The 144,179-nt window shown below is 35.0% G+C and overlaps 6 protein-coding genes and 1 pseudogene across 10 annotated transcripts; 3 read left to right on the top strand and 4 right to left on the bottom strand.

Moving 5' to 3' along the window:
- The first annotated feature begins 48,953 nt into the window (after nt 1-48,953).
- Nucleotides 48,954-56,350, top strand: LOC148597491 (uncharacterized). Its single transcript, XM_088563036.1, has 2 exons — nt 48,954-49,067; nt 50,631-56,350. The coding sequence occupies exons 1-2, from the start codon at nt 48,972-48,974 to the stop codon at nt 54,642-54,644; spliced, it is 4,110 nt and encodes a 1,369-aa protein (XP_088419162.1). The 5' UTR covers nt 48,954-48,971; the 3' UTR covers nt 54,645-56,350.
- LOC148597490 (carbohydrate sulfotransferase 10-like) lies at nt 56,341-74,151 on the bottom strand. 2 transcript variants are annotated; one of them, XM_088563562.1, is made up of 4 exons: nt 73,984-74,151; nt 72,320-72,387; nt 68,314-69,354; nt 56,341-56,641 (listed from the first exon to the last, which is right to left on the bottom strand). In XM_088563562.1, the coding sequence occupies exons 1-4, from the start codon at nt 74,078-74,080 to the stop codon at nt 56,636-56,638; spliced, it is 1,212 nt and encodes a 403-aa protein (XP_088419688.1). In that variant the 5' UTR covers nt 74,081-74,151; the 3' UTR covers nt 56,341-56,635. The 2 variants fall into 2 exon arrangements, with proteins under 2 accessions (XP_088419688.1, XP_088419687.1); XM_088563561.1 differs by lacking the exon at nt 56,341-56,641 and having other exon boundaries at nt 66,491-69,354.
- Nucleotides 74,152-82,558: 8,407 nt separating this feature from the next.
- Nucleotides 82,559-83,563, top strand: LOC148597489 (neuronal acetylcholine receptor subunit alpha-5-like). The gene has a single exon (XM_088563035.1). It carries the CDS (start codon nt 82,559-82,561, stop codon nt 83,561-83,563), a length of 1,005 nt encoding a protein of 334 aa, XP_088419161.1.
- A 15,821-nt stretch (nt 83,564-99,384) lies between these two features.
- LOC148597487 (potassium voltage-gated channel protein Shaw-like) lies at nt 99,385-112,411 on the top strand. 3 transcript variants are annotated; one of them, XM_088563649.1, is made up of 4 exons: nt 99,385-99,450; nt 100,917-101,197; nt 101,562-101,861; nt 111,272-112,411. In XM_088563649.1, exons 2-4 carry the CDS (start codon nt 100,925-100,927, stop codon nt 112,181-112,183), a joined length of 1,485 nt encoding a protein of 494 aa, XP_088419775.1. In that variant the 5' UTR covers nt 99,385-99,450; nt 100,917-100,924; the 3' UTR covers nt 112,184-112,411. The 3 variants fall into 3 exon arrangements, with proteins under 3 accessions (XP_088419775.1, XP_088419774.1, XP_088419776.1); XM_088563648.1 differs by lacking the exon at nt 99,385-99,450 and adding an exon at nt 100,090-100,214; XM_088563650.1 differs by lacking the exons at nt 99,385-99,450; nt 111,272-112,411 and adding exons at nt 100,090-100,214; nt 107,231-108,172.
- On the bottom strand, nt 102,616-107,170 carry LOC148597488 (uncharacterized; annotated as a pseudogene). Its single transcript, XR_015919106.1, has one exon. The product of XR_015919106.1 is annotated as an uncharacterized LOC148597488 (transcript).
- Nucleotides 112,412-115,068: 2,657 nt separating the features above from the next.
- LOC148597486 (Rieske domain-containing protein-like) lies at nt 115,069-118,825 on the bottom strand. Its single transcript, XM_088563803.1, has 3 exons — nt 117,381-118,825; nt 116,583-116,698; nt 115,069-115,225 (listed from the first exon to the last, which is right to left on the bottom strand). Exons 1-3 carry the CDS (start codon nt 117,565-117,567, stop codon nt 115,097-115,099), a joined length of 432 nt encoding a protein of 143 aa, XP_088419929.1. The 5' UTR covers nt 117,568-118,825; the 3' UTR covers nt 115,069-115,096.
- Nucleotides 118,826-118,906: 81 nt separating this feature from the next.
- On the bottom strand, nt 118,907-133,155 carry LOC148597485 (uncharacterized). Its single transcript, XM_088563802.1, has 11 exons — nt 133,043-133,155; nt 129,410-129,556; nt 127,603-127,824; nt 126,416-126,457; nt 125,271-125,534; nt 124,295-124,417; nt 123,764-123,901; nt 121,909-121,956; nt 121,107-121,220; nt 119,530-120,019; nt 118,907-119,108 (listed from the first exon to the last, which is right to left on the bottom strand). The coding sequence occupies exons 1-11, from the start codon at nt 133,101-133,103 to the stop codon at nt 118,925-118,927; spliced, it is 1,833 nt and encodes a 610-aa protein (XP_088419928.1). The 5' UTR covers nt 133,104-133,155; the 3' UTR covers nt 118,907-118,924.
- Nucleotides 133,156-144,179: the final 11,024 nt, after the last annotated feature.

Here is a 144,179-nt window from a genome sequence, read left to right as displayed (position 1 = left end):
TATTCAAAGAGTTATATAGTTGTGATAATGCATTGTTTGTTACTGTCGATTGATTTGTGGTTCCAGAAATAGCAGAGGCAATTTCATTACCGATTTCATGAACCCTTGTTGTAGATTTTGAATTAATGTAGCACCCACACTGACAAACAGACTCTACACATTGATGATGTACACATTTACCGACACACCAGGCATTTATCGAACGTACGGTCTTAAACATTCCTATTCCTTCACACCCAAAATTTGGTAAATGCGGGTTACATTGATGTTTCTGACTTTCGCCTAAATTCGATGGAGAATTAGATTGAGCATGGCCTAAATGATTTTGACTATGAATTGTATGCATATTGTTTGTGTTACTATGGAAACTATTTCTTGGAAGTGTCGAATGATGATTGTTGTGATGGAAATATTTTTTAGGGCTATGACGCTGGTTACTATCGTGCGGAATTTGTGTTGATGGCGGACTTAATGGCATCTCCTCGGCTTCCAACTCGTCTGGTTCTATCGTAGAAATTGGCGTCGTGATAGGCGGCCTCACCGTTGTTGTTGTCAACATGAGTTTATTCATGAGCCATTCGATTCTTTGAAGTCTATTTTGTATCATTTGCGCATTTTGATCCTGTCCTTTATTGATAGGAACTTTCGATATGATGTATTGAGATGTTTGTGCAGTACTATCAGTTAATTTGCTATCACTTCTTGTAATCTTTTGTTGTCCATTTCCATGTGTTACCGTACCAAACTGCGAGTTAACATTTGGATTAAAACCACTTAGTAATGTCAAAGCAGAAATTGATGATCTTTGCCCAAAAATTTTATTGCCATTTGAGTCAATTTTCCAATCCTGCTGAGGAATATGTTTCTTTATAACGCCAGCCATGGTATTGACTTTTACTGCTTCTTGAACAACTGGGGTTGTAATTGACGGTAATACAACCTTTCCACTTACGTCACTAGCATCAACAATAAGTGGCTGTGTGACGTTCTGATTTTGGATAGTTTGCTGTAATACTTTTATATCAGTTTCAAGAACACCATTTTTATCAGTATAATGATTTGTAACGCTGTTGATGATCTGAGGCAGTTCGATTGGTATGGTCTTGTTTGAGCCTGGCAGTTGAATAATAATCTTATAACCTGTAGTCTGGTTTTGTATATTTGATAAGAAACCCTTAAGCCCACCAGTAGTGTTTATCTTGAGATGTTGTTCGACAATGGCGGGATTTTTTGTCACGTTATTTTCTTGGATAATCGGAAGTGCATTTGTCAAATGAAGCTGCTCAACGATTGAAACTTTCTGCTGATCTTTGTTCATGGCTAAAGTTGTTGATTGAGTAAATGTAGGAAGAGTTGTCGTTGGAGCGGTTGTAGGTGGCGCTGTTGGATCCGGAGGATCTGTTGTATCCCCGAACATCATTTCTTGTAAAAATTCAGACGGTAACCTGTGACCCAACAATGGATGACCACGAGCTGAAAATAAATTCTTAGTGTTGCCCATAAAACCACTCGCTAATAGCGGATTGCTTGAAAATAAAGACAGAAGTTTCGAATCTTGATTATTTAGATTTGAGATTATATGACTCGGTTGTCCGTTAAAATAATTAAGATTGTCGTGTGAATTTGAAGCACTTACATGGTCATTGTGTACATGTTGTAAATTGCCCGTAGGCTGTGTAATTTCAGTGCTTACTACGTGGTGTAAGTTAGTAGAGGGTTCTGTTTTAAAGTCAGAGATCAGGGACTGAAGGAACACTATATCTGCCATAAGCTTTGCATTTCCGGTTAAAGAATGTTTTGTTTTGTCATTGATGCTTGAGTTCAGAAGACCCTCTTGACGTTTCAATTCTGCAAGTTTTGATTTTTCTTTCTCTATTGCTAGCTGAAGAAGTGATACATCGCTATTTGTGTTGTGGGCAAGATTATTTTTTGTATTTGATTTGAGAAGCTGCTCTTTCTGTTTAAGGTCCGCTAGCAAAGCCATTTCTTGTTCAAGTGTTCTTTGTAAGGAATCGACACTTCTTGATATATTATGCTTATCAGTTCTATCCATACTGTTCCTAATAGGAGTACGTCGAATAACAATATTTCGAGGCGGATTAGTACCCGGTACATTTTGTCGACGTCTGGTAATGATACCTGTTCTTATGTTACTTGTTTCACTCTGTGTTCTTTTTTCAGTTGCTGGTAGCTTCCGTATAACAGGAGTATGTCTTCCATTAGTTCGCATAGTCTGCCCATTGCGCAAATTCGTTTCTGGTCTAATTCTTTCTACGCCCTGTTGTAAAGTTAATTCTTGTTGTCTGGTAGGTATTCCGCCTGATGTTGTTCTACGATGAGAAAGCCTTGTTCCTGGTATTCTGTTTGAAATACTCGTTTCTCTATCTCCTGGCCTAAACTGTCGATTCGAAATGCTATTGTCTGTTACTTGTGTTTCTAGTACGCGATTTGGTACACCTGCTTCAATGACATCTCTTCTGAACGAACGGCTTGAGTCCTGATTTGCTTCTATTGTTGACGTAAAACTATTATTGTTCAATAGCATGTCTATATTTCGTAGAATATTTCGAACTTGTGTTCTTGAAAATGAATGTCTAGCTTGTATATTTCTGTCAATACGGAAGAGTTCAGGTCGACCGTTACGCATACGAATCATAATTCCTCTTGGCAACTGTCCATTTTGAAATAAATATCGAAACGCACTTCTTAATTGTAAAAGTTCATTTCTATCCGTATTAGTATTAGCGGTGGAATCCGGAGAGTTTCTGTTCTCGGTGTCAGTAAATACTTGAGTACTTTGTACTGAATTTCTGATTCGTTCAGTTTGTTGGTTATCTCCCCTGAACGTTTGTCTGATAATTTGATTCGAAAATTCATTTTGATCATTCATAAACTGAGGATTTTGGAAAGAATTTCTTTGTCCTATTTGTAATGACTGTTGTTGTTGTTGTAACTGTAGTCTATTCCCGGAAATACGCAGATCATTTGGACTGATTATATTTCGCCTTGAATTGGTCGAAGGAATTCGTATACCTCTTTGTCTGATATTGATCTATAAAAAGTAAATGAAGTCGAAGCTGTAACGGCAATATATCATAAATGCATGTTCTAATAGATGAAAACAGTGAACATAATTATAAGATCAAAATGGAAAACAAAATAAATGTATCTCTGCACATGATTATTGGTGAAGTGAAAATTGCAAAAAAACGTACCGTTAAAACAATTATTTATTTAGTAATTACGGATAACAAAGTGCATGATTGTAATTTTAAAATGTTTGATATGCCATTTTATTGGTCTCACAGTTCAAATGTAAAAGGAAATTAAATAGAAATCGCTTGAAATGCACCAGTCTACAAGCATGAAAGAAACACCGACTTTGTTTAAGTTAAACTTTAGTTTTGTCACAAAAGAAAAAGAACAGATATGACGAAACACCTCAAATATAACCAACATTTAACCTTAATACCTGTAAAAATTGTAAAAACTTTCAGAGATCACATCAAATCGTTTTTCGCCATTTTCTCTAAAGCTTATCCCGACATAATAATACGACATTTTGAGTTCGTTTTATTTTGTAAACAGTCATACAATTCAACTAGGTAAAAATTGTATATTTCTTGGTATAATATATTTTGTTTTGTTGTAATTTAAAATAATGTTTTTTTTTCTACGTTATTTTAAACTTACTGAACGGTTAAAGACCATGTAAAGATCCAGGATAATAAAACAAGTCCCAAGAGACAAAAAATTGATATTTATATAAACGTTCAAAAAGTGCCTCCGGTATAATAAGTGTACGTTTTTGTAAGAATCAGGCAAAATATGAAAAAAATAGAAACATGCACGTTAAAACCCAATCTGACGATACAATTTCACTCAAGAATGCTTTCTCTAATTGAAAAGACAATTATTTGTTATCTGCATCACTGGATTTCTCAGATTTTTTCAATAGAATGTTAGAAAAATAGGTTTTTGACAGAGTTATCTGCCCTTGAAATGTTAAAATTCAGTGCATTCCAATGAAATTATATCTCAATTTACCATAATGATTTGAAAAAAATTTTGCTTTTTTTCCCTTAATATTGATTGTGCGAATAGTTGAATTAAACTTTCAAAATGGTGTTTTTTTTTCATACCATGTTTCACCCACTGGTTAAATCTTACAGGGACTGACACTTAAAGACAAAAAAAAAATGATAGAAGTGCTCAATGTTACATGTTAAATTCAAAGCAAGAGTAAGTACTATTATTCGTTATTCGTATTTGAGATTTTTTGCTACATTCATTCATAAGTACCGCTAATAGGGTCTGTAAGTCTCGTTCTAGTTTTATTTTTCTTATCGGAATTTCTGATGTAGAACGTATTGAAATCCGAAGACCGGTCTGTATTTAATTGATTACACCCGGAATATCGGAACGTTGTATTACAATGCAAAATCTTCTATTTAACGCTTTTCGTAACACGTTTATCATGTGGGAATAGATATTTGTCATTTTTATTGGTATTTTTACACGAAAATATGTTTTGCTTTTACATACTGAATCCAGCGCTCTGAAAATGATAAATCCCTATGCATATGAATGGTAGACTAGAACCCATTCTCGTGAAACCAAGGAGTCACATGACGAGACATACAAACCCTATAGGATCTTTAGATGACTTATTTGGTATTTTCTCTCTTTTTAGAACTATTGCTAATTTTCTGAAGTTTGCTTCTTGATTACTAAATGTAAAGATATATGTAAAATGTTATCCCCAGGAGTTTACCAGGTGAGTTAAAAAGAAATTAATGTACAGTTTAGCTTGCTTGTGAAAATAAATACGAGTTATCCTTACACAAAAACAGGAAATTGACTAATATCTTCCGGGGCGGGCACAGGTGGGGTGTAATGAACCTACGCCCTCTTTTTTTCAAGGAAAAAAAAAACTATCGTACTCTGCTAAATATTGTATTGAAAATGGCAATTTATTATATTCATTCTTATGTCCTTTAATACTGAAATACTGATTCTCGAAATTACGCCTCCTTTTCATAAAATCCCAGATCCGCCCTGTATTTCATAAGTAATGTGAAATGTATATGTATGGGAAATTACAGATAAAGAAACACACAGACTATTAATTATATTTTACAAAAATGCACTAAAAATTCAACGAAAAAAAAAGAAATAATCATATTTAAATAATAATGTTAAAAATTACGTGTATCATTCTTTTTATTATATTGTACTTCTGGAGAACACATTTTATACATGAACGATGTTTAAGAACGCTTTGTGTAAAAAAATACGATAATGTATAAATTGCTTACCGAATTATCTCTCTGACAATTTCCGAAATATAGGTAAGAAAACATTAATAATATTAATTGCAGGCCATTTCGCTCCATTTCAGTCCACGTGTTCAATTCAACAACATGATCAAGTTATCCTTACATGCAGTGTATGCACGCTGACGTGAATAAATGATGTCAAAGGTGTAAGCGTCAAATGGACATAAACAATTGTATGTAAACTATTGATTAACAGGTGTTATTTTTTTTACAAGTTGTTTGTCAGAAAACAAACCAATATTATTCGAAACAAACACATTTGACAACTACACGTTTATTTATTACAGCAATTGTTATTTTTATAAACAAGTATCACTTTCTTAGGAGTTATTGCCCTTAGGCATTATTATGTAGTCAGTTGTAGTTATTTGTTCTACAAGGTAATGACTCAAAAATGTGTGAAAATAGCTGCTGGTGCATTTTGTTTATTATATCATCCATTTAGATAAAAAAATACCTTTTTGTATATGCATTGTAAGTGTTTGTTTAAACCCTATATCGTTTACTCTATATCGCATACCCTATATCATATCCCTAATAAGATATATTTCACAAACCCTATATCATATCCCTAGTAAGATCTATTTCACATACCCTATATCATATCCCTAGTAAGATCTATTTCACATACCCTATATTATATCCCTAGATCTATTTCACATACCCTATATCGCAGCCCTTCAAGGACCAAACATGTTGTATAGTTAAACATATGATATAATGAACATGACATGTCAAAATCTGTATCAAAACTTCGACCCTCCCGGTGACCTTTGGGGTGATATAGAAGTCTCGGGTTGATACCGCACGTGATTCAGCGTCAATTACAGAGATCAAATATATACTTCAAAATATCAGAATAATACATACTATATACTTTTCTATCAATTATTTTTAATTCATGCACGCATGATCATAAAAAGTGCATATCCTAACAGTTGCTAAATACGTATGTACATGTAGAACTCATACATTCATCCTGACGAAAACAGCGTTACAGATAATTCCAAATTTTTGTTTTTTTAAAGGAGATGAAAACTTGCTGGTGTAATCTTTGACATACGAAATCATTATGTTGTGGTGCTTTTACAACGGTGCATACTTAGTAAAGATCATTTGATTATAACAAGTTTTATGGGTGAATAAAGTTTACTATTTTCAACTAATTAATTTTTTTTTTTCAATCGAATCGATCTTCAAAACACCATTCATCGTCGCAGATGATCAGAGCGTTAATTACATGGTAGGAAAGTATATGGGCCAATACGGATATAATTGCTTGTAAGGTATGTGCATTTGTATTAATATTTATTTATTTGTATATGGTTTATCCATACGGGTTGAAATAAAAAGTGAAAAACAAAGGGTCGGAGGTGCACTATTTTGTATTCATAGATACAATATAATTAAAAAACACACATATGAATTTATTACACCTTTCCTCTCCTGCCAGTTTCACTGCTCCTGCAGATAATCATGGTTGAAGACGTTATTAAGAGTTACTTGACGACGTCGCGTTATAATTAAAGCGAAAGTGAAAGTGACGTTCACTATAAATAGTACAGTTATAAATAACGTCTTGGGAAAAATATTCATCTTTCTAGTATTTACTTGACGACGTCGCTTTATAATTAAAGCGAAAGAAAAAGTGACGTTCACTATAAAGAGTACAGCTATAAATAACGTCTTGGTAAAAAAAAATCTATCATTATTCATCTTTCTAGTATTTATTATACTTCTATATATTTTTACTAATTTGTTTTCAAGTTTTAAAATGCCTGTTTAAATTCGGTTTATACTTTTGAATAAAAAATATTTCTTTATTAATAAGCTTTTGTTCCGTTATTTCATCCGAAATTTATAAAACGGAAATATTGTATAGTTCTTATTTCCACAGTTCTCTAAATATCCACTTAATTGTATTTCTTGAATTTTGATTTGTTGTCGATAGACTGTAAATCTTTTTTGGAGTGATGTTCCCGTTTGTCCAATATAGTTTTCCCCGCAACCATTGCAAGCTACAATCTATTTTCAAAAATATTTTCTGAGGTACACGTAAAACTGTTCTTTATATCAAATATATCTCCTGATTTAAATGTAAAAGATTCACCTTCTAAAATGTAGGCACAAATACCACACCTTGAATGTTTGCATATTTGAACTTTAATTTCCGATATGCTGGTATCAAATCTTGCCGAAGTTAGTAGTTTCTTTAACGATTTTGGTTGTCTCTTACTTTTAATTATCTTAAAATTTGTTTACAATGTTGCTCATCCGTTGATCTTGCATTAATATTGGTAAATTTGCATAAATTATATTAAAACAATCAGCATTTCGCGGGTTGTACGTTGAGACAAACGGGATGCTATCTGTGCCTTTACATATATTTTGTCGTCCTCCGCAATCCTTCAACTTTAATTTCCAATGTTTTTTTTTAATTCCCAAATCAATTATTGCTTCTGGATATTTCCTTTTGATTAATGTTATTTTTATTTCCAACAACCGCCTGTCTTTGGTATTTTTATCGGATATTATTGTGCACAATCGTCTCGCTAAATTGTATGGAATGCTCAATTTTGTATGTTTTGGATGACATGACTGGAACATCAGATACTGTTTCTAATCTGTAGGTTTGAAATAGACTTCGGTTTTTATTATATTTTTGTTCTTTAAAATAAGGATGTCAAAAAATGGAAGCATGTCGGAGCTATATTCCAGGGTAAATTGTAAGTAGCTATTTAATCCATTCAACAAGACTTTTTTTTAATTGTATATTTCCAAAGTGTGAAACAATCATCCACATATTTTTTCCAATTGTTTTGCAGGAAGATACTAAATAGGTCCCCAAATGTGGTTTGAGATTATTCATATATTTTGATTTCCAGATAACCCATTACTAGGTTAGCGTACGTCGGGGCAACTTTAGTTCCCATAGCTATCCCTGTATTTTTTGTCTAAAACATTTGTTATTATATTTTCATCAGTTCTGCTCGGAACAATATCGGGGTATGCTTCTAACCAGTAAGATACTGCTTCTAGTCCGAAATCGTGTGGAATATTTGTGTAAAGATCAATTAAATCGAATGATACTAATATTGTTTCTTCACTCGCTGTTTTCGGGAGGTGGTTGAGCATATCAAGGTAATCTCTGACATAACTCTTTATATAATGAAGAAAAGGTTTCAGTAAAATATCTAGAAAATTGCTCAAAAAGAAACAATATTATTATTCAAATATTATACAAACGTCTCAGAATGTGACGACTCTATTCACTACACTGCTTAATCGGATCAAATTGATACAGGGAAGAACGCATCATTAATTTGATGCTCTATCCTACATAATAACACCCTAGATGAACTGTCTTGTACTACCATAAATAGATGTCACAGCAGTACGAGTTTGAGTCCCGCGGAGGGAACGACCAAAATTTTTTGGGTCGGAAATTTGACAGTTCTAACATAGTTGGGAATTTTTCACACCCTTCAGATTGCTTTTGATCCAATGGAGCAATGTAGCAAATAGTGTCAAATAGGCATAACATTAGAACAGAGAAAAAAACGCCGTATTCTGTTGTTGCAGCTGTTATGAAGTAGGGGGCGAACTTTTGTCCAGAAGTGCATTTGTTAGTTTCTCCGTAATGTATTTTGAATTTTGTACTTTTGCACAACGTCAATTAAAAAAGTATCAGTAAAATACTAAAAATAGTATCAGTAAACACACATTCAACATTGAACATATATGAAATTGACGTCTTACAGATACATCTCAAGATGCATAATGATTTAATGTTTCAATTGAAATCGAAAACCATTGAAATATAGAAACAGCATATTGATAATTCACTATTGGTATTTAAACCCTATGAAATCATGTTATCGCCTTATCAGCTATTGTACCTGTCAGACGTATCATTCTACAGATCATCTCTATGCAAAAATTGAGATTAAGACCATATTATCTACCAGGTCTCTTACCAAAGTTCAAATATCATCAAAGCTTTTACAAAAACGATTACATCTCTTACAAGAAATTAGCAAAACGACATTTGAATTATGACAGCAACCTTCTTAAAAAACATTTTCTCCATTGGAGTTACTATTCCTTTAATTGTTAGTCTCGATATTCGTTACACTTATTTTAAATGGGCTGATCCACCTTGCCAAACAAAAATATCTGTCTATAGAACGATCCTGGCTGTTTCCCGTCTGCAATGCAGTCTGCAATGTGTGAACGATATGGAGAGTATTTGCAATAAAGCTGTCTGGGATACAGTTAATAGCATTTGTATGTTGCATTCAAAAACTGTGGATTTTGGAACATCCAAGATGGTTGAAGTTGCGCCTCACTTACAAGTAGTCAGGAGAGTTTTACGAGGTAAGTTGCAATATCTATATAATTTGATTTGGTCGTACCAAAATTGTTACATGCCATTTCCCCATATCCAACTGCCATCGCCTACATGTATCGATATTTCCTTAGCTTTTATTTCAATAAAAAAGTATATAAAATATATTCCGTACTTAACTCCATGTATTCAAATGAGAATTTTTCATAATATTTAGACGACCGTCAAGTTGGTTTGAGTGCTTGTGAGGTTAAACCATCCATTGGGACGGGTATTAACCTGGACCTCATGCTGACCAGTTTCATGTTTCCTTTGAGCTAATCTTTGTAGTCTACAGGCTGCTTTATTTCTTCACAATGTAAAACAATGATTGACTGATTATTGGGGTTTAATATCCGAGCAGCAATATTTCAGCTATATTCAGGCGATGAACATGGAATGAATGATACAATGAACATAAAATGATGATGATGAAATGTAAAAAGGAATGGAACACAAGAATAATAAGGTCGACAAATTTTGCTTGGCACTAGAAAAAGAGGGATGGTAGGGACGGGTAATTTAGCCTCATGTGGCGGAGCGCAAAGGTTCCTACTCCTATCGAATATCACAACAGGGTTCTTTCACGTGTGAGGAACGTGATATCTTTCCCAACACGGTGCACCACTATGGTTTGCGGTTGGGTTTTCAGTATTATAGCCTGACAACTCCAGTATGTAACAAGCCAGGGATACCCCATTCCACCACCTGGGGCACACCACCCAGTTGCGTTGTGGGCAGAGCGCCCAAGCCCTCGGCTAGGGTTCTGAGCACTATTTAGGCGCCTTTTACGACAAGCTTAGCGCTGCTGCAGGCCTATTTTTTTGACACAGGACCTGCGCAGGGCTTGGAAAAAAAAGGACATTTTGAAAAGCAACAGATGCACCAGAGTATAACCTAAATCCAAAATGGTAAATATTTTCAGACACCACAAAAGGTTTCAATAAGTGTAAAACTACATTTAAGTGAGCTTTAAAAGGTTCAAAAAATATACGTATTAAACGTCATGTTGACAGAACGATGACAATTATTCAAAATCAAACTAAAAAGTTATATCACAAAGACATGTTCATAACAAACATCATCTGATTATGGACAGGAGCATGACATCTGCGTTGGGATCAAACTAGTTTTATGAGGCCTTAATTACCCCCTTTAATTTAATATTAAACATGAACTAAAACAATGTTTACCCAAAAATACATTCATTTCTTCCCACGAAATCATCCAACATACAACACATAAACATAATCAAATACCAACTTACAGGACGAGTACTAGGCTTAGTTGATCGCTTGCTGGGTTTCTGTTACAAACACGTGTTTTTTTTGTAGGTTGCAATGCTACTGGATATGAGTATGACCAGTCTGCTAAGTTATGTTTGAAGAATTATAAAATTGGATTTACATGGCAGGAAGCAAAATTGTTTTGTGCTTACGATAGTGGAAACCTTGTTAGCGTCAACAACGAGGAAACGCGAGATTTTGTCTATGAAGTTGCTGAATGTTAGTAGAATACATAATGTGTTCATTAACAATACAGATATAGAATGTCTAAAACGAACCTTGCATCAATCGAAAAACTTTTCAGTTCCATTATACAAGTTTAAAATCTATTTTGAACATTTAATTCGAAAAAAAATTAAATAACAAGAACACACTGCACATTCTAAAAAATCGATATACAGTATGAGAGATTCGGTTAAGGCAGGATTCAAGGTACAAATAAAATATACTTCAGGTTTTCTTATGAAATATACATTTTATCAGTTATATATGATAACATAGCTTCATCAATCAGTATCGTTAAAACGCTTTTCCTCAGACCAATTGAATGATTGAATAATAAAAGTATATATATTCTTTTATCAAATTGTCTAATTAGTATTTTATTTATTAAAATTCAAAACATTGTTACGCGTCGTCGCGATTTTGAAAAAAACACCGACGGCAAGTAAATTTCAATAATATTTGATACGCACACATATATATACACGACGAAATTTATTTCTTTTTTATTTTTACAGGTAACTGGAGAACTTGGATTGGTTTGCAAGACGAGACGTGGTTAAATGGCGATCCATTTGTTAACATATTTGGGCCTTCTACCAGTATCCAATACCGCGATAGCAAATTCCCCGAGGACACGGAAAAAGGCTGTGGGTCTCTGGTTATGAAACCAGAGGAGAAATACGTTATTCATAACAGCTGCAACATCAGAATACGGCATTATTTCCTCTGTTCTAAAGTTTTGCCTTAGAACTGATATGACACAATTATCTGAGGGGCATACATGTACTTGTAATTATTTGTATTTTTTTTTTAATCCGAAAAAAAAAAGAATTAATAATGCAACATATGAGAATGGGACATTTAGAATATAGTGCAACATTTGTGTTACATTTGAATCTAGTGTAATATAATAGTTTACATATAGAGTTTAAGCTGCCGTAGCGACCACCTGTATTCTACATTAAGAAGACTTACATATTCACATCGAATAATCTTTTTGGTTATTTATGAAATGAATAACAAGTATATGAACAATCTGCGTGGATCATAGTTATTTCGAAATTCCAAAACACGTTTTATTGAAACCCCTTGCTTTAAAAACTAAGCGCTTTTGTCTATATAGCAAGACAATATTTATATTTAAAACAGTGTTTGGAAAATGAGATCATTAAGTCCAAACTCGTTCCAAAGATCACCTATACGTAAAAACTTCGTTCCCCAAATATTTTTACTAGATTGATAAATTACATTATACATGCAAAATAAGTACTTTGTGCATGGTAAGCAGTAATTGGAAAGTCAATATAACGAAAGAAATGGTTCACCTTTTAATTTATGTATTAAAATATATAAGTAAAAGGTTATGGTCGATATTGGAGTGAAGAAAAGCAGGTTAGGATGTTCATTGGCCATGTTAAGCAGATTTTTTTACACTTCTGGTTTGGTTTTAACCATTTCGTAGCATTAATATGTGTGTTGCCTAGTGACCCCCATCCCACAATTTTTTCTTTTCATAATTTCATTAAACATACCTTAAAATGTCTTTATATGGGAAGTTTTATGAAATCCTATATATACAGACTTTTTGTATCGCGCTAGAACTCTAACAAATAGGCTTCTGGAACAGGGTTATGTTGCTACAAGATTGATGTCATCACTACAGAAGTTTTATGGTCGTCATCATGAACTCGTGGATCGTTATGGTGTATCCATCAGCACCATGAAAACTGATTTATTCAACGGGTCATAGTTTTCCTTTCCTCGTTTGTCTACCCCGGACTTGACTTTTTTTGAGCAACTGGGCGGGTGTTTCTAGAAAGGCAGAGAAGGGTTACCCTACCGGTGCACCTGGTCCATGCTCCCAGTTTTAGTGGTCCGAGTTGCTCATTTATTTTGTTACTTTGTATGTATGATTTTAGTTACTTTATGTTCGTTGTTGTGTATGTCTGTTTTCCATGTCTGGTCTTTGTCCCTGGATTACATTGGTTTGATTACTGCTATAACCTTGGTTCCCTTTGTTACTCTTTTTAACATTAACATCAGGAACTTCTGGCCTCTGTATGTCTTATTTTGTTTTCACTTTCAGTTAACTTTTATGTTCCTGAAGTATATAGGGGGAACCCATTTCGCTGTACAAGTGAATAACGTTGTTGGACGATCAACTGCAGACTGCCTTCTGGCGTGAGGGTTCCCTCGTCGTTCATTTAAGACAGGTATGGCCTTGAATTTACGTTTTAAACTGTAGACTGCGGTCAGTCCACATAACGGACGATCGAAGATTAATTGTCCACAAAACAAAAAAAAATTTTCGGTCACTTTTTCATTTGAATTGTTTTAGGAAGTTATTGGCTTCTGATTTAGAAATAGAATATCGAATCAGAAGCACATATGTATAAAGTATTACACCACAACCGATGAAACGCTTCTTTAAAAATAATCTTAATATTGACATAACTTTCGTGATAGCCAAAAAAATAAATGTCAGTTGACTTATTTGTGCACGTTTTGTGTATGTTAGATAGCCTGTACAGTGTTTCCCAGATGAATTTTTAGACAGACAAGGTGAAAAACTATTGCCTATTATGTATTATCATTGAATCTGTCATAGTATACCACGGCTTAATTCTTCTTTTTTTTGGAGATGTTGAGTTTTTGCCTTTACTAATTTTTCAGTGATCTGGGTGCTGTGTGGCAAATATGGAACAGGAGCTAACTTTTAAATGGACGAAAGAGAAAGAGATGAAATTCTGCGGTCACACATTTATGTATTAGAAAAAAATCCTCCGTTCCAACTAGGCATATCCTTCTTTCTTCTACTCAGGTATACACCAACTTTAATTGTTAATAAACCCGATGCATCACTTAAAATTGTAAATCAAGTAAACAAGATTAGTAACAACAATGGTATATACACATTCTTAAACGTGTAACATTCCCATTTCACGGTGTTTCGTGTGTATGTATCGTGTGCTTCGTGTGCTTATTCCGTGGGATCGTGTAGCGTGGGATTCGTGTGCGCGTGTCTTTCGTGTGCACACTTCAATATCCGTTCTTCGTGCATCGTGCAGCGTGTTTCGTGCAACGGTTCTGTCATCTGCTTGGATGATAAAAATAGTTCCTATTGTTTAATCAATTTTACGGAATACCTTGTGATTTCGTTTTCAAATAAAAAAAATCAGCGTTCTTTTAACATTGAAATTAAAGTCAGGAATGAACTTACATTTTTAAAATCATTGTTTCAGACATTTGTACATTGCAAACGTAATGGAATTCTGCAAACAATTTATATAGCCCGCCGAAGTGGTCGGAGACGTTAGTTTCACGAACTGAACGCTGTTTGTTAGTCTTATGAAAATTGATAGTTCAATATCTATTCGAAATTGTTTTTGTCAGATTAAATGTATTATTTCCAAACAAATAAGACAGATTTAAATATGTAACTGTCAGTTCAAAAATGTTTTTTTAACATTCATAAACGTAAAGTGTACGTATACATACCAATGAAAATGTTTTAGCAATCTTCATACCATGTAGCTGTTAAATAAATGATCTCATTTTTTATATTAACAACCCAATATATATTTTTTTAAATTAAATGATACCATTAGTTACAATAGCTAAACAATTTCAATGTTGAGCATATTTACAAATGGTGTATGAAATTCCTGTACTTTTTATTGTCATATTCAATGGAATAAGATGGTATTGCATCCATCTTAAATACTTTATTACCTAACAATTAAGTATATTATACCCAAAATTGATTGAATTCTAGTATTTTTATATTCCAAGACTAATGAATATTTTTTTGCAATGTACCATGCATTATAAAAATGAAAACTTTTCATATAAAAAATATAATTTTCATTTGTAGACAAATATGATGGTACGGCCTTAGTTTAAATAGATAAATGACTTCAAAATTAAGCATATTTTACAAATGTTTTATAAAATCCTCATATTTTTATTTTCTTTGGATATGGAAAATGTTTTCCAATTGATCCATTTTCAACTTAAAAGGACATTTTTCACATAAAAATTACTAATGGCATTATTTTTATCAAACATATATTAATAGCATTAAATCATATATCATCTTTGTTTTATTCAATTATAATACACGTTAATGTAAAACTACATGCACGATCTCTGCAATCCATTCAAAACAGGCATACATTGTACACCATAATCAATTATAATAGTTTCGTTTCCCAAGAAAAATTCCGAAATATACCAATAACAGAGATGAGTAATTCCGGCAAGCACGATTATTCGTTTATCGTGTTTCATATATCGTTTGCTTCGTGTGCGAGTTTTGCGGGAATCGTTTACTTCTTTCGTGTACTTCATGTGTGAGTTTTGCGGAAATCGTTTACGTCTTTCGTGTACTTCATGAGTGTAATATCGTATTGGTGTTATTTTATGGCATGGGAACTAAACGCATTGTTTTGCTATCAAATCTGTAATTAAAGATATATAATACAGACTTAGACATAAATGCGTGTGTAGCATACAAGACAAGCTCCGCCCATCTCTCACACTATTGGCTTATATTAATACATTACATCTCTCCCTTGTTTTTTTTAATTTAAACTTCACTGTAGAAAAATAATTAATTTTACTGTCAATATCAGTAGACAGATATTCATCAACCATGAAACTGTAAACATATCATTCCAGTTAAAGAAATTTTGATTATCCAAATGAGTCTATAAATCTGTCGCTTTTCCCCTTACACACAACAAAACTAACACTAAACATTTGTCCCAGTGCACTGTCTATTAAGTGGACGCGAAGTCATTAAATCGTCGAAGTTTCTTCTTGTCTTTTAGTGGTCGATCATTAACGGAATGGTCGTCGCGATTTTGTCTGTTTGTAAATTGTCCGTAATACGGTCTCACATGCGAGACGTTTCTATAGAAAGTTTGACCTATATCTGACCTCACATGGACACTTGTTCTGCTTTACAACTTTGTACATTTTTTTTCAAACTTTGCCGAAAGTTTATCTCCTCCTCTCTTTGTAAGAATTACATTTGGTCCTTCACGAAATTTTTGGTAGTTCTTTGCTTTTGTCTTCTCGGCAGCTTTTTCTTTAACATCTCGTTCTTTCAGTCTTTTGGGTACATTTTGATCAAGCAAGGCAATTTGATCTTTACAGTTCTGTTAAATAGTATAGATGCCGGAGCATATCCAGTCGTTGAATGAGGTGTTGCACGGTACAATAATAGGGAATTTTCCTTCAACACATGCCGCGCGTATAGTTTTTTTAATGTCTTTTTGAAATTCTCTACAACTACAAGATCATTAGCACGTGGCCAATACGGTGTGACATAGGTGTGTTCTATACCATTATCATTAAGAAACGCTTTAAATTCGTCCGACACAAATTGACTGCCATTATCAGGGGGAATGCACGCCCGCCACGCCCCAGCTTAAATCCGCCCCTGATTTAAAATTCCACAATAGTTCAAGGTAAGTCGATATATCCTTGCCTTTTTTTATCTTATCTTTTTCGGTTCTAATTATACAATATGATTGTAATTAGCTGTTATGATAAGCTACACTGCATTATACTCTATACTATAAACATGTTAATTTGGGTCTACATTGTGTGGTGCGAGAATTCAACAACAACGGTATGCCTTGGACTTGCCCCAAAAAGACAACTACAAGTATACAGCAAACTGGGTATTATGCTATACCCTTCTCATGCATGCATATAAAATGAATCTCAGTGTTAACAATACATGTAGCTAGCAGTTAACCAAAAGAAAATCCCTTGAATTATTTATAATCTGTCAATAAATTAAGAAGACATTTAAATAAGAATTGGCCTCCTTATTTAAGACATCCTACAATGTAGTAGAAGTTGTATTTTACTGAATGTTCACTTAATGTACAAATAGGCGTATTTATGGTAAAAATGTATATCAATGTGATGCAGTTAAGTGTACAAAACACAGAACAAAGAGCCCTTATTGTACTGAAAACCCATAGCCATTTGTGTCCAAGACAGCTTTTCAATACCAGATGTATTAAAAGAGTATTTTCTATATTATAAACTAAATAGCAGTATTCATTAAAAAAATATGTTGTGTTTTCTAAGTATGGTTGCTTGCAAGTGAAATAATTTGCATAGATTATTATTAAATAATAGTTTAGTTGCTCAGAACCTAGCTGTGAAAAGTCATTTAGAAAGTAGTTTCCTCTTGAAAAACACAGTGATGGCCGAAAACTTTTTTTCACCATGGAGAAACTAGCACTACAAATATTGCAATATACATATGTAGTTGTTGGCAAGTACCATGTGCAGATTCAATAACCTATAACTAGTCCAATGTATTAAACAGTCAGTCTAATGAGAATAATTACAAAATTCCCAGAAAACAAAAACATAACTGGATGGGCCCGTATCAGACAAAGATGTTAAACAATATGTGATATACATGAACATGTATTTGAGGAAAGAGAAACCTCTGATAGTAAGCAAATTCTGTGAAATTATTTATTACAAATTATCAATGGCTCTGATTAGTGTGGGAGACATACATTTTGCCCAAATGATTGGATTTTTGTGCAGAAAGTGAAGAGTGTTTAGCTTATTGCCCTTTAAAGATGATGGAGACTTCCAGTAAAGTCCAAAACAAACAGAGTGGAATTGTCTATGAAAACCAAGAAAAATGAAGAACTGAGTGAGATTTGTAAACTAGCACACTACAATGTATATCATGTAACTAAAATATGTTTACTGTGAATTTGAATTAGTGACTTTTAGTGACTAGTGAAATTTAAAATCAAAATGTAAACAGTTTTAAAAATTGATATTTGTGTATTTATCCAAACTTACAAAGCCAGCTTGAAAAATGGAAATTTAGAATGTAAATAATACATCCACAACAAGCAGTTTTACAGACAGTGTAGATCTGTTTTATTATCCCCCCTTTCGAAAAGCATGAGTATACATGATCATTCTGTGTGTCGGTCCATTCGCAACTTTTCAGAAAACTAATAAATGGAATTAATGAGGTTTCCACAAATTCTTTGATATATTTGAATGTTTCATTTCGCATTATCACCAATAAGTGAGCTTTTAGCAAAGTATTACTAGTCTGTAGTATGGTCTGTAATACATGTAATAAGAGTTTGATTTAACATCAACTCATAAAACTAAATAATTTTCATAATGAGGGTTTCTCTACTATAAATGGGGAAAACAACTTTATTTCAATCCTGAGAACTTTTTTTTATCGATGCAGACCATATATAATGCATGTACAACATGCGCATGTATGAGATTATTGAAGAAAAAAACTAAGCGTACATACAAAAATAAAAATTCAGACACATTCATGTAAGTTATTATATTTTGCTGTTTGTTGTATTTTAGGCAGAAAGATTTGCTTATTTCTTGAAAAATAGTTACATATACAAAATGCATGTGAAAACTTATGTATTAAAACAAGGTATTGTTTGAATTTGGAATTATTTTGGAATTAAGAAAATAACCAAAATTAAAATTTGTAAAACTACATGTAACCCTAACTGAGGGGGTTAGTCATGCCTGCATGTCTAAGGGGTAACAAAAGTCAAGAAATCTTACTAACTCCACTTAATCATGACTGGATGTTTTACCAATATTTTTTTTCACTTATTTCAAAATAATTCCGAATTCAAATTATACCTTTTTTTATTCAAATTGTCTCCCCTTTGAAAGAGAGAAGATTTAATTTCACTGAAATTTAGAGGACTTATGAATAAGACAGAAATAAAATTTTGTGGTGTTATTTTCCCAAGATGCTATTTTCAATCCAAATGTTCTTGTTATGTATTTAGTAGAAATTGAAATTCATCCATGTATATGGAAGTACATGTAACAACCCCTCCCTTTTTTCATTTAATTTAAACATTTTAAGTAAGCTAACTTATTTGAATTGCGGTATTCAATATTTGGTATAGTATGAACTATTTGGTAGTTTTTCAATTTGGAAAATTCATCCTACGCCAAGAGTTATTTCCCTTAAAATGTAAGTTAAAATTTGTTATACTTTTGTTCAGACATAAAGATATTTGACACATTTATATAGTTATAACCTTGATTGCCTTGTTTTTCATCAGGAGCATTTCAGTAGGGTGTTGTATTTATGCGATTTTTAGGAATTTTGATGAATTTCAGGGGCCAAAAAGAGGGACCTAGAGATGGTCCTCATTTTAGCATCTTATTATTGAGAAAAAAATGAAACGTTACCCAAGCTTTGCTTCATATAGGTACTATTTGGTACATATTTGGTCAAATTATGTATACATATACATTAATAAGTGCACGTTTTGTGCTCTTTGTAATTAAGGTAGCTCCCCTATTTAGTGGGATTTCTTTTTTTTTCATTTTAGGGATTCAGGGAATCTGAAAATCATTTAGTGTGAAATCCTGAAGATAATGTGGCGCATTGTGAACAACTTTTTTACAATATAAGTTTTCTAAAGTACAAACAAAAACATCTAAAAGGGAAGATGACTCCGTTTCAAAAAATTGTGAAATATCACATTTTTTCCAAACTATTTTATTGAGGGCTACTTAGTACTAAAACGCAAATAAAATAACCTTGTTTGAATTTTAATTCCAGTCTATTAATTGTTTATTACCAAATATTCAACTTTAGAGGGTGGTCTGAAAATTTTCCATATATCTCCGTAATTAGCGCGGGGTGACTGTATATATTTGTTTAAATTTTGCATCTGTAGAACATTCGTTCATCAGAAGAAAAAGATTTCAGTAATTTTTATTAACAATGATTTATATGTAATTTGTTAGCATTTTTATGCAAAAATAATGGCGTCAATAGCGGGAAAAAATCAATTGTTAATAAATGCAAGTAGTAAGATAAATGTTTTTATCTACCTTTAATAAGTAGTGTATGCGAAACAAGTAACAACAATAAAAGTGTTTCAGAATGATTTTAATTTGGATTAATTCTGCATATATATTACACAATTTAAAGGAAGTGTGATTTTTCTCAAGGCAAAATTCCCCCAATTTTTGAGAAAATGAGTCCGGTGACCCCTATTGTCTTCCTTTTTGGAATAAGAAAAAAAAATGAACAACGAAGGAGCCACGTTAAGAAGGTAGACCTAAGGTAAGGGGCATAACTCTTACAAACACATCACTGATTTCAAGACTTATGTCTCTTTCCTAAAAGTGCTTTTTCTAATCTTACCCTTACTGCGTGTTACATCGGTTTCTTGTCTCTATTTTGAAAATTGACATAATGCTTGTCTCTACTCTAAAATTACCCAGTGAAATTAACCATAGAGTTTATACCAAGTAAAACTAACCAAAGAGGTTATAACCAGTGAAATTACCCATAGATGTTATACCCAGTGATATAAACCATGGGGTTATTCCCAGTGATATTAACCATATAGGTTATATCCATTGAACAAAAATAACCATAGAGGTTATACCCAGTGAACAAAAATAACCATAGAGGTTATACCCAGTGAAATTAACTATAGAGGTCATACCCAGTGAAATTAACGATAGAGGTTATACCCAGTAAAATTAACCATAGAGGTTACACCCAGTAAAATTAACCACGTAAGTTATACTCAGTGAAATTAACCATAGGGGTTTTACCCAGTGATATTAACCATATAGGTTATACCCAGTGATATTAATCATATAGGTTATACCCAGTGAATGAAAATAACAATAGAGGATATACCCAGTGAATTAAAATAACAATAGAGGATATACCCAGTGAAATTAACTACAGATGTTGTACCCAGTGAATTAAAATAACCACAGATGTTATACCCAGTAAACTTAACCGTAGAGGTTAGACTCGGTAAAATTAACCATGTAGGTTATACTTAGTGAAATTAACCATAGGGGTTATACCCATTGATATTAACCATGGGATTATACCTGATGAATTAAAATAACAAAACAAAAACAAAAAAGACAAGGAAAACGCAATGTGCACCAATTGGAATGTGAAATTTACATGGCCACTATATGTCGCCTTTGAAATATTTTGTGAATTCTGTAAAAAATACTTAGGTTAATAAAACAAAACCTGTCAGACGGAGAAAAAGATATTTCCATGCGATGTCAAGACAACAGAACATGTGTAAAGTAAGAACGAAACTCAATCATACTACTTTGAGAAAAAATATCAAAATCTTAACATCATAAGGAAATGAATATATCAGTAGTGAGATACCGTCTTCTTCAAAAGTTGTTATAAGTATCGCAGAAACTTTGATAAAGTGAAATGGATACTAACGATATTCTTTATCAAGAAAATAATATTGTCAATGTTGTAAGAAAATGAATTATTCAATACATGTAATGGCTTATGTAAAAAGCAATATCACGATAAATTTACTGGCAAGAGGACAGTAATATTGCCTTTTCAAGGACTTTCAATTTAGCAATAATGTCATCTACATTAACAAATATCGTGTTTATATTATTGGAGGATCTAATGCAAACTTATATTGTACGATAGTGCCCTCGTTATAATTTAACGAAAATAAATACCACATGACACTCTTTTTACCAAACAATATCATATTCTTCTCTTTTGTGGACAAATTAATCTTAATGCTCTACTTAGATGGACATTTTATGGATTACTCCTCTATGTCAATGCCCTTAGTTTTTAGTGTGTAGTCCGAGTTGCTCATTTTCTTCTGTTACTTTGTGTGTATTATTTTTGTTATTTTATGTTCTTTGTTGTATGTGCCTGTTTTCCATGCCTGGTCTTTGTCCCTGGATTACATTCTTTTGACTTCCGCTAGAATATTGGTTCCCTTGATTACTCTTAACCCAAGAATTTTTTTCTTGTAAAAAGATAGTTCATTCGAATGCCCATTACATCATATTTTGGGGATATTATAAGAAAAAAATCCGTCAGTCTGTATATTTGTCTATTCCTTTTTCAATCCCCAGTGTCTTAGTGAACTTCCTAAAAAATGGGGTTTTATCAAATGCTTTAGGAAAGTTTAGTACCATACGAAGATGTACATTTAAAATAAACAAAAAATAATTCTTGTCTAATACAAAATATGCAAAGGGAGTTGATCCAACTGAAGAGTCCAACATGTTAACCTAGTAAACACAACTCCTGCTCCGTTACTCTCTACAATTACATGTATGTTGACGAATAATTGTCGAAAGGTTAGGCTTAAAATAAAAATAGGGAAGATGATAAATGTCAGGTCATTGCGGGAGAGAGTTATAGGGTTAAACAAAGTGTAATTTAATTCGTTGTTATGGTATCATCTGTGAGCTTGCTCAAATTAGTTTTAGATTATTTATTCAAGAAAGATAATTATTTTTTTATGGGACGTTAAGCACTTAAAATGCAAGTCCCTGTCGTTCAAATTTTAGACTTCTTACAATTAGGCTTCTGGAACCGGGTTGTGTTGCTTTAATATTGAAGTCTTTACTACAAAAGTTTTATAGTCGTCTCCATGAACTCCTGGATCGTTACGGTGTATCCATCTGCACCATTAAAACTGATTTGTTGAACGTGTCGTCGCCTTTCCTATTACGTGAACCCTGAACCTGCCTTCTTGTGAGCAACTAGGGGGTGTTTCTAAAAAAAACAGAGAATGCTTACCCTACCGGTGCACCTGGTCCATACTCCAAGCTTTTAGTGGAGTCCAAGTTGCTCATTTACGTTTGTTACTATGTATGTAATATTTTGGTTATTTTATGTTCGTTGTCTGTATGTCTGTTTTCCATGTCTGGTCTTTGTCCATGGATTACATTCTTTTGTTTTTCGCTAGAATCTTGGTTCACTTGATTGCCCTTAAAACACGGACAAACATTCATTAAGAAATGATGAATATGAAAGGACGACTTAATCATAACAACCTTTGTTTAAGTAAGTATGAAAATCTGTCTAGTCATCAATACATTTGTATTTCGTTTTTGTAATTAAAAGACTGTCTACAATTACAAATATTTAACGATAATATTATATTTACCATATTCAGTGAAATGCATTTTGAATATTATACTTTTACTGCTACTCCTCTCTGTAAATGTAAGAAAATCTAGCCGGTTCATATAATCCCAATGATCTACGGACTGGCTGAAATTCGCACATCTGTTTCGTTCCGTCAGTTTTTTATAAGTACATGTAAGTACGTAATGAATTTTTATTTATGGTTGTGTTTTATATTAATAGTAACATTTTCTCTCGTGAACTTTAATTACGATATATACATGAGATGAACTAGACATACAAATTTAAAAACATATCAGCATGCAGAAATACATACATTAAATAAGATCAGTTCAACGCGCTTAAAAAATCTTTAGTTAAAGCTAAGAAGATTGATGACAGATAGTTCACCCATTTCAGGACAAGGACCATTAATTAAACAAAAATACCCCGAATCGTAACATCGGAGCCGGATCTTTATTGTGCCAGTTCACAAATATGCAGCAGCTGCAGGTAGGCATGCTATCCCATTCGGACTCAGAACCAACCAGTCGTGTTGATTGCCACTGGAAATAGGGAGAGGTGGGTAGGGTCGGGCAATTTAGCGTCCTGTGGCGGAGCCCTATGGTTCCTACTCCTAGAGAATACCACAGTAGGGTTCTTAAACGTGCGAGGAAGGTGGCATTTTTCCCAAATACGGTGCACCACTATGGTTTGCGGTCAGGTTTTCCGTGTTATAGCCTGACAACCCCAGCATGTAACACACCAGGGGTACCCCATTCCACCACCTGAGGCACACAACCCAGAGCGCCCTACTCCCCTAGCTAAGGTTCTGAGCACTATTTAGTCGCCTTTTACGACAAGCTTAGCGCTGCTGCAGGCCTATTCTTTAGACACCCGGACATGCACGGGGCTTTAGATTGGCAGAGCCAATGTATCAAACAAATATGTCTATCTACAGCACGATCCACGGGGTATCCCGCCTGCAGTGTTTAGCCCATTGTGTTGTGGATATGGAAAAAAATTGCAATAAAGCTATATGGGATTCAGTAAATGGCGTTTGTATGTTGCACTCAAATAGTAATGTAACAAGCAAAATAGCTGATATTTTTCCTGACTGGGACGTTATTAAGAAAACTCCTACAGGTGAGTCGCAACAAATAGATGAACAATAGAATAATCAAAAGAAAAGAGTGAAGAACAGAAAATGTTCACGAGTGAAGAGGAACGCCAAGGTTTAACAATGTGCGGAACTTGTTCAACACTCAAGTTAAATATTCAAGTTCTCTTTGCACGAATAATTCTATTTTGGGTATTCACGAAAGCCAGTTGATTACTAGTATCCCATTTATAATATAAACTGTCTTCATAATTTATAGCTATGTGCGACATCATATACCACTTTTGAGCGTTGCGGAATTATACCAGTGGTGTGTTGTTTGGCTAAGAGTAAAATCACCAAAAATATGTCACATACGATTTATCGAAATTTTTAACACAAGGAATATATGATAAATCTCTGCTTTCTATATAATGATAAGAAAGACCAATTGTCCTAATAATCTGACTGTAGGAGATAAACGAGGCAATGAACAATGACCTTCATTACTTAAAATAGATTTGGCTGTTTATTGAATGCATAAAAAGTTAAATTAAAACCGAGAGATTTATTGCAAAATTTAGTTTCAATCCAATACCGATCCCTTCTTTCTAATCCAATGTGATGGGAAGTACTATAAACAAGATAAACAAAGCTTGGTTTCCAATGGCAACACTTTTTTTTATTATTTATATGTTTCATTGCAGGTTGTTATAAAAATGGATATGAGTTTAACAGAACTGTTAACATATGTTTGAAGATCATCTGTCTGGATCATATTTGGAAAGAGGCACAAGTTGTTTGTGTAGAAGATGGAGGGAATCTTGTAAGCATCAGCAAGGAGAAGAAAAGAGATTTTGTTTATGAAATGACTGAAGGTGCGTTTAAAAATTGGTGACCATTATATTGTAAACTGTTACAAATTTCAGGTTTTTATGGAGAATACACTTCTCGGTATACTCGAATCTACTGTTTTCCAATGCCACGATAAAAACCCCGGCTGGACAGGTCCTTTTTAAAACTCCCACTTTACCTCTGTGAAAAATGGAACACATTGAATAATACTATGAAAAAGTAAAATAGAAATCAAATCGTTTTTAATTTTGGGCTAACCGAGAAAGTGATGCGTTATACGTATGGTTTTTTCATAATATTTATAACATCGATATCGCATCATTTCCAATGCGACACCATAAGCAACTTCATGGCGCAAGAAAGAGCACTCTCATATTGTTCTGATAACATAATTCCCACTCTCTCATCCTTCTGTGAAAATATCATTTGATATCTAAAATCAGTTTTGCAACTAATTTCAAATCTGATATACTATTAAAGAAGTATCGATCATTTTTTAAGCACAGGGCCAGTTTGACCGATTTCTAACTGTTTCAGGGATATTATGCATTATATATTAAAAACTCGAAATAAATTGTATTTAAGGTGTAAAGAGAAGTTGGATCGGGCTACGGAACGACCACTGGTTAAATGGGGATGCTTTTGTCAATATGTTTGGACCATCCACTAGTCTTAATTACGACGATACTGTCTACCCCGATGATACAGAGAAGGGATGCGGAAGTCTTGTAAAATAAGACAATGACACACGTGTTATTCATAATAGCTGCAATATGAGAAAACGACATTTTTTCATTTGTTCAAAAGAAATGCTTTGAAACCTCATTCCATTAATTTGTAGCATCTATGACTATTCTGTAACTTTGCCTCCTAAGTGTATGTAAGGACCAGGCAAAATGGGAAAACATCTGAAACATGCATACCAAAACCCCACTGATCTGACAATAAAAATGCACTCAAGGATGATTTCTCTATTTGAGAAGATAATTGTGAAAACTGATTTATTCAACGGTCATAGTCTTCCTTTCCTCGTTTGTCTACACTGGGGGGGGGGTTTCTAGAAAAGCAGAGGACGATTACCCTACCGGTGCACCTGGTCCTTGTTCCCAGTTTTTGTGGAGTCCGAGTCACTCATTTGCTTCTGTTACTTTGTATGTTTGATTTTAGTTACTTTATGTTCTTTATTGTGTATGTCTGGTCTTTGTCCCTGGATTGCACCGCTATAACCTTGGTTCCCTTAATTATTCTTTGATCTTATCATCAATGGATTTGTTCAGAAATTTCATCTACCCTTAATATATTCATTTCTAGTGCATTTCAATGAAATTATATCTCAATTTACCAAAAGTGATATTGAAAATCGTTTTATTCTGGGGGTGAAAATATCCAAATTATACAATCAATATAGTGGGTATTTTCATACCATGTTTCTACCACTGCCTGATTCTTACATATATTTAATGTGGTTGATGATTTGTATCTGTCAGATTTATTAAAGATTTTAAAAAATAAGTAATAATTGTATGCAATTTTATAAATTGCAATGCAAGAAATGTATAAATATATAGATGGGATAAATTTAAGACGGACTTGAATAAATGATTGTACAGATGCAATCCTCTGAAATCCTGCGCAATGGAAAATACAGCAAATATAAGTTCACTTAAATAAGTCACAATTAAATATTTAATCTCGAAAATACTACTTAACTTACGCGCAGGCAGAAAAACAGAGGTTGAACCCAAAAAATTCTATCATATCATAGGCGTATGACTGAACAATTATCTATGTTGTTAATCCACACCAATATAAAAAATTTTCAATATCAAAGATGTCACGAAAATAAATCAGGACCTAGCAGAAATTCTAATTATGATTATTGCTTTTAGCAAAAAGACCCATAGTAAACAAAGGTTGTTAATTTCAAAGGATGTGTATATATGGACAACAGTAGCATAACATTACAGCTTAAAGTGTAAAGGCCTTGGTTAAATGTGATAAATAATAATAGAAAAAAAAATTGGAAAGAGTGAATAACCAAATTACAATCACGAGTGTCAAAGAAAGCCTAGATGTAAAGAGTGCACGAAACAACAAAGCGGACAGGAAAAATCCTTTTGTAAAAAAGATTGGAGACACATGCAAAGGGATGTAACTCAATCCACTGACATTATCAATTTAAATGCAAAATAAGAAAACAACAACCAGGGCTAAATAATCTGCTTATTTCCGAATATTAAATGCCTTTTGTATTCTCAAAGAAAAAGATAAGGTCAGCATATAACAAAATAAAATCATAGATTGAACAAAAACATATTTATTATCACCGAACAAAAACATAATATATGATATATTTGTAGCTTCGATAAATGAAAATAAAATCATTTATAGTAGAAGAATCGTATTCATGTTTTTTGTTTTACAGAATGATTTAAAGAGACAAAACATACCATATTACACCGTGTGCTTCAAATGGAGTAAGCATCAATGGTATGCGTTGCAAACACTTATTTTGACACCACATTTTTGAAAACTTTTCTCTCAAATAATTTGCCTAGAAGGCTCCAAATAAAATTAAAAGTATTTTCAGCAAATCAATAAAATATCCACTGCTAGCGTGTTATTTAAATTAAAAGATATTTTTTTCCAAACATGTCATTGAATTCTAGTTCAACGCGGTATTACGAAACTGCAGGATTAAAGCAAGAGCATAAAAATTGAAATAACAAAATAACCGAAATGATAGGCAAAAAAAGTTAAAATGATAAGAGCAATAAAATGATACTGTATCAATGCAAAATCTAAAATCTAAAAGTAAAATAAACCGCAAAGGTCCTGCGTTCATATAGGCATTTGCGATGGTAAAGAGCTACACAAGATTTTATGTATCACTAGACTTCCCACTTTACAAATGATAAAATAACGACATGTCTCTAAAAACCAACAAACGTTTTGCGTTATATCACATCACACCCCGTTTTCCTCTAATAATCATCCCCCCCCCAAAAAAAAAAAAACTAACACGTATGAACATATTTCATTTTATATTGATCTCAAATGTTTATAACACATTTTATGTTAAATAATCTACTAAAGTAAAATCGATTGACTTAAAGTTATGTAATTCATATGCAAACTCAAGGTAATGCAATTGTCAGCATTTTTAGCAGTAATGTAACAGAAATTAGAAGTGTACACATATCCAAAACATGCATAAATCTTTCAACTTTATTTTAATTAACGATTTTATCCATAAAATGTATGTCGGGGGAAATACCGTTGATTTTCCTGGTTTAACTGACCTCAGAATTTTCATTTGTATGCATACGGAGATGTTAATAAACTAAAGACAATTATTGGTTTACAACACAAAATCCGTGTCATTATAGATTTTGTGTACGAAAGAACAAGGTTATGGTTGATTATTTGACTTCTCTTTCGAAGAAATTGTACTTTAACTAATTGTTCTATACATGTATAAAATGTTCAGAAATTTCAGATTTATTGTATGTATGACATCATTCGGAATAGGTGGAGGGCTACAATAAAGAATAATTTCGAAATTAATTAGCATTTATTTTATTATTATTATTATTTATTTTTTTTGTTTTTTTGTTTTACCGCAGGTTTTCGTCATAATAATGTTGGTAGACAACATTGATTTTCATTTGGTGACATGAATTATCTCTAATTAAACGGCTGGAGAGTGAAGCATAAAATAATAATAATAAAATAATGAAGAAAAACTTTAAAATAATGTATGGTTAATAAATTCTATTTTTTCTCTGCCTTGTATCATGTATTTTGTCTATTGACAAAACAAAATTAACAATTTTGTTCATTTCAACCATGACTTACATATGTGTGTGAAAATACATTATACATGAGTTATATTTGCGTACGGATAAAGTCATACTATTCTTTAGTTCTTTTTCCGGAGAATATGAACATAAAATAATCAAATACAACATAAAACACCTCGATTTATTTTAACACCGATATGAACACTTTTGTCAATAGATTAATAAGGTTGTTTGTTACCAAAAAAATAGTGTGTCTCTTTCTTGATGAACTTAAAACAATTTTCTGATCCATCCATCGTCGATAAAAAATGTTATTTAAAATATATACCTTATGTATGATATAAAAATTACATTAGAAGAAAAATATCAGTGTAAAAAATGTTTTGTGCCACACATATAATATAATTTTCTTGTTTTTTTACTACGAAAGCCTCTTAGTTGTTTATTAAAGAAAAACGGCTTTATATGCTACTGAGACAATTGACCTGGATAAAACAAATCTATCAACTTAATTTGAAAGACGGTACACCTAGATACAAAAAGTCTATGTCTGTTCTTTGTCTTTGGATTCTTTTGATATCCGCTGGAATATTGGTTCCCTTGATAAATCTGTTTTATTGGCCGGAAAAAGTCAATTAATTTATCTTTATCACGTTTTGTGTTCATTGTCATCCATAATATCGAATATAAAATAAAATATTTTAAATCATTTCGTGTCGATTACTTGATTTTTATTTAGCAAGTAAAATGACAGATTACTTTTTAATGAATGGAATTTAATTGAATAGATTAAACCATCAGAAAAAAACTTTTACGGAAAACAAAAATATATTGAAACAATGAAAGTAAACATAAGAAGGAACATCATAAGGAAAAACGTGAACGGAGAATTTGTCACACACACACACACACACACACACACACACACACACACACCCTCTCTCAGACACAAAAAATACACACACTCTCACACACTTTATGCAAACATAACGCACCTTACTAAATTGATACTGGAGAGACCAAATGTGGTATTGGGTTATAATCAAATTAGCAATTTTGTCTGCCTGCATAAATACATGTACGCCTTTTTTCTTATTTAAAACCATTGTTTGTAAATGAAGAATTCGAACATAATGAAAAGTAAAGATAGAAAGTATATGATGTTTGATATTCTTTTGTAAAATAAGAAGGACGACTTCCTAAAAAAAAAACACAGGACATTATTATCCAGGTCAGGAAGTTCAATCTAAAAACGATTGCACTATGACATTTTAGGTCATTCAGGTTTTACATTAAAATTTTTAAATAAGCGTGCCTTTGGCTGTCTAAAGTGTTTTCGTATATTCTGGAAATTATGTTAAACTATTTTTGATATCAGGAGTATGACTTTGTTGGTATTATATGAAACATTCAGTATTATAAATATCTTATATTAAAATTGCCGCTATAGGCAATGCAAATTTCAATTCCCTAAATATGCATTCCATATTAATCCTTTAATCACTAAAACCAAAAATGTAAGTCACTAAAATAACGTGTTTTCATGTTGCCGTAGTGTTGGATGCAGACAGTCAACTGCTTATTTAATGTTCCACTGCAGTTTTGTAACACAAATTCGTGTGATAGTTTGAAATAATCACAAATGTCAAATAATGACACCCTGAAGTTGTTACTGTACATAGACCCACACAAAATCTTCTAAAATATAATTATTAATAAAGCAAGTATAGAACTGATTGGTGAAAACTCCAGGTTATAGTCAGTAGGAATAGTCAAGAGAAGAAAAAGAAATATAACAAATGGCATTATTGAGGCAAAAGCTGGAATGTAGGAAACAACTGCAATGGTCCTGACTTGTTACATGCATTTTCGATGGGATTTACCAGGTCAAGTTTAATTGTTCACCGCATAGCATTTGCTGGACGACTATCTCATTGGCAATCATACCACATCTCCTATCTTTATATCCGTAGCCCGTCAAGCCTCCTACTTACAATATCTTTTATATATCCTATAATTTCCAATATAATACTTTTGCTATATATATATAAATTCCTAATACGAAAAACAACTTTAGAATGCCTAAAATTATATGTATCACACAACAACCCCAAAAATTATACGCAAGCAAGAACAAGTACATTTAAACTACAAAATTCGTTCAAAGCACGAAGCTTTGTTTTATATGACTGACAACACAAATATCATTGGGTGTTAAACATGAATCGATCTTAGAATGGCCTCAAGTAGATACTCCATTGAAAAATAAACAGCAGCAATACATTTGATAATAAGAACACCTCAATATTGTATAAATTCTATTTTTTTCTCTCGGCTAACTTGACATCAAACTAGATCTCGTCATTGTTAACTGCTGCTGTGATTTATGACGAGTGTTGATGTGTTGTTTTATGTGACAAGATGATCTGAATCACCCTAATTATAATTTTCTATGCAGACCTTATATGTCATACTTGTGACCGAATGTGTGCTTCATGACGTCAAGACAAATAGGTATGTAGGTCGTGGCACTGAATTCTGATATACGTTGGTATCGCTCAATGCATATATCAGGATATATTAAAGTATCTTATATAACGAGAATGGACCTATTCGTTTGACCTATTTAACACTGTAAAACCTTTAAACTTTATCAGTTTGCATTTCACGCAAACCATGTAGACCGATGTTTTGCAGACAAACAAACACAAAATCAAAGTGTTTACAGTTAAACGAAATTAATGTATCATTACTGTGAAGTCATTTCATGTTTATTTCTAAATGTAATTGAAGTCAATCATTTGAATTTGGAAGTCCAAGCATAAAAATAATTCAGATATTCTATTTTTTTTATAAGAGTAAGAATGATTTTTATATCATTTTGTGAAATAAATTTGGTAATATTACTCTTGGCCTTTCTCCCTCCCACGAATGCATACAACACGAATTCCAATACGTTTTTTAATAAATTTTACAACTCATGCTAAAACTATCAATAAATATACGTAATAAATAAGATAATCAATTGGTGATCTTTTCTTTGTTATTTTAAAACTACGTATTATATTTGACGATTGACCTGGCAATTAATTGATACGGGTCAAGTTCAACGTCCCATAATTGTCTAATGAAAGTTTAATAAGTTGAAAAGCATTCAAACAATCATCATGTTTTAATTTAAACAGAACCTGATTAAAAACAACTTGTGCACTTCTGCAACGTTTTTATACATAACGAGAATAGGTATGGTGAATATGTCAAAGAGACAACAACACCACCGAGATAAAATGTCAGCCCAAGGTCATTCTGAAGACTCGAAACTCTGCATTCTGACTTTCAATAGTTTTAAACCAATATAACTTTCTCAGTGAACAACAAAACCATTGCACGCGAATTAAAAGAAAATACGTATTATTTAGTATCAAAACAAATCGGGTCTTAAACAAATCATTCTGTTATATTTGCTGATTACTATGGCAACTATAACACTATGTAACAATCAGGCAGTGAATGAAACCAGAAATCTTTCAATAAAATCTGATTAAAATTGGTATCTGAGATGCATTCATTTGTTTTATGTGTAAGTGTAAGTTAATCGAGGTAGAAATTATATAAATAAATTGCCACTTCATCATAAAGGGGAAAAAAATCACATTTTCTCCTATTATTCTATAGTAACTTTAAACTAGCCTTTCTGCACTCTCTGACACTTCTAGGATGAACTATTAATTTGTCTTAGAATATTTCTTATGTGCCCAAATTGTCGAATTCGGGAGTGTGTTTTTTTTTGTCTATTCATGATTCATTATTTTTCAATAATGCCTGGTTCGTACAGACTCAAGCACTAAATCATCATTTTTGTAAACTTTGTAATATAATTGTAAATGTATCATCGTGACATCCCATTAACTCAATATATCGAAGATGGGCGTAAATGAAAGAGGACAACCATCAGTTTATTATTTAATTCACGATAAATCTTAAGACGACAGAAGAGCTTGCTCTAAAACGTACAAATCACTCCAATCTGAGTACAATATCATACTGTAACTTGCGAACGTTGTTTAAAGCATCACAATTTGCACCAGGATTCATACACACGTCATGTTCATCACGAATATTGTCAAAAATGACGAGGTGCTGTGGAATGTACATTCCTTTGTAATGTAATGATATATGTGTCTGATGCTTGGTCTGAATCATTGGTTGTATGTTTTTTTAACGCCATTAGTTGTTTAAGTGTAAGCACTGGACTTGTATACAATCGAAACAAATGATATGAATGAGTAATCAAGGGAATCAAGGTTATAGTGGTAATAAAAAGAATGTAATCCAGGGACAAAGACCAGACATGGAAAACAGACATACACAACAAAGAACATAAAGTAACTAAAATCATACATACAAAGTAACAAAAGTTAATGAGCAACTCAAACTCCACTAAAACTGGGAGCATGGACCAGGTGCACCGGTAGGGTAAGCGTCCTCTGCTTTTCTGAAGACACCCGCCGAGTTGCTCATAAAAAGTCAAGTCCGGGGTGAACAAACGAGGAAAGGAAAACTATGACCCGTTGAATAAATCAGTTTTCATGGTGCTGATGGATACACCATAACGATCCACGAGTTCATGATGACGACCATAAAACTTCTGTAGTGACGACTTCAATCTTGTAGCAACATAACCCTGTTCCAGAAGCCTATTTGTTAGAGTTCTAGCGCGATACAAAGAGTCTGCGTAGTTTCAGCACGCTCTGGCATAACGTATCAGTTGTGATATGAACACTCCATACGTAGGAGCCGAAGGGATGTTGCCACAGATGAAAGGAAAGTTGACAATTCTGAATGAAAAGTCATCACGTTTGTCGTAAAGTTTGGTCAATAGTTTTCCTTTACCATCGATTTCTAAGTGTAGGTCAAGATATGAGGCTGACTTCACAGTGTCTGTAGTATCCTTTATCTCAAGTTCTTTTGGGTAGATGCGATGTACCCAATCCCCGAAATTAGTATTGTTTAAAGATAATACGTCATCTATATAGCGGAAACTGAGATTGAAGGATCTAGCCAAACGATATTCTTTCTTTCGGATCAGATCAGCTATAAAGTTAGCCTCATAAGAGTGAAGAAATAGGTCAGCAAGTAAAGGTGCACAATTTGTTCCCATTGGAATGCCGACTGTTTGTTGAAAAACACGTCCACCACACTGGACAAATATGTTGTCGATTAAAAATTCCGGCATTTTGTAAACATCTTCCTCTGTATATTTGGAAGATGATTTGGAATTATTTCTTACAAAGGATGAGGAATCTCTACCAAGAACTATATATTTGTATCTAGGTGTACCATCTTTTTTGGAAAAACAACGATGTATAATGTTTTTAAGTCAGGATTTTAACTGAGTATTGGGAATAGAAGTATACAGTGTTGAAAAATCATAGATTTTAATGCTATTATATTCAGATAATAGTCTTGAACTGATTGTCTCCAAAAGATCTTTCGAATTTTTCAGGATCCACATTGACTTAATACCACTACGGGAGTAACAAGTGTTGTGGTAGGACTGCAGACCCTCTTTTACAGTTGTGAGAAGTTAAAAATTTTGAAGAAAGTTTGGTGGTATATTTTGCAGATCCAGGTATGAAACGTTGTATGGATTCTTGTGAAGTGTAGGAATCCAGTACATAGACGGTGAATCACAATCATCGTTCCTGGTAGAGAGACTAAAAGAGGATAGCACAGATCTATGGTTTTCCATAATCTCTTTTTTGGAGAGAGTGGTAGCAGTATAGGTCTTGTCACTGCTATTATTTTCTACGTCTACCTCTGATAATAAACATTGGATATAAAACGTTTTGCAGACAAAAACAATGTTGTTTTGGGCTTTGGCTGCTGGTACGACAACATATTTGTCATGTATAGTAGACAATGTTTTTGCTTCATCGGGGTCTTTGAAAACTGATGTAGCCTTGGCACTCATTGACCCACTTGAAACTTTCATTCGTTTCAAAATTAAAGACCTCATGGCCTTTAACTACTCTGACAGAGAATCAATGTCTTCTTGTTCTCGTTTTATCCATTTTCTTGCATAGTCCTCAGCGGCATCCATAAGAACTTTAAAGTTATATTTCCAATTTATGGAGCGTGGTTCACGGTATTTGGGACCTTTAGAAAGGATATTACGCAGAGATTCGTTTTTGATAAATGGTTAAATCTCCCGTAACGACGAGACCAGAAGGACCATATTTGAATGGAGAGGTTTTGCAAGAACAGTCAGGTGGTTTAGCCTTGCAGTCCTCAATCTCGAGGTTCTGCAATAGCCTTTTATAATTGAAAATTATGGATGCAATGGGTGAAGTATAGGAATATGAAATAGTTGGTATGGATGTGTCTTTGAAATATGGGGGAATTTAGTTTGTAACGTTTTTGTGATGGAAGATGTTAGCCAAATTAATTGCATCTATACCTTTGTTGACAAACGGTAGTGGAAGAAATGATCGTTTGTCTTCATCTTGACTTTTGACACAAACTGGTTTAAAGAGTCTGTGGAAACCAATATCCAAAATGACGGCAACAAGTCTGTATAATGATGAGGTGGGATCAGAAACAGGAGTGTCAAGACTTGTTTTGTAAAGGAAGTGTAGTAGAGTGAGAGGTATAGAATAAAGTTTGGTTCTAATGTGATGAAGTCCAAGAGGTATTTGTATGAAAGGAAGGCGACCATCTATGGAGACATCATGTAACTTAGGTGACGTATAGTGGCGATGGCCATGACTTCTTTCCCGTCTTGGATTTTTGTCAAATAAATTCAGCACATTTGTGCTATTGTTATATTGGCTTGAAAGGTTTCCTATACTTTTGATGTTGTCATTGCATCCGTAAGGTATTGCAGTAGTACCTAGTCTGCGTATCCAGTACTCCTCTCTTTTCCTACGATAGTTTTTACTTACAACGGGACTGTTCGTAGGATGGTAATTTTTTTTCTAAAATACAAACTTTCATGGAGAGGATTGAATGATCTTGTTGATTAAAGTGTTAATAATTTGTCGGGAATTTGGTGGTATTAATTCTCGAATGATGACCGCACATTCCTTTATTTGATAATTTACTATTTACTTCTTATGCTAACCATTGAATAAAGTGAATAGTAATTTAAAACAGTTAATAAAAGGAATATGGATTATTAACTGAATTACTCCTACTCCTACATTTGATTAAAAATCGTTAATGAGGGATTGACTTTTAATACTACCAACTGACTGCAGTGAACAACCAAATACAATAGATAAGAATCGTGGACTGAATTTTGTAACAATCACGTGACCAATGTTTTAACACTCAATATAATAAAAATGAAAATGCTAAAACCACATTTTGATGAAAGCATTCAGAAGTAGCTCATTTCTATTCCAAGCAAAGTTCACTTTGGAAGTCGAAAGGAACCATGCATTTTGGTTTCTGTTGGGCACACATTACATGTAAACAGGTGTTACTGTAATAGTTTATACGCAATTCTATAATCCTGGAATTAATTGTGATAGGAAACACCATCCTAAAGCTCAAAGGGTAAAACTCACCTTAATAGTAGAAATGTAGCTTTAAAGCCTAAACTGTAATTGTATATGTCTAAAATATTCCAAACGATTGTAGAACTGTCAAGTTTGCGAAGCAAATTGTTGGTCGTTCCCTCCGCGGGACTCGAACTCGTACCGCTGTGACATCTATGGCAACATTGCACAAAGTCCAGCGCTCTAGACCACTCGGCCAGCTAGGTCAAATACAAATATAGCATTCACTTCCCAGGATTAATCTAATGCTGTATTTTACGACACGATGTATGGTAGTACGGGACATCTCATCTAGATGTTGTTGTGCAGGATAGAGGATCAAATTAAGGATACAAGTCACAACAAAGTATGTATAGGGTTAAGTTTATCACATTAGCACGATAAAAAGTGATATTTGCATGTGTGATTACTCAAAAGAAATATAAACTCGTATTGTTAATTGAGTCCGTACTACTTATGCCATGACAAAACATTTCTGAATCACTATGATCACCCTGGCCTCATATTTAAAAGACCGCTGTGAAAACGTATCAGATCAGGTCTTTTGTTGTTTTTCTGTTGTTGTCCATATATTTCTTTTAAAACAAACGTCTAAAAAGCGATATAATAAACGATGGTTTAATATCTTTCCGCTAGTTTAAGGGATATATCTGAATGGATGATCTATTTTCTTATCATATCGTATTGTGTAAAAATAATACAAGTGCACTAGCACGGGTAACAATTTGTTAAAGAAACATATTCGATAAAAAAAATCGATGTTACGAAAACATTTCTCTTAACATGTATAAATTATTAAACGAAGGCAATATAAATTAAAAAAAAAACAAAAGCAAAAACAAAAATAAAAACATAAAAACAACTTTCAAAGTTCATGATATAAATGACGAAAACACCAAGCGAAATAATTCCAGTTGAAATTATATCCCTAACCCATATCGCAAACTGTTTTACATAAAATAGACTTTTATGGAATAAAAATCCAAAATAATCAATATGGTATTACTTCACGCATATACAAGCCTGATGCATACAATGACATAATTAATGTATAATTAATGTAAGCACCCAGTTAATTGATTGAAGTGGTTCGTAAATGTTTGTATAATACTGATTTCTCCACACATTTCCTCCGCTATACCGGAAAATACAGGTTATCCTACCGGTGCACCTGGTCCATGCTCCCAGTTTTTAGTGGAGTCCGAGTTGCTCATTTGCTTTTGTTACTTTGTATGTATGATTTCAGTTACTTTATGTTCTTTGTTGTGTATGTCTGTTTTCCATGTCTGGTCTTTGTCCCTGGATTACATTCTTTTGATTACCGCTATAATCTTAGTTCCCTTGATTACTCTTTTAACAAAAACTTTGCACAACCAATCGAAAGTGTGAAATGCGTATTTTGATTTGAAATGAATTTTTTGCCTAAACTACGCAGATTTTGTTTTTTTCGCACTAGAACTTTTACAAATAGGCTTCTGGAACAGGGTTATGTTGCTACAAGATTGAGGTCATCACTACAGAAGTTTTATGGTCGTCATCATGACTTGACTTTTTATGAGCAACTCGGCGGGTGTTTCTAGAAAAGCAAAGGACGCTTACCCTACTGGTGCACCCGGTCCATACTCACAGTTTTTAGTGGGGTCCGAGTTGCTCATTTGCTTTTGTTACTTTGTATGTATGATTTTAATCATTCTATGATCTTTGATGTGTATGTCTGTTTTCCATGTCTGGTCTTTGTCCCTGGAATACATTCTTTTGATAACCACTATAACCTTGGTTCTCCTGATTACGTCTTGCAAAAGGAACCGAGATCAGTAAAACTAAATTAGAAACACCGACTTCACATCTGTGGGGGGGGGGGCAGTATTGTTATATTTCAAAACACATCAGTGTGGCACAAACAAATTGCCATACAAAACCGCAAGCCTTCATAAGCTGAAAATGCCTTTATTAGGTATCATTGTTGCCATGCTAACTTGTGATTATGTTTGTCACGTGATAGATTATAATTTGTGTTATGATATACGTTTAATAAGAAAGTGTAGTATGTAAGTAGTAAGTGAATTACCAAATAAATCTACAGATACGTTTTATTTGGATGTTTAGTATGTAAGTAGTAAGTGAATTACGCAGGAAATCTAAAGGTGCGTTTTATTAGAATATGTAGTAAGTAAGTAGTAAGTGGTTTACGTAGGAAATCTAAAGATATTTAACTGTTCGTTTTATTCCTGAATTATGTAAGATTTGGTCATCTTGCTAAATGATAAACAAAATAACCGAAAAAAAAGGTTAAAAGTGCAAGTAAACAAAAATCACTGAATGAAAAATACAACGATACCGGCATATACAATGAAGTTTTCGAAAAAAGATCAATTTCTTTTTCAAAGTCGTTTACACTGGTTAGTTTCAATTTGTGTCAAAATCAATCCTGACAATTACTTCGTCAGATCAACAAAAAACATGCAAAATTGTTAATTTCCTATTTGACCTTCTTTCAGTATATCTATGAATAATTCATGACCTATTCCTAAAAAAGGATGGCTACAATTTCGATATTCGAACTAGAGAGGCATATTGTATAAAGGTATAATCAAAGGAACCAAGATTCCGACGGAATCAAAAGAGAATAATCCAGGAACAAATACCAGACTTGGAAGACAGACAAACATAACAAAGCACATAAAGTGACTAAAGTAATTCATACAAAGTAACAAAACGCAGACTCCACTAAAAATTGGGAGCATGGACCAGGTGCCACAATAGGGTAAGCGTCTTCTAATAAAGAAATATATTGGCATGAAAGAGGATGAAAATAAAATAACCAAACTGACAGCTGAAACTGAAGGCGATAGTCAAAAGAAAGCGATTCTATATTACAAATGACCATATCAAGGCATAAATCCGGAATGTTTGAATTATTCACTATGGCCCTGAAACTCTACGTAGTACTAGGCAAAAATTGTTCAAACTTGAAAAAAGCAATTCCAAATCATCTTCTAAATATATCGAAGAATATCTAGTCTAAATATTGTTGAATATATTATCAATAATAGTTTTTGTTTCTTTTGTGGTGAATTCGAAAGTGTGAAAGGAACAACGTGTGGTCCACTACTCGCTTACCTATTCCTTATCTCATATGAAGCTGACCTTGTCGTTTATCCAGATCGTCTGATCTCAGTTTCTGCTGTATAGTTGAGGTTTTGTCTTTAAACACTTAGATATTATTTGGAAGGAAACATTCATGATTAAACTAAACGATAAAGACGAGGTCTTTTCATTACGAATGTTTACCTTTCTGTTCATCTATGCCAACATCTATTCAGTACCTGCGTATGGAGTTCTCATACCTAATAATACCTGCTTACCAAGAGCAAAAACCTATAGTTAAGACATTTTTTTTGAATTTGATATTTGGACATGCAAAACAGAAATGATTAAACAAATTAAGTGTCTACGTTATGATATCCATTGAACACACATATCTGCGCTTAAGAAACCCATACCAATATATGATGAGCAAATTTATCTCATTGTAGAATTTTATGCATTAAGCTAAACTTTGACTATTTGCATCACCAGAATAAAGAAAAAAAGACAATATTTTCCATATCATGTTGGTGCATTGAGTTATAATTTCATTGAAATGCTCCGAGAATGAACATTTCAAGGGCTGATTAGTCTGTCAAAAAACTTCATTTTCCTACATTCTATTAAACAATTTTTTTTTAAATTGTCTAAAGTCAGTGATGCAGAAATTAAATAATGGTCTTTTCAAAAAGTGAAAGTATTTTTGAGTGATATTACATTGTCAGATTGGTGGGGTTTTTGGTATGCATGTTTCTTATTTTTCCCCATTTTGCCCGATTCTTACAATTACATGTACTTAAGTAGCATATGCATGATTGTAAAAAAGAACTATTATCGACATGGATGAGTATATTGTGTGTGCTCGTAAATTATAATGTCAGCGGTGTTTATAAGCGGTTCTAAAATGGGAATATATTTATATAAAATCAAAACAATAAGGTATTGTCACATGGAAGGTCATGTTTGTTTATTAATGTTTTCTTTTCAATTTACATGTCAAACTTTAATTGTTATATCCGTATCACAAGCAAACGTTACAGTTTATATTTATTGTATCATTCTGCTTATGCCCTAGTTCTAAACAATTTTCATTACCACAAACCAAACCAAAGATATTAACACAAGACGCCTTCATACACATATTTTTTACATTTACAAGTGCATTAGGATTTCTCTACGAGCATTCACCTTGCATTCAACTGTTGTAAAGGGCAATTGCTTTCTACTGTGCGATTGAGGCTTATTACGGGTTTTGAATTTTAGTTCGACAAATGGACGTATTTACACTTGTGGACGCCGTTGGCGAGAATAATATATTTTCCCTTTGTTTTCGAACTGAATTCTCCTTCAAATAAAAGATTAATGACTTCACAATATAAAATTGCATTGTTTCATTGACGTCAAAAGGATATTCGGAGACAAATCTGGGATCAGAATGACAAATGTAAATTTATGTATGCAAACGATTCATATTTTAGGACTATACCAATGTTAATGTGGAAAAGTGTACTGTTTTCTCGATCAATGAAACACAGTATTGTAATGTTGCATTACTCAAAACTATTTTTGTGTCATCATTACATTTGATTAAGGATAGATCGGAAAGTGGACAGTATGACGACTTATTCTTGTTATTTTTTAAGTAATGATGTACTAGAATTTGTAATCTAATACCATATATTCACTAAAATATTTTCTTCGGATCCTATCGTTGGTAGTTCAGATATTTAAAGTCAAAACTTTGGTACGTGCATCACAAGTGGACAAAAATACCGAAGCGTCAGCTGTTGGGTGATTCAAATACGTCAAAATCCACTACAATATGGCCTCAACATGAACATTGGAAACAAAGACGATCTAGATCTACAAACACAATGTTGCAAACCGAATAAAACGGCTAAAGAGACACATGGAATTCAATATACAAAGACCAAGGGAACACTAGGACAGAAGCTACCAGCAAATTAAAAGAAGTTAACACAGAAACGTAAAGTTAATCGAACAACAAAAATATAATTTTGAGACAAAAAAAAAACATGTAGACATATCAAAAACCTGATGGTGTACATTGTGCAAGTGTATAGTTTCTGTAGAAATAGATATGTCGTTAACCTTTTGCATGGATGTCTTCGTCTATGTTGATGTGTACATCGGAAAAACGTTAGATTTTCAGTTGAACTTCTCTATTTTCATATGTGAAATTTAACGTTACGCAAAATCGATGTTGTAAAAAATCATAATAACAGAACAAGAACTGATATCGGGAAACGTAACAAATACCCCAAAGTATAACCCACATACAAAATAGGAAATACACTAAGATATCACTAAAATGTCTTTAATCAGTGCAAACACACTTTTAAATAAGCTCGGAAAGGCTTCTACAGCAACACAATAAAATCCACGGTAACTGCAGGGGGACATTCTTCAAACTCAACTTAGATAGTAATATAACGACAAAAAGACACATTAATTAGGTACATCTCCTGTCTGTGGACAGGTGCATGGAATCTGCGGTGGGATTAGTTTTAAAAAGGCTGAAGCATCCCCCTGTTAAAGTAAGGCCTAAAATGAACTGAAAGAACACACGATTGGTTATTTTTCCAACAAATTACGAAAACACGAAAGAAAACTATTTTCTCAAGGGTATTCAAGATTCTTATAGAGAAATTTTCTCTTACTCTTATAAATCACCCCTGATCATCTTAGTAAAGAATATGATTCGTATGTGTTGCGTTTTATTTGCAATAGAAGTTCTTTATACAAGTAGAACTTTGATAGAGAAAATGGATAAAAACATCATGTGCGCGAATGCACGAACTTTACTTGTCAATATCATTATACCAATACAAAAGTATCAATTATATTAATAATTAATATTGCAAAAACTGACATGCTGTATCATATGTATATTTGGCGTAATGAGTAACCTCTTATCAGCAGTTTTAGAATAAAAGAAACTAAGGATTATCTTAATAAAAACAAAGACTTGATAATTTATTTAAACAGTTCAAAGTATGAACAATTGTTTTATCGTATTTTTTTTTATTTTTTCATTCGGTTAAAAATAACCTGCTTTCCATTTGAGAAAAAAAAACTATACGCTTCACCCAACTTTGACCTGCTAGCTGCTGTCAACTTACGAAGAGGAACATGTGTTCAATTAAAGTCAGTACTGGTGAACTTTGTTTTATAGCGTAATTGATGTTATATTAGTGTTTAAGTACATTTACTCAATAAATTACCTGTGGTCACTTTTTCCCATTTTCCTTGCAAAGACGCACTACATATGTCAGATGTCGAAGGCAATCGGTCGTATAGAAAAAAAAAACGACACTAGTGAATGTATTTTTGTACAATAAACAATAAATAAATAAAATCAAAAACAAAACCTCTAAAACTCCCTAATTAAAACTTGAAGAAAGCGCGGTAAGAATAATAGCATTGCGTGTATTTTGGTCAACCAAGCTATCACAAATTAAAATGCTTATTATTAATTAATAACAGGTCCTAATATTATCAATTGGAAAGTATCAGTATCACAATATAACGAAAATGTCAGCCCAAGGTCACCCATTAGTCTTCAATAAACGACGAGGAAACCCTCATACATCAGGGCAGGCTGCAGCTGGTCCTTAAGCATCACTATACACTCAAGTAACATAAAACACAACTTAAGGTGAAAACAAAACAAGAGGCCAGAAAATCCTGACTTGGAACAGGCGCAAAAAATTGACGGTGTTAAAGTATTTTGGGGTGGTCAAATTTCTCCCCTTCAAAATCTGGCCATCTTGGAAAAATATTATACATTTAGATACACCAAAAAGTCAGTTGCAAAAGGAACAGAATATAAATTACACAAATATACAAAATATTGACAAATATATGGTTTCAATCCACAGGTATAAATTAATTTATTTGTCGTGTACAAATGAGATATACATACTTATTTATTCAAAACACTGGCATGGACAGATAAATTCCAATAACGCCGTAGTGTGAATACCATTTCGGCATATGTTGCGGAGCTGCATTATTGTTTCTATATTACTGGATTATTACACTTGAACTATGTCGGGTGCCATAGTACAAGTGAACATCCATACTCTCCAGGACACATGATGCCACTCCTGCCTTTTTAGTTGGATTTCGTGTTGTTAGTGCTTTTTTTGTGAAATCTTGTTTCTCTCAACTCCAGTTTTTATTTGTATGTATTTTAGTGTGTATGTAGATCGTCTCTTTTACATGTGTTCATGTTTAGGCCATGTTTTTGGATTTTGACGAAATAAGTTAACCCACTGCTGACGTTTTGGCCCTAGACCACTCGGCCAGCTAGGCCATATAAAATATAGCTTTCGCTGGCCGGGTCATTCCTCCTCGTAGGATTAATCTAGGGCTGTAACTTGGTACACTTGGTACATCAAATTAATGATGCATGTTACAACAAATCAATAGTATACAACGTCTCAGAATGTGGCGACTCTATTCGCTACACTGCTCCGTCGGATCAAATTAGTACAGGGAAGATATGTAAACGTATAGAAAGGTCTGAAAAATTCCCAACGATTTGCTCCGATGGAGCATAGATTAATCCTACGAGGAGGAATGACCCGGCCAGCGAAAGCTATATTTTATATAGCCTAGCTGGCCGAGTGGTCTAGGGCGCTGGACTTTGTGCAGGCGGTGTTGCCATAGATGTCACAGCGGTACGAGTTCGAGTCCCGCGGAGGGAACGACCAAAAATTTGCATCGCAAATTTGACAGTTCTAACATCGTTGGGAATTTTTCAGACCTTTATATATATATATTATATATTATATATATATATATATATATATATATATATATATATATATATTAAAAAGTCAGAGAAGTTTGATTTTGGAAAAAAAATATTACCCTACTGGTGCACCTGGTCCATGCTCATTTGCTTTGTTACTTTGTATGTATGATTTTAGTTACTTTATGTTCTTTGTTGTGTATGTCTTTTTTCCATGTTTGGTCTTTGTCCCTGTATTGTATTATTTTGATAACCGCTATAACCTTGGTTCCCTTGATTACTCTTTGATTACCGCTATAACCTTGGTTCCCTTGATTACTCTTTCATGTTGATCTCTGTTTCCATGCGATGGCAAACATTACCAGAAATATATACACAATGGCAATGTTCAAGTAATGTTTTAATATTTCATTTGACATTCGACAAATGATTCGTACTGTTAGACCTGTCTACTTCAAAGAGATACGTAATTATAAACGTCGTACCATATGTCATTTGGTTCATGTTCACAATCACATGTTTATTGTATCATGGATTGTACTTTTCGTACATGTACATGTTCCATATACATCGTAATACAACTAAATCTTTTTTGCATTATTTTTGGGTAAGTCCTGCATTATGACATTTTTAGTAATTAATTCATACCCAGTTGTACGAAGTCCAAAAAAATATCTTAGGATGTGATGGTAAAGTAGAAGCTAGACGTAATGCACGATTTATCTTATTTCCCAATCGATTCATCATGTCGTTGCAGTTCTTGTGTTCACATGTTTTGTTATACACTTACTTCAATCACAAATACCAATTTATGCTATCGGTATTTTATACCATTGCCGTAGAGAGTCTTAAGGATTTATAATAAGATAACATGATACTTCGACGGTAACTGTAGTAAGAGTAATCAAGGGAACCCAGGTTATAACGATAATCAAAAGAATATAATCCAGGGACAAAGACAAGATATGGAAAACAGACAAAAACAACAAAGAACATACAGTAACTAAAATCATACATACAAAGTAACAAAAGCAATTGAGTAACTCGCACTCCACTTAAAACTGAGATCATGGACCATGTGCACCGGCAGGGTAAGCGTATTATGTTATACACACAACATGTAACTACAACTGCATAATAAAACGTCCACGTGAATAATATACAGGAATTTTTAGAATTGTTGTTTTAACGATGAAAAATGTCTTATTCAAAAACTAAAATGATAAAAAAGTTACATAATATAATAATAAAAATTCTAGACGGCCGAGGAAATTTGAGCTATATGTTATACCGGAAGTGCAGGTAATACAATGAATAAGATAATAATAAAAAGAAATAAAATCTTGTATTAGGATGAACAGTAAATCATTCCTGAAGAAGGCGTCTACATTGACATGTGAATGTAAACCTGTCATAGATACAGGCAACAATACGCATAAGTACTTGTATAATTCGCCTGATTTTCGGAATTAAATGAAAACAAAAATGAAAACACCCCCCCCCCCACTCTTCCAGAAAAAAATGGGGGAGGCAAAAAATAATGTTTCGTCTTTGGTAAGCTTTTTTGATTTATTGTGGATTAACTTCCTTAAGCAGTTTATTTTTCACGCATTAAAGAAAAAGATCGAATGATTGCCCAATCGAGCAAATCCTGCACCTTGAGTCTAATTGTCATTGCGCTGGCTCAAATATGAACCATCCTGCAAACAGGCATTACGCCTCTTTCGGTCTTATGATTATTACTCATAACCCATCATTTCCACTCTGATGTTTTGCTTAGCGCAGGAGTTTAAGTCTTTGGTTTGACTTGGCTGGGTATGAAACTCCCATAAGAAACATATAAATATTGCCTGATTGTTAAATGGACTAATACTACAACATGACAACTGATAGATCACTCATTGTGGAAAACATAAAGCTGACAAAACCAGTGTTAATTTTAACAACGTACTCATAACCAAAGGTTGAAAAATTACATGATAGCGGAAACAACGGGACATATTTTAGGCCTATTCTGAAGGATAGATTTTTAGTACTTCACTCATAAATAAAATTCTGATATTAATTAAATTTGTGAATGATTGAATTCATAACGGGTTAAGGTTGCCCAACAATCACTAAATCTAGGCCAAGCATTATTTATATTATGTCAAATGCATATTTGAAATTTTGAACCCCAAATCCACATTTCTCTATATTGAAATCATAAATTTGATTTTCAAAGGAGCTGTCTCTTGTCTGCGTTAAACTTCTATCGCAATTTTAGGATTATTGAATAGTAAAAATAGTCAACACCTAAACTATCATTTAATAATTGTAATGAGACAGTTTTTTTAACAGCTTGACATATAAGATAGATTAATAATCGCACAAATCCAATGAATTGAATGTGAACACGTGTTGCCTACAGTTAAGCAATAATAGTAGTCTTCTTTTGCTAGTATTATTGTTTTATTAGAATTATATCAATCGATTTTACATTATAAACATGTGTCATGGATTGAATTAATATTTCCACGTTTAGTTTGTGCTAAATATGGATGAAACTCATTTATAAGATTTAAACTCAGGGGCGGATCCAGGTTGGGGGGGGGGGCACAGTTAAAATTTTGCCGAGCGTATCGAAGTGAAAAAAAAATGAGATTGAATTTTTGAAATATTCTTCTACAGTGGGATCAATGTAGATATCTTTTGTGGTAAAATTAGCGAAATATTAATGTTTCAACCTAAGTCGGTCTAAATCTACCCCTGACAACCCATGCTTTGCCACTTGTAATATGGGGCGCATGTCCGCCACGCCCTGCCTGAATCCGCCCCTGAGATTTCATAATAATACTACTGAATTCATTTTCAAGTCAAATCTTTGTTTCAATTTTAAATTTGTTCTGAAATTTTGGTCGTAATTTATTACTACAGTGTACTATATATATATATATGCATATAATAAATACATATAGATACGTTCATATTAACTTTATAAATTACTGTTTGTAAATTGCGCTGTGAATAAAGTCTGAATGAACATACTTTTATAGTAACTTTATTGAATAGGAACATAATCCCAGCCGCTGTGAAATAAATGTGTCCTACATTCAAACGAGTTGAAATATGCAAGATATCAGGTCACGACACTCAATTTGACACATTTGAAACCCACTTGACGGGAATACAATGTGATGTTGATACACGATACTAAAGATGTATGATAAATGTTACAACTATTAAAGTCGTTAAAAAAAATGTTCCAATATATTTAAAGGTCCTCGTAAGTCATAATTACAAATAAACAGTGAGCAAACCACACTGGATGATATCCTCCCTCCAAACCCCAGTTACAAAAATAAAATAAATCAGATCAATTGTACCAAACATATCATATCCTGCTGAAATGTGGCTAAATATAACATGCTAAAAATTTAAATATATTTTATCAAATTTAACAATGAGAGGTGCACATCTTCAAGGTGTATATTAACACAATTTGAAATTTAAATAACATTAATTTTACGCCATAGATTTCATAAGATACCGTCTATATCCTAAAACAACTGGCCAGGTTAATGGAGTGTATAGAGAAATTATTACGCAGTACCTGTGTATAGTGTTGTGTTGGGGCCAGCTGAATAGTCGGTCTTTGAAGACTTAATGGTGTACTTGTATTGACAATTTTTCATACCGGTGGGGTTACTGTCTCTTTGACATATTCACCTTTTCCATTCTCGATATCTTATAGAGTAATCAATGGAACCTAGATTCTAGCGGAAATTAAAAGAATGTAATCCAGAGTCAATGACCAGACAGAGAAAACAATTAATGTTTAGATTATGATCGTCCTTTGTATTTTCTTACAATTCTGCTGATGAGAGGTTTCTCCTTGAATTACATGTACAGCATATTGAAATTTGAAACCTGTATAATTCAAGTCTTTCGTATTAGTTGTTTTAATTACACATTATGGTTTGTACCACTTTTGTTTGAAATAGGGGAAGAACGAATGGACACATTTGATCGGCTGTTGACCTGTTAAAAAAAAAACAATGATTTAACACTAATTGCATATTCCATAAAATCACAAGCTTTAATCAAAGTACAAACAACAAAGCGGTAATAATTAAAATACGAAAGATAAAAATGAATGAGATATAAGTCCAAAATGCGGAGAAAAGCAAATTTGAAGACCTAATTGTTGAAATAAGCGCCAAAATTGCAATAAACAAAGTGAAAACGCCTGAAACGACGATGGATTCTCGCACCTTTTCAACAAGTTGCTTAGTTCCAGGTTAGAATTTATCCGTCATGATCTTTGACCACATGTTCATGTAATACCTGATTTCCGACAACTTTCTTACATTTGTCGATCACATCTTCCAGTGCAAACCACAAACTGACTTAAACATGGTAAAATATATCAATCCTACATTATACAATTAATTGTTAATTATTCAAAGTGATTTTAATATAGGCAATAAAGTAATATGTACTGACAATAAATGACTTAATGAATAAATTAAAATTTGTATGTGATATCGGGGTTTAAAAGCAATGTTCTTGGTTTGCCCCGTTACAAGATACTTGTCATTTGATAGAGGAGGATGAACTTTCGGATTAATCTACCAATTTCGATAGCAAGCCTGTTTTTGATAACGGCTTGGATCGGTTCTATAGAATGTCGATTCAAAAATATTCTAGTAAGTATTTCATAATTATTTATGCTCATGTGCACATCAGTTATTATCATTGTGTTTTTCTTCATAATTATAATCTTCGAAAGTGGGCCAGGTCTATTAGAGAATTTTCCTTTTTTGTTAAAACATCGAAACTGAATATGAGTTTTACATAAGAACAAATTACATATTAGAAAGAGCGCTGGTTTAATCTGCAATGTCCTCAATTAAAATATCTTACAGTACTGAATCGACAGAAACACATTTACAATATAATAACATATGTATTTACATTAATTTTAATCGATTATTTTACAATCATTGCTGTTATAATACTTCGATGTATGTGCATTGATGCATTTCACTCGAAGCATTGCTAAAATGGGCTCTATTTATTCTGTCATTCACTGTGTAAAGAGTTGAAGTTTTTACCCGTCTTTTCAGTACATCAATCATTCGAGATAGCTCCTGAATATGTGGATCTTTTTAACATTTGGGTTTTAGCTGATTATATTTGATTGCAATAAATACTTATGTATTTACATACTTATTCTTAACATGTTTGTATAGTTGTTTCAACACAAACACCGTACTCATAATATCAGAAACCGTATTCCGGGTCTGACAGAAAAGCAGAAAGAAATTCCGGTAATCTTAGAGGTGTACGCATGACATTATTATATACACAATACGTAGTAAATACTAACTACTCTAATAGAGTATGTTTCTATTTTTTGAATCACGATTAAATATGTTGTAGGTTATAACCCAATTAATACAAATAGTTATTAACATAGTTGATAATACACAACAAGTAACAATTCAATAACACATGCAAAAGTTATAAGCATGCGCAAACATGTAAAGACGTCTCATCGCAAATTGTTTACTGTTCTCAAACAGGGTCATTTTACACCCTGCCCAACGGGTCTTCAAATTTTTAACAAAGGACCTTTTAACTTATATGTCAAAATCTTCAGCTGTGATCAATCACAGAAGGTGAACTGTTCTGGTTTTATTAACTGTTTAAGATGTATAATTCTTTTGAGAGCAACAATTTGGAAAGACAAATTCGTTTGTTGCTTTTGTGATTTTTTTTTTAGGAAAAAACATACTCGTGATCTCTTAATGTGAAAGAGGTAAATGATAAATCATTCATTTGCATTATTAATATGTCAATAAATTTGCCAAGTAAAATATATAGACATTTGTATTGAATTTACGTAGGAAAACTAATAAAACCATCAATTAATATTTCAAAATCAGAAAAAAAAACATGCTGAATACTAATAACTAATTAATCTTTTGAAATTTGGCTTAAAAAGTTGATGCATAAATGTTGTTTTTCATTGTAAATAATTATAAACTAAAATAAGTCAATTTACGCTTAACATAATATGATAAGCTGTTCAGTCGCTCCAATTATGTTTGGAAACTCAGGAAACTAAGATGTGTAGAATTCTGAAATGAACATAATCATGGTATGGTGACAAACTATAAAAATAATAGTTTTCGTGTGTGGAAACATAACATAGGAAAGATCACAAATTAAATACACTTTATTCAAAAGCCCTTCATTTTTTTCAGAGCCTCCCGAAAGTCTACGAAAGAAAGATCCGTATTCCTCTACGTGGTATAAGAATTGATAACAGTAAATCTACGTCAATTGTTCGAGCAAACATCGCAAATGTTAATACACAAATTGGAACACAGAACAGTTTACAAGTGAATCCTTCTGTTGGACATAAAATTAGTCTTCCACTTCGTCGTAAGTCTCCACAACAAAACGGAGGAGCAGTAAAGCCAAATGGTAAAAGGAGACCAACGAAAGGACGTGGTCTAGTCCCAATTATTCAATCTAATTTGGAGACTAGAGTTAATTCACAAACAAGAGTGTTTGGACTACCAAAAGAGCTACAAGGATTGCCTCTTCCCCAAGAGTTCAATTCTCCTTCAGTTATTAGGGCCCTAACACCAAATGCAAATATTCATCATACAGTTGTTTTGGCAAAAAATGCCAATGTGCTATCCCGTATTGGACAACAACATAACGGTCCGCTTTCTGGTGGAAACAAAAGACCTCAACCACGTCAACCTTCCGAAGCTGGGCAAGGAAAACCTTCTCGACCAGAGAAATCACAAACCCCAGTTAAGGATCTTATGGTAAACAGTGGAAATACACTTCAAGTAAATAAAGACACTGGAAATACTAAAGTCAATAGCAGTATCCATAAAACAGACGTTAAAAACAATATAAATAACATCCACATCACAAATTATTATTCAACAGCAGGAAATGCAACCTCACAAGGCGGTGCAAAACCTCTAGGCCATCAACCCGGTGGACACGGCAACGCATTACCAGTCGGTCATGGCCAAGAGCCAGGACATGGACCTGGGGGACATGGGCCAGGCGGACATGGACCTGGTGGACATGGGCCAGGCGGACATGGACCTGGTGGACATGGGCCAGGTGGACATGGACCTGGTGGACATGGGCCAGAGCCAGGATTTCCATTAGATTTAGGCGCTCCTGTTGGACACGGACCAGGCGGACATGGATCAGGTGGCCATGGACCCGGTGAACATGGACCAGGTGGACATGGACCTGGTGGACATGGACCAGGCGGTCAGGGACCGATTACAACACCAGCATCTCCTGGAACGCATATACATCTAAACTTAGTAAATAATCTTCCAGTGCGAAATGACGTACAAAACAGAAACCATAGAGCTCAATTCAGCCCATCAAATATTGGTATGAACCCTAATATTTCCCCGGCTGGAAATAGAAATCCTGCTGGTGGACAGCAGTACCCAGGAGGAGCTTTACCAAACGACCGACATCCTAATCATGGTGGAGGTGCTTTGCCAACAGGAAGAAATCGTCCAGGAGGTATGGGTCCTCAACCAGGCGGGATGGGACCCACACCAGGGGGACACGGTTTACCACTTCCAGGGAGTCAAATGCCTTATAACGGACAAATGTTTAGGAGCGCTCCAACTCAAACTAACGCTGTTCCTGGACACGGTCCTGCAGGACATGGGCCAGTTGGACATGGACCTGCCGGACATGGACCAGCCGGACATGGACCTGCCGGACATGCACCAGCAGGACACGGACCAGCAGGACATGGACCCGTTGGGCATGGACCAGCTGGACATGGACCCGCTGGACATGGACCAGCAGGACACGGACCAGCCGGACATGGACCCGCTGGACATGGACCAGCAGGACACGGACCAGCCGGACATGGACCTGCAGGACACGGACCAGCCGGACATGGACCCGCTGGACATGGACCAGCAGGACACGGACCAGCCGGACATGGACCCGCAGGACACGGACCAGCCGGACATGGACCAGCCGGACATGGACCTGCAGGACACGGACCAGCCGGACATGGACCCGCTGTACATGGACCAGCAGGACACGGACCAGCCGGACATGGACCAGCCGGACATGGACCTGCAGGACACGGACCAGCTGGACATTTACCAGCAGGACATGGACCCGCAGGACACGGACCAGCTGGACATGGACCAGCCGGACATGTACCAGCAGGACATGGACTCGCCGGATATGGACCCGCAGGACACGGACCAGCCGGACATGGACCAGCAGGACATGGACCCGCCGGACATGGACCAGCCGGACACGGACCATCAGGACACGGACCAGCAGGACATGGACCAGCCGGACACGGACCAGCAGGACATGGGCCTACCGGATTTGGACCAGCAGGTCACGGCCCAGCAGGACAGCGTCCAGCGGGACAAGGGCAACCAGGAGTCACCATTCATATTCATAACGCTCCTGCACCGAAACCAGCTCCAGGCCATGGTCCAAGAGCCGGAGGTCACGCACCTGGACCTCACACTGCTGGTGGTCATGGGCCATTACCAGGACCTCACGGTACTGGACATGGACCGTTACCAGGCACTCACGTTGCTGGACCTCATGGTGTTGGACATGGACCATTACCAGGTCCTCATGGTGCTGGACATGGACCATTACCAGGTCCTCATGGTGCTGGACATGGACCATTATCAGGTCCTCATGCTCCTGGACCACATGGTGTAGGGCATGGCCCACGAACTGGAGGATTAGGACCTACACCTGCAACAACAAAAGCTCCAAATGGAAATGTATTAATTCATTTAACTATAAATTCTGTCGGCAGTTCGGGGGGTAACGGAACAGGAGGAGGACCGAGACCAGGACAGGGAATCGCACTTCAGCGACCTACACATAGTGGTAATGCAAGACCAATTGGAAGACATGCACAATCAGGTGGTCATATGCCAGTTGGGGGACATGGGCCAGCCGGGGGATATGGAAATGCTGCACCTGGTTTAGGTGGACATGGTTATACACCAGTAGGACATGGACCAGCTGGAGGTCATGGTCATGGACCGGCTGGAGGGCATGGCGGAGCTGCACCTGGAATAGGTGGACATGGTCATGCGCCAGCCGGCGGACATGGCCCAGCGGCACCAGTGATGGGTGGACATGGGACTGGAACAGGGGGACATGGACCGGTTGGAGGGCACGGACATGGACAACCAGGTGGTCATAGTCAGCCAGGTCACGGTGCGGGAGCACTTGGAACAGGTGGCTATGGAACAGGTGCACATGGAGCTGGAGGACATGGTCAACCAGGAGGTCATGGTGTTGGCAGTCATGGACAACCCGGAGGTCATGGTGCAGGTGGACATGGTCAACCCGGAGGTCATGGTGCTGGAGGACATGGTCAACCTGGCGGTCATGGAGCTGGAGGACATGGTCAACCAGGCGGTCATGGTGCTGGCGGTCATGGTGCTGGCGGTCATGGTCAACCAGGAGGTCATGGTGCTGGAGGACATGGTGCAGGTGGACATGGTCAACCTGGTGGTCATGGTGCTGGAGGACATGGTCAACCGGGCGGTCATGGAGCTGGCGGACATGGTCAACCAGGCGGTCACGGTGCTGGAGGACATGGTCAACCAGGAGGACATGGTGCAGGTGGACATGGTCAACCTGGTGGTCATGGTGCTGGAGGACATGGTCAACCGGGCGGTCATGGAGCTGGCGGACATGGTCAACCAAGCGGTCAAGGAGCAGGTGGTCATGGTGCCAGCGGTCATGGAGCAGGGGCACATGGTGCAGGTGGTCATGGTGCAGGCGGTCATGGTGCAGGCGGCCATGGTGCAGGTGGCCATGGCGCAGGGGGACAGGGTCAACCAGGAGGTCATGGGTCAGGCGGACATGGTCAAACCGGTGGTCAAAATCAACCATCTGGCGGCGGTCTCCAATCATTCCTACAAAGCGCTGGAGGACCTCAAAACCCTGGATATCAAGTACTTGGTATAAACAATCCTAATTCACCAACACAGGGAGCGCAAGGAGGTCATCAAGGTGGTGCAGGACCTCATCAAGGAGGTCCTCAAGGAGGCGCTGGATCTCCATCAAGTCCTCAACAACTTCTTAATAGTTTAAAAGTGTCTCATCAACAATTACTAGATCTTATGGCTAGAAACCCAGGAGTGCCTTCCTCGGGAGGCGGGCAACCACCAGCGGGTGGAAGGAAGTGGAACCCTCCCGGTGGGGGACGTATATAATCAGAAGTGAATAATTTATAGTTAGAACGAGTTTTTCACGATTGTCACAATCATGACGGAATAAAAGTGTTTGTTAAGATCAGGTCTGACAATATAAAACGATGCTTCAGTCGGGAAAATGAATGAATTTTTTGTGCATTCTACCTATCATTAATTTTTGTCATGAAACTTTAAACTACTGATGTCTTTCCAACATTTACATTTTTTACTTCATTTCGTATTAATTGCAATTAGACTATAGTATTTTAGAATAGGTATTCAAAGCATCGTTGAGCGTAGTATCCGTCGTATTTGTAACACGGTTCCTTATACTGTGGTGCTTGGGCTCTTCAAGTATAGTTTGAGTTAATGGGAAGTTTTTTTTTCATGCAATCCACACGAAAAGTTACGATAAGTTTTGGTTCAATTGAGACGTAAACATTCGTTTTGCATATTTTCCCGCCTTTTTTTAATTGACGCTCATGAAAATTAAAACTTATTTTTCCCAATGTCAAACAGTTTTATATATGTAACAGGGTTAATAAAAAGTTGTTATATCTATGACAAATTACAATTTGCATGCGAAACTTCCCAGAAGAATTGTAAAGAAAGACACGTCGTTTATCCCATTTAAACGGGTGTAAATGTGATAAACATGTTTGGAAATAAAGAATAAGTAACCTCTCCCTCTACATACCCTCTTTTTCTAGATATAGGCATTTATCAGAGGTTCAAAACTATGCCACCTTTATTAATACTAGACCTGAACTTAAAAAATAACATAAAAGAGTTAACATGACATGATTTGATAACAAATAACCTTGCAACGGTCATGTAACAAAATAAAACTTTGAAGAATTACAAATTAGCAGTGTTTAAATTATTATCCATCAATAAGACCTAACTTGAATTTTAAATGTTATAATTTACATAGACCGTTTAATTACTTTTGACAAATGCCTATCAGGAATTGAAATCCATTGTTTTATTTCCCTTGAGGGGCTATTGTAAATGTTTTGCTTATCAATCAAAGTCAATTACATGTCGTTAGTTTTCCGATTCTATTTGTTGTAAAATGCCCAATAAAAAATCATAAATTTAAATGATACAATCATAAGTAACAGATGTCTTCCGAGAAAATTATTAACTAATTCCGTTGATTCAATGTATATAAAAAACATTTTTTACAAGTCTAAAATGAACATTTATTCAAGGCCTATATTGTGATCGATCAAGACATTTTATTCATTATTCATTATCAACAGTATTAAAAGCAACTTAACCGTGAACAAACCAAGTGATAAAGAATATCTGGTATTGTTTTTTTTTCAATAATTAATAAGACATGTTTGTTTTTTTTTTTTTTTTAATAATCGTTCTTGTATGACATGTTGTGAGAGAGCTTGATTGAGATAAAGATGTTTTCGGGGTTCCACTTCCACTTCAACAAGACCGAGGATGTTCCGAGAAGAGTGCTCGATAAGAGAGAGTGACCATATTATTATTATTAACTATGTTTGTTTGTAAATGCTGTATATTTTCATATGAATTTGTTATTGAATATAAGGATAAAAAATCAACAGAAATTATATTTTAACGGATAATGAACCGTAACCGTCCTCCAAAACGATAAAATTAGTATCTTACAACTGTATTTTAACTGAACTATATTTCAAATTCAGCAATATCTCCGATTTATTATAAATATCTATTTCAATACATTTCGAAGATTTTATTGGAATATGCTTATCAAAACATTCATCGTCCGGCTGAAGTCATCGCCACCCTAAATCGTCCGGCTGAATTCATCGCCACCCTTCATCGCCGGTTGAAGTCATCGTCCCAGGAACGTCTACCCCATTAGCTTGTGCCTTTTCACTGTATTGTTGTTTGGGTAATTCGTCTTTTTTGTGGGTTTAGTTATCGCCCTTGGATGGTCTCAAGTGTCACTAAGAAGGAAGTCGATAAACAATAGTCCAGCATTGTCTAGAGGTCGACATATCTATTAGTCCTTAAAGCTGTAAATAAATTCAACAATTATGAATATTTGTCAGCGAAAATCACAAAAGTATCCTTAAAAAATAACATAAGTGTTGCATTTAGGGCATTTTAAAAACTTCGGTTCGGCAATTCTAACACCAAATCTGATTAGTTTTGGTGTCATGCTGTCGCAAATTCGAAATTACCTACCATGTCATAATCCTATGTCTGCTTTCAGTTATATGGATTTGTTTTTCTCGTATTTTTCGTCCGTGGTTCTTTACTTGCCTTTGAGTTGTTCGTGCCATCTTAAAAAGCAAGTCACACATTTCCCTATCGATAAATTGTCATATCGAATTAGACACAAATGAAAGATTCATAATTATTTATGGAAATCAAAACAACCAAACAGAAAATATAAAACAAAACAAACAACAACAACAACAAACGAAATTCAAAACATAATGAAACAAGAAAAAATCACTTAACAACTAAACACACAACAAGTTGCTCCGACAAACTTCATAATTGACAAATCAATTGAAGCAATATAGGTTTTATCTTTCAACAGAACTAATTCATGTAATTCGACTTATAATGCAGAATACTTTTTTAACAAAAGAAACCAACCAGAATTTTGACCAAGGTCAACGAATTATTGTCATATTCTGTTATATGTCAAATCTATTAGTTAAACATCGACTGGAACCACACACCCTTTCAAGTTATTGAGCAATCATTTGATTTTCATTGGCGGCTAGGATCCAATTTTCCACCATGTCCTTTTGTTTTAAAAAAATATAGGTCATGTTTTTTAATCTTAAGGGCTGTCTTTCTTCTAACTTTTTTTTAATTTCAGTCCCGACATTTTTTTTCAAATATTTCATGTAAGTTTTAAAGTTTGACTCTTACCCTACCCTTCACTATTACCTTAGTCAGCTAATTGTTTCCCTTACAAATTATGCACCAAACTGTATCAAGGTTGTTGTTGAATATAGCAGAGATGTCATTGTACAAGGACTCTTTAACCAAAATTAACTCTTTAAGAAAAATAGTCATATTAATATAAAAAAAAAACATTTATACTACAATCGTTTTATTTGAGCAGCCTAAATGTTTTGGCAGTATATTTATTGATACAGTCAGTAGCAATATATAATATTTTGGCTCCGTTATTTGTCCACCTTGTAAATTGTGTGAAATACCTGTTTATCGTAAACCCCTACATGGGGCAATAGTGGGGAATAAATGTAATAACACGTCGTACAAAATTCAAACTTAATTTGAAAAATGCTAAGGATCGCAGTATAAAGAAAAAACAGAATCATGACTTTAAACTAAAGATATACAAAACTGACAAAAATTGGTAAAAAATAACGCTTGTCAAAGCCTTACAGTTTACCCCAATTCTCAAATTTATCTAAATTCTGTTTTGATTTTAAATCAACACAGATGCATACAATGAATGCATATTGAACATTTGACAAAAACGACTCTTTTCATCAAATCAAAGAAATATATCTGTTTAACTGCACATTTCCTAAATAAAAAAGGGCCATATGTTACACAGATTTATCGCGTCTTTAAATAAATATAATTTATTAATTTCAAATCAATAAAAAAAAACATTATAATTTACAAATCAATTAAGGCAGTAAAGGTTTCATCTTTCAATAGAACTGATTCATATAATTCGACGTAAAATACATGTTTCATTTGAACAATAAATTAGTTTCACATTGTTTGGAACTACACAGCCTTTCTCATGGAGCAATCATTTGAATTTTATTGGCGACTAGGATCCAATTTTCACTCATTCTTATATATTTTTAGAAAATATTTAGATTCAATTTTTTATATTATGGGCTGCATTTCCGTTTTATTTTATTTCATTTTTTTATTTGAATCCCATCATTGTTTTGGTTTGGATCTAATGTTTCTAATCAATTTCAAAAATTGAACCTAGACACCCCCTGACTGCCGTATTACATGTACTTTAGTCAGCCTATTATTACCATAACAAAATAATCATCAAACAGTAGCAAGGTTATTATTCAATATAGCAGATATATCCTAGTGGTTACCATTGCGTATCACATCAAGGTAATGTCAACCACAAGGACCTTTTAACCGAAATTAACTCTTAAAGAAAAAAATAGTTATATATATATTTAAAATCATTTATACTGCAATCGTTTTAGTAGAGCAGCCTAAATGTTTTGGCAGTATATTTATTGATCATATACAATCACTGGCAATATAGAACTTTGAAGCTCCGTCTACTTTTCCACCTTGTACATTGTATAAACTACCTTTTCAACTTACATCCCTACAGGGGACACTAGTGGAGAAGAAATGTAATAACTTACTTACTTACTACCCGTTATGCCTGCTGGCATGTAGGGCAGCAACAACGAATCTCCATTGTTAACGGTCTTTGGCCATCCTTTCAATAGTTCCCCAGGTTTGGTCTCTATCCTTCATCTCAGCTTCTATGGTTCTCCTTTATGTTGTTTTAGGTCTCCCTCTCTTCCCTTTGCCGTCTGGTGTGGTGTTCAGTGTAAGGCTATTTTGGTATGATAAGTATTGTCTTTTCTGATGACATAGCCTATCCACTTCCATCTTCGTCTCTGCAGTATTGTTGCTATGACAAGTCGGTAGCAGTTTCTCAATATTTCTGCATTACTGATGGTATTGGGCCAGAATACTCGTAAGATACGTCTAAAACATTTGGTATGGAATGTTGACAGTTTTGTTTGGTCTTGCTCTGTCATTTTCCAACACTCAGAGCCGTACAAGAGTCTTGAAAGTATGCAACTCTGGTATAGTTTAAGTTTTGTTGTTTTGCTATACTGGATGGACTTCCATACATTATTGAGTATGATAAAGATGTTCCAAGCCTTTCCGATCCTATTTTTGATGTTTTCGCTGGCGCCTCCGTCGTTGTGCACTGTGCTACCAAAGTAGGTGAAGGTGTTAGTTGTTGGAAGCTTTTTGCCGTTAATTTGAATAGGTGCGGTGTTTAAGGTCATAACTTCTGTTTTAGTTTCACCGTTGAGACCTATATGTTAAGCGTATTTTGAAAGGCGATTAGTCTTATCCTGTAAGTGCTGATGTGTATGTGATAACAAGGCTATGTCGTCAGCAAAATCAAGATCTCCTAGAACAGTGTTTATTTTCCGTCTAATTTCTCTTCCCGCATCTTCGGTAGTTGTCCTCATCACCCAGTCGATTACCAAGTTAAAAAGGATGGAAGATATAGAACCACCTTGTCATATTCCTGCCTGTACTTGGAACTTCGTGTCACTGTTCTGTATTGATTGATTGAATGATTGTTGGGATTTAACATTCGAGCAGCAATATTTCAGCTATATTCAGACAATGAACATAAAATGGATGATAAAATGAACATGAATGATGATGAAAGGAAAAAATAAGAAATGAGACACATGGATAATAGGGACGACAAAGTTAGATTGCCACTAGAAAAAGGGAGGGATGGTTGAGGTCGGGCAATTTAGACTCCTGTGGCAGAGCGCAAAGGTTCCTACTCCTATCGAATATCACAGCAGGGTTCTTTAATGTGCAAGGAACGTGGCATCTTTCAAATCACGGTGCACCACTATGGTTTGCGGTCAGCTTTTCCGTATTATAGCCTCACAACACGCCAGGGGTATCCCATTCCACCACCTGGGCACACATCCCAGTTGCTCTGTGGGCAGAGCGCCTAGCCCTTGGCTAGGTTTCTGAGAACTATTTAGTCGCCTTTTACAACAAGCTGAAGTTGTTGAGTGCCCCTTTCTTTGGTATCTTGATAATGCTGCTTGTAGACCAGTCATCGGGTACTTTGTTGTTGTTCCAAACTCGTTCGAATAAAGGTAGAACTATAGATGCGGCAATAGTTGGATCTGCCTTTCAGCATTCAGATTGTTTAGACCTGGCACTTTTCTGTTTTTCAGAGACTTTATGGCTGTATCTAGTTCATCAATTGTTGGTAGATTTGTGTTCACTTTGAGATCATTTTCCGATTTAGGTATGTCAATTATTTGATCAGATGGCGGTCTGTTAAGTATCTCCTGAAAGTGTTCAGCCCATCGTGCTTCTTGTTCACGCTCTTTAGTCAGAAATTTACCATTTTTATTTTTCACTGGCATGTTGGTGTTGCCTCTGTATTTTCCACTGACTAGTTTTGTTAAATTGTAAAGTTGACCTTTTTCTTTCTTTTCAGCAGCTTCTTCTGCTTGTCTAGCAATATCCTCTATGTATGATCTTTCATCTTTCCTTGCTAGTTTCTTAACTTCCTTTTCAGCTGTTCTGTAATCATCTTTATATTTATCTTTTAGTGTTTTTGACTTTGCGTCAGGTTCTTTAAGTTTGATGTTCCGTCTTTTATTAATAACATCCCTAGTGGTAGGTGTAAGCATTTTTTTTTTCATTGTCATATATATCTTTGACACAATCCCACACATTGTTCACATCATCGTTTTCTATGCTATCTGGTGGATCCGTTTCTAAGACTTCAAAACGGTTTCTGAGCTCGGTGACAAAAGTGTTCTTGACTTTACGAATTTCCAGTTTGTCTGTTTCAAAACGTTTACTAAAGGTTGATGTTTTGCCCGTACTCCTCAACTTAACTTTCAACAAGGCAACGACAAGATAGTGATCACTGCCCACATCTGCACCTCTTCTCACTTTAAAATCAATCATCGATCTTCTCCATTTTCCGTTTACCATGATGTGGTCAATTTGGTTTTTATCTCTACCATAAGGTGAGTTCTAAGTTAGCTTATGTATCAACGGGTGTGGAAAAGTGTTCCTCCTATTACCACATTATTTGATGAACAGATGTCAACCAGTCTTTCTCCGTTGTTGTTCATACATCGATATCCATGTTTTCCCATAACTCCTTCCACACCGATATTTTCATTACCAACTTTGGCGTTTAGATCACCCATAACGATAAGAATGTCATGAGCAGGAGACAATGTTATTTCAGATTATAGCTGATCATAAAAAGTGTGTCTTCACTGTCATTGGAAGGTGCATAACACTGGATCACTGTTAAGTTGTTGTGACCACCTTTGAATCTCGCATTCAAGAGCCTGGTGTTTATTGGCGTCCATTCTAGTAGTTTTGTCTCCATTCCTTTTTTTTAGATTAATGCTACTCCTTCGGAGTGATGGCTATTCTGGCGACCTGAGTATAGTATTGTCTCACGTGTCTCAGTTGTTATGCGCCAAAATCCTGTCCATCTGCTCTCACTTACTCCAAGTATATGCAAATTATATCTTCTCATTTCTGATGTTACTTGTGCTAACTTTCCAGTTTCGTACATGGTACGTACATTCCAGAATCCAATTCTGGTTTTGCATTTGGCGCTAAGGACTGCTGGAAGCTTTCTCGCGGCTTTCACCATCAGCAGTCATATTGTTGGGTTGAAGATCTCTACGCACGGATGTGACTGAATCCTCTGTTGCTGTTTCGTAACACAATGACTCTCTACAAGATAGAGTTGTTGGTCGTATGCTAAATCTCCAACCTGGAGAACCCAGGAATTTTTTATCAAGGTTTCCATCCTTTAGCAAGTCAAACATTTTCCTATCGATAAATTGTTATATCTAATTAGACACAAATGATAGATTCATAATTATTTATGGAAACAAACCAACTAAATAGAAAATATAAAACAAAACGACACAAAAAGAAACAACTAACCTGAAAACAACCTAATGAAACAAGAAAGAACAATTTACCAAACAAACACATAATTAATTGATCCGAAAAACTTCGTAATTGACAAATCAAGTGAATTAATATATGTTTTATCTTTCAACAGAACTAATTCATATAGTTCGACGTGTAATGCATATTTCTTTGGAATCAAATGGCACCAACAAGAATTGTTACCATGTTCAAAGAATTATTGTCATATTCTGCTATATGTCATATCTATTACTTAAACATCGATTGGAACTAAAAAGCTTTTCTCGGTAAGTAGAAAATTGAGCAATCATTTAATTTCTATTAGAGATCAAATTTTCAATCCTGTCTTTATATTTTGAGAAAAGTTAGGTCCTGTCTTTTATCTTATGGGTTTTGCTTCCTTTTGATATTTTTTTTTAAATTGCAATCCCGCCAGTTTTTTTGTTTGAATTTAATGTTTCAAATAAATGTTAAAATTTGATCCTAGTCCCCCCTTATTATTACTTAAGTCAGTCTATTGTTACGCTTACAAATTATTCACCAAACTGTATCAAGGTTGTTGTTTAATATAGTAGTAGTTACCATAAGGTAAAACATTAAGGATATCATCAGGCAATGTGAAGTACAAGGATTTTTTTAGCCGAAATAAATTCTTTAAGAAAAACAGTTGTATTTATATAAAAAAACATTTATACTGCAATCGTTGTAATTGAGAAACCAGAATGCGTTATTGATGATATATTGTCCCTTATAATATATATGGATCCGGCTACTTTACAACATTTGTACATTGTATAAACTAACTGTTTATCCTACATCCCTACAAGGGATACTAGTGGGGAAGAAATGTAATAACACGTCGTACAAAATTCAAGTTTGATTTGCTAATGTATGCAGTATAAAGAAAATAAAAGTATCTTGACTTTAAACAATAGATAAACAAAATTATACGAATCGGAGAAAAAAGCGACGCCTTGCATTTTACCACGATTTTGAGCCTCATCCGAATACTGTATTTTTCACGTCAACACAAATGTATGTAATGAATGCATATTGCGAAAATAACAAAAACGACTGCTTACATTAATTCAAAGATAAATATTTGTTTAACTGCACAATTCTTTAAAAGAAAGGACCATATGTCACACAGATAAATCGCTTGATAACATAAATGACATTGATAAATTTCAAATCGATATTGCGATGAGCACTATAATTGCTCTGTCCATAACTTGGTAATCAGATGGCCATATTTCCTATTCCGAAATAACCTTTACTTCCTAATGGGGAAAACAATTAACCTCTCGATCTTGAAATCTGTTTTATTATCATCAACATTGTGTTCAAGTTGGAAAAAAAATAGTTCAACAATATTTAATATATAACATGGAGCAAATACAAGAAAACCGTGTGCGATGGCTCACTAGTTATACCCTCGCTTTCAATCATGATATAGGGAAATACACAACATCCTCGGTTACAGAGAGTTGTTGTCAAATATTTCCAAAAATGAATCCCACCATGTGGCATACTTAAATAATGAATCGGTACAAATTTTAAGCCGATGTGATGAGTAGTTACTGAGAAAAGGTGTAGCTAAAATTTTTACTTGCAAGGATATAAATAAAAAAAATAAACAAAGATCTGATAAAAATAATATCTCCAAATTTTCTAAAAAATAATCCCAACATGTGGCATACCTACAAGAAGAATGTGTGAAAATTGCAAGCCGCTGTAATGAGTAGTGGCCGGGAAAACTGTGAAGTGTTATGGAAACACGCACATACGGAAACACGGACATGTTTAAAACTATACACCTTCTACTTCGGAGCGAGGGTATAATAAAACGAATCAAAATGACCATTGCAAGAACAACGATCACAAGATAACCCTTACTCTTGTTAATAAGTGTACACAATTCCGCTCAAATTACAAGAAAGGTACATTGTATGTACTTAAAAAATATGAGTGAAAATTTACTCTAGCTCTTCGATTAGATCAAAGTAAGTGTAGTCGTGATTTTCGTCTTCGATCAAAACAGTACAAGCTCAGTTAGAAGAATATTTGTATTTTCAAGTGCCTGCAAATATGATATGATAGAATAGAGTGCATTAAATTCCAGATTCCGGAAGTTAAGAACCTCGTTTAAAATCTATTGACATTAGAGCGAGATCATTCATTTCTAACCAAGTATTTTGCAGCAAGCGCGGCAGACAAGGAAGTGGATTTGGAGGGTTTTGGCATGCATGTTTAGCTTCTGTGTGATTGTCATAACGACTGCAATTAATCGTCTGTCTGATAAAAACTTCTTCGAAATTAAACACTTTGGAGCGTGTACATGTATGTATTTTGAATAAGTATTAGTTGTATATTTCTTAGGAATATAAATATTTTGCACGTGTTGACATACCTGGGACTGGAACTGCAGGGGCCTTTTTAAACAATTAAACAGCAAAAATCCTGAGAAAATCATAGTTAATAAGTCAATTGAAGATGTAGATATATAGGATTGAACATTTAACAAAACTAGTTTATGTAGTTTCACCTAAAACGCATATTTCTTTGGAAACAAATGATAACATGTTAAATGAATTATTGTCATTTTTTGTTACATATTAAATTCACATCGATTGGAGATGCATAGCCTTTCTCGTTAGATAGCAATCATTTGATGTTAATGGAGGACTTTGATTACATTTACCATCCCGCTTTTATAGTTTCAGGAAGTTTAGGTCCTGTCTTTTTTATTATTGACCGTCCTTCCCTTTTTTTATTTCTTAAAAAATCCTGTGTTTTTGTTTCAACTTGGATCCCAGAAAAAAAATCAAAATCAAATAGGAATTCCGGAAAATTGAGTACGTTCCCGACTGAAGAAACAGTTTAAGACTTTGTCCGAGTTGATTATTTACTTATAGTTGAACTCGTAAAGTTTTTAATAATTACTTTCTCTTAGCTCATCTGTTCGCAACACATTTTTAAGGGCCTACATGTTGGTATATGCCAAACTGTTTAGCCGCCTCCTAAAGATGTAACTGCATTAGTAAGCGCATTTTTTACGCTTCCAGCAAATTATGCATTTTTTGTTTAAATCAAGGTTGTAGTATAATATAGCAGACATGTCCTAGCAGGTACGATTTTAACACCAAGATGCTTGCTGCTGGTGAGATCCAGTCATCGACAGTACAGAAAACTTTTGCTGGGGCTAGTTTCCGACCATCGTTTGAAATACATGTCGTCCATCATTAAGGAGGTCACTATTGTGTATGACTAATAAATAAAATATTTAAAAATCATGTATAAAAATCAAACTAGGTTAAAAACAAGTGTTTGGAATTTCAGCATAAAAAGTAACAGTGTTTTGCTTATAACTCAAAATGATGGACAAAATTGGCACGAATCGGAAACAAACGGTCGGCGAAGCCTTGCATTTATCCCGATTATGACCATCCTGTGTATATTGTTTATATTTCAAGTCAGCACACTGTTATTGTCTGTATATAGTTTTCCAATACAATTAATGCATGTTGCAAACGTTACAGAAAGAGTAATGACGGAACCAAGGTTATAGCGGTAATAAAAAGTATGTAATCCAGGGACAAATACCAGATATACACAACAAAGAACATAAAGTAACTAAAATCGTACATACAAAGTAACAAAGGCAAATGAACAACTCGGACTCCACTAAAAACTAGGAGCATGGACCAGGTGCACCGGTAGGGTAAGCATCCTCTTTTTGTCCCAAGAAACACTTGCCGAGTTGCTCATAAAAAGTCAAGTCCGGGGTAGTCGTAAAATATCCTGCCGGATTGTTCCATGTTGGAATTTCATCAAATCAAGCTTATCAAGCTATTTGATACAAAATGTAATCTATACAAGTTACTTTGATGCTTACATGATACTGATGTAAAATTCTAAATACAAACGTTCCAATGATTTTTAAAAGTTGTGTCCCTTATCCTAGGTCTACCTCCTTAAATCAAAGATAGAAATTTATTTAACTGTACATTTCTTTAAAACAAATGGCCATATCGCTAAATAAAATAAATGGCATTTACATATTTTAAATCGATAATGTGATGTGCACTTTAACTACTCTTTCAATGACCTGTTAATCATATAGCCATGTATCCTAATCAGAAATAATAAAATAAAAACCAAAAACCCCAAAAAATACAGATATCGAACTTGAAATGTGTTTAATTGTCAACAACACTGTGTTCGAGCTGGAAAAGACAGGTCAAAAAATGTTCGGATACACAACTTGGATCTGATATAAACATCAATCAAATGACCAGCATACAACCATTAGATATCTCTGAATACGTATACACAGTAATGCCAAACGTCATGTTATGTTACAAAAAAGTAATATACTTAAACTAGTGTTCATGTGATATAATTGAGTATCTAAAAAAAAACAAAAAAACATTGAGTTCAAATTTCCGATAATTTGAGTTATAACAGTTTTAAAGAATTTTTAGACACACAATTCCTATCTGATAAGCTTTTAAGAATACAGCGAGCCTCGATTAAAACAAAAAATATCGAACGCTGCTGTTACGACCTTTTTATAAAGTAAAACATGAAGGTAAAAAAGACCCTTTTAGTCCCAGGAATGTCAACATGTGTCGAAATTTTGACATTCCATTTTGAGATACATAAACAGAACAAAACATTTTGAAACAAATAAGATTTAAAAAAGTGGTCCTTAAATTTCGAAATCTGGAATTTAATGCACTCCGTACATATCAGATTTGCAAGCACCTGAAAACACATAAAGCCTCTTCCCAATTTTTTTATCATGACCACATTTTATTAAAACTAATCGCAGGGTTAATTTCAACCCATATTTGTTGAAGATTCTGTCTATGTAAAAATCAGGCATGTCTTATGAATTGGTTGACACATGGTAAATTTTATTCCATTGAATTTTTTTGTTTCAATGTAATGTATATATCATATCTATATCAAACAGTAAAATAAACTTCTTTCGTGTGGCGATGGGTTACTGGGAAAACAATTTTAAAGTTCCCTAACGAGACAAACAGATTTTGCACAAAACGTAATGAGTTATATCCTTTTTTTTTAAACCTATGTAATTATTTCCTCAATTGCCGTTGTAGTTAATAAAAAACTAGCATGCAGTTTTTTGAAAGTATGCATTTTTGATATGAAATGGATGGATTCTTTTTAAAACAATGTTTTTTTTTCCGCGTGGACAACAATATTCTGCATTACAAAACAAAATGGAATTCAAGGATTGTTCCAAAGTTGCAACGATGTGAAAAACCCGGAGTCGACTTAAATTAACTACTTTTAGATATGTTTGTTACAGTATTATAATCATAGTCCCGTCTCGCGCCACTTCACATGTATTACGAAACATGTCAACAAAGCACGGTCTCTCGTGACAAATGATCAAAATTTCAATTCAAAATGTATGTATTTGCAGCATATACGGTATAAACATACAGGAACATAATTCCGGATATCGAGCTAGGTAGATGTGACGTGAAATTCGTTAAAGACCGTCAAGTACTCCGCGGTATCGCTGAATTATTACAGTATTATAATTAAAGTCTCGTCTCGCGCCACTTCACATGTATTACGAAAAATGTCAACAAAGCACGGTCTCTCGTGACAAATGATCAAAATTTCAATTAAAAATGTATGTATTTGCAGCATATATGGTATCAACATACAGGACAACAATTCCGGATATCGAACTAGGTAAATGTGACGTGAAATTCGTTAGAAACCGTTAAGTACCCCGAAGTATCGCTGAATTTCTAACTTATCGTATGGCACAACTTTCGGACCTCAACCCGACATATCAATATCCAACTAAAATAGGACGATTGCAGGGTCAGAAAAAATTCGTACTGTACTATATACTGTAACTAACAAATCTAAATGATGATCAGGTTTTATATCATGTAAATTGTTACAAAATGAAATATTTCCTAGTTCGTTGTTCATATAACCTAGATGTATTAAAAATTACCGATGGTTTTGAATCATAACCGAACATTTCACAATCAGGAAGAAATATCGTCTTAAGTTGGTCCAAGTTGAAATTTTGTATCATACTAAACGCTTCAATTAGAGCTTCGTCTCTTTGAGCTTTCATTGCAACTTTATCTTTTGCCTCCGACATAGCTTTCTTTGCAGCTAAAAAGAAATCATTTACATTCATTTTGTATTCTGTAAAGTTCTGGTCAAAAGGAAAAACAACCGATACTGGTATTAAACCTCTGATCTGTAATGATCTCCAAGTTCGAACAGCTGCGTTGTAAAACGACGAACAATAACCTAGTTCATGTCTCATATGAAATAAGCGATTACTTTGAAAATTTGCTCGCGATTCAGCGGTTTCAGTCTCAAAGTCTCCGAAAGAGATGTTAACACCAACTTTACTATTCCATACATTAAATAAAAACAAGATATCTTCTTTAAAGGATTCCATTTTGCCAATAAAGTCGTATGATATCTGACAAGGTCTACAATGTTCATGTAATGGAGTAAAATGAGGATCTCCTTTGTTAGCTTTCAATTCATTTAGTATTATAAACTTGATAAACTCCGGAAAAGTCACATCATGGCCGCAGTTCAGTGAATGTTTCGTAGCATTTTTCCTAACACCAGATATAACACCTGTGCCAAAGTGCTTCCAGTACTCAGTGTTTGGAGTGAACAGTTTATCGACATAACCTGATAATGCTCTTGTATACGGTTCTCGCACAAACATTATTTTATCCGCATCATAAAATCGGAAGATATCAGAACCTTCATTTAAATAGTGAAAACCTTGGTCTTGTCTACTTTTACTTTCCGATGACAGTTTTTTCAGCAGTTCTTTTATGAACTTTGATCCTACCTTTTGTATAGTACAAATTGCTATTTGTAACGAGCTGTCTACAAAAAGATTTGACTTTACGTCTTTGTCTGTTGATTTTCCTAAAAACATTTCTGTGTTATTGGTACATGACTTTTGAATGCGCTGCACACGTCTCAAATAAACACTGTTTTGTTGTACATAGAACTTCTGAAATTGAAATGTTTGCCTTGCCATAACGAGTTTATGTTGAAGTTTTTATAGTAAAATATTATTCAAACATTAAGGACTTCTCCGTCTAAGAATCAGGCAAAATGTGTTTAAGGTGGAGCACATAAAAAAAAATATACAGATATTTTATTACCTTATCCAAGTATTTATACTTCATAACCTCAAGAAATTAATGTCAAAGTGTTTGTAAAGTTTGCCTTTTTATTTTGCATATTTAATATTTTTATAGATCAAAGTTAGTTGAAAGAGTAATCAAGAGAACCAAGGTTATAGCGGTAATCAAAAGTATGCAATCCAGGGACAACAACCAGACATGGAAACAGACATACACAACAAGAACATAAAGTAACTAATATCATTCATACAAAGTAACAAAAGCAAATGAGCAACTCGGACTTTACTAAAAACTTGGAGCATGGACCATGTGCACCGGTAGAGTAAGCGTCCTCTGTTTTTCTAGAAACACCCGCCGAGTTATCCATAAAAAGTCAAGTGGTAGACAAACGAGGAAATGAAAACCACGAACCGTTGAATAAATCAGTTTTCACGGTGCAGATGCATACACCATAACGATCCACGAGTTTATGATGACGACCATAAAACTTCTGTAGTGATGACCTCAATCTTGTAGCAACATTTCCCTGTTCCAGAAGCCTATTTGTTATAGTTCTAGCGCGATACAAAAAAAATATGCGTAGTTTAGGCAAGCTCTGGCATAACGTATGAGTTGTAATATGAACACTCCATACGCAGGTGCTAAAAGGATGTTGCTACAGATGAAAGGAAAGTTCACAATTCTGAATAAAAGGTCATCACGTTTGTCGTAAAGTTTGGTCAATACTTTTTCCTTTACCATCAATTTCTAAGTGTATGTCAAAATATCAGGCTGACTTCACAGTGTCTGTAGTATCCTTTATCTTAAGTTCTTTGGGGTAGATGCGATGTATCAAATCCCCGAAATTAGGATTAATTAAAAATAATACGTCATCTTTATAGGAGAAACTGAGATTAAAGGATCTAGCCAAACAATATTCTTTCTTTCGGATCAGATTAGCAAACAAGTCAGCCTCATAAGAGTGAAGGAATGGGTCAGCAAGTAAAGGAGCACAATTTGTTCCCATTGGAAGGCGACCGTTTGTTGAAAAACACGTCCACCACACTGGACGAATATGTTGTCGATTAAAAATTCCAGCATTTTTTTTAACATCTTCCTCTGTATATTTGGAAGATGATTCGGAATTATTTCCTAAAAGTATGAGGAATCTCTACCAAGAACTATATATTTGTATCTAGGTGTACCATCTGTTTTGGAAAAACAACGAAGTATAATGTTTTTAAGTTGGAATTTTAACTGAGTATGGAGAATACAAGTATACAGCATTGAAAAATCATAGGTTTTAATGCTACTAATTTCAGATAATAGTCTTGAATTGATAGTCTCTAAAAGATCTTTCGAATTTTTCAGGATCCACATTGACTTAATACCATTACGGGAGTAACAAGTGTTGTGGTAGGAATGCAGACCCTCTTTGACAGTTTTGAGTATAGAAGTTAAAGAGGTTTGGTGTTACATTTGGTGGTAGATGAAATGCACTAGGGAACAATGGCGGCAACATTTTTCCAAACTTTTCCTTTATATGAGCAGTCAAAAAAATATCTACGTCACCAATGCTTCAGGATAAATTCAAATAGCTTTATAGTTGTTTCATAGATGTATTTGAATATGTTTGAGGTAAAAAAAAGACCAAATCGAGAAAACTGATGTGCCACTCATTGCCTGATTCTTACACAGAATGGTACTTAAAACTTCAAAATGTGAAAAAAGCAATTCTACAATTTTAGTTGCAGCAAAAAGAACTCAAGGAATTGTGACCAATGCTCACTTTTTTAATACCCCACTGTCCGATTTCATATGTGCACTGTTTGACCTCAAACTTGTTGGATTATAACATGAAATAGGAGATGTACAATGGGGGCACTTTATGATGATTCTGCGAAAGTTTCTTTAATTCCATTTGGTGGTGTATGAGAATTAGCAGATAACAGATGGGTTACTCGTGTCTCCATTTTTATAAATAACAAAATCCAAATTTAGCTTTGGGAAACCGCCAAAATGATTATCAAATATATTGATTGATTGATTGTTGGACTTTAACGCCCGAGCAGCAGTATTTCAGGTATATTCAGGCGATGAACATGAAACGGATGATAAATAAAAAAAGGGATGGGACACAAGGACAATAGGATCGATAATTTTTTGATTGTCACAAGATAAAAGGGAGGGATAGGTAGGGTCGGGCAATTTACTCTCCTGCGGCAGAGCGCAAAGGTTCCTACTCCTATCGAATACCATAGCAGGGTTCTTTAAAATGCAAGGAACGTGGCATCTTTCCCAACACGGTGCACCGCTATGCTTTGCAGTCAGGTTTTCCGTATTATAGCCTGACAACCCCAGCATGTAACATGCCAGGGGTACCCCATTCAACTAGCTGGGACCCACATCTAAGTTGCTCTGAACAGAGCGCCTAGGCAACCGCTAGGTTTCTGAGCACTATTTAATCGCCTTTTACGACAGACTTAGCGCTGCTGCAGGCCTATTCTTTTGACACCCGGACCATCATGGGGCATTATCAAATATAGGATGTACGCGATGGGAGTAGAATAGATCATATAAATGAAAGAAAGAAGGTAGAAAGGAATATAGGATGAAAATCCTGCATGTGAAGACGTAGGAAAGGAAAGGAGAAAAACACTTCTATTTGTATAATAATGGAAATGTTCACAATGTATTTACCGCTCGTCTGCATCTTATTTATATTTATTACACAGTAAAGAGGAGGAAGTTGATGTTAAATTTTTTTCTTCCCTTTTTTTCTCAATCATTTGGTAATAATTTCAATATAAACAATCTCCAGAATTTCACCCCATTTAAAATCGTACCTACCAGACTTTTTGGGCTTTCTCTTGAGTCTATTTGGAAGGAATCAAATCTTCTCTGCATCAATAAATAATCTTTAAAAAAAGATTAAACACTTCAAGATTCCTTCTTAAATTTATTTATTTGTAAGCGATTATATCATAAAAATAACTTTTTTTTTCATAAACAACGTGATAATAAAAGAAGCAATGTATGTTCCATACGAATATGTACAAAGGCATATATTGTTGAATAGAGCTTTGCATGAAATCCATGTGACATTCACATGATATCAATGTGTATTTCACATGCAAGTGACAGTTCATGTAAATTTCACTTTATGTTTGTCACGAAACGTATTTCTTCAATTCAGATGAAATTGGCGAGATTTTAAATTAAACTTCATGTGACAATTCGTATGCATTTCACTGTATTTGAATTTATTTTAATACCGATATAATGCTTGCTTATCATACATTTATATTTCATACCGTATAACACTTATGACCTTGCTACTTAGTTACAATCAATATTCTATAATAATAATTTATAACAAAAACGACACTACACAGTAAATGTTTTACATGCACATAAATTTCAGACTGACGCTTTAACAGTTATGTGGCAGTTTTTGTAAGAATCATGCAAATCTGTAATATGTGATACAATCCAAAAAAGGCTAAATATTTTTTTTATTGTTGTTATTATGTTGCGCTTTATGTCTATATTATAAAAGTGTATAATTATTCATTCCGATCTGTCTGCTCTTCGGAGATAATCCACATTGAAAATCCAATAGTTTCTCTTGTAATGTAGTCTAATTTACCTAATTGCCTCCCTTCACTTCGAATTCTACAGTGCATTCTCATATTACATAGAATGCACTGTAGAATGACCCCGATGTAGCATAAACATTGTCAACTATACATGACAAATATGTTGTCGTACCAGCAGACAAAGCCCAAAACAACATTGTTTTTGTCTGCAAAAAGTCTTCAACTCGGCGGGTGTTTCTAGAAAAGCAGAGGACGCTTACCGTACCCGTGCACCTGGTCCATGCTCCCGCTTTTGATTGCCGTTTTAACCTTGTTTCCCTTGATTACTCCTTCATAAGAGCCAGGATTATACAAAAAGCAACATGTACTTTATGTTTACAGTAACATTGTAAACAAAATTTAAAAAAAATAAAAACATGTAGACTTTGCAACCATGAATCACATTTTGAATGATTCCTTTGTTTGAAAACCAGGATGTGGTGATTCATTATATCTCAAAATAATCGAAGACACTTTTGAAATGTTTAAAGAAAGTAAAATTTTACATACAAAGTAACAAAAGTAAATGAGCAACTCGGACTCCACTAAAAAACTGGAAGCATGGACCAGGTGCACCGGTAGGGTAAAAGTCCTCTGCTTTTCTAGAAACACCCGCCCAGGTGCTCATAAAAAGTAAAGTCATTCAGTAGACTTCATATAAATGATTTTCAACAATAAAAATGTAAATTAAAGTTGGTAAACCGGATATATGTTTATCATGGACTGTTGTGATTTAGGGTAGACCTGTACGTAAATACACTAAACAAATTTTAAGAAACAAATACATATATTCAGACGTCTGCCACATACTACTATAAAGCTAGCTTGCTTAGCATGGTCTACATTAAAACAATATTAAAATATATTAACACAGACCTGAAACTTTCGTCAGAAGATTGAAACCATTTAACAGAAATGAAATGCATATAAGCAGTGCAAGTCCGAAAATGTTAGCGATCCGAAGAAACTGCATACTTCACAATTATATAGGGAAAAAAATAACACATCTAATTTTTAAGTCAGTAGTGTAATGTGTCATATAACATTTAGATATTTATCTGAAAAAGAAATCATCAATAACGATTATCTCCCGACGCAGTAATCTTACAAGTATTGATAAATGCAAAACTGTTTGAAGTCTATGTCACACCAGCAGTTCTTTTATGAACTTTGATCCTACCTTTTGTATAGTACAAGTTACTATTTGTAACGAGCTGTCTACAAAAAGATTTGACCTTACGTCTTTGTCGGTTGATTTTCAAAAAAAAACATCTCCGTGTTATTGGTACATGACTTTTGAATGTGCTGCACACGTCTAAAATAAACGCTGTTTTGTTAAACATAGAATTTCTGAAATTGAAATGTTTGCCTTGCCTTGGGTATATGTTGAAGTTTTTATAGTAAAATATTATTCAAACATTAAGGACTTCTCCGTCCAACAATCAGGCAAAATGTGTATAAGGTGGAGCACATAAAGAAAAATATACAGATATTGTATTACCTTATCCAAGTATTCATACCTCATAACCTCAAGAAATTAATTTCAAAGTGTTTGTAAAGTTTGCCTTTCTAAGATATTGATAAATGAAAGTTAGTTGAAAGAGTAATCAAGGGAACCAAGGTTATAGCGGTAATCAAAAGTATGCAATCCAGGGACAAAGAACAGACATGGAAAACAGACATACACAACAAAGAATATAAAATAACTAACATCATTCATACAAAGAAACAAAAGCAAATGAGCAACTCGGACTGCAATAAAAACTTGGAGCATGGACCAGGTGCATCGGTAGGGTAAGCGTCCCCTGGTTTTCTAGAAACACCCGCCGAGTTACTTATAAAAAGTCAATTCCGGGGTAAACAAACGAGGAAAGAAAAACTATGACCCGTTGAATAAATCAGTTTTCACGGTGCAGATGCATACACCATAACGATCCACGAGTTTATGATGACGACCATAAAACTTCTGTAGTGACGACTTCAATCTTGTAGCAACATTACCCTGTTCCAGAAGCATATTTGTTACAAAAAATCTGCGTAGTTTCGGCAAGCTCTGGCATAACGAATGAGTTGTGATATGAACACTCCACACGCAGGTACTAAAGGCATGTTGCTACAGATGAAAGGAAAGTTCACTACTCTGAATAAAAAGTCATCACGTTTGTCGTAAAGTTTGGTCAGTAGTTTTCCCTTACCATCCTAATTTAAACAATCCCGAAATTAGGATTGTTTAAAGATAATACTTCATCTATATAGCGGAAAGTGAAATCAAAGGATCTAGCCAAACGATATTTAAACAATCCTTATTTCGGGCCCCGTGCAGGTCCGGCTGTTAAAAGAATAGGCCTGCAGCAGCGCTAAGCTTGTCGTAGAAGGCGATTAAATACTGCTCGGAACACTAGCCGGGGCCTAGGATCTAGCCAAACGATATTCTTTCTTTCGGATCAGATCAGCAATAAAGTCAGCCTCATTACAGTGAAGGAATAGGTCAGCAAATAAAGGAGCACAATTTGTTCCCATTGGAATGCGACCGTTTGTTACAAAACACGCCCACCACACTGGAGGAATATGATGTCGATTAAAAATTCCAGCATTTTTTTAACATCTTCCTCTGTATATTTGGAAGATGATTCGGAATTATTTCTTAAAAGTATGAGGAATCTCTACCAAGAACTATATATTTGTAACTAGCTGTACCATACGATGTATTATGTTTTTAAGTCGGGATTTTAAGTCAGTATGGGGAATAGAAGTATACAGTGTTGAAAAATCATAGGTTTTAATTCTATTATATTCAGATAATAGTCTTGAATTGATAGTCTCCAAAAGATATTTCGATTTTTCAGGATCCACTACGGGAGTAACAAGTGTTGTGGTAGGACTGCAGACCCTCTTTGACAGTTTTGAGTATAGAAGTTAAAGAGGTTTGGTGGTAAATTTGGTGGTACATGAAATGCACTAGGGAAAAATGGCGGCAACAACTTTTCCTTTATATTAGCAGTCAAAAAAATATCTACGTCACCAATGCTTCAGTATAAATTCAAATAGCTTTATAGTTGTTTCTTACATGAGTTTGAATATGTTTGAGGTAAAAAAGACCAAATCGAGAAAACTGATGTGCCACTCATTGCCTGATTCTTACACAGAATGGTACTTAAAACTTAAAAATGTGAAAAAAGCAATTCTACAATTTTAGTTGCAGCAAGAAGAACTAAAGGAATTGTGACTATTGCTCACTTATTTAATACCCCACTCTCCGATTTCATATATGCACTGATTGACCTCCAACTTATTGGATTATAACATGAAATAAAAGATGTACAATGGGGGCACTTTATGATGATTCTGCGAAAGTTTCTTTAATTCCATTTGGTGGTGTATGAGAATTAGCAGATAACAGATGGGTTACTCGTGTCTCCATTTTTATAAATACAAAAATCCAAATTTTGCTTTGAGAACCAACCAAAATGATTATCAAAGATAATGATTGATCGATTGTTGGGGTTTCACGCCCGAACAGCAGTATTTCAGCTATATTCAGGCGATGAACATGAAATGGATGATAAAATGAACATGAATGATGATGAAATGCAAAAAAGGGATGGGACACAAGGATAATAGGGTCAACAAATTTAGATCGTCATTAGAAAAAGTGAGGGATGGGTAAGGTTGGGCAATTTAACCTCCTGTTGCGGAGCGCAAAGGTTCCTACTCCTATCAAATACCACAGCAGGGTTCTTAAACGTGCAACGAGCGTGGCATCTTTCCAAACACGGTGCACCACTTTGGTTTCCGTTCAGGTTTTCCGTATTATAGCCTGACAAGCCCAGCATGTAACACGCCAGGGGTACCCTATTCCACCTCCTATGGTACACATCCCAGTTGCTCTGTGGACTAGGTTTCTGAGCACTACTTAATCGCCTTTTACGACAAACTTAGCTTTGCTGCAGCCGTATTATTTTAACACCCGGACCTGCACGGGGGCTACATATAACTAAGAAATATGTTTAATGCTTTCCCTTTCCCAAATGAGACCGACAACAAAGTTGGCGGTTGTTTTTTGGCTACGTTCCTTTGAAAAACTTGCTAAAATGGCTTGCCTTCTGTAAAAAAGAGAAACCGACTATTACTCTGTAATAATATATCATAAATGCTTATAAATACTAATGATTTTATTCATAAAAGAATAAACAAATACAAATAAACAAATAGATAAAAGCAACAGATTTATCTACTGGGGATTCTGATCATTAATATGTTTGATACCGAGATAAAATTATTACGAACTTATTGAAATATAAATATTGAACAATTTAGCAGTTCAAATTCATAACTATTTACCTATACTTGTACAATAAGAAATAATCAGCTCAAGTAAACAACAGCTGGGAGGAAGTAAACTTCAAAGAAAAAATACGCCAAAACGTTACAAAAAATATTTACAACACTAGAAAACTATGAATAATGCTCATGTACTTAATATCCGCACTCCCCTATTTCTTCACATGCACCTTTTTACCTAAAAATTGATTTGGAACAAAATCAAAAATAGAAGGCGCACAATTAGAGAATTAGTCCATTGGCTCATAGGGTGCATTTTAAGGTGTATTACAAATGTTTACAAAGAAAATACATAATGCAATGTTAAGTAACCAACAAAACATAAAGCATAACACAAGATAAACCAGTATAAAAGGGGACGAATTAACACAATATGTATTTATTCAGCCAATATACCAGCATCGTCGAATAAGCCTTAAATGTCTGTTTAAACGTAAAAATGAGTTAAGACAGCGGTAAACAATATCTGATTAAACGCAAAATACGTTTAGTAGTTCAAAAGTGTGTATAAAATACAAAGTAAGTTAAATCGATCAAAAAATGTCTGAATAAATGCAAAATGTGTTCAGTCAGTCAAAAAATTACTGATAAAACCCAAATTGAGTTTAATCAGTTGCAAAATGTGTAATTCAATGCAAAATACGTTTAATCGGTCAATATATGTCTGCTTAAACGCAAAATAAGTTAAGACAGTTGATTTGTTTGTTTGTTGTGGTTTAACGCCCGCGCAGCCATATCTCAGCTATATTCAGGCGATGAACGTGAAATGGATGATAAAATGAACATGAAATGATGATGAAATAAAATATGGGATGTGATACAAGGACGATGGGGTCGACAATTTTTGATTGCCACTGGAAATAGGGAGAGGTGGGTAGGGTCGGGCAATTTAGCCTCCTGTGGCAGAGCGCAAAGTTTCCTTCTATCGAATACCACAGCAGGATTCTTTTACGTGCGAGGAACGTGGCATCTTTCCCAACACGGTGCACCACTATGGTTTGCGGTCAGGTTTTCCGTATTATAGCCTGACAACCCCAGCATGTAACACGCAAGGGATACCCCATTCCACCACCTGGGGCATACATCCCAGTTGCGTCCTAGCCCCCGGCTAGGTTTCTGAGCACTATTTAGTCGCCATTTACGACAAGCTTAGCGCTGCTGCAGGCCTATTCTTTCAACACCCGGACCTGCACGGGGACCATGTGGGAAAAAATGTCGGTGCCAGGATACTTATGTACCAACGTTTTATATTTAATTTCCACGGTTTGCTGTTTACACACATTGTTTCACCTGATCAACATAAATTGTTATCATCCACGGATAAATAGCATATTATTATTTTTTGTCATCACAGTTGCTGCAGAAACGTGCGTATTGTGTGTTAATTCATATAACATACCATGATGACTACTGTTTCTTTAGTTGTAAAAGGAATGAAAACGATTTTGTAATTATAAAACTAAAATGAGTCGAAAGTGTCATCGATAGTTAATGTTTGTTTTATGACTTTAGACATCAACATATAGACCATATATATTGTCGTTATAGTAAGTTCCACAGTACAGAAAATGGTTTGTTTGTTTGTTTGTTGGGGTTTAACGTCCGAGCAGCAATATGTCAGCTATATTCAGACGATGAACATGAAATGAAAAAAATAAGGATTGGTCACAAGGGTAATAGGGTCGACAAATTTTGATTGCCACTGGAAAAAGGGAGGGATGGGCATGGTGGGCAATTTAGCCTCCTGTGGCGGAGCGCAAAGGTTTTCTTCTCCTATCGAATACCACAACAGGGTTCTCTAACGTGCGTGGAACGTGGCATCTTTCCCAACACGGTGCACCACTATGGTTTGCGGTCAGGTTTTCCGTATTATAGCCTGACAACCCCAGCATGTAACACGCCAATGGGTTCCCTATTCCACCATCTAGGGCACACATCCCAGTTGCTCTGTGGGCAGAGCAACTAGCCCCCCAGCTGGGTTTCTGAGCACTATTTAGTCGCCTTTTACGACAAACTTAGTGCTGCTGCAGGCCTATTCTTTTGTCACCCGGACCTGCATTTCGCGGCTGATATTGGCGTGATGTATTTAATGCCCTATTATAACCTATTTATCATATATTTGTGGCTTTAAATACAAATGCATAGCACTTAAAACTAAGAAACTATATTTGTGAGTATCAACAAACCAAGAATTATTGTCTTCTCTAAGATATTTTTTCGATGCTTTTAAAGAATATTACCGCAGACCAGTGATGTTTTATCTTCATAACTAGAGTTTTTTAACCAAGTTACACTCTCATAACAAAAGTGACGAGTTAGATTAAATCTCAATAGGAGTTCGTAATTTTTTAATGGATGTTAACAGATCTTTAATAATAGATATTCTTAATAGAATTATGGTTTTACTATAAATTAGAAAAGGCATGCGGAGTCCGTGTAAAATACTATCACATATAACACATCATTTCTTCCAGAATATGAAGTATTTCTGCAATACTTAATAGAACAACTATTTCGATCAGATATATAAAACAATATTTCCTTTTAACGTAGAACTTGCACTTTCATTACAATGTAATTATATGATTGATTGATTGATTGTTGGGGTTTAACGTCCGCTATATTCAGACGTTGAACATGAAATTGATGATAAAATGGACATGAAATGATGATGTAATGAAAAGGGATGGGACACAAGGACAATGGGGTCGATAAATTTTGATTGCCACTGCAAATAGGGAGATATGGTTAGGGTCGGGCAATTTAGCCTCCTGTGGCGGAGCCCTCTGGTTCCTACTCCGGAACTTGGGAAAGATGCCACGTTCCTCACACGTAAAAGAACCCTACCGTGGTATTCTCCCTGGGTAGGAACCATAGGGCTCCGTCATATGATTGATTGTTGGGGTTTAACGCCCGAGCAGCAGTATTTCAGCTATATTCAGGCGATAAATATGAAAGTTGTTTGTTTGTTGGAGTTTAAGGTCCGAGCAGCAATATTTCAGCTATATTCAGACGATGAACATGAAGTGGATAATAAAATGAACATGATATGATGATGAAATGAAAAAAAGATGGGGAACAAGGATAATAGGGTAGTTAAATTTTGATTGCCACTTGAAAAGGGGAGGGATGGGCATGGTGGGCAATTAAGCCTCCTGTGGTGGAGCGGAAAGGTTCCTACTCCTGTCGAATACCACAGCAGGGTTCTTTAACGTGCGAGGAACGTGACATCTTTCTCAACACGGTGCACCACTATGGTTTGCGGTCAGGTTTTCCGTATTATAGCCTGACAACCCCAGCATGTAACACCCCAGGGGTACCCCATTTCACAACCTGGGGCACACATCCAAGTTGCTCTGTGGGCAGAGAGCCTAGCCCCGTCTAGGCTTCTGAGCACTATTTAGTCGCCTTTTATGACAAGCTTAGCGCTGCTGCATGCCTATTCTTATAACACCCGGACCTGCACGGGGCGGTAAACATGAAAGGGATGATAAAATGATCATGAAATAATGATGATGAAATGAAAAAAGGGCTGGGACACAAGGACAATAGGGTTGACTAATTATGATTGCCACAAGAAAAAGGGAGGGATGGGTAGGATAGGGCAATTTAGCCTCCTGTGGCGGAGCGCAAAGATTCCTTCTATCGAATACCACAGCAGGGTTCTTTTACGTGCGAGGAACGTGGCATCTTTCCCAACACGGTGCACCGCTATGGTTTGCAGTCAGTTTTTCCGTATTTTAGTCTGACAACCCCAGCATGTAACACGCCAGGGGTACACCATTCCACCACCTGGGACACGCATTCCAATTGCTCTGTGGGCAAAGCGCTTAGCCCCCTGTTGGGTTTCTGAGCACTATTTAGTCGCCTTTAACGACAAGCTTAGCGCTGCTGCAAGCCTATTTTGTTGACACCCGGACCTTTACAGGGTAAGTCTCAACGTAGAGTACTCACTTCGATTGCAAGTGATCATGGCTTCATAAATGTCCAAGTCACACAGAAAACTATGACAGTACTCAACATGAGTGCGGGAAATGCATGTCGAAGTCACACCAAGATCTATAAATTGCAGTCACTGCTTCTCTTCTAAGTGTGCACTGATATACGAAATAAAGTAACGTCCGCTCAGCTCGGGGTCAGCACCCAAACGTTACCCGAAAAATACAATACTTCATGATTTTTGTGTAAAATGTGCCCTTGATAAAAAGGACGGGAACACATAACAATCATTAATCGCGTCTGTTCTGTTGTTTTTCCTTTTTTTTTTTAAATTTTGCTATAGGTCGAATCAGTTATAAATTCATTTGCAGTATGCCAGGAGTACCCCATTCCGCCACTTTGGCCACACACAGATCGTTTTGAGAATTAACCCTTACACTAATTGATATGCAGTATAATAAAGCCATACAAAAATTACACCTTCTACATGTTCTAGGTCCGTTTTTTTATCCTTTCCCCCACTGCTCTACTAGTTTATACACTATATAATAATTATAAGCCTTAAATCGACTAGCGGTCGGTAAAATGCTTATTGCATGAATCTCGATAGATTTCCATCAGAGTAATGTTTCATGTTAGAAAAAATGCCATTGTTAGCGACTACGTGTTTATCTTTAATTTTCTCGGTTTGCTGCATACGAATATCATTTCACTTGATCAACATAAAACTGTTCACTTCTACGGGTAAATAGCATGGTATTTTTTTTTAATTTTTAATCATCACTGTTGCTACAGAACCATGGGTATTGTGAATTTATATAGTCGACAATGATGACTGTCTCTTAGGTCGTAAAAGGAATGAAAACGATTCTATAAATATAAAATTAAAATGATTGAGTCGAAAGTGTCATCAATATTTAATGTTTTGTTTTATTGCTTTAGACTTCAATATATAGACTCACATATTGTCATTATCGTCAGTTCTACAGTACAGAAAATGGGGAAACGTTTTGTTCATCGTTTGGTCATATCATGCATTGTGTTAGCTAATGTTGATATCGCTGCATCAAACTCCGCCCTAGATGTAGGATATTTAATTAAATATATTTTTCAGGACTACAACAAAAACGTAATACCATTGATGAATTTTGAAAATAAAATACAATTGAATATGCGACTAGTCATAACTGGAATACACGATGTCAATGAGAGAGATCAAAAATTAGTGACAAATGGGTTTCTTCATATGCATTGGTATGATGATTATCTGAAATGGGATCCTGCGAATCACAATGGTGTTCCTGTGATTCTCATACCACAAAAAGATGTGTGGAAACCCGACATAGCGTTAAAGAACGGATTCAACAAAATGTCAGAGCTTGGAAACAACTTTATTCAAGTTCAAATCAACTATAGTGGGTCAATAACGTGGACACCAACTGAAGTCTTTGAAACCAAGTGTTCCATAAACATCAGATACTTCCCTTTCGATGAGCAGAGTTGTGATCTTGTATTCGCTCTTTGGATGACAGGAAATGACATGATAGAATTTAACCTAAATTATGACGCCGTCGAATTTGTTGAAGTTGAGCATAACAGTATGTGGAGTGTCGTATCATCATCATCTTCAGCATCAAATTATGAGTATGATTCTGCAAACGTAACATTTACAATCAATTTGAAGAGAAACCCGTCGTATTACATTTATAATCTGATAGTTCCAGTTATTTTACTCAGCATCTTGACGGTTTTTACGTTTATATTGCCAGCAGATAGTGGAGAAAAGATGGGGTATAGTACAACAGTGTTTCTGTCCTTTGCTGTATTCTTAACTATTGTCTCGTCCGAGCTCCCAAAAGCATCTGGGTCGCTTCTTAGTTCCTACATGGTGTTCGAATTGGCCGTTAGCACTTGTGTTGTGTGTATAACCGCTTTTGAACTTCGACTTCATCATCGTAAAACAGAAGTTCCTAAAACTGTTCAAAAACTAGTGATGATCAAATGCGTTCGGATAAAGCCGCCTAAAGTGTCGTCTACCGACTCTGATGTTGGAAAAAACGAAATTGCAGACGTAACATGGGATTATGTTATATCAAGGGTTGACGCAGTTTTGTTCTGTGTTATATTGGTACTTAAACTTTCTGTTATAGGAGGATTTATGATAGCCTTAGACTAAAAGTAATTTATGTAAATTGAAGGAAGTAAATAGATAAATATGGTAAATGAAAATAGCTCTCTGTAAAAGAAGTTTGCATTTTAATCCAAAAGGTTTATAACCGTCATATTCTAAACATAATTTATTGGCTGTTTTTTTTCTCACTAAAGGCATGAACATACTGAATTGGATATGTGTAATAATTTGTGACATTTTTCTTTTTTTTTCTTCATTGGTTTTCAATGGAGTTGATGTATATTTTGTCGGTGTACACACTAATGGCTAATGTGTCGTTTACCGACTCTGGTGTTAAAAAAACGATCGGAGACGTAACATGGTGTAATCTTATATCAAGGGTGGATACAGTTTTGTTTTGTGTTGTATTGGTACTTAAATAAAATGGATATCTGTTGTAATTTGTGATATTTGTTTCTCCTTTCTTTCATTGATTTTCGTTGGAGTTGAGATATCTGTCGGTCAGTGTAACTTCACAAAACCAGCCACCATTGCGACTGGAAAAAATGGCCGGTTTATAGGGATTGATTGATTGTTGGGGTTTAACGTCCAAGCAGCAATATTTCAGCTATATTCAGACGATGAACATGGATGATAAAATGATGGGACACAAGAATAATAGGCTCGAGAAATTTTGATTGCCACAGGATGAAAGGAATGGGATGGGTAGGATCGGGCAATTTAGTCTCCTGTGGCGGAGCGCAAAGGTTCCTACTCCGATCGAATATCACAGCAGGGTTCTTTCACGTGCGAGAAACGTGATATTTTGTCCCAACACGGTGCACCACTATGGTTTGTGGTCAGGTTTTCCGTATTTTAGCCTGACAATCCCAGCATATAACATGCCAGGGGTACCCCATTTCACCACCTGGGACGCAGAGTGCCTAGCCCCCGGCTAGGTTTCTGAGCGCTGCTGCAGGCCTATTCTTTTGACACCCGGACCCAGACGAGCCGGTTTAGTTGAAAAATAGCAATGCATTCTAAGAGCTGTTTCCATTAATGCGTTCTATAACCCTATAACTTGTAAACTTTTGGCCTTTTATTACATTTCAAAAGCTAACATCCTTTGTAAATGATTTGATTTTACAAACGGTATTGCCGACAAAATAATGTTCACGGTTTTGAAAGAATGTGTATTTAAGATCAAAGGACTATTGATGGTAATTCTTATTTGTATTGTTTTCGTAAATTACCTATCAACAAAGTGTAATAATTTCACCCCTATGTTGTTTTGGCTTGGGTACACAGTTCACATTAATTGACAGTTAAAAGATCGTACTATTAAATGACCCCTTTTGCCTGAAATTTGTACACACCAATTAACGGCCAACCCGTGACAAAATGTTTTTGTTTGTTGGGGTTTAACGTCCGAGCAGCAATATTTCAGCTATATTCAGACGATGAACATGAAATGGATGATAAAATGAACATGAAATGAAAAAAAAAAGGATGGGTCACAAGGATAATAGGGTCCTCAAATTTTGACTGCCACTGGAAAAAGGCGGGATGGGTAAGGTCGGGCAATTTAGCCTCCTGTGGCGGAGCGCAATGGTTCCTACTCCTATCGAATACCACAGCAGTGTTCTTTAACGTGCGAGGATCGTGGCATCTTTCCCAACACGGTGCACCACTATGGTTTGCGGTCAGGTTTTCCGTATTATAGCCTGACAACCCCAGCATGTAACACGCCAGGGGTAGCCATTCCACCACCTGGGGCACACATCCCAGTTGCTCTGTGGGCAGAGCGCCTAGCCCCCGGCTTTGGTTCTGATCACTATTTAGACGCCTTTTACGACAAGCTTAGCGCTGCTGCAGGCCTATTCTTTTGACACCCGGACCTGCATGGGGTGGAGTTAAACGTTCGAGCAGCAATATTTCAGCTATATTCAGGCGATGAACATGAAGTGGATGATAAAATTAACATGAAATGATGATGAAATGAAAAATTAGATGGGACACAAGGATAACGGGATCGACAAATTTTGATTGCCACAAGAAAAAGACAGGGATGGGTAGGGTCGGGCAATTTAGTCTCCTGTGGCGGAGCCCTATGGTTCCTACTCCAGGAATAGCACAGTAAGGTTTATTAACGTTCGAGGAACGTGGCATCTTTCCAAACACGGTACACCACTATGGTTTGCGGTCAGTTTTTTTTGTATTATAGCATGACAACCCCAGCATGTTACACGCCAGGGGTACTCCGTTCCACCACTTGGGGCACACAACCCGGTTGTTCTGTGGGCAAAGCGCCTTAGCCCCCGGCTTAGGTTCTGAGCACTGTTTAGTCGCCTTTTACGACAAGCTTAGGGCTGCTAAAGGCCTATTCTTTCGACACCCGGACCTGCACGAGCAAGACGGGGATGATAAAATGAACATGAAATGATAATGATGATTGCCACTAGAAAAAGGGATTGATTGATTGATTGATTGATTGATTGTTAGGGTTTAACGCCCGAGCAGGAATATGTCAGTTATATTCAGACGATGAACATGAAATGGATGAAAAAAGGGACATGCTGGGGTTGTCAGGCTATAATACGGAAAACATGACTGCAAACCATAGTGGTGCACCGTGTTGGGAAAGATGTCACGTTCCTCGCACGTTAAAGAACTCTGCTGTGGTATTCGATAGGAGTAAGAACCTTTGCGTTCCGCCACAGGGGGCTAAATTGCCCGACCTTACCCATCCCACCCTCTTTCTAGAGGCAATCAAAACTTGTCGATCTCACTGTCCTTGTGTCCCGTCCCTTTTTCATTTCATCATCATTTCATGTTCATTTTATCATCAATTTCATGTTTATCATCTGAATATAGCTGAAATATTGCTGTTCGGACATTAAACCCCAACAAACAAACAAATAGGCAAATGTACTGTACATTGAATATCCCTTGAAGTAAGTTTGATCAGTTTCTTTTGAAATGAATTTGCTGGCAACGAGTGCTGTCCCTTCAAATTTTAAAAGCCAATTCTTGCCAAGGAAAGTTTGAACTGGTGACATTCGCCATAAAATGATGGCTTTAATGTTTAATATAGTATTCACGGATAATTAGTGTTGTAAACATTATAATCTGTAAATGTGTGAATAAGCCCCGGGCAGGTCCAGGTGTTAAAAGAATAGGGCTGCAGCAGCGCTAAGCTTGTCGTAAAAGACGACTAAATAGTGCTCAGAACCCTTGCCGGGGGCTTGGGCGCTCTGCTCACAGAGCAACTGGGATGTGTGGCCCAGGTGGAGGAATGGAGTACCCCTGGCGTGTTACATGCTGGGGTTATCAGGCTATAATATGGAAAACCTGACCGCAAACCATAGTGGTGCACCGTGTTGGGAAAGATGCCACGTTCCTCGCGCGTTAAAAAAAAAACCCTACCGTGGTATTCTCCCGGAGTAGGAACAATAGGGCTCCGCTTCAAGATGCTAAATTGACCGACCCTACCCTCCTCTCCTTGTTTCCAATGGGAATAAAAAATTGTCGTCTCCATTGTCATGATCATTTTATCATCCACTTCTTGTTCATCGCCTGAATATAGCTGAAATATGGCTACTCGGGCGTTGAACCCCAACAAACAAAATAAACAAGCTTCTCCTTTGACACTACTGGACTAATTGGAACCAAACTTAGTATGAATGTTCCCTTGTGTATCCTGCATAGAACTGATGAAGGGATTTTTTTATCAGTCGAGAAACATGGCTGCCGTTACTAAAAATAGAACATTGGAGTCGGACAGAAGCTTTTCGCATACTTCTTTCAATAGCTGAAATGATGCATATTATTAGAACTACAAAAGTCTTCAGGGATAAAAGTCAGACGACTCCTTGTTAGAGTTATTGCTCCAGAAAAAAGAAAAATGACAAGGTTTTTTTTTTTACAGTTTCAGCTAATATATTGAAAACTATGATAGAAATTCTTCTTAAATTTACTGCACTTGAAAGACAAAGGTCAACCAGGTGAGCAATTCAGTCTCCTGGGAGCCTCTTGTTAAATATACATGACAATCATGTTGTTGCTCATGGTAAAAAAAATAACTAAATAAAAGAAAAGCATAATAGGTAATGTCCTTTATGAATTTTAAAAGCTTTAGTCACTTTCGCGTCGGAAAATGAGGACCACTTCAATGGTATATTTTTAAAGTATGGTGGTATTTGCATCCGACATAGATATTTCAGAATTATCTATTATTTACAGCACTTTGTAAAGACATTGAATAAGACTTGATTGTATATGAATAAACATTATAAAACACATATTTTTTTCCACTATCAAGAAAGCATGTTTTCCAGAAAATTCAAATAGCATGCCTGAGATTTAATCAAAGAAAAATGAACTCCCCAGCTTCATCAGAATCATCAAGAATAGAAATCCCTTTACACGCATTTTTATTGTCGCGTTTGGGTTGGGGTTACCCAAAACATTGGTTTTATTTATTGTTCTGGTACCAAACCTACTCTTGGTAGCAGGTTAAGTGTGGCCGGACATGATATGGCACTGTTTTGTTTAGTCTAAGTAAAAGAAACTTAAATAAATAACAATTTATTAATACACGAATATCAAAAATAAAGACATTTTCAGACAACAAACACGCTTAAATAATCCAAGTACCTCCTTAAATGCATGTATCACGGGAATGAGATGCGGAGTTCATAGTAGTTGCAAGGTAAATATTCAAACCAGGTCGGGTCACTACGTCATAAATCTATATAACCCCGTGCAGGTCCGGGTGTCAAAAGAATAGGCCTGCAGCAGCGCTAAGCTTGTCGTAAAAGGCGACTAAATAGTGCTCAGAAACCTAGCCGGGGGTTAGGCGCTCTGCCCACAGAGCAACTGGGATGTGTGCCCCAGGTGGTGGAATGGGGTACCCCTGGCATGTTACATGCTGGGGTTGTAAGGCTATAATACGAAAAACCTGACCGCAAACCATATTGGTGCACCGTGTTGGGAAAGATGCCACGTTCCTCGCACGTTAAAGAACCCTGCTGTGGTATTCGATAGGAGTAGGAACCTTTGCGCTCCACCACAGGAGGCTGAATTGCCCGACCTTACCCATCCCCCCTTTTTTCTAGTGGCAATCAAAATTTGTCGACCTTATTATCCTTGTGACCCATATTTTTTTTTTTTATCATTTCCTGTTCATTTTATCATCCATTTCATTTTCATTGTCTAAATATAGCTGACATATTGCTGCTCGGACGTTAAACCCCAACAAACAAACAAACAAACAAAAACATACATAAATCTATAATGTATGTAAATTAGTAGGCGTACATCTAAACTAGGTATCCACTGGGGTGCATACAGGTACAGATGAAATCCAACAGATCAGGTTTTAATAGCTTATACAGAAAATGCAGGGTATGGTTCCTTGGTCTCCGAATCTGAATTGTCTGCGTACGCGGAATTTATATGAGATTTCGCATTTCCACTATAGTGCTGTGGTGCGCCATTGATTGGACGAATAAACAATCTCCCGATTACAGGCCTCACACTGTGGAGTTCACTTCCGGAAATTAGATAATGGCGCTGAATGTAAATAAACTAAATATATACTACTATTAACGGTGTAAATGGCCATAACACATACAAGTATGTAAAAGGGTAACAATATATCCCTTTACGTTATTATGAGGATAAATCTGAAGAGGTCAAGAAATAGCAATCGGGCCGAACTAAAACAGGGACTGGGAAACAGTGAGGACGAAACAAATACCTAAACGACTTTCCCCAAAATAGCATACAATATAATAAATACAACAAACAACAATAAATAAGTGTCTCTCAACACTTAGCTGATAATAATATCAGCATACACGAAAAATACAAGTTTTCCAGTCTGCAGGTACTTGTTAACCTAGCTATCTGTAGCTTAATCAGGGACATACATTCTTGGGTTAGTTCTAAACGTGTTTCATATATTTTAAACCCCATGCAGATCCGGGTGTCAAAGGAATAGGCCTGCAGCAGCGCTAAGCTTGTCGTAAAAGGCGACTAAATAGTGCTCAAAACCTTAGCCGGGGGCTTGGGCGCTCTGCCCACAGAGCAACTGGGTTGTGTGCCCCAGGTGGTGGAATGGGGTACCCCTGGCGTGTTACATGCTGGGGTTGTCAGGCTATAATACGGAAAACCTGACCGCAAACCACAGTGGTGCACCGTGTTGGGAAAGATGCCAAGTTCCTCGCACGTTTAATAACCCTGCTGTGGTATTCTTCAGTAGGAACCATAGGGCTCCGCCACAGGATGCTTAATTGCTCGACCCTACCCATCTCTCCCTATTTCCAGTGGCAATCAAAATTTGTCGACCCCATTGTTCTTGTGTCCAATCCCTTTTTCATTTCATCATCATTTCATGTTCATTTTATCATCAATTTTATGTTCATCGTCAGAATATAGATGAAATATTGCTGCTCAGACGTTAAACCCCAACAAACAAACATGTAGTTTTCCTGACCCCTAGATTTATCTGAAAATACCCACAGCATGGTATTAGATATAAAATTTGGTATGTGCGCCAGAACTTTTAATATTTTAAACATAATGTAAAATAGTTTGAAAATCATTCCAGATGACAAGTAAGGTCCCTCTCCATTATTGATATCAATGATAATTTCACACAGTTGAGCTGAAATATTTCTGCTAGGGCGTTAAACCCCAACAATCAATCGTACAGTTGAGTTATGTTTTCCAGTTAAGTAAAGTATTTACACTCAACATTTCTTTTTTTGGGAAGATTCTTTCCAATGTTTGTGTCTGATATGGGTATTTATCATATTGGAGAGGTTGAGAAGTTGACACTTCTTACACAATAATTCATGAAACATGACCCCATTGTCCTTGTGTCCTGTCCCATTATCCCATCAAAAGAATAGGCCTGCACCATTGTTTTTATGATTGTTGGGGTTAAACGCCCGAACATCAATATTTCAGCTATATTCGGGTGATGAACATGAAATAATGATGATAAAATGAAAAATGGGATGGAACACAAGGATAATAGGGTCGACAAATTTTGATTATCACTAGAAATAAGGATGGGTAGAGTCAAGCAATTTAACCTCCTGTGGCTTGTTTTGTTTGTTTTTTGGGGTTTAACGTCCGAGCAGCAATATTTCAGCTATATTCAGACGACGAACATAAAGGTTCCTATTCCTATCGAATACCACAGCAGGATTCTTTAACGTGTCATCTTTCCCAAAACGTTGCACTACTACGGTCTGCGGGCAGATTTTCCGTAAAATAGTCAGACGACCCCAGCATGTAGCATGCCATGCAGGATTACCCCATTCCGCCACCTGGAGTACACAATCCAGTTGCTCTATGGGCAGAACGCCCTAGTCCCCGGCCAGGGTTCTGAGCACTATTTAGTCGCCTTTTACGACAAACGTAGCGCTCCTGCGGGCCTATTCTTTTGTCACCCTGACCCGCACGGGGCCCGGGAATTTAAAAAAATATATTCTACGTTTACGAAAATTCAGAGTTTACGTTTCCGAAACCAATAAATATTATCATTCCGTATCGGTCGTCTTATTTACGCGTTGCGATTTTGTGTTACTTGGGGTTTAACGTCGGAGCAGCAATATGTCAGCTATATTCAGACAATGAGCATGAAATTGATGACAAAATGAACATGAGATGATGATGAAATGAAAAAGGGATGGGACGCAAGGACAATGGGATCGACAAATTTTGATTGCCACTGGAAATAGGGAGAGGTGGGTAGGGTCGGGCAATTTAGCCTCCTGTGGCGGAGCCCTATGGTTCCTACTCCGGGAGAATACTACAGTAGGGTTCTTTAACGTGCGAGAAACGTGGCATCTTTCCCAACACGGTGCACCACTGTGGTTTGCGGTCAGGTTTTCCGTATTATAGCCTGACAACCCCAGCATGTAACACCCCAGGGGTACCCCATTCCACCACCTGGGGCACACATCCCAGTTACTCTGTTGGCAAAGCGCCCTAGCCCCCGGCTAAGGTTCTGAGCACTATTTAGTCGCCTTTTACGACAAGCTTAGCGCTGCTGTAGGCCTATTCTTTTAGCACCCGGACCTGCACGGGGCCGTTGCGATTTTGAAAATCACCTGTATATTGCTTTTGCGCTGCATGTGTACAGGTATATATTTCTTGTATATATTTGCAAAGAGCCTCTACGACTTATACATTAAAATGAGAACAATTTGAGTTGAAGCATCAGTAAAAAAAACATGAAATTGGAAACAGGACTACATTGTTGATCAGTATTCACCAAATTTGCGAACAATGATTTCACAAAAAATGATTTTGTACGATCCGTCGGGTACAAGAACTCTGCTAGGACTTATATAATAGAACAGTTTATGACTGTATCTCAGTAATGCTTATTTCAACAGATACGACTTTTTCCGAAGTCGGTATTGAGTTCGCTTTGACATCACGTAACATCCATGATGCTTAACCATGGCAACCTACCGATGTTGCTTACAATCACGTATTTCATTGGTGAAATGTGGTAGCGACCGTGAAATTTAATGCTCCATTGGGGGAATCGGTGTCTGGAATGTTTCAGTCACTTTTATATATTTAGTTACCTTTTTTACATTGTATATTGGAAATTGTTTTTTTTTTCTTTCTTTTCCAATAGATAATCGATATACGACACATAGCACAGTGATCAAACAGTCTTAATCAGATTTGGGTATTAACAAAGCAAGACTATGCGTCGGCTTTCTCCTTTAAGGGATAATACGTATACCTTCTGGAAACGTAACACACCTGCTTTTCATGTCAACCTCCATAACAGCGTCTTGCGTTTAAAATTCACTCCAGTTACAGAGGAAACGAACGAATAACGCTGCGTGGAGTGTGGTTACATGTAACATGGGTTAAGAATAGATTACTAGTATCACTATGGATTTAAAAAAACACATGTCGTTGTCTACATGTACAGATATTCAAATGTCTCATGCACCATACAGGTTCGGGTGTCAAAAGAATAGGCCCACAGCAGCGCTAAGCATATCGTAAAAAGCCATTAAATAATACTCAGTACTCTGGTCGGGGGTTAGGGTGCTCTGCCGACAGAGCAACTGGGTGGTGTGCCCCAGTTGTTGGAATGGGGTAACCCTAGCATACTACAAGCTGGGGTTGTCAGGTCAAAACACGGTAAACCTGACAGCAAACCATAATGGTGTAACGTGTAGGAAAAGATACCACGTTCCTCGCTCGTCAACAAAACCCTGCTGTGGCATTCGATAGAAGTAGGAACCTTTGCGCTCCGCCACAGAAGGCTAAATTACCCGACCCTACCCCCTCCATATTTTCAGTGACAATCGAAACTTATCGACCATATTATTCTTGTGTCTTATCCCATTTTTTAGCTCACCTGACTTAACGGCCTTGTGAGCTATTGTCATCACTTTGCGTCTATTGTCGTCTGTCGTCGTTAACTTTTTTCAAACATCTTTTTCTCTGAAACTTTTTGACCAATTGGAATGATATTTGGCTTGATTGCATCTTGCACTAACTGATTGTTTAAAATTTTTGAAATGTTCAAAAACATGGCTGCTATAACTAAACATAGAACAAACGGGTCAAAATACAGTTTTTTGCAAATAACTGAAAAATATTTGAATTTAACAAAATTCTTTCATGAGTATTATTGTTCACCATGAAAAGATGGACCTGTGCTGATTTTGTAAAATGATTAGCTTAAACATATTTATTCAAATATAAGCACAAGCAAATACCGTATACACATTTACATACAAACTCATGGTAGGATTCGGAAAGAAGCTAGATAGCTTATACAAAGTTCCGTGTCCTTAAGAGTAAACTTGCAAGAATATTCTTATAAATAAGATGCAAGTGGAATGATTTTCATAATTGACTAGTAAATAAGACAAGCGAATAGAAAAACAAAAATGGAATTATAAAATTAGTGTAGAGATGCAGTACATTGAAGTCATGCATTTATAAACCTTTTACTTTTGGTAATAAACATCTGAACTTCAAGAAAAATTTCTACATTTTGTTCATCATTTAGAATATTTGAGCCATACAACAATACATTTACATTAAAAGGTACATCAAGTGCCATAGAAAATATGATTTCATTTCGTAATAAAGTATATTTGAGACAAAAGAGCAAAAAATGGGAAGTTGATTCGACATGACCACAGGTGCAATTAGGGGAATCAACAAGGTTACGACTGAACAGATGTTCATTGAGTGAAGCACTGTTCATTCGCAGTCTGGCATGTAATATTTGCCCTAGTAGTGTACCAATAAAGTAAAGATTCGGACATTTTATCAAATGTTCCTTAATCTTATTTCTAAAAATGTTAGTGGAACTAGAACCCCTGGTATTCTGAGGAAGTTTGTTCCACAGTTTAACTGTTGCTGGCAGAAAGTATTCAGAATAGAAGTTAGTTCTCATGCGAATTTCTAAAATATTTTGTGATTGTCTAGTATAATATCCATGCAAGGAATCAACCGAGTTTGGAATTAACGATTGCAAATTCTCTCGAGTTACCTTGTTGATAATCTTATATAGTAATATGAATCTATGTTTTTCCCTTTTTCAGAAGCATAGCTTCTGTCTGAACATTTTCTAGGTTGCTAACTAAGGACATTGTCGAATTGTCCCAAATTACATCACCATATTCTAAAATTGGCCGAATACATGAAAAATACATTTTCTCTAAGGTGATTCTGTCAAGAATGAAACGCATCTTTCGTAAAATATTAATCCTACTATAAGCCTTTTTTACTATGTAATCATTGTGGTCATGCCAAGAACCATTATTTGAAAAAAAAAATTATACCAAGATGTTTATGGGATTCAACTTCCTGAAGGTCCTGGCCATTCATCATCAAAGGTAGGTGTGATGGCTTTACTGACTTACGTGAGACAATCATTGATTCAGTTTTTGTGGATTAAATTTTACTAGCCACTGACAAGACCAACGGTGTATCTTTTTTAGATCACAGTTCAAGATTCCCGCAGCATTTGCAGAAGTATCTACAATGACGTATATACTATTATAGTATCATCTGCGAAGGGCTTGATCGACGCACCAATGTCAGAAACTATATCGTTGATAAATAGTATAAACAATAAAGGTCCCAGATTGGAGTCTGGGGGTTTATCAGATCGAGACCTAATGCTTTACTTGTATCCAAGATTTTTAGCACATCTTCTACCTCACTGTCATTAAGAACAACTTCAATAAGTTGGTTATCAGAACCGGTACGAGGTGGGGTTCAGCATCTGTTGTATCTAGAACTGATTGTATGGCTCAGAACCGGTACGAGGGGGGGTTACGCATCTGTTGTATCTAGAACTGATTGTATGGCTCAGAACCGGTACGAGGGGGGGGGGGTTACGCATCTGTTGTATCTAGAACTGATTGTATGGCTCAGAACCGGTACGAGGGGGGGCTTCAGCATCTGTTGTATCTAGAACTGATTGTATGGCTCAGAACCGGTACGAGGTGGGGTTCAGCATCTGTTGTATCTAGAACTGATTGTATGGCTCAGAACCGGTACGAGGGGGGGTTCAGCATCTGTTGTATCTAGAACTGATTGTATGGCTCAGAACCGGTACGAGGGGGGGGTTCAGCATCTGTTGTATCTAGAACTGATTGTATGGCTCAGAACCGGTACGAGGGGGGGTTACGCATCTGTTGTATCTAGAACTGATTGTATGGCTCAGAACCGGTACGAGGGGGGGGGGGTTACGCATCTGTTGTATCTAGAACTGATTGTATGGCTCAGAACCGGTACGAGGGGGGGCTTCAGCATCTGTTGTATCTAGAACTGATTGTATGGCTCAGAACCGGTACGAGGTGGGGTTCAGCATCTGTTGTATCTAGAACTGATTGTATGGCTCAGAACCGGTACGAGGGGGGGTTCAGCATCTGTTGTATCTAGAACTGATTGTATGGCTCAGAACCGGTACGAGGGGGGGGGTTCAGCATCTGTTGTATCTAGAACTGATTGTATGGCTCAGAACCGGTACGAGGGGGGGTTACGCATCTGTTGTATCTAGAACTGATTGTATGGCTCAGAACCGGTACGAGGGGGGGGGGGGTAACGCATCTGTTGTATCTAAACTGATTGTATGGCTCAGAACCGTAACGAAGGGGGGGTTACGCATCTGTTGTATCTAGAACTGATTGTATGGCTCAGAACCGGTACGAGGGGGGGTTTCAGCATCTGTTGTATCTAGAACTGATTGTATGGCTCAGAACCGGTACGAGAGGGGGGTTTCAGCATCTGTTGTATCTAGAACTGATTGTATGGCTCAGAACCGGTACGAGGGGGGGTTCAGCATCTGTTGTATCTAGAACTGATTGTATGGCTCAGAACCGGTACGAGGGGGGGTTACGCATCTGTTGTATCTAGAACTGATTGTATGGCTCAGAACCGGTACGAGGGGGGGTTCAGCATCTGTTGTATCTAGAACTGATTGTATGGCTCAGAACCGGTACGAGGGTGGGGGGGGGGGGGGTCAGCATCTGTTGTATCTAGAACTGGTTGTATGGCAAAGCAGTTGTTATAGAGATTTTTAAAACATTGTTTTTCTGCAAAACGTTCTACATCCAATGTTTATTATCAGAGGTAGACGTAGAAAATAATAGCAGTGATAACACCTATACTGCTACCACTCTCCAAAAAAGAGATTATGGAAAACCATAAATCTGTGCTATCCTCTTTTGGTCTCTCTATCAAGGACGATGATTGTGATTTACCGTCTATGTACTGAATTTCTAAACTCCACAAGAATCCATACAAACAACGTTTCATAGCTGGATCTGCAAAATGTACCACAAAACCTCTTTCAAAACTTTTACCTTCTATACTCACAACTGCAAAGAAAGGTAGTTAAGTTAGTTATCAGAACCGGTACGAGGAGGGGGGGGGGGTTCAGCATCTGTTGTATCTAGAACTGTCTCTAGAAAAGCAGAGGACGCTTACCCTACCGGTACACCTGGTCCATGCTCCCAGTTTTTAGTGGAGTCCGAGTTGCTCATTTACTTTTATTACTTTGTATGTATGATTTTAGTTACTTTATGTTCTTTGTTGTGTATATCTGTTTTCCATGTCTGGTCTTTATCCCTGGATTACATTCTTTTGATTACCGCTTGCATAACTGTTCCTTAATAATAATAATAATAATAATTCAGCACAAGCCGATAGACAAAAAAAATTTCATCGATTGAAAAACGTGGCCGTCATTTCTGAAAAAAAAAGAACATAAGGGTCAAAATATATATATGTATTCTTTTTTTTTTGTTATTTTTTCCTCAACTATAGAAGAATGAAAGATGAAGGCTACTGATAAGATAAACATGATATTCTAAGTTGACTAGCAGTATTGAAATTTTTTGTTAGTCGACTATTTTCAAAATGATCGCCAATTTGCGATCACTTTTACCAGTTGCTCGGATTCCAATGATATTTAGTTTCATTAAGAAACATGATATTCTACGTTGAATGGTGATGAAGAAAATTTGTTCTGGGCGACCATTTTCAAAACGGTTGCCATTTTCCCGCTAATTTTACACTTGCTTTAATAAATTTCAAAATATAGTAAACATGGTTTTCTGAGTTGAAGTGATGATGCCAATGTTGTATAGCCATGTTTTAACTTCATTTTATGTTCTTTTTCAGCAGATGTATAGTAGGCTGCTGTCCCTTCAGTCCCGATGGGAACACAGGGTATAGAGGGACCTCTGCCCATTTATTCACAGAGGTTCTAAAAACACTTTGAAGTCATTTTACAGTGCCTTAGGTACTCAGTTGAACTTGCAGCATTCATCAATATATGCTCTTTTTCAGCAATTTTAAATCTTCTTCTCTGAAACTACTTGACCAATTGGAACCAAACTTAGTATGAATATTCTACGGATATTTTGCACAGAACTGATGTTGGGATTTTTGATCCGTCGAAAAACATGGAAACATGGCCACCGTTACTAATAATAGAAGATAGGAATCAGACAGTAGCATGTATCTCCAAAACTTACTAGGTTTAGCCAAATTCTATTAATTGCTTATAAGGCATAGAAAAATCTCCAGGGATCAAAGTTGTTAGACGACTCCTTGTAGGAGTTATTGCCCTTGAAAGGTGAAAAATGGCGTTTTGAAGAAATGAATCATACCGAAGTCTTATTGAATCAAAATCGCTGGGCAACTTCTTGAAAGGCAAAATTTAACCAGGTGAGAGATTCAGGCTCCTGGGAGCCTCTTGTTTCATCATCATTTCCTGTTTTATCAACCACTTAGTGTTCATCGCCCGAGAATACAGAAATATTGCTCTTGGGCGTTAAACACCAACAATCAAACAATCAAATGTCTCACTTCTTGTTCAAATAAAAATTGTAGTGTCTGGTCTTTGTCCCTGGATTACATTCTTTTGATTACCGCTATAACCTTGGTTCCCTTGATTACTCTTTGATTACCGCTATAACCTTGGTTCCCTTGATTACTCTTTGATTACCGTTATAACCTTGGTACTCTTGATTACTCTATCTAGAGCAATGCTAATTTAACACTTACACTTACCTTGTGGTTATCCTTTAGTTTATGACGTATCTCATTACATTTCTTTTTATTAATTAATGTACAAATAGGCAATATTATATACACTTATATTTCCAATACATGTACATGTATGTTATGATAATTAGAAATATTAACATGTAATGCATATACACAATAATATATAAATTTAGAAGTTGCTCATTTACTTTTGTTGCTTTGTACGTATTATTTTGGTTATTTTATGTTCGTTGTTGTATGTATCTCTGGTCTTTGTTCCTGGATTACATTTTGGTTCCCTTGATTACACTTAGAACAATGACAATGATAAAGCATGTGTACAACATATCATATCGTGTATGTGTTTACACCTGAGGTGAGTCCATTTGGCGAATGATACGATTAAATTTACACGAATTATTATGATAAGGAAGATGTTGACTTTTTATTTAATTATGAAATTTTATTATATTTGGTAATTTTATCAAAGAAACAAATTTATTTTCTCTACGTATACAAAAGAGAATCTGCCATCTAATTAGTCAACCGAATTAGTTATAAGATTACTCATCTCGTACTCGGGCTTGAGGAGCGCTTTGTCGGAACATTAGTGATGGTCCAAGCTAATTGAATTAAGAGTCCAGCCTGATGAGGCATCTTCATAAGCCGTATATATTTTATTCACTTGACTATGTAGAAATAAAATGTGTATATATACAGCGTACTAAGCATCGTTTAAGGTTTGTAAAACTGCATGAAGCTTGTAAGATTTTTGTTTTAAAATATTTTTCCTTCAAAGTTTAGACGAATTGAAACCGATCTAAAAATAATCAAGATTGTCCCTACAGCTGCATCGGCTGCCATTTTGAAAGTAAAAACGAAAAATGCGTAGCTTTGTTACCAAGGAATCTAAACAGTCTGGTTTTGTCTGAATGTGTACATTTCAAATATACACCGCAAATATGTTAAATAATTATACCAGTTTAAAGAGTTGTTTCTAAATTCTGTCTTATTGTATATTTTCAAATTGTATGCATAACTATTATACTCATAGGAAGTGAGAAAATTGTATTTGTATTATTTCTTTTGGACATTTAAATAAAGATAATGATACAGAAAATGATGCTGAAGTTATTGGATTTTTTTAAATGAGAAACCACTCGGACGACGCCACTGCTGGTGGACAAATGTCTCAGAGGGTATCCAGCAACCACGAACTATATATTCAAGCCATATATTATTTACCTAAATTTTCCGTTGCACAAAATTCGAAAACGCTTATTTACAGAGGCTTCCTTGTTGTTTGTTAGGTGGGGACATAATAATGTAACCTCTTTGATATACTGTGGCAGAGGTTAACTATCAGTGCTGCATTTAGCTTCACGGTTTGTACACTGTGTGCTTATGAATCTTGAACTTCCTACATGTACGTACATGTATTTGCATGTACACGCACAGGTAACATTTAAAGTAGCATTCTGTGTTAGAAACAGGCAATGGGTGTCACATCTTACTTCTCAATTCGGTCTTCTTTTGCCTTAAATGTATTCGATACATCTAGAAAACAACTGAAAAATTAATAAAATTGATCCTGAAGCATATGTGATGTAGATATTTTTGGACTGCTTATATAGGGAAAAAGTACAGGGGGAATTTTCTAATAGTGCATTTCAACTAAATTGGACCTGTTATTATCTTAGATCTCACTTTTATGGCTATATCTGAGGTAAAAATACTTGGATCGTGCGATAAAATCTCTGCGTTTTTTTTTTCGTCATGCGCCACACGTTATACACATCTTGCCTATTTTTTAGACGAAGAAGTACATGTACTTACAAGTAATTAAAATGGAAACTATCGTATCGTTATCAAAATAACATCAATCGGTCTTCGTATCCTAAATAATATTTTATGGTGTCTACTTGAATAAAACATTAAATTATCCAAAACAGAAATAAATTTTAAGAATTCAAACTGATTTAAAATTTCGATTTCGCGCATTACATCCAGTGTTGCACAATTTGAATAGGTTTACAATACTAATCCGTGTTTTACCTGTAAACCCCACGGAAGTGTTGGTGGTTTGGAGGTGTCATATAGGAAAAGTAGGTTTGACGCCTAGTTTTAGAGGCATAAGTGATATAGAAAGGTAAGTTTTACACATTGTTTTCTCGTGAACATGTTTTTATAGACAGTTTTATGAACAAGTCTTGCTAAAAAAGCGTTCAGACGTACGGGTTGGTGTATGATATTTGGAACTCTCCGGTGAGATGATAATGCTTTTTAACCGAATCAGCGGAAGCGCATTCGTACATGTGCATATCATGTACATGTACCACAACACTAGCCCCCTGGCTGTTTGTTAAAATATTTGACAGGGAGAAACTTACTCAAACCTTATTTAGGGATAGTACAGTTATCATTTACATGTAGTGTATATATTTCAAAGAAAGAAAATATCACACTAGATCTTGTAAAACATACATGTACATGTATCATAACTTGTAGGCTATCTTAAACAAAATGTCTGTCTGATTGTTCTTGCTTTTTATATATAAATTTTTTTTTTCACGTGAAATTAATGTGAACTTTATATGAAATTGATGTGATTATCTTGTGAATTCACTTAACAAGAAGTTCATTTCGACATGACATATACGTGAATTTCACGTGAAATCTGTTACAAAGTTTATTTGCCGAATTTAGGTGAAAATCCCGTAAATTTCATGTGAAAAATCATGTGAAATAATTTTGTCTGTGTAATTGAAACCAGAACTTATATAAAATTTAATGTTTCAGTTTGGTTGTCTTCAATTTTACGATCGAAACTTATGTTTCTTTTTTAATTCAGTCCGAAGTATGCCTAGACAAGGGAAACCACAAACGTCTTACCCACTGTATGCTATTCTACCTGGTGCAAAAATCGACAGCGAGAAGGGCAAGGTCACAGTCAATGTAGGAATATCTACTGAAACATTGGTCTTCAATATTGGAGGTGTTAAGTTTGAAACGTTCCGGTCAACTCTGCTAAAACAACCCGACTGTCGTTTAATGGACGAGGAGTTTCTACAGAAACATTACAGAGAACAGACACATGAATATTTCTTTGACCGAGACCCTGATATTTTTAAGGTACTTAGGAGACTACCATTTAAGTCTAATGGGGCTGGCAACTTTTGATGGCTCAGAATATTTAGTTTTGAAACTTTCCGGATCAGAAAATTGATTCTCAACCACAATTATTTATTTTCTAGGAGGTGTAGGCCAGAATATTTATTTTCAACTTTTTCAGGGCCAGATTCGTTTTTTTCCAAAAACTGCCAGTCCCCCTCCCTCACCGGCCCTATGTATACACACATGTAACTCAATCAGTAAGTTAATTTTAAAACTACACAAAGTGACATTTCACGAGAGCTTATATCCAATGATAGCTCGAATTTAAAATCTGGCTATGTTTCTTTTTTAACTTGTTGCAACTTCGTTAATATTCTCTTAGGTTATTCTGAATTACCTACGAACAGGGGAGTTACATTTGCCCACCTTCATATGTGGGCCTGCTATAAAAACTGAGCTAGAATTCTGGGGAATACCTGATACAGACATTGAACGATGCTGTAGTGTTACCTACAACTCCTACAATTCCACGCTCGAGGCTTTAAATCAGTTAGAACGAGACCGGAAAGGCAGTTTCCTACTTTCGGATGACAAAGAATCTGGAACTACGACCAAGTTAGAAAGGTTCCGAATTGAAGCATCCATGGTTTTGAATCAACCAGAATCGTCAACGTTCGCAAAGGTATATAATCAGAAATTAGAAAATAATAATTAGTGCGACATGGTCAAGTACGATGTACATGTAAGTCAGTGGTTATTAAGGTTTGGATTAAAAGAATTCTCATTTGAGAAAAGTAACTTTGTTAGGACTATTCTAAGAAAGAAATATTACATATGATTTCAAAATATTGTTCTCCATCAATCAGTATAAGTTGTTGGAATCTTCTATCTTGTGTAATTATTCAATTAATTAGTCAATCAATATATCAGTCTTCACTTTATAATAATTAACTTTCCATATGTTTTAATGGGAGCTCGCGACTCATTCTCGAGTCTTCGTACCTACATACATGTACATGTACATCATTTATTTTAATGCAATGTGCAATCCACGACTTTTTAAGTAGCACTACAGCTAAGGATCATGCAAAATGTGATTCGTGGGTAAAAAACCTACGTATTTTTATTTTTGATATTTTGTTTGAAATGCCATAGTAAACAGAAATAGAATGCACTATAGATTTCAAAATTAAGAGAGATAACTCTGTAAATGACGCTCAAATACAAAAGACAAGACAAGACAAGGCAATTCTTTATTATAGTCTCACTTCTAACTGACATATTATATATACATTTAAAAGCAATATATATGATTCTAAAAGTTAATAGTTAACATTTGTCTAATACCAATATTATCGATATACAAAACATATACATTTAAAACTTCATGTTGTCAAATTAGAGCATTTCTTTTCAAAGAGTTATGAGAGACTTGAAATAAGTAATTAAAATACTATATCTATACATTTTCATTTTAATATATAATATTAACAGAAATTACCTATATAAAATATTTCTTCTAGTTAATAAAACATCATGGCAGATTTTGGCTGAATAAAAGAACATTTTTTCATCCCTAAATAAAAATATGATTTTTTCATCGTCAGTTAAATTATCAAAATTGTCATTAAAAGATTTAGCCCGAATAAAAATATCTTCTCTCAAATGTGAATATACAGGACAATACAAAATGACATGTTTCTCATCCTCAATATTACCATTATCCATACATACATTATTAAAACACAATCTATTTTCACTCAAAATACCTTCATATCTGCCAGTTTCTATTTTTAATGGTGCACCACCACAACGAAAGTTAGAAAAAGCACTTCTGTATCTACCAGGTATACGTGTTTGTAAATATCATTCTACTCCATACCCTTGCTTAAAAATTCTCTAAGTTCTCAGCGTACTATGATTATTACTATTTAAATCATTGAACCATTTATTCTTAAAATTTTCCAAAATTTATATTTTCTAACATATTTATAGAACTTTTGTTAAATATAAAATCTGTATTACAAAAATGGTTTACATTTAGCTCTCTAAATTTACTATGTACTCTAAAGTTCCAATTCTTTATTCTATTATTACAATTTCTATTTGCCCATAAAAAGACTTTTTTATTAAGTCTATTATTACACAATTTTGTAAATCTTGACCACATTCTAAAAACACATGACCACTGCTTAATTATACAAGACGACCAGCCCATGTCACCATAAAGTGAAAGATTTGAGGTATATTTACCGACCCCCATAAAGAAACGCATTCCTCTATTTTTTACAGCATTAATACATGAAAAGTTTCTACAGCCCCATATAGAGGCACCGTATTCAATAACTGACATAACCATTGTATCAAATAATTTTGTAAATACAGAATAATCAAAACCTCCATTAGCTTTATATTTAGCTATAAGTAAACCTAGAGCTCTACTAGCAGACTTGGCAACAGTCTTAGCCATATCTACGTAATTCAAAAATTCACTCATGACTAATCCTAGATATGTATATTTATCCACAATTTCTATCTTTTCTCTATCAAACGTAAACTTAAAATCAGTTCTCTGAACAGATTGAGGTCTAAAATGAATTACTTTTGACTTAGTTAAATTTACACACAAATCATTATTTTGACACCACTGACTTAAAGTGTCCAAAATTCTTTGCAAGTCATTTTCATTTTCACATATCAAAACAATATCATCTTCATACAGCAAAACTGAAATAATAGAGTCATCTAATCTTACACCAACATTTAACATCTTTATTTCATCTACAAAATCATTAATAAAAATATTGAAGAGCAAGGGTGATAAAATACAGCCTTGCTTCAGGCCTGTTTTTACATCAAACCAATCTGTCATAAGACAATTTATTTTTACACAAGACTGTACATTAATATATATGGAAAAAATAGCATTCATCATCTTTGTACTAACACCAATATTTTCAGGTTTATTAAACAATATACTTCTATTTACAGAGTCATATGCTTTTTTAAAGTCAATAAACGCACAAAAAGTAGAGCATTTGTTAAGTTATCTAGTTTCAATTATTGTTGTTAATGTATATAAATGGTCGACTGTGCTGCCACCTTTTCTGAAACCATTTTGTTCGTCATTTAAAACCTCTAACTCTTCAAATTTGTCAGTAAGTCTGGCATTTAATACCCCACAATAAATTTTATATGATGTTGGGGCCAAAGTAATTCCCCTATATGCTATAGAACCTCGAGGGTCAGCTGTAGATGATTTAGGAATAGGAGTAATCACACCTTTACTCCAGATAGCTGGAATTTTACCAGACTCAAAACAAACATTAAAAATACGAGTTAATGCGTTCAAAGCTTTTTGATTTTTTAATAATTCAATTTGAATCTGATCTATACCAGGAGCTTTCCCGTTTTTTGCTGTTCTTAAAATATTAAAAACCTCTTCTACAGAAATAATATTATCCAAAAAAAAATCATCATTTCTACCATTGCTATTAACAATATTTGAAAAAATTACTATAATTCTGGTTTAACATATTACAAAAACTATCTTTCCATGTATTTATAACAATATCTTTACCGTCACTTATTGACCCATCATTCAAATTTACTTCCATAGAGATAACATTTTGGCGATCATTTCCAACACCTTTTTTACCAATTTTGCGCCAGAATTCTTCTGGATTATTCGAAGAGTTTATTAAGTCCTCCTGCGACGAGTGCCAATATTGGCGCTTAGCCTTGTGAACGTTTTTATCGAAGGTTTTACGTTTTTGTATGTAAATGTGCTGTAGACGTTTTTGACAGTTCCCATGTGACTTAGTCCATTCCTTTTCAGCTTTACACACATCGTTCCAAATAAGCGTTAGCTCATCATTCCACCACGGCTTTTGACATCTGCGACGTTTATTTCTATAGCCATTACTAATAACAGATTTAGACTGAAGTTTTTGTAACATCTCTGTTTTAATAATTTTTACAAAATTTTCATAAAAATTGTCCAACGATACTTGTGACTTTTCTCCATTCTCCAAAAGCGTTAAGTTTTCATTAATAGTATTAACAATATTCGAGTCGCATAACCAGTCTTGTGGTATATTCTTCAAATCAAATTTAGTTTTTCGGATTGTTTCTTTCTTCTTTTCGTACTATACAATTTTCTGAGTAACAACATTTCAAATCAATATTCCATGTCAATAAAGAATGATCCGGAACAATTTTTCGTAGGTCAAATTTATATGATATACCGGATTGTTGTATTAGTTCTGTAGCTCTATCTACATCAAAGTCGGTAAACCTTTCTAACTGTTCATGCAGTACGATACAATAATCAACTACACTACAACCACGTGTTGAGATAAATGTATAATCGTTACGTAATGAATTACGACCATTAAGTATACAACAGTTTACATCTATAAGAAAATCGCAAAAAATTGTACCATAGGAATTATGCTGAAAATCTACCACATTTCGTTCCGGTACCTTATCCACCCCTTCTATGAAATCCAGAAGGTCTGTACACCGGCTATTCCAGTCCCACATATACAAAACATATGGCCATTTGGGACAGTGTAGATTTGCGTCGTAAGTGTTTCCATAAATTCATGACCATCTACAGCCCTACTAGAGTTTTCTGGCGGCAAATATATACATGCTACAAAGAAAACACTTGAAAAACACACTTTATCTTGTAACTTAATCCACGATATACTTTCTGTGTTGTTATCAACAATATTAATGTTAAATACATCACAAATTTCCGTGCGAATTAAAAAACCAACACCACCAGAACTACATTGTGCTCGCACATGAATATTTTTACGATTATGACCTATCCAATGGTATCCTTCAATATTAATACCATTTGATTCAATTAAATGAGTTTCCCCTATGCCCAATACATCCACATCTAAGGAATTTATACATGACACTAAAAGATTAAATTTATCACTGCGAATTATCGTTCCAACCATTTACGTTCCAAAATCCGCATGAGACCCATCTTCTTCCACGGCCGGCACCTTTGTACTGACCCCCTCTATTCCCGCGGTATCCATTGTGTATATTTCGTCTACGAGCAGAACCTTGTGTATTACCAGTGCGACTATTTTGACTGTCCGACAGGTTTGTATTTTCATCAGAGTTTATATTTGTGTCATTCGTTTTATGAGTTTTTACTTGTACTCGAGTACCTTTTAATTCCAATTTGTCACTACCAATTTCTTGTATAATGTTTCTCATATTTGAATTCAAGACCCGCTGTGCTTTCGGAACAGAGCTTTCGATAAAAATGTGTTTACAATTCCTAGAGTTCTTTAATTCCCGCTTTTGTTCTAATACTTTCCTCTTATCGCTTACCGAAGCTAAAGTGGCAACGATAACACCGGCTTTTCCTTGTTTAAAACTTTTCTTGCGGTCAGCATTTTGAACTTTAACATCTTCCAAATGTAGTCCTTCTCGAATCAAACCATTAACTTTTTTCGTGACATTTTCGTTTGATATCTCGGGCATATTACGCAAGACGATTTGACACTTATCTTCGTGTTTTGTTGACGTCACATTTTTCTGTTTTACGACTTCAGCTTATGATTTCTCAATGTCTATAACTTTATCGGTTACAATTTTTAATTCAACTTGAAATTGATCTCTCACCTTATTCACTTCTGCAGTTATTTTACTGTCAACAATTAAACCTATCTTATTCACTAATTGACTTTCAAAATGGTTCATGCGTCATCATAACACACAAATCGTTCATTGTACCTGTTAAACCCTGCATCATTATTTTCAGTTCTTTTATGTCAGTGTGTGTATTGTCATTAGGTTTAAACTGGGTCAGGTCATCAGCTGACTGCGTTGCAGTTTGTGACAAAAATAGATCAATCATATTGTGGTTGTCTGATCTCAGTTTTTTCACAGTTTCATTATTATACCCATTGTCATTGTCGGATAAATGTCTTTTATTACGTGTATTGATGTTATTTTCACCTGCACGCGGATTTATTTCTGCTGTTGTAATTATCTTGTTCACTTTCTTTACATTGACAGGGGTCATTACTGATTTCACGTACTTGTCAGCCGATTCACAGTTTAGAGGGTCTAAATCAGCCAGAACAAAGTTATCAATGTTATCTACGTTTGCCATATTCACAAACAAATACTGTCCGGATGTTTTTGCAAGCCTTCAAACCTTCCACAAATTTTCCCGGTCTTTTTACGTCCTTTGTCTCGACCAAGTTACCACCAAAACCACCAATACAGCGCCTCGTAGGTAGATCAACGATGAAGTTTGGGTTAAGGTAGATACCAATCAATTCTCCAGTTGATGAAAGACAACAAATACTCAACATAAACTCTAAAGGACACAGTTTTGGTGCTCTGCAAAAATTCAGGTCGCCATCTTATTTGAAGTGCAGATCACCCCTATCACCCCAATAGAATCTACTGGATTTTCAACGTTGATTATCTCCTAAGAGCAGGCAGATTTGAATGAATAATTACACATTTCATAGTATAGACCCATAAAACAGCTTAATTACAAAAACAAAAATATGTAGCCTTTTTTTAAGGGTGTATCACATTTTGGAGATTTTGCATGATTCTTACAAAGACAGCTACTTAAAATTTTAACAAAAAGTTTAGACATTTTTGTTGACAAACATTATCCATGTTTTCCTGTAATTTATCAAAGACGAACTGGATTTCAATCCGGTAAATTGTATTATATTTAATAACGTCTTGTGAACGTTGGTTTGTATACAATCAAATCCTCGTTACATGATTCATCCACTATTTTCACTGTTCGAATTTTATGTTTAAATCTTTATTGAAATTGATGGCAGGTGTAAACAGTTTTAAGACAAAATTAGAATTTTTTAAAATGTCAAAAGCACATCCTCCATTGTATTGATTAAATTAGATATGCCTTGCCTATTGAATAAATTTGCATAATCTGTTATGCGTTACGTTGATAATTTGACCACACCTTGAGTTGTGTGCAAGTCATGTTTTGGGAAAAATAGCAATACTTCAACCTTAATAATGTTTAAAAAAAATAGTTGTGTGTTTTATGTACACACCCGTGTATTATGTAAATTTCTGTACATGTTTTATTTAGAATTCATTTCATGCTTGCTACCTACATGTATACAAAGTAAAAGATGTGCAAGTTAGAATTTTAATTTATCTCGTGCATTAAACCAAGCAATTTAGAATATTTTTTCTCGTTCTAGTACCCATGTTATTATAGATAATGTGTAAGTCGTTAACGACCGAAAGTTAAAAACGGGCCTAAGTATCATCCTCCAGCCACTATCACTTGGACTAAATGTCGTAAAATCATTCAACACTCACTCTATTCGTATTGGATAAAATGGATAAAACGTGAGAAAGTAGACAAGAAGCATTAGATTCGTTCTTCAAAACATTTACAAAATGTATGAAAATGGTTCACATCCAAATACAACATTTTTGAAATATTGCTGCTCGGGCGTTAAACCCCAACAATCAATCAATCATTGAACAACACTTAACTTCTAATAAACAACATCCAAATCGTATGTCACGTATAAAACACAAATTGAAGTAACTCAGTTAGGATTTTTTTGTCCCTGCTGATAAAGCTGCAAATAATGTTATTGTTATTTGACGTAAATTTCATTTTGAAATTCTACAAACAGATTAAGAATTCACCAACCTTCCAACTGACTAAGTTTTCAGAAAGTAAAATTGTGAACAATCACAAACTCATTGCTACCTCTTTGGAACTATGTACTGGCTTCCCAAACTCCACAAATCACGTTATAAATATAGATTCATTTCCTCTTTAAGTGATCGCTCTATAACTGTACTTTCTTATTTACTTATTAGAGCGCTCAATACAATAAACAATCTGATTACAAACTTTTGTTACAAAGCTTGTGAAAATAGTGGAATTAACTATTGTTGGATTGTTAAAAACTCGCTTGAAGTGTTTGATAAATTACATGTCCATATGGGATCTTTCGTATTCTGTGTAAAATTTTCATTTTTCAACTTTAATTATACACTACACTTCCACATAATGTAATAATACAAATAATCATAAATCTTATCAAATGGTCATTTCATAAATCAGGATGTGATTTGTTCGAATTCTTTTAGATCATTCTTAATTAAAAAAAACATGTAAACTACGTTAATTGAGCTTATTTTAATATGCTTACAGCACTCAAATTTCTGTAAGACAACATTTTCATACACTTCGGCCAAAACCGTTTATCGTCACGTTATTGGAATTCTCATGAGGACCAATTGTGCACCCTTTATTGCGGACCTCTTTCTGTACTATAATAATTACGAATCACAATGTATGGCTAGGATGAATAAAGACCCTTCCAAACAACATGTGGTAAAAACATTTATTACCACCTTAAAATATGTTATGATATATTGGCTCCAAACGACGATAACTTCAATACATGTATTTATACTAAATATGTAAATCCTTGAGAATTGTCTTTGAAAAGAGCTGTTATTAATTATAAAGAATATCCGTTTTCTTGATCCTAGTTTTTATACCTAATACTAAAATTTTCATGTTAATGAGAAATGATGACATCATGGTTTTCGATATCACAAGCTTGTAAAAACATTCAAAAAAGTTTTCAACCTATACAAGAACTCATTCTCAAACACTTGTAAAGGATTAACACGTGCGTATCTTACCCATGTTTTACGGTAATACTCTACACAAAGCACGGAAAGCTCGATACTCACCCTATCAGTTAGCTGACCCGTTCAAGAGAAGACTCATTTGTAAAGGATATAGTTATGATACTGTTGTCAAAATGATAGCATTTTTGGTATTAACAGGGTCTTTACATAGAAATTAAAACACTTGGCATTTTGTATTTAAACGCAGTTTTTTGCATGGCATGGGCACCATGGTTCTAAACCCCGCATGGGAAGAATTGGGATTGATTTTACATACGATGGGGACATAACTTTTTGTAGGATTAAACTGGTCTGGAGCTGGCATGTCAGTTAACTGTCGGTACATTAGTACATTTGTGTAATTTATATTCAGTTTCTTTATTTCTGTCGTCACAAGGGACGCAGATCTTTTTTGAACTGATTTTAGGAGTGTTTAATTGTGCATTTTTTCCACAATGTCCAGATTTTTAAGGTTATTATCAAACCAAAGTACTTTAAGCCCGCCGCATTTTTTGAGCCAAGTAAGAAATTTCTAGCCTTTGAATGTCTTGTTTCGTTTTCACCTTTAGTTTATTTTTATGATATTGGAGTATATAGGGGCAACTTTTCGCTCTTCCTGTGTATAATGATATTTTGCGTCCAGCTACAGCCTGTTCTGTTGTATGAAGGTTTCCTCGTCGTTCATTGAAGATCAATGGGTGACCTTTCCCGTTGGGGTTGTTTACTCTTTGACATATTCACCATACCTAATCACGTGATACCATGTCGTTTAGAATTTATCTCATGCATATTACTTCGCATTTCGTACAAACAAGTTTGATTTTAAGTATACATGGTAATGTAAAATAGGTACGTGGTAATGTAAAGTAGGTATATGGTAATGTAAAATAGGTACATGATCATGTATAATATGATGCAACTTCTAACTTTGCAACAATGGCGGGCCCAGGTGTAGGGGGTGTCCCCTTTTTTGTTAGAAAATTATATTTACTTTACAGAAATTTGGGAAAAATGAGCTCTAAATTCCTTTTTTTTTAATTCTGTAACCCCTATTTCAACAACTCTGGATCCATCACCGGCTTCGCACTAAAACGCGTCCAAAACATAACATCAAAAACTGCCCAGACATCCGCAAATCTGTGACATAAGGAAAACATTTAAGAATTACATGTACATGTTGGGTTACAGAATCAAGTTGTTAAAATATTTATCATTGGACCACACAAAAGGTGTACATGTACATGATGAAATTATGATGCTCTTATATGTACATTTGTATGATCTAAACTACCTTTGTACAAGTACAAAAACTTATCATATCTTGTTATAATTAAATACTTTACATAAACAAATGTATGTGATATAATTATCATGCTTTTCTTGGTTTAATTTCAGATTTATGGAGTTTTCTCGCTGTTTGTAGTTGCATTATCAATTCTGTCCTTTCTTGCCGAATCACATCCTTCATTTCTTGTATCGAGCTACACTTTTGAAACGATGTCTGTATTCAATGATTCTCTAAATAAAACAGTAGAAGAAACCATCCGGAAAGTCCAGTCCGTTCCGCATCCAATTCTAGAGAACATAGACTTGGGTTGTATGGTATATTTTACAATAGAATACATATTTCGGTTGCTGGTCGCTCGGAAACGATGTCGATACATTCGATCCCTCATGGGATTTATCGATCTACTCGCTCTTATTCCCGACTACGTTCAACTAATTTTGCTAGCTGTGGAGCCAGATTCCGTGGATAAAGAAGCAACGAAGATAATTACAATTTTGAAAGTTACCCGTATACTCCGGATTTTTCGACTTATTCGTCACGTTCCTGGACTTTGGATTTTAATATATACCTTGAAGGCAAGTGTGAGGGAATTGCTTTTAATGACTGCCTTTTTAATGGTTGGAATGCTTATTTTCTCCTCTCTAATTTATTATGCAGATGATAGAAGCACATTTACCAGCATTCCTCATGGATTCTGGTGGGCGTTAATCACTATGACAACGGTAGGCTATGGCGACATGTATCCAGAGACCGAATGGGGCTATGTGATTGGATCGTTGACTGCTCTTTCCGGTTTGCTTATGATTGGCTTCTCTGTCCCGATTCTTGTCAGCAATTTCTTAATGTATTACAAACATCTTGAATTTGCTCTTCAGGAAGAAAAAACGATACGAAACAAGAATAAGACACACGTAATTTCCAATGGAAAGGATTCAACATTAACAATTCACCATAACGAAAATAACAACCGGACGGATAGTATTTATACTGTTAAGTCAGAATTGAACCAGAGATTATGAATTCAAAAACTTTTAGATGTACATTGTATCTATTTTTAGCTTTATTGGTATTATTGATGCTGAGAAATATATGCACATACATGTATACGAGATGAGCAAAGAAAGGCTTTTGTGCTGAACAACATAACTATTGACATACAATGCCTGCAATTTAAACATCGCTATGTTTATTGGGGTTTAAACGATACTTGCGAATGCTGTGCTAAATAGATTAAATTTACAGTTGTATATGTTTGCTTTGTGTATTAAGTTTTTATATGTAACTTCACTTCAACCCCCTTCCCTAAAATAAGATTGATTGATTGTTGGGGTTTTACGCCCTAAAAAGTCCCCGTGAAGGTCCGGGTGTTTAAAAGAATAGGCCTGCAGCAGCGCTAAGCTTGTCGTAAAAGGAGACTAAATAGTGCTAAGAAAACCTAGCCGGGGGAAAGCGCTCTGCCCACAGAGCAGCTGGATTATGTGCTCCAGGAGGTGGAATGGGGTACCCCTGGTATATTACATATTGGGGTTGTTTGCCTACAATACGGAAAACCTGACCGCAAACCAAAGTGGTGCACCGTGTTGGGGAAGTGCCACGTTGCTCGCACGTTAAAGAACCCTGCTGTTGTATTCGATAGGGGTAGGATCCTTTGCGCTCCGCCACAGGAGGCTAAATTGCCCGACCTTACCCATCCCTCCTTTTTCTAGTGGCAATCAAAATTTGTCGACCCTGTTGTCCTTGTGACCCATCCTTTTTTTTATCATTTCATGTTCAGTTTATCATCCATTTCATGTTCATTGTCTGAATATAGCTGAAATATTGCTGCTCGGACGTTAAACCCCAACAAACAAACAAACAAACGCCCTAAAAAGAAGACAAAGTTCACATAGGGTACATGTACATAACATAATGAGATACAGGGACTTGAAAGTACGGCTAAACCTGTCTCCGTCGATAACTTTTGGACTAAAAGTTTCGTTCGTTTTAGAAAAGTGTTCAACTGAAACAGGTCTAAAGTATTACAGTAAAACTTTAAGATTTCCGTATAACACAGGTTACTGGGTTATCCAGGGTTTGTTTTAGACGGGTTTCATTATACTGGCACTAGGCCGAAAGGCAACAAGTCTATTTATTCTAATCGTCGGTACAATAATACATGTATCCATCTCGTGATATTAAACAAAAGGTTTGTTCAGACTGAAGTTACACATAGCACCACGAAAATTACAACTATTCTAAGACAAATGCAATTTAAATAAGGATTACAATTCTACGAATCCCATTCTGAAGTCTATTTCGTACAATATACATATAACATAAAGATCTCCAAACAGCGTTCGAAACTGGCTCTACACGTACAGCCCTCTGAGAAATCGCGCCCTGTGCAGGTCCTGGTGTCAAAAGAATAGGGCTGCAGCAGCGCTAAGCTTGTCGTAAGAGGCGACTAAATAGTGCTTAGAATTCTAACCGTAGGCAATTGGAATGTGTGTCCCAGGTGGTGGAATGGGGTACTCCTGGCGGGTTGTCAGGTTTTAATACGGAAAACCTGACCGCAAACCATAGTGGTGCACCGTGTTTGGAAAGATGCCACGTTCCTCGCACGTTAAAGAATCCTGATGTGATATTCGATGGGAGTAGGAACCTTCGCGCTCCGCCACAGGAGGCTAAATTGCCCGACCTTACCTATCCCTCCCCATTTTCTAGTGACAATCAAAATATGTCGACCCGATTATCCTTGTGTTCCACCCCATTTTTCATTTCATCATCATTTCATGTTCATTTTATCATCCATTTCATGTTCATCGTCTGAATATAGCTGGAATATTGCTGCTCGGACCTTAAACCTCATCAATCAATCAATCTGAGGAATTGCAAGATTCTTACAATGCCGAGAAGTGAATGTTGTTTTATATTGTCAAAGAATCTCGAAAGGCTTGTCTGCAGCGTTTAGTACAAGAGGAAACAAACGTCTGCCGCTGTAAAGGTACAGTTAGTACAAAAAAGAACACCTATGACCTGTTCTTAAAATCCATAAAGGGTTCAGTTAAAGCATGTCTGGTCTTTGTCCCTAGATTACATTCTTTTGATTTCCACTAGAATCTTGGTTCTCTTGATTACTCTTTCACTCTATATGGAAAAAATTAAAGGTGATTCCTAATTAATTTCTATTGAGTATTGAGATAAAACAATATGCCAACCATTACTGCGGTTACGTCATTTTCACGAAAACTGCACGTGTGGTACAGCATGTAGATAATTGGTTGATGTGCTAGTATGCTCAAATGTTTTAAAGTTTTACATGTTGAAAACGGTATATGTATTTTTTCCAATTGCGTAATTTGATGTTTCTAATGATGCAATACATTAGCCAGTCTATTTTTATGTACATATACGAATGTACATGTATGTAATAGCGACGAAAGGTTGAAAGGAGATACTGTAGTACCGAAGTGGAAAATTCACTAGTGCTTGTTTCAGACCTATAAACTTGTTCATGTGAAATTCATGTTAATCGTGTTACATATTAATTCACATGAACTTCAAATAACAATCCTGTGACTTACATGTGAAATTTTCTAACACTATTTTCATGTGATATTCAATATGAAATTCATGCGAGCGATCGATTCACGTGAAATTCACGTGAAGACTGTCACGAAGTATATATGTTCTATTTAGGTAAAGCTCATATGAAAAGTATATGAAAATATTTTGTCTGTGTATAAATTTATGAAAAATTCAAATAAAAACTACATCCTTTTCATCGCACCTACAACCTGCAATGAATGCACACACTGCTATGTGTGACACTTACAAATTGCATGCCAGCTTTTGTTAATGTGCTGTTTGAATTCGGACACCAACACCCTGATGTATCTAATATAAATCTCAAAACACTGTCAAATGTATTTTTACATGTAAATGTATTTTTATTATGTGTTGACAACACTGGTCTTGGACTTTTTGACAGGTGGTGTAATTATGTACGATCCGAGGGATAAGTCCGAGTCGTGTTTTATATATAGCTTCCCGTCTTCACACTTCGTCTCGAAAACGTCTTGCTGAAAAAAAATCCAAAATGCAGATATGATATTAGTATCCGCAACATATCACTCATACATGTACAATGGATCTCATTTCTTAATTTAATTTTTAAAAGGTGTTTTGCCCCCCAAAAATAAGATACCAGTCTTTTTCAGCTGCGGACGCTTCCATTTACATTTAGCCCCTTGCGGTTCCGGGTGTCAAAAGAAAAATAGACCTGCAGCAGCGCTAAGCTTGTCGACTAAATAGCGCTTAATACCCTGGCAGGGGGCCGTGGCACTCTGACCACAAAGCAATTGGGTTGTTAGACAATATGGTGGGGGTGGGGTGGGGACTAGAAGCGTGGTCAGTTACAATGAGTGTTCATTCAGATACATAATACATGTAACAGTTGAAGTTCGGAGCCAGAATTTATTACATAATTTATGATGCATGTAAATTGAATGAAAAATGACAAAATGTCAACATCCCTTCAGCACCTGTAGATGAAGTTTTCATATCACAACTCTTACGTTATGCCAGAGATTGCCGTAAATACGCAGACTTTTTGTATCGTGCTAGACTTTTTATAATTAGGTTTATGGAACAGGGTCATGTTGCTACAAGAATGAAGTCAACTCTATAGAAGTTTTATGGTCGATTCCATGTACTCGGGGGTCGTTACGGTGTATCCATCTGCATCTTGAAACCCGATTTGTTCATTGTGTTATTGTTTTCCTTTCCTCTTCCGTTTACCCCGGGATTGATATTTTATAAGCAACTCGGTGGGTGTTTCTAGAAAGAGGACGCTTTCCCTATCCGAGTTGCTCATTTGTTTTTGTTACTTTGTATGTATGTTTTTAGTTACTTTATGTTCTTTGTTGTGTACGTCTGTTTTCTATGCCTGGTCTTTGTCCCTGGATTACATTCTTTTGATTACCGCTATAACCTTGGTTCCCTTGATCACCTGGTTCATGCTCCGAGTTGCTCATTTCCTTTTGTTACTTTTAATGTATTGATTTTTTATGTTCTTTGTTGTGTTTGTCTGGTTTCCAAATCTGGTCTTTGTCCCTGGATTATTCTTTTGATTTCCGCTAGAATCTTGATTCCCTTGATTACTCTTTTTAAAATACATGTACATGTAAATATAATAACATTTTGAGCTGTTACAGTATTTACAGTATTCGATTATTTCTTATTTTGGCGTTTCTCATACCAGCGTTAATACGGTTGTCTCGCTGATTTGATAAATAATGTCGTTTTTTATGTTCCATTAACCTTAGTCGCAAACAACAAAGCTCGTCGTCAGTGATACCGAGTTCTAGCTGTTACATGCATTTTCTTATTTACCAGTATTCATCTCTATCTGATCCTATTAATATGATTCCAACTAACCTTTAGGCCAAGTTCATTGTCACCAGTTTTTAGATCAAACATGTAGGAATGCCACGGACACATCACGTGACATCTTCCATTATAATCTTCGATCTGTCCATGGTACAATGGCCCACCTTTAACGAAATGATGTTTACATTCTTTACATTCAACAGTATATAAAACTACATTGGACACGTCTGTAGTCTGTACGTACATGTACATTGTATATGCACATACATGTACATGTATGACCCTTCGTACTGTACGGCATACAGTATCACTTTGATCAACCGAAAATTCTTCAAATGTGGTTTATTCAAAGTTTCGTTTTTGAAGAAAATGTTCAGTGCAGTAAAAGGAAAAGTATTCGCTACAAATGATTGTTTTCTTTTCAGTATAAATATCACTTATGTTAATGATTTTGATTCGAAAGGGTTTTCTTGACGTCGTTGATTACTCTTACGAGTCTTGCATATACATGTACAGCGCAATATGTGAAAATTTTGTTTGTTTGTTTGTTGGGGTTTAACGTCCGAGCAGCAATATTTCAGCTATATTCAGACGATAAAAAAAAAACCGCATGGTTTCAAATGTTATGTGTTTTTGCCTTTTGCCATCCATCTATTTATACGTGTTAAATAACGATTTTCAAACCTTTATTACTTAAATTTATGTTTAAGATACGAAGATGTCGGTTTTCAAAATTTTACCAAATTATTTTTATTACTGAAATCATAGACCCACCATTAGTAAAGATGCCTTAAGGAAGTAACAAACAAACAGAGCAAATTCCATAATAATTCAATTTATACTAACCCATATGTGAGCACCAAGCAGATATAGCGTAAAACTTTCCTTCATCATAGAATAAAGCCACATCATCTCTCTTGCCCGATTTGGCATGCAAGTGATGGCATCTCTGCTTGTTCAGTTGAAACACTTCACCGATACATCGCCACTTGTTAGTCTCGACCCGCTGTTCGTTTGGTACACTTTCCATCATCGTTAAATAGCTGTGTGTTCTGCGCGCAGCGTAGTTATATTCTGAAACGACGATTTGTCTACCTAAGCCGTGTCGAAACAATCCTTAATAAATCCGTTTATGACGTAATTGTCAGACAGTGTATCACCTTCTAAAATTCTTCTTGAGTGATTTCCTTGTCAATGGGAATAAAGTACCACTACGGGTGACGAAATATAACCTTCAGCAGCGTTAATTTCTACGAACAGGCGACTTTGCATCAAAATCAGTGACCCTTTCTAGGTTCGTCAACTTGAGGACCCTCTTGTTTAACGAGGGATTCAATAATCAGTACGTCAAATGTATGATGTATGTAAGTATCTTGCTGATTAACGCTTAAGAGTTACATGTGGCTATGATATATTTGTAGTACTTGTGAAGTATAAGCAGACTGGTCCAAGTTTTGTTAATTACAATTTTATATTATTTTCAATCTTTGATCTACCGTTGTTATTCAGATATCCATTACTTAATGTAACACATACGAGTCGTCAAACCTTGTGTGATCGCACTGGGTAAAATTCCATTATTAAAAATATGGCAATGCCCAGGTGTTGCTGAGGGTCCAATTAAAGTCACTACGATGTTCTGATATCGCAACATAAACTCGGCATCACCTGCTATTCTAGATATTTACCTTCTACGATGGTAATTATGGTTTTATGGTTCGGAATAGAATTACCATGTATGAACTAATTCCATGTCTCTCGTAAAACAGTCTTTTGTTTATCTTTGAATGAATCGATTTGTCACGACTCTCCAAAGTTATAGTTAAGAGTTACCATGGTGATATGATCATTCAAACTTAATTAATCTTCGCATTATCGCAGTAAAGGCTATTGATTTGACAAAGGACATCCGATTGTCATTTCGTTAAGACATCCATCAATACTTTTATCATTGACTTCCGGTTTAAAAAATATGGTATTTTCTGCGTTTTTTTTTCTAATGCGGTTTTTAAAGTACAGTTCGTGATCCAAAGCGATAAAAATTAAGTTTACTGGGAGACTATGGAATCGACTTTCTTGACTTAAGTAATGGACGGCAATTACTGTATGTTATGTTCATGTCTGAATTCAATGAAAACAACGAAAAAATATTTGATGCTACAAAACTAAGACCATGTTTTGAAAGAGATTTAAACGATAAGATTAAGTGGAAAATAAACAAACACAAACACAATATTTAAAGTTTGTTCTGTCCACACATATTGTATAAAGAATGGTTGTTCAGAGGCATAAAAATACACAACGTGTTTATGACGTGTTCTTCACAAATTTGTAAAATCCATTAAAATAGTGATAAAATTAATATACACAAATTATATGACCATATTTATTCATCCTACAAACAAGTATTCGTCAATAAATAAGTTTTTGTTGCAGCCGTTTTCAGTACAGCAAAAATTGCACTCCAAGTCCTCTTTCAACTTGTTTTTCTCGTTCTTCTGTAAATTCACACAACGAGAGTCGTCTGCTGTCGCCATCCACCATTTATTATTGCACGTTTCCTTGGAAACACAACTGAATGAAAACAGACAAATTAATTACGTTAAAAGACAATTTGTCCGCTTTAAGCGTTGATGTCAATACAACAGTGTCAAAACTTTGCAACAAACGGATGATGCTAAATCATTTCCAGTAGCATTTAGTACGTTTCCAACAATTCATCTAACGCGCATTTCAAATATCTTATTGTGTACATGTATATCTTTTTCTATGCTCTATTATCATACCGATAATCTATGTAAAGAACACATTTATCTTAGTCGAGTGACAAAGCTTTAGATGATAATCATTCAAGTTAGTTGTCTCCATTGACATGCAGTTGCAAAAATGAGCAAATAAAAGACTGGATCTCTTTCTTCCGGATCCCACTATTCAAAATCTCTATATCCTCCCTTATATGCATGTACATGTATGAACGCTGTGTAAAACCACTTACTTTCTCGTTATTCTCCTTTCTCCGTTTACAGAATCCACGAAGGTGTTCATGCAGTATCTGCCATGTTCACATAGCTGAAGGTCTGTATCCTCACAGCTGGTAAAATTGCAAATAAAACAACTTATTTTATCACTGTTTAGAGTCGACGGCTCTGTTGTACTAATAGTGGCTTCACCAATTTTAGATGAGGTCGGGATTGTCTGTGTTGTTTTAATTGTTCTTTTAAAATTACGTGTTGTTCGATTAGGAAGTGACGTAGTGGACACACTGTGTGTAATTTGTTCAGTGGCTACAGGTGGAGAACGAGACGTTTCAAACTGGAAATTCGTCTGTTTAGGAGTTTCCAGTCGAGGAAAGTTGGGTTTTGTGTGAGTTGCAGTTATATGCATATTAAGCTCCCTGTTTGTGACCTCTGTATTGGTTGTCGACATGGTTGTGGGTTCGTTGGTAGGGTAGTGGTGTATATATACAAATGACTTGGGAATTATCACTGAAATAAGAGTCGATATTAATTATTTCTTGTCGTATAACAAATTTATAATTTTAACGTGCGGATGGACAAATTTTGAATACCAAATTCAGGTCAATTCATGTGGTACTCACATGGTTACATGTTCTTTGTATCATAATAAATTACGATAATCATATGAAAAACACACATAATAATCATATGATTACATGTACCATATGATATTGACTGGTAAACATACTGTATGGAAACCATATAGTCATAGCAAACGATCATGTGAAAATTATGTGAGAACCATAAACAACTTTGTCTGTCTGTCTGTATTGTAACGATTAACCACATGGAACAGTAGGATTGGCGAAATATGAAACACGCCTTGTTCAATTGTTCATGCCTACACACGAGTCACGAGCATCACAGTGTTTACCTCGATATGCCATTTGTTACAATGTATATGGACATTTCTGTTTTTGACTATAGGGTTTGTAAGTCTCGTCATGTGACTCCGTGGTTTAACGAAAATGGGTTCTAGTCTACCATTCAAATGAACAGAGATTTGTCATTTGAGAGCGTTGGATTCAATATATAAAAGCCAAACATATTTTCGTGTAAAATACCAATAAAAATGACAAATATCTATTTTCACACGATGATAGTGTTAAGAAAAGTGTAAAATAGAAGATTTCGCATTGTAATACAGCGTTACAAGTTTTTCTCTGATGCACTACCAATGAACCTTTGTAATAAGCAAAGTAATTCGACCTTTACAATATTATACATGTTGGTGGCACCTTCCAGTAATTATTTTCTCTATACCTCGTGTATATTAAAGCACTAATTTTGTATATTAACTTTTAAAGAGCGATAAATGATTAATAACTTTTCAGGATATGTAGTTCTGCTGCATACGTAATCAAAAGTTTCCTAATATCATATTGTTTTATAATTAGTATAAAAGATAAACTTTGTTGCATTGATGAATTATGCAATAATTTTTTGCTTTAAAGGTGCAGTAGAGCCTTCGAGATTTTTAGGTAGACTCGAGCGGGTTATTTGTTTTTATAATAATCGCGAAGCCGGCTACGGATGAGAGTTACATTGGAACTACCTTGATTACAAATGCACACGTGACACTTCCAGTCGACACCATGTACCGACACCAAATGGCAATGAGCTGGACAATCCCCAGGATACGACAGACAGTCTGTATTTGTTGACACGTCTAAATACAACATTGAAGAACATAAATTAAGATGATGACCAATACTTTAAAACATTGAATGTAAGTGTAGTTTACATGAATCTGTTTGGTTGACGAATAAGGCTAGTTTGTGTTCAACTCATGTTCTCTGGTATGTTTGAATGAAACATACATGTGTTACTATTGGCCGAAGCTTTTTTTTATGTTAATTGAATGCAAAAGATACGAGCATCTAACCGAACGCATTTCACATTCCAGTAAGAATCAGTAAGCGCTTTAATATTAAACATTCATCTATATCATTAACTGGAGGAACATTTCTCAGAGTTCGTAAATGAAATCCCACTTCAGATAAAAAAATACGCACACACACGTATAAAATTGTACTTTGCTTGTTCGCCGTTTTATGAGGACGAAAAAAATGGCGTACTTCATGGGGCGAGTTATACAACTTTCGTGTGATCAATGTACAAATGTAAGCAGACGCATAATTATGTTCATTGCCTGAGTCCCAACAACATATTTGATACCAGTGTTTGCAATTATGTCTTACATACATGAGGGTGCGTAATGATATTAGTTAACAGCAGGAAAAAAACGATTTCAGATCTGCCGAAGCCATCACGAAAATAACTGCTGCAAACATGATAGTTCCACCATGGGCGATACGGTTTTAAATTCGGAGTTTATAAAAATCAATAAAACTTACTTAGTCGTCCTGGCTGGTCAAGTAGAAACCGTGTTTGTCTCGGTACATCTGGGTTAAAAATAAGAACATTTAGGAGAAAACCATTTAATTTTTTAGGAGGGGCATATAAATTTTCTATCCTGCATATTTTTACGTTTTTGTAAATACATTTTATTCCTTTTCATTTTTTTTCTTATCGCATGCTCTGTTTATATCTTGAAATTTTCAGCCCTGCCTTTTTATTTCAAATTTCATCTTAGCCCTTCCCCTTTTCCACACCATGAAAATTAAATGGTAGTTCCCTAAGATACATACATGTACACAAGTTAAATTAGCATCAAGATTACAAGTACATTGTACTTGGTAGTTAATTCAGAGTTATCAAAACTATGACACTTAGAATATATATATTATAAAAAAAATCTCGTCTGAATATAGCTGAAATACTGCTGCTCGGACGTTAAACTCCAACAAACAAACAAACACAATAAAAAAAATCAACCGCTCGTTTAAAATGAAGAAATTTGCGACGACGTCGAAAGGTGGAGTTGCTACAAAATATGGTTGAGCCTTACAATATAGCTTGTCGGCTATACATGTACATGTAATCTAACATTGCAGTATTTTTTATTGTTTGAGTAAATTAATTGCTTTGTTGGTATCTGACGGTGTCGTCCTGTTTCTCCCACTTTTAATTACATACCTAAATAAACATGGGAGGATTTGTTGTTTTATCAATTAAAGTTTATTTCTGAATTATTGCTAAAATTTTACCTGTAATTTACCAGTATATCACAGTCAAAATATGTAAAAGTATAATAAAGTTTATTAATTTCATTTAAAAAGTACAAAAATACAAGTGTTTCACATAAAAATTCCATTTTTAGAGGTTAAACATGTAAAAAAAATAATTTCAATACTTTACTTCCACAAAACTTCTGTAAAAAAAACAAAAAGGCCTGTATTAGAATCTTTTTTTTTTATTTGTTATTGTTATGCTTAATACAATTTATGAAAAACTTGATAATTTTGCATTTATCTTTTTTACATTTATTTTGCATCATTATTGCAGTTTTTTAATTATCCATTTTTTTCCCAAATTATACCTGTTTGGTACCCAAGCTTAATTACTGACAGTTACTAATATGTAGTCTGCACCCAACCTACATTATTCTGATTTAAACATTTGAAGTAAAAGAGTTGCATCTTACCCAAGCTGCAGTTAATGTCAATGTTGAACATTTCTCACCAATTATTATTATAAAAATGGAGCTGTTTTCTTTTCTAAGACATTCAATTCAAGTATGGCAAACCTTTAAGTTCAGTATGTTCGAAACAAGTTTGGGTAGATAAAGTTTAGTCCTGGGGGGATCATCGATACATTGTCAAGAACAAACGCAACAATAGAGTTTACTGGCGTTGTGCCATCACATCATGTCCAGCAACAGTAAACACACACGAGGGACATACAGTAAAATTGGGCCCACTGCACAACCATCAACATAGTCAATCCAAGGTAGAGGTCATGAAAACTATTCAGACAATGAAGCAACGAGCTAAGGCAGAGGTCATTCCACTACCAACAATTTATGAGGAGGAACTTGTTATGATGGTCTATCTACATGCACAAAACATATATATCATACCTGTATTCATGAAACAGACTGTACAATGTTATGGTTAGTAAACCCTTTGTCATCTTTTTTACTTAACTAATTGTTAATTTGAAAGATTAAAAGTGGGGGAAACCTATCTGACAACCATTTTTCTATGTTGAGATGATAGTAAAAGTGCCATTTATTTACTGACATAACGCCAAAAGAATTCTTGATATAAATGTTCAAAGTACTACAATGTAGCAGAATTTATGAAGTACCGTTTGGATTATCGTCGTTGCTACAGTCACAGTAATCACACGGAAATATTAACCCAGTATCTTGTTTAACTGTACAGTTGGATAGGCACCATTGGTGTTTCATATTACACGGACGGACCATAGCTGACAATGTCAGTCCTACAAAAACATATCAAAATTATTATTTCTGTAGAAAATAACATAAAAATTTCGAAAAGCATATGGTACGGCTCCTCTCTACGGTGGGTTTTCAAAGAAAAATAACTGATTCGAAACTCGGAAAACATTGAAAACGAACCGAGTCCCGTTTCATTCAACAAAAAAATTGCTTTTTTACATATCTTTGAAGTTCCTCATAGTATTTTAGTGTGACAGTGAAGTGTTGGCGGGAAAAGGGACACAACTGTATACCATTATTCGCATTTAACAAACAAATAAGACTATCCTTCATACACATGTACTAAACTACAAATTATGTTAGTTCAGTTCTAGGGTCACTGGACGACTACATTTGTAGAAATATTTCATAAATTGTTTGTAATACAAATGTACCTTTTGGGCAATGACATGTGTGACATTGCCATTTATCGACCGTTACTGTAATCACGTGACAGTATTTGGGACAATACTCGTTGTCAGGTAAACAAAACAAATCAAGTACTCGATTGGGCCAAACTGGAAAAAAATATATTAAAAAATATGAACAAGTAACATGTTTTCAAATACATGTAGCTATACACATGTACATGTTTACTTGATTCATATTTGACCTCTACAAATTAAAACTTTACAGAATCGAATCATACAGAATATTTACGATCTTTTAACAAAACTTTACTCTACAAAATCAGACAGAATATGATTCTTTAATAAAACATCTAATTTATAATATGCTTGTACTAAGTGTGATCGCTTAGGTTGTTTCTCACTTTCCTGTTTTTTTTTCTTCTTCAAGTTGACTTTTTTTGTTTCCTTGTTTTGATTTGTCCATTATTGTCTAGAGTTTGTCCACCAGTATGGTGATTTTGTTTTTACGCTCTATTTACATACACTAGTACAGTATGCACACCAAATATACGATTTTAAGACCTATGTATTTTCAGTATTAAGTTACAATTCATAATAAGTTCATACATTGCCAATGGTGGAGGCCATACTAGACGCAGAAAAAGAAACAACGTAACAGACGATGCTTTCTGTCTATTTTCGCCATGTATTGACGTACATGTATCTAAAGTCATGTATTTAAAAAAAAAAAAACAAACATACATACACTTGCATGTTCATGTCTTTGGTCAACAAAATAAAGAGCGATAAGTCTTGTTAGTGCCAATATAATGCACAACCTATAAAATGTTAAATCTTTTAAGTACATCTGATTTTAGAGTGGTTACACTGAGACTGTTTCAGAGTTAGAAAAAATGAATATATTTTAGGGCGTTTTTACACTTATCACCTTCTGTTTGATATTTAAACAGCTCTTACTGAATATTTTTAAAGAGTTCCAAATTGAATGTAAAAAAATCACCTGTGGGCGATGCAGAAGACGAATGGAGATTGTGATCAGTTTTGTCTGGGTGTTGTGACAGATGGTTGTTATTAGAACTCTCGTGGCTATTTGACTGTAGGTTATGATAAGAACTGTCGTGGAGAGGTGACTTTTGATTATGAAGCGAACTGTCAAAGAGTTTCGATGATAATCTGTAACTATATCTGTCATGGAATTTTAACCGCAAGTTGTTTTGTCTTGAGCTAACTAAGAGTTTTCTTTCACGTTTGATCATCGGAAAACCTGCAATAATACAGTAAAAAAGACGTTTAAGTTTTAGAATGTAGTAAGAGTCAGTTCTACCTCACCTGTACATACAATGGACGTGTTCATGTACATTATACAAATGTACATGTACGCGACACTAGCCATTGTTGAATGGCCATGTTTTACTTCATTACTTTGGCATTCTACATTCAAATTTTCAATACTTTTATTGTTTCAGCCTGTTATTATTGATTTCAGTACTGTGTCGGTATACTTGTACATGTACATGTAGCTACACTCATGAAAAAGGTGTAACCGGCTGTAATAAGTTACTTTTTTGTTAGCTACTGTCGACACGTTTTCCTGCCACCCTTGCATTTAAGAAAATAGACACGATTGCCTGTACAAAGCTTGTATGTTTATCATTTGTGAGGATGAAAAACTAAACGTGGAAAGTGAACAAAACAACACTATTTTACAAATGTATGTACATGTACATGTACTAAACTGTGAAAAAACGCAACCAAAGTCTATGACCTTTAATGAACTTTGAAAATGTTCATACTCCCGGAGTTGACCTTTGACTGACCCCAAAAATGACCAAAAAAAACCTGACATACATGTACCATGTACACCTTAAACAGTATAAGTTTAGCTTAGTCGCCAGTGAAAACAATTATTGCCGCTGTAGAAAGCGCATCCAGATTATGATTGAAAAAAAAAAAAACAGTACACGTTTCATCTAATATACTTTTTAACTTAAAATGGATCAATACACATTTACGTGCATTGTTCATCATTCGTAGTGTTAATACATGTACATAGTGCACCGTTCTGTTCCACAAATTATGTTGCAAGACTCGAACAATACGTTTAACGTGAACTGACCATATCAGAAATTAAATAGTCACACGTACCACTATTTGTATAACGAGTTGGACTCGAATTGCTTCTTTTACCTACAATGTATATATACAGTTGCTTTATTAAATTTCTTTACTTGTACATTTTTTTAAATAAAATTACAGTGTTCACATAAATACCGTTTTAATAACAGTTTCGATGTCATATTTACAACATGTATATATACATGTAAGGTACAGTTACCATTGTTTGGTAGCATTGAAATTAAAGAAATTGCTTGGTATCAAATTCATATTTTGCAAATGAATATTCAAATTATTCGCATTGTGTATACAACATCATAACTCCCCTAAGATTCCATCGAGTTAACAAAAACTGCTAACCTAAAAATATGCAATACAAATAAGAAATGATCATGATATATCCTTTTTCCTACCCTGTTGAAAATACAAAGCATATCACCAGCTAGATTGAATTTTATTGACTAACGTTCGAATATTAGCCCAAATATGATCAAAACTGTCAATACAATACACAATACAAAAGTTGGCCAATACGGGATTTAGCCGTCCTAAACGACTTTTACCTGTCAAATACGTCATATTGGACTAGTTAGTCAATAAAGATATAATTGCGTAAGTTTTTCCATATTGGTCCTCGGCTAGAAATATTGGACTTTGGCTACGCATCAGTTCAAAAACTAAGCCAATACTGAAAACCTTACGCAATAATGCTAGAGTATTGACTGACAATTTTTAATAGGCATAAAAATATTGTGAAAACAATTGACCAATCATAAATACCGATACATCTTCATTAAAGACGCGTGTATTCTGTTCATCCTGTTTTGGTTACTTGCATCAATCGATAATAAAACACCTTTTGTACCAAGGCGTCGATTTCACAAGAAGTCGTGTGAAATTGATCGTAAATAATGACGTCACAATGCAATTTTAGGTTGTGACGTCATTACTTACGATCAACTTTATACTTAGGACTTTTTGTAAAATCGACGCCAGAACCTTTAAAGTATTGATATATAGCGTACATTGTATTTTTTAAAATGATGCTTGCATCTGCAAGTAACTATAAAATAATTTCCATGATAACTCCTTGGAGTGTTTTAATGTGACACTTGAATAAAATTATGTATTTGTTTTTGAATAAGAATTGTGACAACGAAACCAGGAAATGTACATTCACATTGTATTCCAATTATTTACAAGCCATGGTATCTTACCGAATATCTTGGAACAGTAACAGGTTTCACATATTCGTCCGTTGTAAGTAATATTTTTCATATCACAGAATAGTGGACACATGGCTTTCATCAATTGGCATGGGTTCTTTAACTCGACATAAGTTCGATTATTAACTATGAGATATTTCGATGTTGTCGTCACTTCCGGTACTGGTGATGTTAGAGTGCTCTGTGTTGTTGATACTGTTGTTGGCCATTGTACTACAAACAGAATAACGACAGAGAAAAATAGGTAACACTTCATATCTAACACAAAACAGTCTGAAAAATCTTGACGGTTCTATGAATTATATAAATCCTGATAAATGCACTCTACCATCAGTTCAAACCATTGAAGTACGCTTTAGGCCTTTCACTGTGTAATTAGTTTGAAATATTCGCAGTTCCTGAAAATCTGGTCCGAAATTTCTTCACCAAATTATAAGTTACTGATAAGATATGGATTTCATGGATTCTAATTGTGTCAGTGTTACAAGGCTGTGGAGATAGACTAAGTATAAATGGACATAACATTTCGTCCATGTTCAAAACAAGACAAATCTTATTTACATATTATAAAGATGTTAAATGGAACCAAAATCATATTGTAATTTCTTCTTTGGTTTTGCAAAAGGTCATTTACAGCATTTCTATACCACGTGACATTTCTCTCATAAAAGACATTGTCATCAAACGTGATATATATTGTGTACTTTTGTACTTGAAACACGAGGAACTTCAACACACTAATGTGCTTCCGCATTGACATGCGTACTGTTATGTCTAAATATTATGCTGGGGAATGATTAATTTAAAGCCATCCTTGGGTTTAGTATTGTGGATACATTCAAAAGACCTAGTCTCTTACAATGCTCAATACATCTTGAGTGGATTATAGTACTTCATAAGTTCTGTCTAAAGTATTTGACTCAATTTAAAAAAGAGATACATGTATTTTAGCGGCGAACATTTTATTTTTATTTTTGAGGCATGTAGTACATTACTTCAGAACCAGTCTATTACTACGTCGATTTTGATAAGAAATTGACTGAGTGCATGTTTTTTTTTCCTTTTTTATGTATAACGATATATAGCGCCTGTTTCTAGCTCGGGATTAGTTTAATTTCACTGCGTCAGGCTCTTTTTCGTTTCCATAGTACATTCGTTGGGAAATTTGTGTATGAATTCATGACGCTGTGAAATTCAACACTTAAATTCAAATGAAATAAACTACCACGTGACTTCAGGTTGAAAATGTAACATGAAGGATTCATAACGAGTTCACTTAGTTCGATCATACATCGTTAAACTCTGAGAAATTGTTTTTACATTGTGTGCATTAACAACGATCACCCGCACTTACATGTACATTGTTCAATGATAAAGCAATAACACGTGTACCAAAAACTGCTGCGGACGACACTATTTGCTGTTTTTTCTTTAATATAGTTATTCTTTCATAAAATAGAATTTAAACTGATCTGATGTATACAATTTGGAATTTTTCTTACCAGTAAAGGGAAGTAAATCATACAAAAATTATACATTTTTTCCTAAAAATCATGATTGACCTTTGACCCTGTTTTGTTAGAGACGTGACTACAAAAATATAGAGCTTGAAATATTACGCTTTCCATCGATATATAATTTAGCCGTATTATATTAATATTCCGGTGCATTTAATTTTCAAAAAAATCGATAGCCTGGCATCCTACAACCTTAACACAAATGAGTGAATTTCCTGTCCTTTTGCATGAACATTAGCTGGAACAATACTCAAGATTTCACACTGTATACATGTACTTACTTGTATAGTTAGAATTACTGCAATGACAGAACTGACAGGTTACATCATGTTTGAGAGTAACTACGTCACACAGTGAAGCACACAATCGGTCCGTCTCAAAACATGGGTTATATAAGGCATAAAACTGTACCCTTTCTCGTCGGATGGCTGTCAATAACGAAAATTTCATAGATTTATTATGGTTATTTCATTTAAATATACACCACGTATAAAAATAACAATGAAAAATGTTTTCATTGTACATTAGTATACAAGAACGTCACCACAATTCTCGTTTCCCAAGGTCAAACTTTCTTCTAATTGCGTTATTTTGGTTGAATCCTCTTTTGAGAGTATTTGTTATATGTGTCTATTTTCTTTGTCGAGCCGTTCTCCCTCCATTATGTTATTTTTTTTTTATAATCCTGAACTTTTATTTTGACATACTACTAAAGGACTGGTAAAACTTCCGTACGTACATGTATCTATCAACGTATGCTTCCTAAATTTATCCTAGTACATATACATTATGAAGGTTAATGTACAGAACTCTTGTAGTGACATGATTGCATGTAGACAAAAAACTTGTGTGTACATCATACTTTGTTATAGGGCTAATTCTGTTCTTAATTTTTGCACTCAAGTTAATTATTTTGTTCGCACAAAATTCGTTACACTCCTTGAAACGTTTAGGTTTTCCGCAAAGCATGATACATAAACGCGCACTAAGCGCTTACCAAACGCACGATAAAAAGAAACGATTCCATCGTGCGTTTAAACGAACGCTCCCACGATAAACGAACGCTCTTAGCGTGCGTTTAAACCCACGACACACGAACGATCATAGCGTGCGTTTAAACGCACGATGGGCGAACGATAAAAAATAATATCAATTATGAAGAAAAAAAATCGGAAATAGAATTAATGAATTAATGAAATTACAAAAAAAATAATAACAAAAGATATATAAATTAAAATTTACGTTTCCACGAAACGTGCAGAAGTCGCCTCCCGTTTCCTTATCTGTTTTTATTTTTTGAGAATCATATCGTCAAATGAGCTGTTTATTATTAATCGAGGTAGCGAAAAGAACCTGGATATCAAATTTCCTCGAAATCGAATAACTTTCAATTTTTCGTCGCGGTGGCGGCCATTTTGAAAATGGCGGTCGATAAGCAGTTCGAAATAGCGAATGAGCCACAGATTCTTAATCGGAGCTTCTTAAAGAACCTAGAAATCAATTTTCATCAAAATAGGACAACTTTGAATTCTCCAGCTTTATTTTGAAAATGGCGACCAACCCGTTGCTCAAATTGCCAATTGATCCGCAAATTAATAATCGGGACGGCTCAAAGAACTTAGATGTCAATTTTCATCAAAATCAGACTACTTTGAATTTTCGACCGCGTTGGCAGCCATTTTGAAAATGGCGGCCAGAACGCACGCGACTTTTTTTTCGTGATTTTGTCTGGACTATTAAGTTCAATTTATACACCAACTTTCGACAAATTCTGATCGATGGTTTTCGAGATATATGATGTTCCAATTTCCGGTGTAAAAAAATGGGTACCTCCAGTCCGGCGGCCATTTTGAGAAAAAATTTTTTTTCGAGGTTCTGCATCCTTCGAAGAGTACTTCTAACATCGAAATATTTCATCTCAATCAAACCAGCCACTTTTGAGAAAAAGGGCGGATACTTTCAACAATTTTTATGACAGGAGAATTAAAATAATAATAATAATAATAATAATAATAATGATAAGAAGAAGAAACACAGTAAAAACAATAAATCACCGCCACTTCGGGGACTTAATAAGAAAAAATAAAGAATGTAAAAATTGAACGCTTCTATATTGTGTTTGAACGAAGTTGGTTCAAACGAGCGCTCCCAGCGTTCGTTTAGACAAACGCCCTTATCGTGCTTATATACGAACACTCTCGCGCCTATGTTCACTCGAACGCTTTTATTCTGCGTTTTAACGGACGCAAAACGGCTGTAATCTCACGATAAACAATGCACCAACGCTTCAAATATTATAGTGTGCGCACTATATTTTTTTTCTTTTGTGAGCACGATTAACATATGCAGTTTTTCCTAATCCAATTGTATCCTTCTGTACCTCGAGAACCAATTTGTTCAGCATGTCATACTTTTCCATTCCTCTTCTGTACACCCAAGACGTGACATTTTTAGTTGAATCCGGGTTCCTCATTCACTTTTGTTCCTTTGTACATGCATGTACTATTTTGGTTATGTTATGTTCTCTAATTTGTGTGTGTATTTTCCCTGTCTAATCTGTTTCATTTAAATATATTATTTAGATTTCTGCTATAATCTTGTTTCCCCTGTTTACTCTTTTTGACCACATTATATGTAACTATGTTTTAACTGTAGTAACATTAGACGTTAAAAAATGAGACGCCACACCAACAAAACTACATGTAAACTATATGTAAAACAAAAACAATCAATATTGCCAAGCTTACATGTACATGCAATATCAACATACTCCAATGCATAATTAAATCGTTTACGATGGCATGTACATGTAGATCATAATGGTAACCAACAAAACCGATCACAGATACATGTACATGTAATAATAAAGTAGTCTAAAAATTAAGAACACCGTAGGCGCGATGTCAAATAGAAATAATGAACTGTACCTTTAATGAAATATATACATGTATATGTGCTAATGATAATAATTTATGATAAAAAAAATATGAAGTTTTTGCGTGATGTTACCCCAATTGAAAATTTTCACATCTATAATACACTTATTTTTTACATGAAATAGCGGAGTTTGATACAGAAAATGTAAAAGTTTTAGCAGAGCGATCATAGTTGATTGTTTGTGTTCACCATATAGCTTTACAATCAACGTTTTTACTCTATTATACATGCAGATTTACTGTATTTCAATGCAAATATTGTTTGTCAGGTATTACCATGTACTTTGCCAACTATACAGGTATTCATTACAAACAAGAATGATTTAGAATTTTGATAATAAGTGTCCAGTGCTCGATCCTATTCGGCGCAGATGTTCGAGCTATTTTTGGAGTCCTTTTACGATTTTTTTGCGGTTCTTACATTTTTTGCAGTCGTAAGATGTAATAGAGTCTTTGGACAATGTTCCGAACGTTTTTTGGCTCATTCGATGTACAACAGTGTCACAATACGTAATAAGAAGAAAATGGTTTACTTAACAAAATTATGCTCTGTGCAATGTAAACAAGACTTGCGTACATGTACATTGTAGGTGCGTTTGGTGGAACCAAACTGGATTTCTCTGTAATACTACATGTCGTAAGAACTTTGCTTTGTTAGTAGCAAAATTTTTTTAAGTCACAAAAACAAGACGGAAATATACGTACATTTATATGGGTAATTTGGGTAGTTGAAAGCATCTTTAAACAGTAGAGGGTGTCATATCCGCCACCAGTTTATGTGCACGTAGTATATTTTGTTAATGTACAATATTCATTTCCACCAAATTTCTTTTACATATACATGTATCTGTAACATTACCGGACCGAAATGGACTTTTTGATCGTTGAACTCAGTAAAAGAGAACCAATTTTAATCGATTCAGTGAACATGGAAGATTAATAAACGATTATCCGGTGTAGCATATAAAAACAACAAACCTGCAACAAACGTCACTGATAATATATTGATAAATCCAGCATAAATTAGTATAGTATTCATATTACATGTACATATAGGATGGTGAACAAGAAGTTTAATCGGTTCAAATAGATATACCACACCTGTACATAGCCTGATAAGGTTCCAAATTTAATGAAATACGAAAGTTTTCTTAGTGCAGAAATCTATTTATGACGCAAAATCCCAAATATACATCTGTTTGCATATGTGTGTGTGTGTGTGTGTGTGTGTGAAGTTCGAGTTGATGTGCATTTACATGCACCCAATGAACCTGCTTTCAACTTGTAAGTGTTGTAACGCTTACTACAATTACTTATCTCAATAGAGATAAAAAAGGGAAACCAGATGGTAACAGGAGTTACATTACATGACCTTGTATGATCGGGAGGTGGTCAAGATAAATTCACAATTTACTTTTATGATGAAAAGATACTTTTGTAATGAAAAGATACTTTTATGGTGAAAACAAAATGACCATACTAAAAAAGTGAGTTGTTCTGATACATTTATATGTATTTGTAATAAGGCCAGGTTTAATGAGCGTCAAGAAGGTCGTCACCAAGGCTAAGGTCGCACGGGCCGGAAGTGACAAGAAGTGGAAGAGGAGAAGAAGGGTATCGTCTCGTACAATGTAAGCCTCAAATAGAATTTTTATTTTTCGAAATGTATGTAAATGTATCCCGTTTTTACTTCACACTCAAAGGTTGAAGCGGGTGAATTGGCAACTAAAATTCTACCTTTGGGGTTGGATTTTAGGGGTACACAAAGTTCCTCATAATCTCATTAGGGATTGCATATGATCCTGTTTGTTTGTTTGTTGGGGTTTAACGTCCGAGCAGCAATATTTCAGCTATATTCAGACGAGTATATGATCCTAGATTGTCCTTCATACAACTTAGTACAATACCACTTGTTACATTAAGTATTGCATATACTTTAGTTTTGATGTATGACAATGTTTTGTTTTCAGTACATGTATTGTTATCGTGTAATTGGTTGCAAGAGAATAAAAAATCTTGTTTATTGGTTCAAACTTTTGTGGCTTTTTGTATGGCAGTCTTCAACCTTTTTGTTCGTTTTGTTGTAGTTTGATGTTGTTCATAAATTTGTTTGTTTTCTTCAAGGGTGATTGATGTAACATGATGCTTTTGTGTTGGAATCTAAGATGTGCTCTTTGGTGTTTTAATGAAAAAAGCTTAAAGCTAGAAAAGCGGAAATTCTCATTGATTTACTTTGTGTATAAAAATGGATAATTGCACCGTTTTACATGAACATGTGTAAATTATATTGACGAATTCCGTTTGTATATATATTTTTTTAAATTTACATTAAGAACCCAGACCGGTTATTCAACAATTTTTTACAGTCCTCACTTTTAGGTATAGCTTAGGAAGTAGATTTAATTGCTGTACAAAAAATATGTAATTTATTCATGAATTCTTAGAATCACATTAAATAAGGAACGCATAGCGCGGTAAAAACGATCGCATGCGCAGTAAGATGAAATTGCTTCAGCGCTTTGTCTGGTATCGTAGAAAAAATAGATATACTTCTATGTCCAATATTCCTAAAACATTATTTTTCGTATTTATCTACAAAGTTCCTGTAATTTTGTTTCTAGAAAAGCAATAGATCGAGTTCTGCTGAATACATGTCTATGATGTGTGAGATCAGTAACTACATATACGTATGAAAAATGCAATATCCATCGCAGGGAAACGCAAATGAATGATCAAAATGTTCTGAGTATTTTATCCCCTTACATTAAGTCCTCCTAAAATTCTATCTGCCATGGCCCGTTGTAAAATTTCTTCATAATCTATGTCTATGGGTTCGATTACTGGTTTGGCAGGGGCAATGTTGACTGTTCCTCCTAAAGCTTTAGTGGTGCTGGTCCCTATAGATGTTTTTCCGGCAGACAAAGCTTGAAGACCTGGTGACACGTTTGATGCTATCAAATTACTTAGTTTTTCAATGGTGTTGTTTATATCTATTGGCAAATTACCACCCAAACCTCCGGCAGGAGTAGCGCCAAGGGCGCCTGCGTTACCGGAAGTTTGAGTCACAGATGTAGCACCATTGTTACCAATGGATATACCGTTGGTTTGTACATGAGCGGCATGACTTGTAATACCCCCTACCGCCGTTCCAAGGTTTATAGATGAGCTCGCTTGTCCTGGAATGGGGTTTATCAGATTATTACCATTTTTTAACGCTGCTACATTATTTGTGATTGTATTTTGATTCGAAGCTCCTATTTGGTGATTAATTGTGTTTTGGTGTCCGACGCCTGTTTGTGATATACTCTGTTGTTGAACATTCAGGTTTGTTTGTTGAATTTGTCCTACTGACTGGTGAGCTTGGTTCAATGGAACACTCAAAATTCCGTTTATTTGATTTGCCATTTTATTATTTCCGGGGCTTCCCATGTTCCCTATATGTGAATTAATTGATGAGTCGGGACCGCTTGGTGGTCCATTTTGTGATGCATGCTGATTAGAAAAGTGTCCAGTATTTGTTGGTAAAGAGCCATGGTTTTGTATCCCCATTGAATTCACGTTATGTCCAGAGTTTCCTGCGGAGTTTGTAAATCCTAAATTTCCAACAGACTGTCTGGTGTTTGTATTTACCGTATTAACTGATCCAATCACCTCAGAATTCAAATTTACGTCAATAGGTCTGTTCACAGCGGAATGACTTACTGCACCGTTGACACCTGTATTGATATTATCGAAGCGCTTAGATGACATGCCGTTGTCATGGCGATTACTGTTTCCGTTACTGCGCTGTCCATGTAAGCTATCAGTATGGCCAGATTGTCTTGAGCCGAATTGATTGTTGTTCCCAAAATGGCCGTGTCCTTGTGAAGAACTTAAACTATTGTCGAAATGACGGCCATTAGTATTCATATTCGGTGAGATATTATTATCTCTTTGGTTTGGTCCAAATTGAGAACCCTGGTTTCTGTCGAAAGATTGACGATCAGAAGAAGGTCCACGGTGGTCCTGCATTCCATTATTGGGAGAATGCATTCCTCTGCTTGGTCCGTTTGAAGGCCTGTTACGTCCATTAAAATGTTGGTCTCTCCTAGAGTTAACATCATTGAAGTTATCGAAATGCTGATTGTTTTGTTGTACATTCATATCATTTTGACTTCTAAAGTCCAAGCTATTTGGATGTGGTTGTCCTTGGAAATGTGGTTCGTTTTGAAAATGATCTCGTCCTGATATGGAATTAAAACTTGGATTTCTTCCGGAATTTGAACCAGGAACATTTATTTTTCTACCATTTGAACCAGGAAATTGTTCGAATTGTCTCCCGTTGTTGTTTCGGAATTCAATAATTATTTCAGACCTTCCTCTTTGCCCACCTCTTGATATGTGGTTGCCAGGACGACGCCTTACATTATTGGGTCGACTGCGTCCTGGAGGACCACTGAATCTTTGGTTACCAGGGTTACGGTTGCTAGGAAATCTAGAGAATGGTGGGAACGATGGTCTACCTCTTGGTCTTCCATGCTACAACGACGAGTATATCTATAAACAATAGTGAAATGATAAGACACGGATCAAATTAAACCATTTTAAATACTATAAAAAGACTTTAAAAAGGTTTTATTATTAAAATGCAAGCATAATATTTGGATAATTAATTGGAAAGTTTGAATAACTAGAATATCATTACGAGTGCCAAAGAATGCCTTTGTTGTTCCACCCACGGGTTATATCTTCAAGCTTCCTTGACATGACTTGCTATAATTTTGTAATTCACGATATTTTTTTTGTATTGAATTTTTGCCATAACATATTGTTATTTCCAACATTAATATTTTTTATCGACGGATTAATTTGAATTTGTATTGTGACATTTTGGCGGATTTTTTTTATCGGGAACATCCGATAAATCACAGATTTCTATATAATAACTTTTAGATATGTTATGTCCTCATAGGTTGGTATAGAAAAAAATGTATGGACACGTCCTGACGACAGTGCTACCGATGAACTCGAGTGCGACAAGCTTGACAATTATGAGAATAAATGTAATTATGGGAATATTTAATTTGATTTATGGCTTTATGTTTCATTGTAAATGTATTCAGTGTCCAAATTTTACTTCTTTATACTTTTGTGAGACGTTGTTGACATTATTTATATAGCCCTCATAAATAGGCATTGACGAGGACGAAGTCAATAATGTTTCAATTTAAAAAACAAACAAACAAAACAAAACAAAACAAAAACAAAAACAAAAAACAAAAAAACATTGGTTTTATTTATTGATGCAACCTGCAATCACATAATACACTATTATTATGATTACTATATAGATCAGTTATACATGTATTCTGAAAACAGAGTAATGCATTTTAACGTCTTCTTTCCTGAAACTTGTTCCACATTTATACGATGTTATTGTTTTGACGAACTTTTTTATATCTCTTTTAAGAATTGAATATACATGTACAAGTGTATGTGTAGTGTTTAATACTATCATTTTAAATCTTAAATAACATTCCGTACATAAAAAAATTGCGAGGGCATACGCTTCTCTAAAATTGTTTGTTTCTGTATTTAAAACTTTTTTTCCCAGAAATTACAAGTTTTCTGATAGTAAAAATTTGGTTTTAGCTATTTACTAACAATGCACTGTGGAAAGGGGAGGTAACTTGTGTCCGATCGATTAAAGTGAAAATTCATTGCAAAATGTTCTCGTTGCAGAGGGTAAACCTCTGAAAAAAAAATACAATAACCAGTGCAGATATTTGTTTAGTTTGACTTGTTTTACTACATGCTATCCTCTTCCTGCCCTTTTACGATAGTTTTACAAAGGCAGCACTAGATTACACTGTTGCAAAGGGAGACAATTCATTGATATTTACAGATTAAATTTGTTAGCCAGATCTGGTGGTATTTGTGTTCTTGTTCAGAAAAAAATTATAAAAAAATGTTGAAATTCAATATTCTGTTACTTGTTCTAGTCAGTGTGTTTTATGGTTCAGTATTTATGGAAGATTATTACATAAAATACTCTATTTGGAGTTGCTTATATTCCTCCCCTAGAGGGATGCAATTATAATAGTTCTATTGATATGTTTACTGATATTGAAAACAGGTTGATAAATCATGAAGGTCCTATTTGTTTACTTGGTGAATTTAATTCACATACTGGTATTATTAATGATTTTGTTAGTATTGAAAATAACATTCTTGAAATTTTAGACATTAAAAATGATTTACATGCTATTGACAATGTATATATTTTAAATGAATGTGGTGTTCCTTTAAAAAGGTCATCTCAGGACAAAAGTAGACGCGGTAATTATGGCTTTAGGCCAATTGAACTATATAAAAGTCTGGATTTATTCATAGTAAATGGTTGATTTGGTCATGATCAAAACTTGGGTCACACTACCTGTAACAATTCTGTCATTGATTATGCTATTGTGTCACCTGAATTATTCCGTACTTTATTTGATTTCATTGTATCACCTTTTGATCCAATATTAAGTGATATTCATAATCCATTAAGTTTATCGATTTGTTGTACAAGTACACGCATTAATTTAGATAATTGTATTAATGATGAAGGACTAAACTTCATGGACAATGATAATATTGTTAGTACCACTATTGTTAACCCCGGATGGAACAACGACCTTTTAGCAGATTTTAAAGCCAGCATAGATGATGCGAAAATTCAGGAACTTTTAAATAGACTTGAGGATGTTAATTGTCAGACTTTGACCACTGGTTTGTGTAACGGACTTATAGAAGAGTGTAATGATATTAAATCTGCTGTTGTAGAATCCGACATGTTTGTTAATAGAAATGTTGTCAATAATATTAACACTATTGTTAAAAAAATCTGGTAGAAAAAGATATTTTAATAGTGATTGTTATGTAAAACGTAAAAATTATCATAAGTCTAAAAATTATTATTATCGGGTTCGTACAACTGTTGTTCATTCAGATATGGTTAGTAAAAGTAAAGAGTATAAGAAAACTTTGAAAACGCAGTTTAAAGTGTTTCAGCAATCATTTATTGATAAGTTAAGAGGTCTGCGTACTTCGGATCTCATTTATTGATAAATTAAGAAGTCTGCGTACTTCGGAACCTAAGGCGTATTGGTCTATGTTGAATGGAGGTTGTGATAAACAAACTGGTGCTGATACTGTTAGTAAGATTGCACTAAATGTATTTTATGATCATTTCAAGAACATGATGATGTTGACATTGTTTTACCTGATAATGTAAGTGAACATAATATCGAAATTAACTTAGTAATTAGTGAGAAGGAAGTTTTCGATGCTGTTAAATCTCTTGAAAATAATAAAGCATGTGGTGGCGATCATATATTAAATGAATTTTTAAAGCACTCTGTTGAGAAGCTGATGCCTGTTTTTGTTAAGATTTTTAATGTTGTATTTGAAAGGGGTATTATACCTAGTACATGGTCTGAAGATTATCTTCGTCCAATCTATAAAAATAAAGGTGATAAAGCTGATGTAGATAATTATAGAGGTATTACAATATGAAGTTGTTTTGGCAAGTTATTTACATGTATAAACAATAATAGATTGTTTAATTACTTAGAAAGTTCAGGATTATTATGTGAGGAACAAGCTGGTTTTAGAAAAGGGTATAGCACTGTAGATCATATATTCAATCTTTAATGTTTTATAGATTTATATTTATTCCGAAGGAAGAAGTTGTATTGTGCTTTTATTGATGACCGTAAAGCTTTCGACTCTATAAATAGAATTATGTTATGGCAAAAATTACTAAGTACATCTATTGATGGCAAAATACTAATTGTTATTCAAAACTTGTATAAGAATGCCAAATCTTGTGTTAGAGAAGGTTCTATTTGTTCAGATTTTTTTACTTCAAATATTGGAGTTAGACAAGGAGAAATTTTGTCACCCCTTTTGTTTTCTATATTTCTTAATGATTTGGTTGATTTTATGTCACGTTCTTACAATGGTCTCACTGACATTAGTAATATTGCACATTTGGTGTTTGACGATTCAGAAATTGAGGTATACTTTAAGTTATATTTATTGTTATATGCTGATGACACTGTAATATTAGCCAAATCTGCAGAAGAATTACAATCTTCTCTGAATGTAATGTTCTTATATTGTCAGACTTAGAATTTAAAGATTAATGCTGTGAAAACCAAAGTTGTTATTTTTTGTAAGAATCGTAATGTTGAAAATATTAGATTTAATCTTAATGGTGAAGAATTGTCTTTAGTTGATGAATTTCAATGTTTAGTATTTAATTTTATAGAAAAGGGTGTTTTAAATCTAACAAAGACCGACTTGTACAACAGGCACGGAAAGCTATGTTCTATGTATTACGCAAATCAAGAAATAGATGTTTTACTACAAATGTTTGATTCAACGATCGCTCCCATTTTGATATATGGAGCAGAAGTGTGGGGATATGAAGGTAATAATATTATTGAGAGAATGTATCTTGAATTTTGCAAATATATATTGAAAGTTAAAAAATGTACACCAACATGATACACGGTGAACTAGGTAGAATACCTATGTATATTCCTATTAGTGCAAGAATGAATGGTTTTTGAGAATGTATTATCAATGGTAAACTTGACAAAATTTCCTATACTTTGTACAACATTTTATATAAGTTAGATAAAGAAAATGTGTATCACTCAAAGTGGTTAAACTGTATAAAAGATATTTTAATTAAGACTAGTAACATTCAGATTTGGAATGATCAGAATGTAGATGTAAATTTTCATTTATCCAAGAAGGTTAAACAGTCATTATTTGACACCTTTGTTGAAAACTGGAAAGATCAAGTATATAATTCCTCTAACTGTTCTAATTATAGGATGTACAAGACAACTTTTGGTTTTGAAAATTATTTGACTGTATTACCACAAGATTTATGTCGTCTTAGATGTAGTAGTCATAAATTGCCAATTGAAACTGGCAGGTTCTTAGCCATTGATAGATCTGAACGAATATGCAATCTTTGTAACAGACGAGAATTAGGTGATGAATTTCATTATCTGTTCAATTGTACTTATTTTGTTCAAGAAAGATGTAGATTCTTGTCAAAATACACAACTGACAGTCCAAATACTGTTAGCTATAGGGAAATAATGAATTGTGAAGATAAAATTTACTATAATAGGTCTTGCCAAATTTATTAAGATAGTGAGGTCTTTATTTAAATGATATTACCTTCCTGTTGTATTCATTCATTATGTTCAACATTGTATATAATTGTATATATGTTTTAAAAGTTTCATCAAATAGTAATGGAATAATTTTAATCCTTTTCAGGGGCGGGGCATGCACCCCCTAAAATTTGCAAAACATGGGTTGTCAGGGGTAGATTTAGGCGGATTTAGGTTGAAACTTTAATTTCTCGTTAAGTTTACAACAATATATATATACATTGCACCCACTCTAGAAGAACATTAAAAAAATTTAACGCTCCGCTCGCCGACATTTTAACTGTGCGCCCCCTAATCTAAAATCCTGGACCCCATTGCTTTTAAACATGTATAAACATTTAACCAGACATTAAATTAAAATTTTTTAACCATCATGTTCCACCCCCCTTTAAAATATACTTGTTTGACTTTTATATAGAAGTATTGTTAACTAAAAGATACAGAAGTAACTAAAGACCTTACCAGTGAATCGCGTTGGCAAATCACAGCCGGTAAGACAAATCCAAAAAGTACAAACACGCAGAATTTCTTGTATCGCATCCTCTCACCTAGCTACATTGGACCAAAAAGAAACAAAATGCCCATTGAGATATTTATGTAATAGTTTTATAGAGTAATATAAACTTCAGACTTTTTTGTCAGTTATGTAAGGCAATTGTGACAGAGTATTAGAAACATGTGTTATCTCAGCTGACCGCCAATTAAACATGTCAATGTTACATGATATTAAACATATGTTATTGTAATAATCACGTTAATCATTCAGTTTAACATGTGTTTTAACATAAAAACCTTGTGGCACGACCAATTAGGCCAATTGACGAGATCACTTTGGTATTTCAGCTATGTCGACGTCTCCTCACTTATTGACATTAATATAAAGATTCAGTTAAAAGTTTGAGCGTTCTTTCTTTTGAGTACTTCTACTTTAAATTTGTACATACCAAAGAACGATAACTTATCATTATTTCCGGCTTGATCTGGACTTTTATAAGTTCGATGCTTATATAATTTCAAGTTTTACATTTTGGAACATCTACATATACTTGAAGGCTGTTTTAAAGTACATACATTTTTTTGTAGCTATACAATGTCAGTTCATGTCTTACGTGGTAGCTAGAGTTTCTAGATGAGGAAAGCTTGAATTTTGGTTTTTCAACTACAGTACATTGTATATTGTATCTCTCCTTATAAACATATGAGTTTAAAATTACAAATGTTCAGCAAATACATGTTGTTTCAAAAGAACGGCATTCTAAATACAACCCATTTATACGGGTGTACAGTTAATAGGGTTTCGTTTATACAGGTGTACGGTTTATACAGGTGTTTGGTTTAGATATGTACTTGGTTAGACAGGTGTTTGGTTTAAACATGTGTTTGGTTAACACGGGTGTTCGCTTTATATAATGTTCAGTTTAGACAGGTGTTCGGTTTATACAGATGTTTAATCTATACATGTGTTCAGTATGTATAGGTGTTCGTTTTTTACAGGTGTTCGGTTTATGCATGTGTTTGGTTGAGATAGGTGTTCGGCTTATACAGGTGTTTAGTTTAAACATGTGGTTTATACATGTGTTCGGTTTATACGGGTGTTAGATTTATACTGGTGTTCGGATTATACGGGTGTTAGGTTTATACAGGTGTTCGGTTTATACGGGCGTTAGTTTTAACAGTGTTTGGTTTAGACATGTTTTCAGTTTAGACATGTGTTTGGTTTAAACAGGTGTTCGTTTAACCAAGGTTCAAAATACATGGGGTCTTTAAAAAGTATCTGGTTAAGAAGCATTCTGAATTACATGTATTAAGGGTTCAATTTGAGCACGCTTTACCTTACAGGATAATCTGTAGTAGCGAACATATGCATGTTTCTATGCGTCTCTGCGACAAGAACACTACATGTAACTTGATAATTACAATCACGATGCGTGAACCACTTGTGTATGTGCATTTGCTATATGAAGTCCTAATCTCTCTATGAACACTTCGCGGGGGTGGGGGGCACGTTTGTTAAAATTGGGTACGGGGTTGCAGCTTGTGCTGAAAAAAAGCCCCTATTTATATATTTGTTTGCAAGAAATACAGACCCATTCATACATTCTACTATTGTGTACCAGGGACTTTATATTACACTCCCTGTGTGTACCTAACATCTTTTTGAATTAAGAAAGACCATATTTCATTTAGGAAGTGGACCCCTTCCCCGGTGGAACACTTACGAAAGAAGTCATGTACGTGTACATGTGCATATAAAAGAAAATGAATCCAATGCACGCATACCCTACATGTATACTTAAATTGCAAATTTTGGATTTTGGGAATATTATAAATTGTTCCAACAACTCCTGAAAATCCATTGAACTTTTGCTTATTAGCGTGGTTTCCATCTACATGTATAGCAATATGACCTTGAACAAATAAAATGTGAAAATACTTGAATATGAATAACACTGTAGCATATGATACGCCGCTTTGTATCCTTGTGTGAGTTTTAAAGTCATTTAAACAATGAACGCCAATTGTTATGTCACATCAAGATAACATACCCACAAAACAAATTGGGTTAAAAATGTATTTGATCCTTGAAAGCGTTCAACCAACGTGTGAACTAACGGACGGACGGACAGACGAGCAGAAGTATGGCGGTGTATTCATGTTTCATAGATCGTTCACCAAAGAAGATTAAAGAAAGGAGAGATATTTTGCTTAATAAGTATGTACTTGATAAAAATGTACGTAACTACCAATTAGTGATAATGCAAAAAAATGAATGTGTACATGTACAATATATGATGTACATGTATGTCAGATAAACATTTGAACATGTTTACGATTAGCCTTACTAATTGTATTGTAAACAAAACATATTATGCTCGAGGCAAAATGTAAAATCA

Source organism: Perna viridis, chromosome 15, assembly GCF_037379345.1.
Source record: "Perna viridis isolate PV_CMFRI_1.1 ecotype Kerala chromosome 15, ASM3737934v1, whole genome shotgun sequence".
Taxonomy (NCBI): Eukaryota; Metazoa; Mollusca; class Bivalvia; order Mytilida; family Mytilidae; genus Perna; species Perna viridis.
This window is presented reverse-complemented; position numbering and strand designations above follow the sequence as displayed.

Bases quoted from the DNA above. Each gene is read 5' to 3' on its own strand.
- LOC148597486 (XM_088563803.1), bottom strand. From the start codon at position 117,567: ATGATGGAAAGTGTACCAAACGAACAGCGGGTCGAGACTAACAAGTGG. The intron at 116,699-117,380 runs GTTAGTATAAAT...ATTTCGTTAAAG, and splicing joins TGCTTGGTGCTCACATATGG to GTGGGCCATTGTACCATGGA. The intron at 115,226-116,582 runs GTTAGTTGGAAT...ATTTTTTTTCAG, and splicing joins ACAATGAACTTGGCCTAAAG to CAAGACGTTTTCGAGACGAA.
- LOC148597489 (XM_088563035.1), top strand. From the start codon at position 82,559: ATGCGACTAGTCATAACTGGAATACACGATGTCAATGAGAGAGATCAA.
- LOC148597491 (XM_088563036.1), top strand. From the start codon at position 48,972: ATGAACTTTCGGATTAATCTACCAATTTCGATAGCAAGCCTGTTTTTG. The intron at 49,068-50,630 runs GTAAGTATTTCA...CATTTTTTTCAG, and splicing joins GTCGATTCAAAAATATTCTA to AGCCTCCCGAAAGTCTACGA.
- LOC148597487 (XM_088563649.1), top strand. From the start codon at position 100,925: ATGCCTAGACAAGGGAAACCACAAACGTCTTACCCACTGTATGCTATT. The intron at 101,198-101,561 runs GTACTTAGGAGA...ATATTCTCTTAG, and splicing joins GAGACCCTGATATTTTTAAG to GTTATTCTGAATTACCTACG. The intron at 101,862-111,271 runs GTATATAATCAG...GTTTAATTTCAG, and splicing joins AATCGTCAACGTTCGCAAAG to ATTTATGGAGTTTTCTCGCT.
- LOC148597490 (XM_088563561.1), bottom strand. From the start codon at position 74,080: ATGCAGTTTCTTCGGATCGCTAACATTTTCGGACTTGCACTGCTTATA. The intron at 72,388-73,983 runs GTCTGTGTTAAT...CTTTTTTTAAAG, and splicing joins TCTTCTGACGAAAGTTTCAG to ATTATTTATTGATGCAGAGA. The intron at 69,355-72,319 runs GTAGGTACGATT...TTTCAATTTCAG, and splicing joins GAGAAAGCCCAAAAAGTCTG to AAGTTCTATGTACAACAAAA.
- LOC148597485 (XM_088563802.1), bottom strand. From the start codon at position 133,103: ATGAATACTATACTAATTTATGCTGGATTTATCAATATATTATCAGTG. The intron at 121,221-121,908 runs GTAAGTTTTATT...TGTTGTATTTAG, and splicing joins TGACCAGCCAGGACGACTAA to ACGTGTCAACAAATACAGAC. The intron at 120,020-121,106 runs GTAGTTCCAATG...CTCTTATTTCAG, and splicing joins CGTGTGCATTTGTAATCAAG to TGATAATTCCCAAGTCATTT.